Source organism: Hyperolius riggenbachi, chromosome 2, assembly GCF_040937935.1.
Source record: "Hyperolius riggenbachi isolate aHypRig1 chromosome 2, aHypRig1.pri, whole genome shotgun sequence".
NCBI classification, from domain to species: Eukaryota; Metazoa; Chordata; class Amphibia; order Anura; family Hyperoliidae; genus Hyperolius; species Hyperolius riggenbachi.
In genome coordinates this window covers 560,088,532-560,207,083 of record NC_090647.1, presented here as the reverse complement: position 1 = coordinate 560,207,083, position 118,552 = coordinate 560,088,532, and the positions used below count along the sequence as shown (strand labels likewise).

The window sequence follows — 118,552 nt, the reverse complement described above, 5'->3', positions numbered from 1 at the left end:
GGCTGTTTCTTCCTGCAGAGTGCAGACAGCTCTGCCTGTATGTAATTCCTCAGTATGTGAAAGCCCAGCCAGCTCAGAGGAGGATTTATCCAGCTTGTAAAAGATAAGAGAGAAGAGAGAAGCTGCCCTAATCTAAATAATACACAGGCAGTGTGCAGAGAGGGGGCTGGAGGGGGGAGATGCATCACAGAACCACAACACTGAAGAACTTGGCAGCCTTCCAGACACAGGCTGACAAGTCTGACAAGAGAGAGATAAGTTGATTTATTACAAAGATGGTGATAGTAAAACGTGCTGCAGTAAGCCAGAACACATTAGAATAGCTTTTGGAACTTGTAGGATGATAAAAAACAGGATGCAATTTTTGTTACGGAGTCTCTTTAACATTATAAATCATCAGCACTATTGCAAGTGCTGGACGATTTATACTGTTGTCTTTTCAGCGCTTTTCTAAGCACTTTTGCTCAGCGATGATTTTAGCCACTTTCTGACATCAGTCAGGAAGTGAACTCTTGTACCCAGAAATGAATAAATACAATGTATTTATTCATAAAAGCGCTGGGGAAATCGCTATACAAAGCGGTATTTCAAGCGCTTTGAGATTTCCCTAGACCTTCCATTGAGCCAAAGCGTTCAGAAAATGGTACATGTAGCGCGTTTGCGATTTCAAGAAAATGTAAACGCTTACCTGTGAACACTCTCATAGGAAATCATTGCACAAGCGGTTTTAGGGCGATTTGCAAAGTCGCCAGTGCATAAAAAAAATCAGCAAACGCTCATAGTGTGAACGAGGACTTCTAGAGCTCTTATTACAGCTTAATACCTCCTTCCGAATTATACTGCACCGCAGCAGCCCCTGCAGAAAGGGAGGGTTTTGGACACTGTGGGACACTTAGGCCTCGTTCACATCAGGGCCGTTTCTGTGCGCTTTCCACAGCGCACTGCCCTGTGCGATCAGCAAGGTATTCATTTTTCCATGTAACTAAATGTAGCTGGTTCACATCTATGCGCTGCGCTGAGCAGCGTTACAGAAACGTAGGGTTATTATTATTATTATTATTAAGTATTTATATATCGCCGACATATTACGCAGCGCTGTACAGTGTATATATATATCTTGTCACTAACTGTCCCTCAAAGGAGCTCACAATCTAATCCCTACCATTGCCATATGTCTATATTATGTAGTGTAAGCACTGTAGTCTAGGGCCAATTTTTTTTAGGGGAAGCCAATTAACTTATCCGTATGTTTTTGGAATGTGGGAGGAAACCGGAGTGCCCGGAGGAAACCCACGCGGACACGGAGAGAACATACAAACTCTTTGCAGATAGTGCCCTGGCTGGGATTCGAACCAGGGACCCAGCGCTGCAAGGCGAGAGAGCTAACCACTACGCCACCATGCTGCCCATAGGGTTGCATGCATTTCTGTGCGCTGAGCTGTAAAGCGCACAGCAATGCAAGTGAATGGGTCCGCTTTTTTAGCGCATAGAAGCGCGTACAAGCGCATAGAAGCGCATGCGTTTTTCACCCCTAATTGGAGAAAAAAATACATTTACATACAAAAACAAAGTTTTATTGACAACTGCTGCTGCTACAGTAAGCAAAACGTGCTTTAAAGAAGCGCAGCGCAACGCATAGAAACGCGGACTAAAGCGCGCACAAGCGCATGCGTTTTTTACCATGCGCTTTAACAGCTTTTTTCAGCGCAGCAGATGTGAACAAGGCCTTTTTATCTTTTATTAACCATTTCAGCCCGCAGGGATTTTTCACCTTATGCATTGGAGCAATTTTCACCTCCCATTCATTCGCTAATAACTTTATCACTACTTAGCACAATTTATTGATCTATATCTTGTTTTTTCCGCCACTAATTAGGCTTTCTTTGGGTGGTACATTTTGCTAAGAATTATTTTTCTATAAATGCATTTTAACAGGATTAATAAGAAAAAAAATGGAAAAAATTCATTATTTCTCAGTTTTCGGCCATTATAGCTTTAAAATAATCCATGTTACCATAATTAAAACCTTTGTATTTTATTTGCCTGTATGTCTCGGTTATTATACCATTTTAATTTTGTCCCTATCACAATGTATGGCGCCAATATTTTATTTGGAAATGAAGGTGCATTGTTTCCGTTTTGCGCCCATCACTTTTTACAAGCTTATAATTTAAAAAATGTTTGTAGTATACCCCCTTCAAATGCATATTTTAAACGTTCAGACCCTTAGGTAACTATTTACGTCTTTTTTTTTTTAATTGTAACTTTTTATTTTTTCCATTAAAAATTTTATTTGGGGAATATTGCGGTGGGGGACATAAACAGTTAACTTTTAATATTGCTATAAGTGTAAATTGTAATGTAAATAATGTGTAGATGTAGTTTTACTATTTGGCTACAAGATGGCCACCTTTGTTTTTGGTTTCCCTCCCTGTACTTCTCGCTAAGCGGAAGTACAAGGTGGATGCGGAAATTTTTCCAGGCAGAAGAACTTAAGCCTGACGGGTGAGCGCTTTGGTTTTTCTGCGGGGGAGAGGGATCGGTGATCGGGAACCATGTTCCCTTTCACTGATCCCAGGGCTACCGGGGGACACCGTGGGGACACGGGGGCGCACCCGCGATCGTGTGCAGGAGCGTGCTGAAGCGCGGGAGCGCATTAGAGCAGCCGCCCGGACGTGAGCTTCACTTCTGGGCGGCTGAAATGGTTAAAGAATGTGTTTACTTGACTCTAAACATGATGTCAATCTTTTTCATTGATGTATTTCTTGTTTTCATGTGTTAATATGAAGGAAAACTGATGATGATGGAAAGGACCAGTGTGAAATTATAAAAATGACTTTGGCTAATTAATTTTTTGTGGTATGTATGAGTAGGGGTGTGGTGGGGGCGTGAATAGAGGCGTGGCAGGGGAGTGTCTTAAAAGTGTCCTTTCTTATCTGCAACATTTTGGTGGAATGTGCTTGTCAACAAAGGGATCCATTACATCTTGCTGCGTTGTAGAGAGTTGTGTGCTCTACAGTTACCTGCCTGTGTGCTCTGTGCTGCACACATAAACATCTCACACACGTGTGACCTGCCCACATGCAATACAATGGCAGCTATGTGGGGTGCGTGTGTGTGAGGAAGTGTGCTGAGACAGCGGCGGACACTGGCAGGTAAAGTATTTATACATCCAGTGGCGTAGCTAAGGAGCTATGGGCCCCGATGCAAGTTTTACATTGGGGTCCCCCAAGCACTCTATACATAACAATTGATACGGTGCACCTAAACCTGCCAATGGCAACTACAGTGTCAGAGGTGCAAGAAGGGGGTGGGGAACAGTTTGTTAATGGTTACCACTATTCTAAGTATTTATAGAAGTGATTATTATGAGTAGTGGTGCTCGGATACCTCTTTTTGATATCTGGTTTGTTCCAGATCCAGATAGTAAAAAATCTGGATAAATCCAGATATCTGCATACGAACCAAAATGGCTGTAAATTAACATCAGGAGGTTCCAGACAGCAGTCGTGCAGCCCACACTGTGTCCAATGCACAACTGGGACATAACAGTTTTCAGCCCAAACATCTCAAAAAAATTAAACAGTTTTTTTTTTTCTTCAACAAATTACAGCTATTGTAGTGGTGTAAAGTGACAGTGGCAGACTGGCAGCAGAAGATTTGTTCTGTGTGGTGGGGGTGGAGCTCTCTGTTGTAGAGCTGGTGGTGGCCTGCTCATCCACCATCAGCTCCATCACAGGCTCGGCGTCTTTCTCCTCCAATGTGCGCCGACCTGCTGGAAAATGGCCGCTACACACTGCTGCACCTCTGCAGTGTGACTCCCCCTAACAGTTGGGTGCCCAGTGTGTCCACGGCCAGTGGCTAGCGGCGGAATGAACACTGACGCGGCAGAACTGCCGACCGTGGCGGCAATGCTGCTCCCTCTCCTCTTGCCCTTGCTTTTCATGCTGCCCCTCCCCCGGCTGCCAGTGCCAGCAGACATAGTACAACTTTATATGTGTCCAAATGAAGTGGGGTACTTGTACTTTATTCAAATCGGTAGTACTAGTAGATAGTAGCAGTAGTAGAACTTCAACTAACGGAGTGACAGCAGAGTAGCACACACTGACACACTAACTGCCTGTCTATTTGTCACACTCTAACAGCACTGCAATTAAAGTAAGCTATCTATAGTATAAGTCCAGCGCACATCCCCTATTGCAATACAAGATAGTCCCAAGTCAGGTGTCCTTGGTTATTACTCCAATCTTCATCAATTCCACCACCAGAAGTCACCGATATAAAACACACTCACCAGATACAGTGTGACCACTGTCAGACTGGTCAATCAGCGCACACCTCCAGGGTACCCCAGCACCTCAGGTCCTGGTCCTTTTGTACATGTATTCCCTGTCCAGGTTTACTTGTCCAGATTCATGTATCCCTAGTGTCTCAAACAGAAGCCTCTCATAGCGTAATTTTGTTTTAAAACCACTAAAACTTTATTAAAATATTGCACTCACATGTCACCAAGTTGTAATCATGGCATAGAGTTTTATCACGGGCTCTCCCCCGTTGCCAAGCCGGGCTGGATGATATTCCGCGTTCTGGCGTTCCAACCGCCGCTGCTGTCTTCCCAGTGCGTCCAACTCCCCGCTCGACTAGTTTCGTCACTCCCTCGTGACTCATCAGGAGCATGGGGATTGGACACTACACTGGGATATTTATGTTCGCCGCTGCACCCTATTGGGTTTGGTTGCTCAGCTCCTATTGGTCCCCAATCAGTCACTTCCGATTGTCTCCCGCTGATATCTATCATTTGCGGCCGCTCTCCGTATAGTGCACATGCGTACCGCCTCCTCACTGTTATTGGCCAAAATGCCACTTTCAATACTACACATATGTTTTCCGTGTTGTTCCGTACATAGAGCCCCACACATATGCATAATTCCGTATTATTACGTGCACACAGCCCTATACATATGCATAGTCCCCAACAGTCCCGATTTGATCGGGACTGTACCGATTTGGGGGGCCCCTCCCGCCATCCCGCGCTGCCCCCCTTCTGTCCCGGCCGCTGGGCAGAGAGAAGGAAAAAAATTGATCGAGGCACCAGCCCCGGGGATCTGCATGCGGGATGGATTACCGCCGCTATTTATTTCTCCCTCCCTCCTTCCTAATGTGTCCCCCAGTGTCCCCGGCTTCCCCCCGCACAGTAATATGGGCAGCGGAGCGGGCAGTGAGTCTTACCACTGCCTCTCCGCTGCGTACCGGGATCTCCTCTGATCTTCTCGCTTCCTGTGACGTCACAGGAAGCGAGAAGATCAGAGGAGATCCCGGTACGCAGCGAAGAGGCAGTGGTAAGACTCACTGCCCGCTCCGCTGCCCATATTACTGTGCGGGGGGGAAGGGGACACTGGGGGACACATTAGGAAGGAGGGAGGGAGAAGGATAATGATGGCGGCGGCGGCCATACATGCCGCATACCGGGCGGGCTGGTGCCTCGATCGGCTTTTTTCCCCCCTCTCTCTGCCTGGCCACCCCCCTCCTCCTCCTCACCACAACCACCCCGGCACCCTCCCATTTGGGAGTAATTTAATAACAAAATTATTTTAAAAAAAACAAAACTTTTTTTTCCCCCTGGGGTGGGCGTGACTAGGGGGTTGGGGGCGTGGCCAGGGGTGTGGCCTAATTGTCCCGTTTTGGGACATTGAAATGTTGGGAGGTATGCATATGTATGAGCCCTCCGCATCGCGTCTGCATTCCTTCAGCCTCGTTTTCCGGAAGTTTATCTTCCGTAAGTTTGTATACAGGGGGAAAGCCCGTTTACATATTACCATATATACCATAAAATCTTATGTACATACAAATCCCACCAACAATACTTATTTATTAAAACTATCACTTCTATAAATCCGACCACCTTTCCTCATGGCAATAACCCTTACATTATGTCCTTCTCTGTTGCCATTTTTTTACCTCATTTTACCACATTTGATCCTATGCATATGTGTTACTATTAGAAGTTCCTGTAACAGCCCATTATTAGTTCAGTTATTGTTTATTTTATTTTATTTATCCTAGGACACCAGACATATGCTAACATGGTTATAAGCCTTTAATTATCCGCAATGAAGCAATTTAGATCCAGCTCAATGTTGTGACCCCCTGGTTTTATGCAACCCATACCATAAATCCACTTAGTTTCTCTCATCGAGTTCTGTCTCACTTTGTGACATCCTCTCCAACTATATCTCTAAAAAAAATGAGATATAGTTGGAGGCGGTTGGAACGCCAGAACGCGGAATATCATCCAGCCCGGCTTGGCAACGGGGGAGAGCCCGTGATAAAACTCTATGCCATGATTACAACTTGGTGACATGTGAGTGCAATATTTTAATAAAGTTTTAGTGGTTTTAAAACAAAATTACGCTATGAGAGGCTTCTGTTTGAGACACTAGGGATACATGAATCTGGACAAGTAAACCTGGACAGGGAATACATGTACAAAAGGACCAGGCAGTGCCGGCGCTACCATGCAGGCAAAGGGGGCAATTGCCCCAGGGCCCCAGAGCTTGTAGGGGCCCCCAGTGGCTACAAGAGGAAAACAAAAATTTCAAATCGGCCTTATAGTTTTTGAGAAAATCGACTAAAGTTTCAAAGGAAAAAAAATACACATTTAAAAACCTGCCGACTTTAATAGTTAATAGCAAATCCACCTTAAATGCTAGAAACCCTAAATTTGCAGGATATGTTAAGGAGATCATTGGGAATAAGAGGAAAAAACAATTTTTCAAAAAGACTTTATAGTTTTTGAGAAAATCGATTTTAAAGTTTCGAAGGAAAAAAGTATACTTTTAAATGCGGTAAATGTCACTTTTAGTAGCAAACCTAACGGTAGTGTAATTTTACATGCATCAAAAGAAAGAGCAATAAATTTCCTGACGGGGTTTCCTGGGGGTCCATATGCAGCTGCAGCGCTTTGGCCAGGGATCGCTATACAGCCGCAATATGGCTGCATGAAGATCCCTGTCATTTTTCCCTATTTTCCCAATTTTTTTTTTATCTTTAGAGTGTGGGAATTTTTTTTTTTAAAAATTATGTGGGATTCCCCCTCCTGAAACTTTTTAACCCCTTGTCCCCCATGCAGGCTGGGGTAGCCAGAATGTGGAGCTCCGACCGATTGGGGCTTCACACCCTCACTATACCAGCTGCAAAAAAGGTCCCTTAATGCCGATTTTTGTTCCGGGGTATCTGTTTGGGGGGCCCCCAAGTTTATTTTGCCCTGGGGCCCCATTGTTGCTTAAACCGGTCCTGGGACCAGGACCTGAGGTGCTGGGGTAACCTGGAGGTGTGCGCTGATTGACCAGTCTGACAGTGGTCACACTGTATCTGGTGAGTGTGTTTTATATCGGTGACTTCTGGTGGTGGAATTGATGAAGATTGGAGTAATAACCAAGGACACCTGACTTGGGGCTATCTTGTATTGCAATAGGGGATGTGCGCTGGACTTATAATATAGATTTTTTGTGGAGTATTGCTGTACTCAAGTTAAAGCGCACTCCTATAATAGTGTGAAACATATGCACTCAGCAACCAGTGCACTTTGAATACTTACCAACTAATTAAAGTAAGCTAACTCAATACAAATTGACTATATATAACTGGTAGTAGTAGAATAGTTGTAGTAGTACTAGAAGAAATTCAACTGACGGAGTGACAGGAGCACACACTAACTGTCTATCTGTCACACACTGACTGACTCTAACAGCAGCACTGCAGTAACTATCTGTAGTAAATGAAGCTAACACAGTAGTAGTATTCTCTCTAACAACTAACAACACAATATAAGACTAGTAGTAGTACAGTAATCTAATCCCTAATAACCTACAAGCTATACTGTAGCTAAGGCTGCCAGCAGGCCTAGCCTGTGCACACAGCAGGCCCTAACCTAGCCTAGCAGCTGCAGCACTGAGTCTGACTGTCACATTGACTAAAATCAAAATACAAGCTAGCTAACTAAAAAAACAATAAAATACTGGTGTAGTACAGGTGTTTAGGAGCAAAAACGCTAGGTTTAACTCAGTAATACAGCACTTGCTTAGCCAACAGCACTGGAGATATCTCTCAATGAGCAGTCACAAGCAAGGACGAGATTCTCATCATTGTGCCTGCCTTATATACTGGAGGGGCTGGCCAGGGTTCCCCTCTGTGATTGGTTGCTAGGGCTTCGGCTGGGAGCCCTCTGATTGGCTTAATGGCTCAATGGTGGTTATGCTATCCGGATCCGGGTACCCGAACAAGGTATCTGGAATGATTTTCAGATACCTAATAGGTATCTGAGTTAGCTCGGATAGTGCATTCCGGATTTATCCAGGTATCTGGAATCCGTATCCGGGTTCGGATACCAGAAAAAAGTTCAGATATCTGGATAGTTGGGGTATCTGGAATCTGGATGAGCATCACTGATGGGCAGCACTGTATAAATACAGCAGCAATGCAATAAAATGCAATGGCAGTTTTCAGAGCAGATAAACTGTACTTTGGGAACTTGTAATTTGTAAACAGGCAATATTAATTGTGCACAAAAGCAAATATGGTAACTGTATAGGTAATAAAAAGTATGAAACACATTTTTATGAGTTTTATCCCACTTTAAGCTCCAAAAGAGCAAAAAAACATAATATAATTAAGGTAAGAAAAGTAATATTGAAATGAATTAATCAGGAACAACTTACTTTAAGTGATTGGCTGTTGGCTGATGGTGTAATGGTTAAGGGCTCTGCCTCTGACACAGGAGACCAGGGTTCGAATCTCGGCTCTGCCTGTTCAGTAAGCCAACACTAATTCAGTAGGAGACCTTTGGCAAGTCTCCCTTACACTGCTACTGCCAATAGAGCGCGCCCTAGTGGCTGCTGCTCTGCTCTGGCGCTTTGAGTCCGCAAGGAGAAAAGCACAATATAAATGTTATTTGTCTTGTCTTGTCTTGATTATTTATCTTGCGGAAAGCAAATACTCCATTCGTCTCCTCTTTGACCTTTAAGCAGCATTTGACACAGTGGACCATCCCCTACTCCTCCAGTCGATGGGCATTCATGACCTCACCCTGACCTGACACTCATCCTACTTCTCCAACTCCTCCTTCAGGACTTCCTTCAATGATTCCTCATGCACCCCAACTACCTCTCATTGAGAGTTCCTCAAGGCTCGGTCCTTGGCCCCCTACTGTTTCTCCCTATACACATCTTTCATTGGCAAGGTTATCTCCTCCATGGGTTTTAACTATCATCTGTATGCAGATGACACCAAGATCTACCTCCACACCCCTGACTTATCCACTACTACCATGGACAAGGTCTCCTCCTGCCTATCTGCCATCTCCTCCTAGATGTCTGCAAGGTTCCTGAAACTAAACCTGGACAAAACAAAGTTTATGATCTTCCCACCCCGGCCATCGTTGCGCCTCCCAGATGTGCATGTCACTGTTAACCACACTACCATTCGCCCTACCTCTCAAGCGCGCTGTCTGGGTGTCACCCTGGACTCTGCACTCTCCTTCACTCCCCACATCCAAAACCTCACAAAGTTCTGCAACTTCCACCTTCGTAACATCTGCAAGATCCGCCTTTTCCTAACCTCTACCACCATCAAACTCCTCATCCATGCCCTCATAATTTCCCGCCTCGACTACTGCAATGCCCTTCTGTCTGGTCTCCCTATGACCCAAATAGCCCCACTGCAGTCCATCATAATTGCGGCAGCCAGAATTATCCACTGCTCCCATCGCTCCACCACGGCAGATCCCCTCCTAGAATCCCTCCACTGGCTTCCTATCCAGTCCAGAATCAGATTCAAGATACTGTGTCTGACCTACAAATCTGTCCACAAAACCTGCCCAACCTACATTTCCGATCTTACTCAGACGTACACACCTAGCCGCTCACTCCGCTCTTCCAATGAGCTTCACCTGACCACCCCCCACATCACCCAATCTTATGCACGCCACCTAGACTTCTCAAGAGCTGTTCCAACACTATGGAACTCCCTACCTCCCCCTATTAGGGTCACACCATCCTTCAACATCTTTTTAAGGAAGCCCTCAAAACACACCTTTTCACTCTGGCCTACACCCCCCCCCCCCTTTTCCACTGGTGCTCTAAACCCACAGTTGAACTCTGGTCCCCGACCTTTCATGTCCCTACCTCTTCCTCTAGATTGTAAGTATTTGGTCAGGGTCCTCCTCCTTGTGTCTCCTACCTGTTCACGCACCTCCATCACCGTACATCCATGCTATGGATCTGAGTGAACTCCACTGGCCTAATCTCCATGCTCCCATCCAGTGACTGACTAAGCATTACCCTGTACTCATACTGTGCTGTGTGATCTCCATGCACCCAACCAGTGACTAAGCATTACCTTGTACTCATACTGTGCTGTGTGATCTCCATGCTCCCCTCCACTGACTAAGCATTACCTTGTACTCATACTGTGCTGTGTGATCTCCATGCTCCCTTCCAGTGACTAAGCATTACCTTGTACTCATACTGTGCTGTGTGATCTCCATGCTCCCATCCAGTGACTAAGCATTACCTTGTACTTATATTGTGCTGTGTGATCTCCATGCTCCCCTCCAGTGACTAAGCATTACCTTGTACTCATACTGTGCTGTGTGATCTCCATGCTCCCATCCAGTGACTAAGCATTACCTTGTACTCATACTGTGCTGCGTGATCTCCATGCTCCCCTCCAGTGACTAAGCATTACCTTGTACTCATACTGTGCTGTGTGATCTCCATGCTCCCATCCAGTGACTAAGCATTACCTTGTACTCATACTATGCTGTGTGATCTCCATGCTCCCATCCAGTGACTAAGCATTACCTGGTACTCATACTGTGCTGTGTGATCTCCATGCTCCCATCCAGTGACTAAGCATTACCTGGTACTCATACTGTGCTGTGTGATCTCCATGCTCCATCCAGTGACTAAGCATTACCTTGTACTCATACTGTGCTGTGTGATCTCCATGCTCCCCTCCAGTGACTAAGCATTACCTTGTACTCATACTGTGCTGTGTGATCTCCATGCTCCCATCCAGTGACTAAGCATTACCTTGTACTCATACTGTGCTGTGTGATCTCCATGCTCCCATCCAGTGACTAAGCATTACCTTGTACTCATACTGTGCTGTGTGATCTCCATGCTCCATCTAGTGACAGAGCATTACCTTGTACTCCTACTGTGCTGTGTGATCTCCATGCTCCATCCAGTGACTAAGCATTACCTTGTACTCATACTGTGCTGTGTGATCTCCATGCTCCATCTAGTGACTGAGCATTACCTTGTACTCCTACTGTGCTGTGTGATCTCCATGCTCCATCCAGTGACTAAGCATTACCTTGTACTCATACTGTGCGGTGTGATCTCCATGCTCCCCTCCAGTGACTAAGCATTACCTTGTACTCGTACTGTGCTGTGTAATCTCCATGCTCCATCCAGTGACTAAGCATTACCTTGTACTCATACTGTGCTGTGTAATCTCCATGCTCCATCCAGTGACTAAGCATTACCTTGTACTCATACTGTGCTGTGTGATCTCCATGCTTCCATCCAGTGACTAAGCATTACCTTGTACTCATACTGTGCTGTGTGATCTCCATGCTCCCCTCTAGTGACTAAGCATTACCTTGTACTTATACTGTGCTGTGTGATCTCCATGCTCCATCCAGTGACTGACTAAGCATTACCTTGTACTCATACTGTGCTGTGTGATCTCCATGCTCCATCCAGTGACTGAGCATTACCTTGTACTCATACTGTGCTGTGTGATCTCCATGCTCCATCCAGTGACTAAGCATTACCTTGTACTCATACTGTGCTGTGTGATCTCCATGCTCCCAACCAGTGACTAAGCATTACCTTGTACTCATACTGTGCTGTGTGATCTCCATGCTCCCAACCAGTGACTAAGCATTACCTTGTACTCATACAGTGCTGCGTGACCTGGTTTGCTTGTATTCCTGTATTGTCTTCAGACTGCAATACTTGGCAACCATGACAGCAGTACTGTTTGGACTACAGACAGCCCAGAATTTCCAACCTTGCTGTATGAGACAGAGCCATCCACAAGGCAATCTCAGGCAGTTGCCTAGGGCTTGGTGAAAGTCTAGGGGCCTGGTGGCTGCTAGGCCCACCAAATCCTACTAAAAACAACCAGTGACCATCAGGTCAGGTGGGCCTAAACTGCTATCTTGCCTAGGGTCCTAATTCATCTTAATCCTTTTCTGATGAGAGATTAGTTGTACAAAGCAGGGTTCTTTGTGACTCGTTTTTATAGATTGTCAATGGGATGCTATTGAATTATAGTGCTGAGTCCTTGGTTTGAACTTTGGCCAGGGCAAAATCTGCATGGAGTTTGTATCTTCCCCAGATTTCATTTAGACACCTCATAATCTCCTACATCCCCAAAACATACATAATAAGTCAACTGATTTCCCTAAAACAATCCTATATTGAAAATGTGATTTTCTCTATCAATTACATTAGCTTCTGTGATAAAACGTGCATGTCACACATACAGACATACATGGTGTGCAGAAAACGCATACAGAAAACTGACAGAGGAGTGTGCTCCCAGCCTCAGCTTATTACACTCACTCTGGATTTACATCATAGGAGCCTATAGGCACTGATATCCTGGCACCCTAGACTTCGCCCTCCATGAACCTACAAACCCCCGCCAAACAGCACCGCAAGTGTTTTGGCTAGCCCAGCTGTCACTCATCTCTTACTTCCGCGTTCCAGCGTGCGTACCAACGCTCGTCATTTCCTGCATTGCAACCCACTTGAGCCACATTGCAGGAAGTGACGAGCGGACGAGCGGTGGTAAGCAAGCAGGAACGCGGAAGGAAGAGGTGAGTAATTGCCCCCCCCCCTCCGCTGCCTGACATGTGTGGCCGCTACGCAATTAGCTGGAGGGGGAAAGCAGACAGGGGGGGGGGGGCCCAGGTGAGGGAGGGTGGGTCCGACCCTGCTGTCCCCCTTCCTGGCTGCTACTCCCTCCAGGTTACCTGGGGGAGGGGCATCATCACAAGTTTGCCTCAGGCAGCAAAAAGTCTAGAGCAGATGACTTTGCACATGCTCAGTAGCATTTGTATGCTATTTTGATGGGTATGCTGAAATGTTGGAACACCGGCCCTATCCATGACTGTGATCCTGAGGTAAGTGAACAAGATGCACAGAGTACAGCTGCAGCGCTGACTGCTGAGCTAAAATAAAGTGTTAGTGAGGTGCAAAAAACATATAAGTAGATTGTTGTATACATTCCATGGCATTTGTAGCACAAGCTGTACTGTATGTGCAGACAGAGAGAGCCTTCCAGCAGTGCAGGGGTGGAGAACATTAGTGATGGGAAGTCCGGCTCTTTTCAATGAATCGATTCATTCGATTCAATTGATTAAAAAGAACCGGTTCATGAACCGAATCATTTGATTCAAGTCACTGGGGAGGGTGTGGCTAGCAGTAACTGGTTTTGCGATTCAGCAAAAGTTAAACATTTCCCAGCGATTTCCCGATATTTGCGATCGCGATTTTGCTATGCTATGTACAGCATAGCAAAATCGCGGCAAAAATCATTCCGCGGCGCGATCGCGATTTAGTAAAAAAACGAGTTGCGGTAGTGGAAATTACCTACCACGATTCCTATGTTATTTAGCAAACCGTAGCGATTTTAAAATAATCGCAAACGCTCTAGTGGGAAAGGGCCCTAAGGCCTCTCTCACATTAAGCAACGTGTGCAGGAGCCGTTCTCCTGCACGTTGAATAGCCTGTGGAGTGTCGTCGGGAATCTGCGGTGCGGAGCAAAAGTCGATGTACTTTCATTTTACCTTGTGTAACTCAAAGTATCAACTTGAAATGCAGAAAAAGGACTCCAGTGTGAAAGAGCCCTGAGTGCAGCTTGTTTAAAATAGTAATCCAGGGTGGCCTTTTCCACTGCTACGCTCTGATTTTTTAAAATACGCTAACGCATGTCTGTGCAATTATGATGCGTTTTTCGTATCAATGTAAAGTATAGGAACGCATGAAAAACGCTTTGCGTTTTATATTGATTTAACCACTAGTATCTATTTTCAAAAAATCAAGACAACACTTGCCAATCAGAAATATGCAATCGCACATCAAAGTTGGTCAAAAGCGTTTTGCAGTGGAAAAGGACCCCGTGCAGCTGCAGTTCCTGACTCATCCACTAAATTGATTTGGTTCAGTTTGATGAATCAGATCACTCGATTCCCAGAAAAGAACAGGGTCAGACATCGCTAGAGAACACAGGAGGAACCGTGCTGCAGTATCAGCGCAGTGCCAGTCATGAGAGACACAGAGCTGTGACAGCAGAAGCAAATACTGAATAAGAGGAGTGAAGTGGCTGCCAGTATATAGATGAGTGCTGCAGAGGGAATAGAAGTCCGGGACAGACAGAGACAGGTGTATTCCAGCCTGTGTAGCCTGTGTAGAGAGTGATATATATATATATATAGCTTTCTATGTGTAACCTGAACTGAGCTGCAGCAGTGACTGAAGGAAACATCTCCACCAGCTCTACAGTTCGGAGGAGTGAGCAGGAGATGGGCCGGATGACAGTATGGTTACAAGGTAATAGCTCCCAACTGTCCCTCTTTCGGAGGGACAGTCCCTCTTCGGGAGCCCTGTCCCTCTGTCCCTCTTTCCTCCTCATTTGCCCCTCTTTCAGGACTTTGTCCCTCTTTCTATGTAAATATATGTATTTCTCTACTAAAAAATGTGTTTGATTGACTTTATTCCCATCCTTTAAATCAGGGGTCTCAAACTCAATTTACCTGGGGGCCGCAGGAGGCAAAGTCAGGATGAGGCTGGGCCGCATAAGGAATTTCACGTGTCCCCGCCGCAAAACAAGGGCTGCAGAGCCCCCAAATCGCCCGGGGGGCAATCCGCCAGCATTTCCTGAAAGGGGCAGAGCTTTCAGCTTCAGCTCTGCCCCTCCTGACATCAATCGCGGAGGATCGTCGCCTCTGCCCGCCCCTCTCACTCTTCCTTGACAGAGAGGGGCGGGGAGAGGCGGTGATCCGTGCGGCGATTGACGTCAGGAGGGGCAGAGCTACTGCTGGAAGCTCTGCCCCTCAGCGCAGTCGTGGATGTTTGCCCGGGGGATTTGGGGGCTCTGCAGCCCTCATTTAGCGGCAGGGATGCAGCGGATTACTTGGGAGCACTGAAGCGAACTATAAGGTAAAATAGGCAAAAATAGTTCGCTTCTGTGTCTCTTTTGCTTTTGCCGGTGGGGGCCACAAAATATTGTATCGAGGGCCGCAAATGGCCCGCGGGCCGCGAGTTTGAGACCCCTGCTTTAAATTGATATATTACTAATTGTAAAATGTTAATATGAAGGAAAATGAACCAGGATAGAAAGGACCAGTGTGGTTTGGATTATAAAACAATATATTTTTCTCATGAAATCTTTATGGTATGGGTGACTAGGGGGTGTGACGGGGTGTGAGCAGGGGCGTGGCTTAAGTGTCCCTCTTTCTCATCTCAAAAAGTTGGGAGGTATGGGTAATACACAGGGCAGATGCCTCCAACTGCTGTGCTGGGGTGGGCAGAGAATTCCTGCTTTTACCCGCGGGACACTCCGGCCAGGCGCCACCGTCCGATATACACGGGCGCAGCCACTTGGGCGGATCAGCCTCACCCCAGCTTACTGCCCTGCCCACCCTCCAATCGCATAGCCGCATCAGACCCGCCCCCAGCGTGCTACCCATGCTACAACTGAAAGCTGCAACAAGGAGACAAGCCAGAAACAGGAAAAGAAGAGAAGGGTGACCATGAGAGTGCCCTGTCAGAGTCTCCTCCCCACCTAATGTCACCCTCCTCCCCATCTAGTTATTATTATCATACCTCCTAACATTTTGAGATCAGAAAGAGGGACACTTTAGCCACCCCCCTGCCACATCTCTAACCACACCCCATGCCACACCTCTAACCACACCCCATGCCACACCTCTAACCACACCCCATGCCACACCTCTAGTCACACATACTATAAAAATTTCATAAGAAAAATATGTTTTTATGGTACTTTTCCGTTAGCCTAGGTGGCGTTAATTACTATTCCCCCTCCAGGCCGCCATGGATAGTAGGGAAAGATGTAATTCTGGTGGAGTTTTATTGCCACCTAGTGGATGCGCCCGGCTAATGGAAAAGTACCGTTTTTAGAATTCAAACCACACTGGTCCTTTCTATCCTGGTTCATTTTCCTTCATATCAACATTTAAAAATAAGAAATATATCAATTTCAAGGATGGGAATAAAGTTTAGTGTCAATTAAACACATTTTTCAGTAGAAAAATACACATATTTACACAGATCTGTACATCAGTCTTGAAAGAGGGACAAATGAGGGAGAAAGAGGGACAAGGTCCCCAAAGAGGGACTGTCCCTCCAAAAGAGGGACAGTTGGGAGCTAAGTATTGTTATTATTTAGCATTTATATAGTGCTGACATCTTCCACAGCTGTATACAGAGTATATTGTCTTGTCGCTAACTATCACTCTCAGAGGGGCTCACAATCTAATCCCTACCATAGTCCTATGCCTACGTATGTGCTCAACATTTTATTGGTATGTACCCCTTTTAAACCCCTGTACTCACCAAGTACCCCCTAGCATTTAGCTAATATACTAATTTGGTGTTTTGTAACCCCCCTGGCGGTTTGCTAAAAATCCGACACGGGGCAGCAAATCCGTTTTTTTTACATATTTTTTTTCTTTTTCATGTAGCGAGACAAGGTCTCGCTACATGATAGCCGCTCCGGCGATCGGAGATCAGGAGATCCCGTTTAAAGAACGGGATCTCCTGGAGGGTTCCCCCCGTCGCCATGGCGACCGGGTGGGATGACGTCACAGACGTCATCGACGTCGTGACATCATAGGGGACTCCGATCCACCCCACAGCGCTGCCTGGCACTGATTGGCCAGGCAGCGCACGGGGTCTGGGGGGGGGGGGCGGCCGCGGCGCAACAAATAGCGGCGGGTAGCGGCGGCGATCGCATTGCACACGCAGCTAGCAAAGTGCTAGCTGCGTGTAGCAAAAAAAAAAATTATGCAAATCGGCCCAGCAGGGCCTGAGCGGTGCCTTCCGGTGGCATAGCTCGAGCTCAGCACGGGCTTACCGCCAGGGAGGTTAAATAAGTTTATACATTTTCCAAAACTCTAAATTTGTTATTCTTGGTTAAGTATATCAAGCCTGTGTACCCCCTGGAACCATCAGAAGTACTCCCTGGGGTACACATACCACACATTGAGAACCTAGGATGTAGTGTATGTATTGTAGTCTAGGGCCAATTTAGGGGGGAGTCAATTAACTTATCTGCATGTTTTGGGGATTTGGGAAGAAACCAGAGTGCCCTGAGGAAACCCACACAGACACGGGGAGAACATACAAACTCTGTGCAGATATTGCCCTGGCTGGGATTAGAACTGGGGACCCAGCGCTGCAAGGCGAGCATGCTAACCATTACACCACCATGCCATCACCAGTGTCGGTCACCCTCCTACCAACCCAGTCAGTGTCACCTTCCTCCCCACCTAGTTTCATCCTCCTCCTCCCTAACCAGTCAGAAGGACTGGTGTATAACTCCACAAATGTGTGATTTTTCCCCCCCAGGTGTCCTGTGTCTGTCGATCATCCCATCAGGAACGTCAGGACTGGTGTTTGTACAGAGTGGATCAGTTATTTCTGGCTGTAATATGACGTGTCCTCATTCAGATGGACTCCTGGAGTTATACAGAGATTGTGGAGGAAAAGATGAGACTCTGATGGAACTTCACTGTTCAGACCTCTATGTAAAGTACCGCATCCCTCTGAGAATTCACCTGGACACAGACAGTGACTGCTGGACACTGACCCAGGCTGGGAGGGGAGACTCCTGTGTGTATAAGATCTGGTTTCACAGTAATGTGGGGTATCCTGTGTCCTCTACATCCATCCGTGTGCTGGGTAAGAGCCCATATCCTGCATTATGCTACCTCTAACCTCCATTGTACTCTATGGGGAGAGCTGACGTTATACCGCATGTCATAGGGGCCAGTAACACTGGTGACTGTATGTGGGGGAGGGGCTGCAGATCACATGATCAGTGTGGGTACAAGAGCTAGCAATCTATGCCATGTCTCTGTGCTGGTGTCACATGACTGATGAGGTGTGTATGTGGGGGGAGGGGCTGCAGATCACATGATCAGTGTGGGCACAAGAGCTAGCAATCTATGCCATGTCTCTGTACTGGTGACGCATGACTGATGGGGAGTGTATGTGGGGGAGGGGCTGCAGATCACATGATCAGTGTGGGTACAGGAGCTAGCAATCTATGCCATGTCTCTGTGCTGGTGACACATGACTGATGGTGACTGTATGTGGGGGAGGGGCTGCAGATCACATGATCAGTGTGGGTGCAAGAGCTAGCAATCTATCCCATTTCTCTGTGCTGGTGTCACATGACTGATGAGGTGTGTATGTAGGGGGAGGGGCTGCAAATCACATGATCAGTGTGGGTACAAGAGCTAGCAATCTATGCCATGTCTCTGTGCTGGTGTCACATGACTGATGAGGTGTGTATGTGGGGGGAGGGGCTGCAGATCACATGATCAGTGTGGGTACAAGAGCTAGCAATCTATGCCATGTCTCTGTGCTGGTGTCACATGACTGATGAGGTGTGTATGTGGGGAGAGGGGCTGCAGATCACATGATCAGTGTGGGTACAAGAGCTAGCAATCTATGCCATGTCTCTGTACTGGTGACACATGACTGATGGAGAGTGTATGTGGGGGAGGGGCTGCAGATCGCATGATCAGTGTGGGTACAAGAGCTAGCAATCTCTCCCATGTCTCTGTGCTGGTGACACATGACTGATGGTGACTGTATGTGGGGGAGGGGCTGCAGATCACATGATCAGTGTGGGTACAAGAGCTAGCAATCTATCCCATTTCTCTGTGCTGGTGTCACATGACTGATGAGGTGTGTATGTAGGGGGAGGGGCTGCAGATCACATGATCAGTGTGGGTACAAGAGCTAGCAATCTATGTCATGTCTCTGTGCTGGTGTCACATGACTGATGAGGTGTGTATGTGGGGGGAGGGGCTGCAGATCACATGATCAGTGTGGGTACAAGAGCTAGCAATCTATGCCATGTCTCTGTGCTGGTGTCACATGACTGATGAGGTGTGTATGTGGGGGGAGGGGCTGCAGATCACATGATCAGTGTGGGTACAAGAGCTAGCAATCTATGCCATGTCTCTGTACTGGTGATGCATGACTGATGGGGAGTGTATGTGGGGGAGGGGCTGCAGATCACATGATCAGTGTGGGTACAGGAGCTAGCAATCTATGCCATGCCTCTGTGCTGGTGTCACATGACTGATGGGGAGTGTATGTGGGGGAGGGGCTGCAGATCACATGATCAGTGTGGGTACAGGAGCTAGCAATCTATGCCATGCCTCTGTGCTGGTGTCACATGACTGATGGGGAGTGTATGTGGGGGAGGGGCTGCAGATCACATGGTCAGTGTGGGTACAAGAGCTAGCAATCTATCCCATGTCTCTGTGCTGGTGTCACATGACTGATGGGGGCGTGTCCTTCTCCTGATCATTGCAGATCCGGTTCTCATCTACAACATAAGCAGTAACTGCAGCCAGCTGGGGGAGGACATTGCTGTGACTGTCCAGTTCTCTGGAGAAGAGAGCCATGTGACCTGGGAGCTGGACGGGGGGCGTCTCCCTGAGAGATACCGGCTGATAGATGACAACAGGACGCTGATTATCCCGAGTGTGCAGAGAGACGATGCCGAGAGGACATTCCGGGTCAGGGTCACCAACCCGGTCAGTGAGGAGGCCCGGGACTACCGGCTGGAGGTCAGAGGTAAGGGGGCGGGTACTGAGGTGATCATGTGACCTGTATAGAGGGGAGAGGGGGCGGCGTCAGTGAGGAGGTCCGGAACCACCGGCTGGATATCACAGGTAAGGGGGGGGGCGGGTACTGGGGTGATCATGTGACCTATATAGAGGGGGAAGGGTGCTGTGCCGGGACCACCGGCTGGAGATCACAGGTAAGGGGGGGCGGGTACCAGGGCCGGGCCGAGGCAGAGGCAAGAGAGGCTAGCCTCAGGGCGCAGTGTAGGAGGGGGCGCACAACTCACTCAGCTATCATTCCCCTATTGTGTTTGATGCAGAGAGAAATAAAAATAGGGGATACATGGCAGTGACTGCAAGCCAGATAATTAGAGATTAAGGTGTTGGAGGCCCTGGGGAACCTTTTACTCTAATAGCAGTGAGTCTGTGACAGCTGGGGTGGGAGGGATGGAGGGGCGCACTTTGCTGTCTCAGCCTTGGGTGCAGGAGGACCTTGTCCCGGCTCTGGCGGGTACTGGGGTGATCATGTGACCTGTATAGAGGGGAGAGGGGTTGGTGTCAGTGAGGAGGTCCGGGACCACCGGCTGGATATCACAGGTAAGGAGGGGCGGGTACTGGGGTGATCATGTGACCTATATAGAGGGGGGAGGGTGCTGTACCGAGACCACTGGAGATCACAGGTAAGTGGACTACCAGCTGATAGCTGATCAGCGGCATCGCTAGCCCTATTTTAGGGGGGCCCGTGCCCCCAACATGTCCTAGGGTGCCCCTAATCTATTTACAGGGGTGCCCGCTGCCCCCCTGGCCGCCACTGCGCCCCGCCGCTGCCAGCATCATACCTCGATCAGCCAGCAACCACTGCGGGCCCTAGGACCTAGCGGACACCGCACTGATATGCGGAAGTGGCATCACTTCCGCATATACAGTGTGGTGAGTCCATGCGCCCGCTCTAACTGGTCGCCGACTGATACTGAGGTCTGACGCTGCTGGCTGTGTCAGGTGAGGGGGGTGCCTGTCACTCACTACCTAACTGGGGGTCCCTGTCACTCACTACCTAACCTGGGGGTCCCTGTCACTTCCTACCTAACCTGGGGGTCCCTGTCACTCACTACCTTACCTGGGGGGGCGCCTGTCACTCACTACCTAAGCTGGGGGGCGCCTGTCACTCACTACCTAACCTGGGGGTCCCTGTCACTCCCTACCTAACCTGGGGGGCGCCTGTTAATACCTAAACTGGGGTGCTCCTGTCACTACCTAAACTGGGGGACTCCTGGCGCTACCTTAACTAGGGGGCACCTGTCACTACCTAAACTATCCACGCCAGCCAGCTCAGAATCAATGTCAAAACAGCCACAGCATCACCATCAGCCAGCCCGGCCACAGCATCATCGCCAGCCAGGCCACAGCATCACTGCCAGGCCTTTCAGCCCACACATCATCCCCAATCCAGCCAAAAACAGTATTGTCACTTGACAGGCACAGCAGCCAGTAGAGGAGAATTCAGAAGCCAGGTAAGAGGTGTCTACCATATTAAGGGCGCATTCTGCCTATTTATGTGAAATGCTGTCTATTTATGTGCCGCATGACTGCTGAATTTGTCTTGTTGGGGGCCTCATGATTGCTGAATTTGTCTTGTTGGGGGCCTCATGATTGCTGAATTTGTCTTGTTGGGGGCCTCATGATTTGTTGGGGGCCTCAAGATTGCTGAATTTGTCTTGTTGGGGGCCTCATGATTTGTTGGGGGCCTCATGATTGCTGAATTTGTCTTGTAGGGGGCCTCACGATTGCTGAATTTGTCATGTTGGGGGCCTCACGATTGCTGAATTTGTCATGTTGGGGGCATCATGATCAGGGTCGGATTTCTGGGAAGGCCAGAAAGGCCATGGTGATAACATTAGATAAGATAAGAAGGGCAGCAGGACTAGGTCATATGTAAAAGTAAATCATCTTGTCTGGTCCCCCAGCGCAGCCTTCCAGCGCCCTGCTCTGCACTAATAGCTGAATTCCACAGTTCCCCAATCCCTGCTTCTCTCTCTCTCACTTCCTGATGTGTTATGACAATTAGCATCTCATCTGCTGTCACCTGATGATCCATTCCTCTGTATGATGGACATACAGTACAAGTGGATGAGAGAAATACCAGGGATTTACATAACAAAGCAGATAGAACTAAGTTCCGCCTGAGTTGAGGCATTTACAAACATCAGTGAGCTCTGCTAGTTTCTTCACCTCTTTTACAGCTTTGACACTGACCCCAGCAGTTGTTAATTACTTTCTAACCCTAATTTATGACTGTTTCTATTTTTTTCCTAGCTAGCAGTGATTTCTTCCCTGCTTCAGTTAACTCTTTCCTGACTCATTTTCTGTCCTGCCCCTACCATCTATGAGAACTGTAAGAATAAAAATATAGTTTGCTTCCCTTTCATTGCTAAACTGTCACCTAAGCTGTTACTACCTCTATGCTAGTGTGTATGGTTTGGTATTCTTCTACTTTCCTGTAGCAGTAGAGCATTGTACCATCTTAGCCATCAGCGAAAGCAGAAAGTTTCGAATTAGGATGATACCATTTATTGGCTTAAAAGAAAAAGAGTAGGCTTTCTGCTAATGAGGCGTAGGGCCCTGGAAAGTACAAATCCGGCCCTGTTCCCGATTGCTGAACTTGTCTTGTTGGGGGCCTCATAATTGCTGAATTTGTCTTGATAGGGGCCTCATGATTGCTGAATTTGTCTTGTTGGGGGCCTCATGATTGCTAACTGCGAGACTATGGGAAAAGCTGAATCATCATCATATGAGACAATAGCATTACACCTACTTTTTTAGCTATTTAAAACAGAAAATAAAACTGGGAGGTTCTAAAAAAAATGAATACATTTTTTCAGGAGTAGGATGGATGAAATTGTTTATCTTCACAGTTTATTTTCAACTTGGATTTTCCATAATGTTCATGCATGAGTTAAAACGTTTGTACAGTATTTAGTTTAAATTGCTGTTGCCACTTTGCGATGACTTTTGGGTTGCAGTTTGGGCACTCGGCCTCCAACAGGTTCGCCACCACTGTCCCAATCTAATGTCCCACCATTGCTAAGTTCATGTAAATTTGTCTCCACCCATGACCACACCCACATTCTGGTCCATGGCAACACTCATGCATAACCCTCATATTTTTGGCACGCTAGCTGCAGTGTGCTGAATTCTGCTGCCTACAGTATGTACAGTCTACTCTGTTCTCTATTGCCTGCACGGTGTGCTGATCGACCTCCAGTGTGTACAGTGTAAGGTGGTACTCTGTGCCTTTACTGATTGTAAACCAGCTGTATTGTATGCTGATCCCTGCTACTTTCAGTATGTACAGTATTAGCTGTAAAGCCTGGTACACACATACAATTTTGATTAGCCAATTTTAGCTCTGTTCATCAAATTCATTGTTTGTTGGCCCAATTACTGCACGGGGGTGGTAAAATTGGTCAGTGATTGACCAATCAAAATTGTATGTATATAAATAAAGGACATGGGGCTCCATCCAATATTTTGATGGGCAGGCCTGTTATCTGTAGCTTACACCGCTGCTAAGTTCATGTACATTTGGCCCCACCCATGGCCACGCCCACTCACTGCATGGCCGTGCTGCATATACCCCCACCAAGTGCCCACAGGTGCCCCCGATCTCCAGGGACCCTAGGAACGCCCCGGTGTGTTCTGGGCAGTACTGGAAACGGCAGAGCTACTGCCTGTGCAGTTCGCCGCGGGACAGTGGCGGGGAGCAGTGGCGTAGCAATAAGGATAGCAGCCATAGCGTTGCTACGGGGCCCTACGCCACAGGGGGCCCGCCCGTACATTAGAACTTTTTTTTATTCTTTATTTATTCATTTATTTATTTTTATGTCGGTGTCTGGTCAGGCCCCCCCCCCCCCCCCTGATAATTTTAGAACTGTGGGCCCTCTGATGAGGTGGCTGGTGAGGAGGGGGACTACTTGGCGCAATGATACTCCTGGCGGCCGGGCCCGACGGTTAATCTATAGTTCCGGCTTCTGGGCCCGGCCAGCCAGGGAGGAGTGACATCACTGACGTGCGTGCGTGCGAGGGAGGGAGCGGACGGACCGGCTGCAGACAGTGCCTGCCTAGTGGTGTGCTGTGCTGCGATCCTGACCTGCGCCTGTCTGGACTGGAGGAGAGGAGCCTAGGAGAGGGGAGCGACCCGACCCCACGCAAGCTGCCGCACCGTACACTGCACCATGTAAGTCCCTGACTACATATACTGGGCACATATAACGCTGACTACATATACTGGGGACATATACTACTGCCTACATATACTGGGGACATACCTCTGGCTACATATACTGGGCACATATACCCTTGCCTACATATACTGGGGACATATACACCTGCCTACATATACTGGGGACATATACCTCTGGCTACATATATTGGGGACATATACCTCTGGCTACATATACTGGGGACATATACCTCTGGCTACATATACTGGGGACATACCTCTGGCTACATATACTGGGGACATATACCTCTGGCTACATATACTGGGGACATATACCTCTGGCTACATATACTGGGGACATATACCTCTGGCTACATATACTGGGGACATATACCTCTGGCTACATATACTGGGCACATATAGCCCTGGCTACATATACTGGGGACATATACCTCTGGCTACATATAATGGGGACATATACCTCTGGCTACATATACTGGGGGCATATACCCCTGGCTACATATACTGGGGACATATACCTCTGGCTACATATACTAGGAACATATACCTCTGGCTACATATACTGGGGACATATACCTCTGGCTTCATATACTGGGGACATATACCTCTGGCTACATATACTGGGGACATATACCTCTGGCTACATATACTGGGCACATATAGCCCTGGCTACATATACTGGGCACATATACCCTTGCCTACATATACTGGGGACATATACCTCTGGCTACATATACTGGGGACATATACCTCTGGCTACATATACTGGGGACATATACCTCTGGCTACATATACTGGGGACATATACCTCTGGCTACATATACTGGGGACATACCTCTGGCTACATATACTGGGGACATATACCTCTGGCTACATATACTGGGGACATATACCTCTGGCTACATATACTGGGGACATATACCTCTGGCTACATATACTGGGGACATATACCTCTGGCTACATATACTGGGCACATATAGCCCTGGCTACATATACTGGGGACATATACCTCTGGCTACATATACTGGGGACATATACCTCTGGCTTCATATACTGGGGACATATACCTCTGGCTACATATACTGGGCACATTTAGCCCTGGCTACATATACTGGGGACATATACCTCTGGCTACATATACTGGGAACATATACCTCTGGCTACATATACTGGGGACATATACCTCTGGCTTCATATACTGGGGACATATACCTCTGGCTACATATACTGGGGACATATACCTCTGGCTACATATACTGGGCACATATACCCTTGCCTACATATACTGGGGACATATACCTCTGGCTACATATACTGGGGACATATACCTCTGGCTACATATACTGGGGACATATACCTCTGGCTACATATACTGGGCACATATAGCCCTGGCTACATATACTGGGCACATATACCCTTGCCTACATATACTGGGGACATATACCTCTGGCTACATATACTGGGGACATATACCTCTGGCTACATATACTGGGGACATATACCTCTGGCTTCATATACTGGGGACATATACCTCTGGCTACATATACTGGGGACATATACCCCTGACTACATATAATGGGGACATATACCCCTGCCTACATATACTGGCGACATATATCTCTGGCTACATATACTGGGCATATATATCCCTGGCTACATATACTGGTGAAAAGCTGTCTCTTATTATGTGCATTTACTGGTGAAAAGCTGTCTCTTATTATGTGCATTTACTGGTGAAAAGCTGTCTCTTATTATGTGCATTTACTGGTGCAAAGCTGTCTCTTATTATGTGCATTTACTGGTGAAAAGCTGTCTCTTATTATGTGCATTTACTGGTGAAAAGCTGTCTTATGTGCATTTACTGGTGAAAAGCTGTCTCTTATGTGCATTTACTGGTGAAAAGCTGTCTCTTATGTGCATTTACTGGTGAAAAGCTGTCTCTTATGTGCATTTACTGGTGAAACGCTGTCTCCCATTATGTGCATTTACTGGTGAAAGGCTGTCTGTCATTACGTGCATTTACTGGTGAAACGCTGTCTCTTATGTGCATTTAGTGGGGAAACGCTGTTTCTCATTACATGCATTTACTGGGGAAATGCTGTCTGTCATTATGTGCATTTACTTCATATTTTTTTTATGTAACTACATCAGCTAGTGTAACTACATTACAGTTAGCCCACCCCCATATGACATCATGGCCACGCCCAGTTTTTAAATTTCCTCGAACATGTTGCCCCCTACCCATTTTTGACTGCCCCCTCATATGTGCCAGTCTAGAACCGGCCCTGTACCCCTGCCTACATATACTGGGCACATATACCCCTGGCTACATCTCTACCCCTGGCCACTTATTCTGGGGACACCTATAGACCTGGTTACTTATACTGTACTTAGAGGGGTTTGGGAATGTTGGGGTGAAGGGTCCTGGAGGAATGTTTGGATGGGAGGTCCGAGGTCTGTGGGGTTGGAAGGTCGTGGGGGGGGGGGGGGGGGGCATAAAATTTTTTTGCTATGGGGCCCAGTCATTTATAGCTACGCCCCTGGCGGGGAGCGGAGGTGACAGGCGTGGGACAGTCGGCTGCAAGGGGCTGGAGAAAGCCCCAGGTGAGTAAAGCTTTTTTTTTTTTTTTTAGTTTGACTGATGATTCCTTTAAAGCTGGGAAGAGCCACCTTATAACGTTGTTTATTACCTTTTTATGATGGAAGCGATCCAGCTGAAAACTGCATACATTTCTGTCGTCTTTGCTCAATTCACTTTAAGAAACCTGTGCAGTGTAGCCTTCTAACCATTGTCATAGCAACCTGTGCCTGAACTGCAGATTACTGTAAATCACAGACCATGCTTGATAATTGCTGTCACTTTGTACACAGATATCAATGGAAGTTCCACAGTCATCAGTGGTGTCGCAGCTATATTGGTGGCAGCAGTGACCATCTACATATTAGGTGAGTGATGTCACACCTACCTCTCTACCATTAAAGAAGAGCTCCGCCCACTGCTATACGGCAGGGAGCGTGGAGATGAGTGCAGAGCTGTGTTCCATATATTAATGTCCAGCAGCAGTTACTGGGATACCTTGTGGCAGTCCATTGGTGGTTACTATGCTTAGGGCCAGTTCTAGACTTTTTGCTGCCTGAGGAGAACTTATAAGGATGAGCTCCATTCTCCCCCTCCCCCACCTTGATTCGGAATGATCGCACAGCACCCAATCATTTGCTCTGCTTTATTTAATGTTCTCTCATGACATGCTGCAGCTCAACAGAATAGCACATTGACTGGCTGTGAGTCTGTGACAAACAAACTGCTCACCCTCAGCCAGTCGGCCGTCCTCCATTCCTCCTCAGTCAGGACAGCAGTGCCGCCTCCTCCCTCATGCTGTGCAACTCAAATGAAACACTGCTGCTCTCCTGCCTCCCCCCTCCAGGGGTGCAGCTAAGGTTTTTGTGGCCCCAAGCGGACTGCAGGCCGAGGCCCACAACCTGCGGCGCGCGAAGCGCGCCGCGCCGAAAAAAGGGGTGTGTTCATTGCGCGGGAAAGTGGGCGTGACATGACATGTGGGTGGAGCCAGGGTGTGGCCATGACATGTGAGTGGAGCCAACTGCATGATGCTTACATGTCAATATGGACCAAAAAAACAAAACAAACATTTCAATGTAGAAAGCGGTAGACTTTACCCCCCCCCCCCCCCCCTAAAAAAGAAAAAAAAATACATAAACAAAAAATACATAAGTAGGACATTAGACTATGGTAGGGATTAAATGGGGAGCTCCTCTGAGAGCAGTCAGTGACATGGCTATGTACTTTGTAAAGTGCTGCACAAGAGGTCAAGGCGGTAGTAATGCACTAGCACAGAACGCTGTGATATGCAGGAGCAAACACGGCCAAGCATGCACAACAGAGCACACAGCCAGCCCGGTACACCAGCCCCAAGCATGATCGCAGCCAACAGTATAGGTGCTAAGGTACGTCAGTGCGGCGCGCGTAGCGCGCCGCTGCAAAGAAATGGGCATGGTCATGACATCATGTGAGCGGGGCTAACATAGGTAACGCATAACAGTGAGGCGGCAGGCCAGAGTTTCCTCCCACAACAGTTAGGCAAAGTTACTCTAATGATGGGTACACACTGAGATTTTCTGGTCGATTTACTGTCAGATGGATTATTTCCAACATGTTCGATTTGCTTTCCGATCGATTTCATATTAAAGTGCACGGAAATCGATCGGAAAATGCTCGGAAAACAATCGAAAAGCAAATCGGACATGTTGGAAATAATCCATCTGACAGTAAATCGACCAGAAAATCTCATAGTGTGTACCCAGCATAAGGCTCCCTGCACACTGCAAATCTGATTTGCGATTCCAATTTTCCCTGAATGCTAGCAACAGAATAACGCAGAAAAAACAGCATGCAGTAACGATTAAAAATCGGAATCACATGCAGTGTGCAGGGAGCCTAAGAGTAATTAGACATGCCACAAACTATAAGGAAGCAGTGTTTCTGCCATGATGTGGTGAGAAAGAAGATTTGCATCATGGATGCGCAGATGATAAATCAGCAGAAACTGCTATTTATTAGCATACCATTTAGTAATCATGAGATGACAAAAGAATGTCAAATGCTGCAACAATGATCCCAAAGCAGCAAATGTAGCCAACTATGACCATCAAGTAATAAATGCAGCAACCATTACCTCTGACATATAAACTGCAACAACCGTTACCTCCGACACATCAAATGCAAGAACCATTACCTCTGACACATGATATGCAACAACCAGGGCTGTGGAGTCGGTACAAAAATCTTCCGATTCAGACTCCTCAGTTTATGAAACCACGACTCCCGACTCCAACTCCGACTCCGGGTACCCAAAATGGCTCTGACTCCGACTCCTTAGTCTAATACTTAACAGGGCTGTGGATTTTGTACAAAAATCATCCGACTCCTGACTCCGACTCCTCAGTTTATGAAATCAACGACTCCAACTCCAGGTGCCCAAAATTGCCCCGACTCCTCGACTCCGACTCCATAGCCCTGGCAACAACCCCTACTTCTCACACATGGTATGCAAAAACCTTACTTCCGACACATAATAAGCAACAACTATTACCTCCAATGCATGAAATGCAAGAACCATTACATCTGAAACATGATATGCAACAACCCCAACTTCCGACAAATGAATGCAGCAAATGATTTCCCTAACACATGGAATACAGCAAACGTTACTTTTGACATATGAAATGCATCAAATCGGAAATTAGGAAAATATTACCTCCCACACGTTAAAATTCAGTAAGCATTATCCACCCACACATGAAAAATACACATATAAAAATGCAGCAAATGTTACCTTAGACATAATTTAATTAAATGTTCTGGCCCACTGGGTGCTGGCGGGATGGAGCTGCTGAGTAGGGTGGGATAGTGAAACTGGATGCGGCTGAGAGGGCGACACTGGGCGGAAGGAGGGTGACATTGCCTGGAAGGGGAGGAGGATGACACTAGTTGGGGAGGAGGATGACACTAGGTGGGGAGGAGGATAACACTGGGTGGGGAGAGGGTGACACTGACTGGGTTGGGAGGTGGGTGATACTAATGGGGTGTGGAGGAGGGTGACAGACACTAAGTGGGGAGGAGTGTGATAGGTAGGTGTCCCAGTAAAGGTAGCTAGGCGTAAATAGGCACCCCCGTAAGTAGCTAGGCGTAGGTAGGTGCCCCTATAGGTAGCTAGGCGTAGGTAGGTGCCCCATAGGTAGCTAGGCGTAGGTAGGTGCCCCCTGTAGGTAGCTAGGCATAGGTAGGTGCCCCCATAGGTAGCTAGGTGCCCCTATAGGTAGCTAGGTGTAGCTAGGTGCCCCTATAGGTAGCTAGGCATAGGTAGGTTCCCCCATAGGTAGGTAGGTGCCCCATAGGTAGGTGCTCCATAGGCAGCTAGGTGTAGGTAGGTGCCCCATAGGTAGCTAGGCGTCGGTAGGTGCCCCCTGTAGGTAGCTAGGCGTAGGGAGGTGCCCCATAGGTAGCTAGGTGTAGGTAGGTTCCCCCATAGGTAGGTAGGTGCCCCATAGGTAGCTAGTCATAGGTAGGTGCCCCCTGTAGGTAGCTAGGCGTAGGTAGGTGCTCCATAGGTAGGTAGGAGTCCCAGTATAGGTAGCTAGGTGCCACTATAGGTAGCTAGGCGTAGGTAGGTGCCCCATAGGTAGCTAGGCATAGGTAGGTGCCCCATAGGTAGCTAGGCGTGGGTAGGTGCCCCATAGGTAGCTAGGCATAGCTAGGTGCCCCTATAGGTAGCTAGGCGTAGGTAGGTGCCCCCATAGGCAGCTAGGCGTAGGTAGGTGCCCCATAGGTAGCTAGGCATCAGTAGGTGCCCCCTGTAGGTAGCTAGGCATAGGTAGGTGCCCCCATAGGTAGCTAGGTGTAGCTAGGTGCCCCCATAGGTATCTAGGTGTAGCTAGGTGCCCCTATAGGTAGCTAGGCATAGGTAGGTTCCCCCATAGGTAGGTAGGTGCCCCATAGGTAGGTGCTCCATAGGCAGCTAGGTATAGGTAGGTGCCCCATAGGTAGCTAGGCGTCGGTAGGTGCCCCCTGTAGGTAGCTAGGCGTAGGGAGGTGCCCCATAGGTAGCTAGGCGTAGGTAGGTTCCCCCATAGGTAGGTAGGTGCCCCATAGGTAGCTAGGCATAGGTAGGTGCCCCCTGTAGGTAGCTAGGTGTAGGTAGGTGCTCCATAGGTAGGTAGGAGTCCCAGTATAGGTAGCTAGGTGCCACTATAGGTAGCTAGGTGTAGGTTGGTGCCCCATAGGTAGCTAGGCGTAGGTAGGTGCCCCATAGGTAGCTAGGTGTAGGTAGGTGCCCAATAGGTAGCTAGGTGTAGGTAGGTGCCCCATAGGTAGCTAGGCATAGCTAGGTGCCACTAAAGGTAGCTAGGTGCCCCCATAGGTAGATAGCTAGGCATAAGTAGGTGCCCCCATAGATAGCGAGCGGGCAGGGAGCAGGGGTAGAAGGCAGACAGGCGGGCAAGGAGATTGGTGGCTTTGCCGGGAGTCATGCACCATTTGTACTTCCGGTTCTTGCAGTCCATGTGGAACGCAGAACCGGAAGTATGCGGCGCATACACCCGGCTTCAGGGAGGGTGGGCAGAGCAGTGGGCGGGGGCGGAACTAAAGCGGCCAAGCAGCCGCTCTATTGGTGGGTGGGCAGGGACAGAGCCTTCCCCTCGCCGGAGTCTGCCCGCCCCCTGAGCCCGTACCAAGAAGCCGCTGCGGCAGGACAGTGACGGTGTGACGTCATAACGACGTCACGGAGACTCCGAGGCCCCTAAAAACATGAGGCCCCAAGCAGCCGCTTGGTCTGCTTGGTGCCTGGCGGCGCCCCTGCCCCCCTCCTCACTCACTGTCAGACTCCTCACACAGCACAACAAGCTGCTTTTCCCCAATGATGCTCTCCTGCCTCCCCCTCCTCACTCACTGTCAGACTCCTCACACAGCACAACAAGCTGCTTTTCCCCAATGATGCTCTCCTCCCTCCCCCCTCCTCACTCACTGTCAGACTCCTCACACAGCACAACAAGCTGCTTTTCCCCAATGATGATCTCCTGCCTCCCCCCCTCCTCACTCACTGTCAGACTCCTCACACAGCACAACAAGCTGCTTTTCCCCAATGATGACCTATTCACCTTCCTCTCCTTGCTTCTTCTCCTACTCTGACTGCATGCTGTTAGAGTAAACACACAGTATAAACATGCTGCCCCTGTAATCTCTGCTGCCTGATGCAAATGTTTCACCTTGCTTCATGGGAGAACCGGCCCTGACTACCCTATAATCAGTGGTGCTCATCAGGACTCACGAATTCGAATTTACCCGTGATCACAAGTTGTTTTTCATGTATCCAGACTCGACGTCGAAGGTACCCGAATAGTCACTCTCGAATTTGGCCATGATCACAGGTGTTAACCCGTGATCACGAATTTGGCTTCGGTATCCAGGGTAAGAAGTCATTGGGGCAATCAGAAGGCCCGCAGCCGAGGCACTAGCAACCAATCAGAGGAGGGGAGCCTGGCCTCCCCTCCTCTATATAAGGCGGTGGCCATCTTAGGGAGCACGTCCTTGCTGTGTGACTCTGGTACTGAGAGCATCTCCAGTGCTGCTGGTCATCTGAGCAAGTGCTTTTCATTGTGTAAACACAGCGTTTTTGCTATTTAACACATTTCCAACACATATATTGTATTTATTTATAGATAGATAGAGATTTGATTCAGTGGCGTAGATAAGGAGTTGTGGGCCCCGATGCAAGTTTTACAATGGGGCCCCCAAGTACGTGTCACGTGTCACATGTCACTTGGCACGTGACACGTGGCACATGGCACCTGTCACTTGGCACGTGGCACTGGCCACGTGACACATGACAAGTGCCACGTGAGACGTGGCAGGTGACACGCAGCAAGTGCCACGTGACACATGCCAAGTGCCACGTGGCAAGGGACATGTGCCAAGTGCCGCATGAAAGGGTGACACGTGGCAGGTGCCACGTGACAAGTGCCAAGTGCAACGTGACACATGCCTAGTGACAGGTGCCATGTGACACTTGCCATGTGCCATGTGACACGTGCCAAGTGACACGTGCCAAGTGACACGTCCGGCATGCTCCTGGCAGACGTTACACCTGCTGCTGCTGCATTGCCCTCCTTCTGTGCTGCTCACACCGCCAGGGTGCCACAGGCCACTGCTGCTGTGCTGATACCACCTATATTTAACCCAAAACACAATTGCTGCGTAATTATTTGGAGGTGTCTGGGCTGAAAACTGTCTCATGTCCCAGTTGTGCGGTTGGACTTTGGACACAATGTGGGCTGCACGACCGATGTCTGGAACCTAGGCCTGATGTTAATTGACAACCATTTTTTTTTGGGGGGGGGGGGGAGGGTAGGGGGATTTTAAGTCCCCACATCATCAATTAGTGTTCCCCTTTAAAAAATAATGATGCTACATGCCTCATTTACCCTAAAAAAAGTTTTTAAAGCAATTTAAAGGCCACGTCCGGTTTTCCTATCCAAATATCCGAATCTGGCCAGATATCCCGGATATTGGGTCCGGATATCCGATTCGGATTCGGTTTGGAAAATTTTGAACTCGGATATCTGACTCAGATCGGATATCTGGGTATCCAGATCCGAGTCGGATCCAGATAGTGAAAAGGGGTATCCGAGCAGCACTGCTTCCCGGCGATCGCGTTCGGGTCCATAATCGCGATTCAGCTGCAAAATCTCGCAATTGCAGCATGATTTGTGCTTGTGAATCCCGTCAGTAGAATGAGAATCACAGCGCTATCGCCCCAAAGATGCTGCATGCAGCGCGATTGTGACTGATTGAAATCGCAAACGCCGCAGTGTGAATGTATCCATAGGGATCCATTAGTAGCAGCGCTTTGCTGATCCCCGTTCCATAAGGGGAAAACAAGGCCTGGATACGAAGTGGTTGAAGTTCCCCTGACCTTGTGCTCCTCCCCCGAATTCCTTAATATTGTTTTATTACTGGTGCTGTGACTAGCACACAGCACCATCCTCCCCCCTCCAGTGCCCCCTGTGGCCCCCGTTCTGCTCAGTGGTAATCTTCGACTGAGCAGAACAGCAAATATGGGCGGGGAGGAAGTGGCAGTCCTTCCTCCCCTCTGCCCGTCCACAATTCTGCCCCTCCACTTGCTGCTATAGTTCCACATCTGATTCACTGCACACAGCATGCAGGGGAGCTGTGCTGTGTGCAAGCTTGTGGTAATTGAGCTCGGAAGGATATACAATCTCAGTTACCACAAGGCCACACAAGGCTTCAGTTACTACAAGGCAGCTCCTCTGAGTGCTGTGTGTAGTGAATCAAATGTGGAACTATAGCGGCGAATAGAGGGAGTGGAATTATGGACAGGAAGAGGGAAGGAAGAGCTGCCACTTCCTCCCTGCCCATAATTGACATTCTGCTCAGTCGACGATTATTACTGAGCAGAACTGGGGCTACAGGGGGCGCTGGAGGGGAGGAATGGGGGGGGGGGGGGGGGGAGGAGGAATGGTCACAACTGTTGTTTTCCATAGCATTTTAGTAAGAGGGCTTTTAGGTCCACTGTAGCCTCTTACACACTCCTAGGAGTTCACCATGAGCTTGCTGGGCACTCAGCACCAATAATAAAACCATATTAAAAGGTGTGTGTGTGTGTGTGTGGTGTGTGGTGTGTGTGTGTATGGTGTGTGTGTGTGTATGTGTGTGCACAGTGTGTGTGCACAGTGTGTGTGTGTGTGTGTGTGTGTGTGTGTGTGTGTGTGTGTGTGTGTGTGTGTGTGTGTGTGTGTGTGTGTGTGTGTGTGTATGGTGTGTGTGTGTGTGTATGGTGTGTGTGTGTGTGCACAGTGTGTGTGTGTGTGTGTGTGTTGTGTGTGTTGTGTGTGTGTGTGTGTGTGTGTGTGTGTGTGTGTGTGTGTGTGTGTGTGTGTGTGTGTGTGTGTGTGTGTGTGTGTGTGTGTGTGTGTGTGTGTGTGTGTGTGTGTGTGTGTGTGTACGTGTGTGTGTGTACGTGTGTGTGTGTGTGTGTGTACGTGTGTGTGTGTGTACGTGTGTACGTGTGTACGTGTGTGTGTGTGTGGGGGGGGGGGGGGGACAGGCCTGGGGTACTTTAAGGAGAGGATCAGGGATCCGTGCTGGAGATGAGTGAGGAGATGTAACGAGGGGATAGCCTATGCAGAGCTTTATATGATAGTATGGGGAGTGTATACTGTGTCCTGTGTAATGTATGGCGGGGGGTGTTCTGTGCAGTGTGATAACAACTCATCTCGGGGTTTCTATCCTCAGATCTGTGTCCGGAGGAATAGGAGCACCGGTGACACCAGAGAAACTAATACATCACCTCCAATATAAATTAATCTATTCCAGTTCCCCAGACTGGCCATGGTCGCAACCAATCAAAATTATCGAATTGGATATTTTAATTGTGTGGTGTGTGGCCACCTTTAAGACTAGCAGATGACCACTTTCCCCGCACTTGAAACTCGCTGAGGTTTCGGCTGCAGGTGAATCTTGCACAGCGGACTTGTCTTTAATGTGATCCCGCCCATTGAGATGCAGGAATCCCACACTGGCAGTCATTTTTAAAAAAGCTTAAAATGGAATATATAGAAGGCAAACGCTTATCTAACAAGCTAACAAGTGTAAGATACAAGATTGTATTATTTATTATTCTGTATGTATTTATTACCTGCTCATGGCAAGAGACAGAGGAGAGTGCTCCATCCTCATACTGCTAGACCTTTCTGCAGCCTTTGATACAGTTGACCATGACATGTTGATAAACAGGCTACAGGAATACTGCGGCATTGATGGCATAGTTCTTCAGTGGTTCCAATCCTTCTTGAGTGGCAGAACCCACAAAGTGTCTATGGGGCCCTTCCTGTCCACCTCTGTATCACTTAAGTATGGGGTGCCCCAGGGCTCAATCCTCTCTCCCCTGCTTTTCACAATTTACATGTTACCGCTTGGAAAACTAATCCAAAAACATGGCATGACATACCACTGCTATGCAGACGACACCCAACTATATCTTTCCTTCAAGCCTTGTGTGACAGACCCAACTAACTATAAACGCTTGCTTACGTGAACTACAGCAATGGATGAATGACAACTGGCTGAAACTGAATGCAGACAAAACTGAAGTCCTTCTGATCGGAGGGCAGCGCATGACAACAAAACAACTTAACTTGCAGTCTTCAACACTGGGAATAGGAGGCACGGATCTACACAGCTCTGATCATGTGCGTAGCCTGGGAGTTCTAATTGATGGGGATTTAAACTTCAGAACTCACATCTCTGCTGTGGTGAAATCATCCTATTTTCACCTTAAGAACATCGCAAAAATCAAGCACCTCATCCCCCCAGAAGATCTACCAACTTTAGTTCATGCCTTCATTACCTCCCGACTGGACTACTGCAAAGCTCTCTACACTGGCCTTCCAAAAAAGGACTTGTACCGCCTACAGCTGATACAGAATACTGCTGCCAGACTGCTATACTGCTGTACTTTATACTGGTTGAACTCGATGGACGTATGTCTTTTTTCAACCAAAATAACTATGTAACCCCGTCACTGCCACATAACGCCAGTCCTGCACTCCCTTCACTGGCTACCTATAGAATGGAGGGTCCTATTCAAGATCGGCCTACTGACATGTAAATCACTGAATAATCTAGGCCCTGGATACATGAAAAAAAATGTTGCAGCTGCGTAGCAATCCCCGCATTCTCAGATCCACAGGTTCTAATAATCTAGTCATACCCAGAGTCCACTTAGAAACTTTTGGTCCCAGAGCCTTCTGCCATGCTGCCCCTATGTTTTGGAACTCCTTACTTAAACAGAGCAGGACAGCTCCATCCCTGGCCGTGTTTAAATCCAGACTGAAAACCTACCTGTTCAGTTTGACATTTGCAGAATTATAACTTTTGCTGTGTGAATACTTCATCCTACTACCAATTACTGAATGTGTGAGAGCCTAAGCGCTTTGAGTCCTATGGGAGAAAAGCGCTATAGAAATGTTATTGTATTGTATTGTATTCATTATACACCGGTATGTATTTATTTCACCACTAGCAAATTAGTGCCTTTTGGGAATGTGCAATTGTGCATGCCCACAGACTCTGTGGCACAGATAGGGGCTTGTTTCCATTATGCAGCGCAGGAGTTGGGTGTCAGCGATCCCATTCACTGTTTATGAATGGGATAGGGGCGCAAATGTGCCAAAATGCGTGCAACCATGCGCTGCGATTCAGCGGTGAATGGCAATGGATGGAAACAGCAGACAGTGCAGTCTATGCACTCTCTGATGTCCCTGCGACTGCGTTTCCCTAAGCGTGCCTGAAAGCGAGCATATGGAAATGAGCCCTACGCCTTAATGAAATATACAATATGTGGTATGAGATTGTTAGCGACACGTCAGATTATATGACCACTTGAACACTAAGAATAGAAGCACTTTATAAGATTTATGTTTACAATTTATGCATAATGCACGTGAATGTATGTTAATTTATCACTGAGAATGATGGCACTTAATCAGGCATGGTCGGAAGAGCCAATTTCCGATTTCGTGGTAATTCCGCATACCGCCACTACCGTTTCATTCCGACGGAATTCCTGAGCTGTTCCGCGGAATTCCGAGCTATACGGAATTCCGTCGGAAATTTTTTTAAAAATCTCTCTCTCTCTCTCTCTCCCTCTCGCTCTCCTCCTATCCATCCTCTTATATCATGCAGTAGGGAATTGCAGATTTTCAAAACAGCTTATATACCATAGCTGGGATTTGAACCCAGGACACAGTGTGTAGTAGGTAGCTGTCTTAACCTCTAGACCATGAACCACACTACATGCTAAAGCTGGCCTAGCAAAAACCATACTACCATCATGATCAATTCAATAGAAAAAGTAGCATGATTAAGGATTGGTACTTTTTGAAAAGCATACTTATATACCATAGCTGAGATTTGAACCCAGGATGCAGTGTGTAAGAGAGAGAGAGAGAGAGAGAGAGAGAGCGCGAGAGAGAGCGAGAGCGAGAGAGAGATAGAGATATTTTTGATGTTATTCCGGAAAATTCCCGCGGAATTCCGTTTCAGATTATATAGAAATTCCGTTCCGACTAACAAAATCGGAATTATTAATTCCGACCGGAATCACGGAATTAATAATTCCGCGGAATTTTCCGACCATCCCTACACTTAATGATAAGATTTACATTTGCAATATTTGAATAATGGAAGTTAAATACAAATGTATGAATAATAGTGCAGGTTGTATGCAAATGTCAGTACTAATCCCCGCCCACCTATCCTACAACCTGTAGAGGCAAACTTTGCTAGTACAGTACAATCTCCTTATAATAAACTCAGGTATAGTTAACATTTGGGTATAGTACTGGGCAGGGTTGCTCTCACGAGTAATCACCAGTGATTACTTGTAATTCAAATGAGCTTTAATTGCCGCAGCTGAGTGGCTGGATGCGGAGGGGTTAATTACCCATAATGCCGCCGTCCGCCCTGCTTTTCAAAGAGTTTGTGAGGCTTGCAATGCGACCAATAGGACGAGTGCAAGCTCTTTGAAACGCAGGGCAGACGGCGGCATTATGGGTAATTAACCCCTCCGCATCCAGCTGCGGCAATGAAGGCTCATTTGAATCACAAGTCATCACTCGTGAGAGCAACTCTGGTTCTGGGGGGTGGAGACACACAAAAATGAGGTAATGCAATGAAACAAATGTAATGTAATGAAACAAAAACAAGAGGGGGGGGGGGGGGGGGGAAGGGTATCTTTACCACTCCGGATGTAAAAACACAGGGAAGATATAGTAAAATGATATGATTTATTCAGCATGATTAAAAGGACAACGTGTTTCACGGGTCTCAGCCCACTTCTTCAGGTACACGCACGTACGCGCAAACACACACACACACACACACACCACTGTGCATCGTATCAACATTATACATCACAATCACATTAAATCACAAAATTATACATAAAAGATTTCATTACTGTAGTAACTACATTATGCATTTGGTTTGCTCCAAAAAATGCAGATCCTATGAGGCACTCTATTAAAGTGCATGAGTGTTTGTGGATGATTTAAAGCCAATGTGCACGTGCATACAAGTGCAATCGCTTGAAATATAATTAACATTAAAAAAAACATTAAAACGGGAGTTAAAAGCGTTATAATGAATCAAAAAAACTCATAAAAAAGGTAAAGTGCAAAAGTGGTGCAACTCATATTACCAGAAGGCAGCATGCATATGGGTTGCAGGACTGGACATGATTAAAGGTGCTTATGGGCTGGTAATTATTGCTGCTATTTTCTGTGCCTTAAAGAGGAACTCCAGTGAAAATAATGTAATTAAAAAATCTGCTTCATTTTTACAATAATTATGTATAATTTAGTCCGTGTTTGCCCATTGTAAAATCTTTTAAATCTCTGATTTACATTCTGACATTTATTACATGGTGACCTTTTTACTGTTGGCAGGTGATGTAGCGGCTGCAGGCTTTTTTAGCAGTTGGATACAGCTGTAAACAGCTATTTCCCACAATGCAACAAGGTTCACAGACAGGAAACTGCCAGGAGTACCACGGTACTCAGAGTTTCTTGTGGGAGGGGTTTCACCGCAATATCAGTCATACAGCGCCCCCTGATGGTCTGTTTGTGAAAAGGAATAGATTTCTCATGTAAAAGGGGGTATCAGCTACTGATTGGGATAAAGTTCAATTCTTGGTCGGAGTTCCTCTTTAACCTCCTTGCCGGTCCAATTCCCGCCGGCAAGGAGGCAGTGCAGCACTTTTTTTTTTTCAAATCATGTAGCGAGCCCAGGGCTCGCCACATGATAGCCGCTGAGCGGCGGCTTCCCCCCACCCACTCCCATTTCCTGCAGGGCTTCCCCGGTCGCCATGGCGGGATGACGCCATGGACGTCGGGACGTCAGAGGGAATCCCGATCCACCCCTCAGCGCTGCCTGGCACTGATTGGCAGGCTGCGCAGGGGTCGGGGGGGGGGGGGACGGCACGGCGGGTAGTGGCGAATCGGCGGGTAGCGACGGCGATCGCGTACCACACGCAGCTAGCTAGCTGCGTGGTGGGGAAAAAAATTATGCAAATCGGCCCAGCGGGGCCTGAGAAATCCTCCAGCGCAGGTTACCCCGAGCTGAGCTTGGGATAACCGGCAAGGAGGTTAAAGAGACTCTGTAACGACAAAAAGATCCCCTGGGGGGTACTCACCTCGGGTGGGGGAAGCCTCAGGATCCTAATGAGGCTTCCCACGCCGTCCTCTGTCCCACGGAGGTCTCGCTGCAGCCCTCCGAACAGCCGGCGACTGTGCCGACTGTTCAATTCAATATTTACCTTTGCAGGCTCCAGCGGGGGCGCTGTGGCTGCTTTCGCTCCGAAGGAGGCGGAAATACCCGATCTCAGTCGGGTCCGCTCTACTGCGCAGGCGCCGGAGACTTGCGCCTGCGCAGTAGAGCGGACCCGACTGAGATCGGGTATTTCCGCCTCCTTCGGAGCGAAAGCAGCCAGAGCGCCTGCGCAGGAGCCTGCAAAGGTAAATATTACGTCACCGCTGTACGGAGGGCTACAGCGAGACCCCCGAGGGACGGCAGACGGCGTGGGAAGCCTCATTAGGATCCTGAGGCTTCCCCCATCCGAGGTGAGTACCCCCCAGGGGACGTTTTAACGTTACAGATTCTCTTTAAGGTATTTACTGTGATAATACTAATCTAAACCACCTGTATCAGGTTACCCACATAAATAATGAAGTGCTTGTGATGATGATTTGTGCATAATATACTGTATATCTTACTAAACAAACCGATTTGCTCTGTATCCTAAAGTGCACCCTGTGTGGATATTGTGTAATCTAGAATGGTGAATCTGCACCAACATGCTTTTCTATGTATCGGCAATTGCCTATTTTACATGCATCAATCTACTATGAACATTGTGAAAAATGGAGCCATGAATCTGCCACAACATACTTATTTTTTGCATCATTCCAAATATTATATAGCTGTAAATCTTTGCAGGGAATGTGAAAAATTGTGAAGCAAGGTGAAACATTTGCATCAGGCGGCAGAGATTACAGGGGCGGCATGTTTGTACTGTGTTTACACTAACAGCATGCAGTCAGAGTAGGAGGAGAAGCGAGAGGAGAGTGAGGTGAAGAGGTCATCATTGGGGAAAAGCAGCTTGTTGTGCTGTGTGAGGAGTCTGACAGTGAGGGAGGAGGCAGGAGAGCATCATTGGGGAAAAGCAGCTTGTTGTTCTGTGTGAGGAGTCTGACAGTGAGTGAGGAGGGGGAGGCAGGAGAGCATCACTGGGGAAAAGCAGCTTGTTGTGCTGTGTGAGGAGTCTGACATTGAGTGAGGAGGGGGGAGGCAGGAGAGCATCATTGGGGAAAAGCAGCTTGTTGTGCTGTGTGAGGAGTCTGACAGTGAGTGAGGAGGGGGGAGGCAGGAGAGCATCATTGGGGAAAAGCAGCTTGTTGTGCTGTGTGAGGAGTCTGACATTGAGTGAGGAGGGGGGAAGCAGGAGAGCATCATTGGGGAAAAGCAGATTGTTGTACTGTGTGAGGAGTCTGACAGTGAGTGAGGGGGGGGGGAGACAGGAGAGCAGCATTGGGGAAAAGCAGCTTGTTGTGCTGTGTGAGGAGTCTGACAGTGAGTGAGGAGGGGGGAGGGAGGAGAGCATCATTGGGGAAAAGCAGCTTGTTGTGCTGTGTGAGGAGTCTGACAGTGAGTGAGGAGGGGGGAGGCAGGAGAGCATCATTGGGGAAAAGCAGCTTGTTGTGCTGTGTGAGGAGTCTGACAGTGAGTGAGGAGGGGGGAGGCAGGAGAGCATCATTGGGGAAAAGCAGCTTGTTGTGCTGTGTGAGGAGTCTGACAGTGAGTGAGGAGGGGGGAGGCAGGAGAGCATCATTGGGGAAAAGCAGCTTGTTGTGCTATGTGAGGAGTCTGACATTGAGTGAGGAGGGGGGAAGCAGGAGAGCAGCATTGGGGAAAAGCAGCTTGTTGTGCTGTGTGAGGAGTCTGACATTGAGTGAGGAGGGGGGAGGCAGGAGAGCATCATTGGGGAAAAGCAGGTTGCTGTGCTGTGTGATGAGTCAGGCAGTGAGTCAGGAGGAGAAGGCAGGAGAGCAGCATTGGGGAAAAGCAGCTTGCTGTGCTGTGTGAGGAGTCTGACATTGAGTGAGGAGGGGGGAGGCAGGAGAGCATCACTGGGGAAAAGCAGCTTGTTGTGCTGTGTGAGGAGTCTGACAGTGAGTGAGGAGGGGGGAGGCAGGAGAGCAGCATTGGGGGAAAGCAGCTTGTTGTGCTGTGTGAGGAGTCTGACATTGAGTGAGGAGGGGGGAGGCAGGAGAGCATCATTGGGGAAAAGCAGCTTGTTGTGCTGTGTGAGGACTCTGACAGTGAGTGAGGAGGGGGAGGCAGGAGAGCAGCAGTGTTTCATTTGACTTGCACAGCAGAAGAAGAGCTGATTTATTTCCTTTTAAGCAATACCAGTTACCTGGCTATCCAGCTGATCCTCTGCCTCTAATACGTTTAGCCATAGCCCCTGAACAAGCATGCAGATCAGGTGTTTCTGACAAATTAGACAGATCTGACAAGACTAGCTGCATGCATGTTTCTGGTGTAATTCAGACACTACTGCAGCCACATAGACCAGCAGGGCTGCCAGGGAACTGGTATTGTTTAAAAGGAAATAAATATGGCAGCCTCCATATACCTCTCACTACAGTTCTCCTTTAAGCAATCTTTTACCTTTCACAGATATTACCTGCATGTTGACCAATCAGAATTAATTACTAAACTTCTGCTTAGTGCAGATAGGTAGGAAACGTTCTGTAGTAACTGGCTGCCACTTATCACCACCCCTCCCAATCAGGACAATGGAGGGGCGTGGCTGATGCAGCACTCAGTCTCTCTGCTATTGGGGTAGACAGTGGAGGCAGATGCGGCCCAGGCAGCGGTTACTAGGGAGTGTGAGAGAGCAGAGATGGTCAGCGATCTGAAGCCTGGTACACACTTCCAATTATGATCGGCCAATCACTGACAAATGTTACGCCATGTAGTATGAGGGTCTACCTACCCAATCTGCTCATCGTATTCAATATCTGTTGACCCTGTTGGCCAATTATAATTGATTTAGTGTGTACCAAGCTTTAGAGTTTTGGCCTACATGCAGGCAGTTTGGAATTAGGCCAATCAAATGTGTTTCCTACTGATTTTTTTAGGCCCAATTCTAAGCCGCATGCAAGCTAGAATCAGTAGTCTTGTTCAATAAAATACAGTATATATCATTTTATTTATTTTTTCTTATAAAAAGCTTAGATTATTTTAGGTGTGATGTTGTTAGCAAGTTGTGTGCAAAGCCTACATCTCACCACTAGATGGCAATCTGACTTTACAATACACAGACAAAGTACTAACCAAATTACAGATTACCCAGCAAGCTCAGGGTGAACCAGAACTGTGTGTAAGGGGCTAACAAAAGGACCAAAAACAAAACAAAAAACAGAAGGTATTTGCAATTATTCAGGTTGGATGGAGCATAGGAAGCGTCCCCCCCAGTGCATCACTGTAGAATATAATTATTGATTTATAAAGCGCAAACATATTCCATGGAGCTGTACAAAGTAAGAATCAAACATGGGGTACATACTGATAATACAGACAATACTCCGCGTCATTCACAAACCAGCCAGCCTTTACTTTGCATATTCACAGCTAAAGTACACGTTGGGGCGGATACATAAGTCCTGTAGTAATGACTTGGCGAATCACAGCCATTAAAGTGAGTCTGAAGATTAAAAAAAACAGATACTCATCTATGGAGAGGGAAGGCTCTGGGTCCTATAGAGATTTCCTGTTCCTCCTACAGTCCCCTTGTTCTAGTGATGTGTACCCCATAAGCAGTCTCTAACCGATGGGTCAGAGACTGCGCTCTTCTGTGGCAGGAGACCTCAGAAGTCTTCAGGAGCACTCGGGCCACTGTGTACTGCACGTGTGAGCACGCTCTCTCAGTATGGAGCCATCTATCTTGGGAGCACTCGGGCTCAGTGGGGGATCTGAACCAGGGATCCAGCGGCCAGCGCTGGAACGTGAGGAACAGGAGGCTCTATAGGGCCAAGAGCCTTCCCTTAGGTGAGTATGTTTTTTTTTTTTGCTTTAGGCTCCCTTTAACTTTTCTGCAACTGCCTAACGTCGACTGGCAGCCGCAGAGTGCCTTTGTTGTTCCTCCAAGATGCCATATGGCGTGATCTTGCGAGGAGTGAGATTAGACAGGAGCTCCCGTCACAGTAAACAGACAGCCAGAGCAATCAGTCTGCCAGCGGCTGATTAGCGCTGGGAGGCTGTGGTTTGTATTTATTACAAAAATAAATACATTGGCTTGCAAAAGTATTCAGCCCCCTTGAAGTTTTCCACATTTTGTCACATTACTGCCACAAACATGAATCAATTTTATTGGAATTCCACATGAAAGACCAACACAAAGTGGTGTACATGTGAGAAGTGGAACGAAAATCATACAGGATTCCAAACATTTTTTACAAATCAATAACTGCAAAGTGGGGTGTGCGTAATTATTCGGCCCCCTGAGTCAATACTTTGTAGAACCACCTTTTGCTGCAATTACAGCTGCCAGTCTTTTAGGGTATGTCTCTACCAGCTTTGCACATCTAGAGACTGAAATCCTTGCCCATTGTTCTTTGCAAAACAGCTCCAGCTCAGTCAGATTAGATGGACAGTGTTTGTGAACAGCAGTTTTCAGATTTTGCCACAGATTCTCGATTGGATTTAGATCTGGACTTTGACTGGGCCATTCTGACACATAGATATGTTTTGTTTTAAACCATTCCATTGTTGCCCTGGCTTTATGTTTAGGGTCATTGTCCTGCTGGAAGGTGAACCTCTGCCCCAGGCCCAAGTCTTTTGCAGACTCCCAAGAGGTTTTATTCCAAGATTGCCCTGTATTTGGCTCCATCCATCTTCCCATCAACTCTGACCAGCTTCCCTGTCCCTGCTGAAGAGATGCACCCCCCGAGCATGATGCTGCCACCACCATATTTGACAGTGGAGATGGTGTGTTCAGAGTGATGTGCAGTGTTAGTTTTCCGCCACACATAGTATTTTGCATTTTGGCCAAAAAGTTTCATTTTGGTCTCATATGACCAGAGCACCTTCTTCCACATGTTTGCTGTGTCCCCCACATGGCTTGTGGCAAACGGGACATCTTATGCTTCTCTGTTAAGCTTTCTTCCTGCCACTCTTCCATAAAGGCCACCTTTGGGCCTCTTCACTGCATTTCTGATCAGCGCTCTCCTTGTTCGGCCTGTGAGTTTAGGTGGACGGCCTTGTCTTGGTAGGTTTACAGTTGTGCCATACTCCTTCCATTTCTGAATGATCGTTTGAACAGTGCTCTGTGGGATGTTCAAGGCTTTGGAAATCTTTTTGTAGCCTAAGCCTGCTTTAAATTTCTCAATAACTTTATCCCTGACCTGTCTGTTGTGTTCTTTGGACTTCATGGTGTTGTTGCACCCAATATTTTCTTAGACAACCTCTGAGGCCGTCACAGAGCAGCTGTATTTGTACTGACATTAGATTACACACAGGTGCACTCTATTTAGTCATTAGCACTCGTCAGGCAATGTCTATGGGCAACTGACTGCACTCAGACCAAAGGGGGCTGAATAATTATGCACACCTCACTTTGCGGTTATTTATTTGTAAAAAATGTTTGGAATCATGTATGATTTTCGTTCCACTTCTCACGTGTACACCACTTTGTGTTGGTCTTTCACATGGAATTCCAATAAAATTGATTCATGTTTGTGGCAGTAATATGACAAAATGTGGAAAACTTTAAGGGGGCCGAATACTTTTGCAAGCCACTGTATTTATATAGTGCTGACATCTTGCACAGCACTGTACGGAGTATATTGTCTTGTCATTAACTGTACCTCTAATGGGGTCACAATCTAATCCCTGCCATAGCCGTTATATGTAAGTGTGGGGCCAATTTATGGGGTAGGGACTGGGAAGATAAAAAAAAATATACTCATTTTTATCTATGGAGAATCAAAGTGTAAGTCAATCAAGCATTAGATTGTGCATTTAGAAGCAACAGATGGCATAAATCCAATGATTTGAAGCGATGTGCTTAGATCCATGCAACACATCACACTGCTTGTCTGCACATAAAAAGCATGGCGATTAGCTGACTTATTCACACTGAGGCAATTCTTCAGAGCTTTGCTGATACAAGTGCTGCTACAATGTATCCCTATGGATACATTCACACTGCAGCGGTTGCGATTTCGATCAGTTGCACTGATTGCAGCATTTTGGGGGCGATTGCTCTGTGATTCCCTTTCTATTGAACGGGAATGACAAGTGCAAAGCGCGCAAGAATCACCAGATTTAAGTTAAAATTGCGATCGCAAGTCGATCGCGGGCTAGCGGCGCTCTGAGCGCCCAGTGTGAACTAGACCTCACAGTAACTACATTCACTGCAGCCCCACACAGACCAAACACAGCTATGGCTGTATATCAGTCTACAAGGAAAATCATCCTCAGGGGTTGAATTGGACGTGCACATAAAGTGGGAAAAGAGTATATTACAAAGAACTGAAATTATTCACTAAATTAAGGAATACTTAAAAGCAAAACTGAAGATAAAAAAAAAAAAAGTTTCACTTACCTGGGGCTTCTGCCAGCCCCTTACCGCCATCCTGCCCTGCGGCGGTACGCCATGATCCTCCGTTCTCCCGCCCCCAGCAAGTTTCGGTTTCACCAACAGGCCATGTGTATTTTTGCTCGAGTTCCTTCTGCAATAGCGCCCTGCGCTGGATTCTATTGTGGATGGGAACGCAAACAAGCCCTTCGACTTATAAGCTGACTGAAGCGAAACTAGCTGGTGGCGGGGAACAGAGGATCGTGGAGGACCGGCGCGGGACAGGACTGCTGCAAGGGGCTGGCAGAAGCCCCAGGTGAGTGAAACACAGGGTTTTTTTTTTCCAGTTCCGCTTTAAGTGAGACGTATATGGAGGCTGCCATATTTATTTCCTTTTAAACAATACCAGTTGCTTGGCTGTGCTGATGATCTATTTGGCTGCAGTAGTAGGCAGCCGGATCCCTGTTAGTGCTAAGCTGAGCATGATGTGGCCAGGTGTTACCTGTATGCAGGCAGCCTTTACTCGCCTACCAGGCTCCAGCAGACCAAGCAGCCGCTTGGGGCCTCATGTTTTTAGGGCCCAAATTGTTAGTTTTCTGCTAAAATGTTGCCCACATTGCGTTTATTTTGTGGTGTCCGGGGTAACTGTTGCTGCATTTATTATTTAATGGTCATAGTTGGCTATATTTGCTGCTGTGGGGTTACGGTTATGCTCCGCCCATACAATGTCATGGCCATGCCCCCTCCCGCTCCACCCACATGTCATGGTCACACCCATTTTTCTCCACGGCGCAGGATAGGGCCACTTCCTGCAGTCCACTTGGGGCCACAAAAACCTTAGCTGCTCCCCTGACTGACACTCAGTTCCAGGTCACGGCTTGATGACACCATCAAGCCAGGACGAGACACTTACGTCAGAGCAAGCGGGGATGCCGGCCAGAGCGGAGGGGAGTGCCAATCATCAGGGGATCAGGAAGGTGAGTGGATCCTCTTCTTTCCCTCCTACCGTCGCATCATCATTAAGGCCCAGGGCACACCATAAACCCCCAGCAGATCCACAAAACGCTAGAGGTTTTTGAAACATATTTTCAGAGCGATTCTAGGCATGTTTAGAAAGGTTTTCTAGACACGCTTAGCGGTTTTTAGAGCGTTTTTGTGTAGATGTCATATTGTTACAGTAATGCTGTTACTGAACATCTTCTGTAATAAAAACGCCTGGAAAACCGCACTGATCTAGCATTTTCAGAGCAGTTTTCCACCTTCCTATACTTTAACATTGAGGCAGAAACGCGTCAGAAATCTAAAAATGCTGCAGCCCCCGAGTTTGTGTTTGTGGAAAAAACGAGCCGCTCTGGTGTGCACCAGCCCATTGAAGTATATTTGCCAAGGGTTTTTCTATCTCCAAGCGTTTTTAAAAAAATGCCACAGAACCGCTCTGGTGTGCACCAGCCCTCACAGTGATTACTACGTTCCGCCCGCAGTCATAGTGATCAGAAGCCAAACGCGATGGCTTCTGATAACGGAGGGGAAATGTCAGCTTAATCTCCCCTCTCAGGTGCGCACACTTGCTTCGGGAGCAGAAACAGCAGGTGGCGTAAATCCTGCGCTGCATCAGCCTAGGGCAGCCACAAGTGCGTCGTAGGATTTACATGCGGCGGTCTTTAAAAGGTTAATCACCTGAGATTTGATTGGGATTCTCTAATACAGTCATCATAGGAGCTATCGGCCGTTTTTAAAGAAAAAAAGTGCAACTTACTCGGGGCTTCATCCATGCACTGGAGTAACAATAGGGGATGCGATGCCTGGGCCCTGCTCGGGGCCATTTTGGGGGGCTGGAGTAGTCGTAGCATGAGGGGAAAGCCATGCCCACAGTTGGCGGGGAGGGGGGACAGCCCCCCCCCTCAGGGCTCTCCCCTCTACGCTCCCCTCCAGCTTAATGAGTGTCCGGGCAGCAGCAAGCAATGGCTGATACATACCTTTCGTCTTCCGTGCGCTCCAGTGTGCGTTCCTCACTCTAGTCTCTGACATGACTTCCTGTTTATACAGGAAGTCGCGTCAGAGACTAGAATGAGGAACGCACGGAAGGTGGAAGGTATGCATCAGCCGTTGCCTGCCGCTGCCCGGACACTCATTAAGCTGGAGGGGAGAGCCCCGAGGTGAGGGAGGGGACCGCCCCTCCCTGCCAACTGTGGCCATGGCTTCCCCCTCATACTGCGACCCCTCCAGCCCCCCTAACCGGGCCTGAGCAGGCCCGCTTAGAATTTCTGCAGGGGAAGGGGGGCCCGGTGGGGCCTAGTTACGCCCCTGCATCCAGGCCTAAGCTCCCAGCATGACCCTCGCCGCAGCTCCGTCCCAGTCCCCGGCAATGATGTCAGAATGACCTCCAGGTCGGCCTGTACACTGCACCAGCTTTTACAACTGGCAAACACTGACTAATTAATTTATACATAATTGTAAAAAAATAAGCACTTTTTGTTAATTATTTTCACTGGAGTGCCTCTTTAACCTCCTTGCCAATTATCCCGTGCTAGATGCGTGCATATCTCGCTCGCCATCAATTCGCCGCCACCCACCGTGCCCCCCTCCCCCCCAGACCCCTTGTGCAGCCTGGCCAATCAGTGCCAGGCAGCGCTGAGGGGTGGATCGGGATTCCCTCTGACGTCATCCCACCCCGTCGCCATGGCGATGGGGAAGCTGGCGGCGATCGAAGTAGGTAGGGAGATGCTGCATGTCAGCGGCTATCATGTACCTAGCGCCAGGCTAGCTACACGGGAAAAAAAAAACAAAAAAACCACTACTTAAAAAGTGCTGCACCGCCCCCTGCTGAGATAATTGGACCGGCAAGGGGGGGGGTGTTAAAGGGACTCTGAGTAGTAAATAAAATCAAAATCTGAACTTTCCTGGGGCTTTCTCCTGCCCAGTGTAGGTCGGGAGGTCCCTCGGCGTCCATCTGGCTCTTCTCCCAGGGCCTGGTCAGAAATGGCTCCCCAGCGGCTCCCGGCGACACTGGGCCCGAGTGTCGGGCTCCTCTTCCTGAATGGTGACATTCATCAACACACCGGCCGGCGTGACAGTACTGCGCATGCGCGATCAAACCGGCTGCCGTGATGATGCAAGGCGGCCGGCATGGTGAGGACTGACGTCACCTTTCAGGAAGAAGGAGCCCGACACTCAGGCCCAGTGTCGCCAGGGAGCCATTTCTGAACAGGCCCTGGGAGAGGAGCCAGATGGATGCCGAGGGACCTTCTAACCTACGGTGGGCTGGAGAAAGCCCCAGGCAAGTTCAGATTTTGATTTTAGTTACTGCTCGGAGTCCCTTTAAAGCGGACCCAAACCAAACTTATTTTAATTCAATTGCACCACTCTGACACATACAAAGATAAATAAACACTCCTTCAAGACTATGATCCATTTCAGTGCATGCTTTTCACCCTTGTCTTTCCATAACTAGGGTTGTACATGTGGCACCCATTAGCAATTCCTCCTTTGCTGGACACTTTCTACTCCACCAGTTTGCCGGATTCTGTCCCGGCAATATGAAAGGGAGGGGTTCCTCCAATAAATATAAAATATTTTACATTTGTCTTGCAGCTGAAAAAAGGCTGCTATTATAATTTAGAAAATAGATTTCTGAAAGCATCATATAAATTACTTCAGTAGTATCACAATTTATAAAACATTATTTTGGTGGAGAAAATGTTGTATATGCTCTGAAAAGCACAGTAGTTCTATTTTACTCATATTAAAGAGACTCCGATGAAAAACTAAGAACCGATACTTATCCGAAGCTTCCTCCTGCCGTTCAACCTGTTAATTTGCTCAGTCATGTCAGTCTGGGTCTACCGCACATGCGCAGAAGATCCAGACTAATCAAGTTACGGGGCTGATCACAGCTGGAGGGCAGCGAGGGTCTCGCACGTGTTTATGGGGCAAGAGGAAGCCCCAAGTAAAGTATCAGTTCTGACAAGGGCATAACTAGAAATCACTGGGCCCCTAGAACAATGAAAACTGTCAGTAAGGCCTGAGAGACACTGAGTGCTTTATGACAATCGCCGCTATCTGAGGGCCAGTTCACACTTGGTGCTTTGCAGACGATCAGCTCTGATCGGTGGGCAAAATCTCACGATTCAGCGCAATTTGCGCTTGTGATTCCTGTTCAATCGAACGAGAATCAGAGCAATCTCTCCCAAAACATTGCATGCAGCGAGTTTGTGATCAAAATCGCAACCGCTGCAGTGGCAAGGTATCCATAGGGATACATTATAGCAGCGCTTTGCTGATCATTGGCAATCAGCAAAGCGCTAAATCAACCCAATGGGAAAAAGCCTTTAGGCTACTTTCCCACCAGGACATTGCGTTTTAGGGGACGTTATGGTCGCATAACGTGCCCCTAACGCAACGCCTGGTGGTGCTGGATATGGACGTCGGAGTGAGCCGCGTTGTGCAGCTCACTCTGGCGTCCGTGGCACGTACTCTTGGACGCATGCGACATCACGTGGTCCCGCCAGCCAATCGCCGCACAGAGCGGCCGCTCCAGGAAGTAAACACTGCACACGTCACAAAGTGCAGTGAATATTAGCCATGTGCCTGGCCGCTCTCCCCTCCTCCCCAACATTACTGAGCATGTGCAAGCAGTCTAACGCGGCTTAGCCGCTTATAAAGTACTGCATGCAGTACGTTGTCTTGAGTTACAATGTAACGCAACGTGGGCACTGTGAACAGCCCATTGATTTTTCATTACTGTGCAGTGGGCTGCATTACAGGCTGCTCTAACGTGCACCTGTAACGTCCCACTGTGAAAGCAGCCTTAGTGTTAAAACAAAAAAGCTCCTATTGACTTGCATTAAACTCAGGGTGATTTTACCGCAAGTCAAAGGAAGAGTTTTCTTTACCGCTCAGACAGCGCTGGTGGTCAGTGTTCAGAAAATGCTGTACGTCTCAGGCCTAATGCTGGGCACACACGGCTCTTTTCCCCCTTATCAATCGAGCCGCTGATGGCTCGATTGATAATTTCTGACAGGTCCGATGACCCGCCGGATCGATACTCCGCTCGATCCCCGCAGGCAAGCAATAGCAGGGAATCAAGCGGAAGATAAGGAGCGCCTGCAGGGACCGATCCAGGCGCCGGCGGGGACGCACCGGGATTGAGCCAGCGGCTCGATCCGGCACAACCATCTTACCGTGTATTCCCAGCATTAGGATGCATCGTCATTTTCCATTTTATGCATTACATTTTTGAAAAACACAAAAACAACCCCACACACACTTGACAATTTCACTTTTTTTAATGATCATTTTAAATCACAATAAAAAGGGTGAAGCGACACAGCTGAAGAAAATACAAAAATGACTTTTTATCCTCCGTGGAAGAGCTAATTAATGTACAGGCCGGAGCCTCCGAGACAACTCACAGCTATTTGACCTTTCACCTCCACTTTGTGGACACGACGCCCCCTCTAGGAGGGTCAGACAATGACATGATTATGGGGACGGCCCCTATGGGCGGAGTCTCACCAATAACAACACTATTCTCAGGTAGCTTATAGAATGCTGTGCATGTAGTGTTCAGCACCATTCATTACTGAAATACTAAGATCTACGTGTGCCAGGTGGGCGGGGCTCTCTCCGGACAGTCTCTATTTCTCGCCTTCGGACTTCACCTTTGCATGCTTCTCCAGGTTAATGTTGACCAGACTTTCGTGGCGCTTGACAGCCTGTGAGACAGCACAGAGCAGAGACTGTTAATATAACACCCGCACTATGTACAGCACATGAGATAGAGACCGATATAACACTGGCTCCATGTACAGCACGTCAGTCCTATACGACACTGGCTCCATGTACAGCACGTCAGTCCTATACGACACTGGCTCTATGTACAGCACGTCAGTCCTATACGACACTGGCTCTATGTACAGCACGTCAGTCCTATACGACACTGGCTCTATGTACAGCACGTCAGTCCTATACGACACTGGCTCTATGTACAGCACGTCAGTCCTATACGACACTGGCTCCATGTACAGCACGTCAGTCATATAGAACACTGGCTCTATGTACAGCACGTCAGTCCTATATGACACTGGCTCCATGTACAGCACGTCAGTCCTATATGACACTGGCTCCATGTACAGCACGTCAGTCCTATATGACACTGGCTCCATGTACAGCACGTCAGTCCTATATGACACTGGCTCCATGTACAGCACGTCAGTAATGTTACAGCTTTCTCTATAGGGAAGGATTGGACTACATCCCGTTTATGCTGCAGATCTTCCTCTATACCGCCACAGATCATTACACCAGACTGATTGGCGTGTCTCCAGCATTGTACAAACTTCTATACAATCACTCCATTTACCTGAAGATCATTTCATATCTTCCAGCTAGAGAACAAATTTCAAATGCTGTGTTAATTTTATGTAAATTTGTGTAGCTTGGAACTGGACCAAAAATAAGTGCAGCTACTGCTACTGGACCAATTACAAACTGCACAAACATTGCATCATGTCAACGTCACTGACTCATTGGCTGCCTGTAGTCACAGCTGGGGATAGCCAATGAGATGCAAGGCATGGATTCATATTTATGCAGCTTGGAAATGGACCAATAGAATTTTACCTTCGCAGGATTTTATTGGTGTATTTGCAAGCTGCATACGGTACATTTGTATAACGCTGCATCAACTCTAATTATTTACATCTCACTGACCATCCCCATTCACAGCCATAGTCTGCAACTGAATGGAATACTGCAGTTGAAGTGGAATTTTTTTTTGTTCATATAAAAAAAACAAACAAAAAAAAACACAAACCAACCAATATAGATTAGTGCTGCACAAGTTTTTGTAGTTTTCTTGTTTTGACAGTCTTTGACATGAGTTGGTTGTTGTCCTGTAACGTGTTCCTTGGCATTGGACAGCATGAAATGTGTTTTTGTCTCGCAGGCCGCAGCATGTCATGAGGTGACAGTGACAATGGAATGTGCTGGATGACAGGCGGGGTCAGTGCAGGACAGCAGCTAACAGCGGCTGGGAGAGGGACGGATCTCTGTATCTGTAGAAAGTACATCTGGCCCCTGTAAGCTCCAATGTCAGCTACAACTATCACTCCACGGAGCAGAAACTGAACAACTGATGTTAAGGCTTGTTCTAAGTGACTGTATCACATATAAGATCAGAACCACAGCGAGGTGTGACTTTTCTTGTCTGACAAGAGGACAGGCGTGCTGCCAGTTCTGCTTGATTTGACATGCTTTTTCAAAGAACAGTTATTAAAAAGCACACCTGAAGTGAGAGGTATGTGGAGGCTGCCATATTTATTTTTCCACAATACCAGTTGCCTGGCAGTCTTGCTGATCTCTTTGGCTGGAGTAGTGTCCGAATCACACACCTGAAACAAGTATGCAGCTAATTCAGTCACACTTCAGTCATAGCCCCTGAACAAGCATGCAGATCAAGAGTTTCTGGCTAAGTATTAGAGGCAGTAGATCAGCAGAACAGCCAGGCATTCTGCATGGTTTAAAAGGAAATATGGGAGCTCATATCTTTCTCAGTTCACTTTATTACACTGGCAATTCTAACATAGCAAGTTTGTGACTGACTGCCCAGCTGCATAGACAATGCAAGGCAGAATGATCAGAACAGATCATCTCTGGTGGATTCCTCAGTATGAGGACACATCACAGTGTAGGACATTCCCCTGGACGACAGGGATTATGCCTCATATCTGGGAATGTGCAGCGAGGGGAGTGTAAGGGGTCAGGTGAGGTCACTTCCTGTAGAGGACGCCAAGAACACTGCTAATAATACACAACAGGGGTGACCTTCACAGGACACTGCGGCTGGTTTCCATGCCCAGGAGAGCTGGCAGCGGCAGCAGGAGGAGATTATGGCTCGTACAGAAGTGCTGGGAATACAATGCCACATACAGCCCTTACTGATCACTATTCTGAGAACAAACATGCTACTGAGAGGTGATCTGTGGCCTCAGGAGACCAGGGTTCCAAGCTCGGCTCTTTCTATTCAGTAAGCCAACACTTACTTGGTAAGGAACCCTTGGGCAAGACTCCCCCAACAATGGAGTGTTGCCCATTAGGCGCCCCTTAGTAGCTGCAGCGCTCAAGCGCTTTGAGTCTGACAGGAGATAAGCGCTATACAAATGTTAGCATTACTGCAGTCAGGCCCAGATTTACATCACAGGAGCCTATAGACACAGGATGTCCTGGCACCCTAGACTCCGCCCTCCATGAACCTACAAACCCCCGCCTCACTGCACCACAAGTGTGCTGGCTGGCCCAGCTGTCACCTCTGCCTTTCCAGTTATAGGTAGCTACAGGTGCCCCCCCAAGTATCTAGAGGATCCTCAGTATTAAGTAGAGGTGCCCCTGACTGAAGGGAGATCTGGTCAGTGGAATGCCGAGAGCCGGGTGAGTAACCTCATTTATGCTGCGATCGGTACTCAGCATAAGGAAGGAGGGAGGGGCGTGAGCTGCCTTACCATCATGAGGCGCCTGTAGGCATGCGACTACAGTGCCTTATGGTAAATCCAGACCTGATTACAGTATAAGTTTGTAATAGTAAACATTCGGATATAGTAAACTATGTGCCAGGTCCCAGCTAAGCAGCATTATAAGTATACTAGCTGATTGCCCGGGTATGTATTTGGCTGGTGTTGGCTCCGCCTACTTTTTCTAACCCTAACACACAATTACTCACTGACCAAGTTTGTGAACTTTGCCATCAATAATTTGCATTGAAATGAAAAAAATCTGATTGGCAGTTTTTAGCTCCACCCCCTTTTCTGAATTTGAACCCCAGTCACCCAATAACCAACTGTACCAGGTTTGAGGTCTGTGCCATTAACAGTGCAAGAATGGCAGCAATTAAATATTCCACTTGAAAAGCAATAGGTGAAGTTTGATTCACTTTTGTAGGCTTCATCCACTTTTCTAAATAATCCCAGTCACCCAGTGACCAACTGTGCAAAGTTTAAAAACCCTGCCATTAACAGTGTAAGAATGGCTGCAGTTTACATTTTTCCCAGTGAAATTTGTATTTGTCTCCACCCACTGATGACCCGGCATTGTCCGGGTATGTATTTGACTGGTATTGGCTCTGCCCACTTTCTAACCCTAACACAAAATTACTCAATGACCAAGTTTGTGAGTTTTGGGGTCCTTGGCATCAATAATTTGTATATTCCCATAGAAATGAAACAATTATTGACTGTTTGTGGCTCTGTCCCCTTTTCTGAATTTGAACTCCAGTGACCAACTGTACCAGGTTTGAGGCTTGTGCCATTAACAGTGCAATAATGGCAGCTATTTAAATATGCCCCTTGAAAACCAACAGGTGATTTTTGATTGGCTTGTTTAGGCTCCACCCACTTTTCTGAATATTAATCCCAGTCACCAGCTGTACAAAGTTTGAGAACCCTGCCATTAACAATGAAGAAGGGCTGCAGTTTACAATTTCCCACCCCCCAAAAATGTGTTTGACTCCACCCACTTTTTGTAACCTTGACACAGTCACTACTCAATGACCAAGTTTGTGATCTTTCAGGTTCCTGGCATCAAAATTGTGCTAATGGAAGCAGTTTATTCAGTTAAGAAATCTGCCCGTTTGTGGCTCCACCCCTTTAGTGAATTTGAACGCGTCACTTAATGACCGACTGAAGCAGGTTTGAGGCCAATAACCGTGTAGGAATGGCAGCAGTTTCAATATTCCCCCTTGAAAATGAATAAGTTAATTTTGATTGGCTCTTGTAGGCTCCACCTACTTTTCTGAATATTAATCCCAGTCACCAACTGTGTCAAGTTTGAGAACCCTGCCATTAACAGTGTAAGAATAGCTGCAGTTTATATTTCCCCATGTAAAAAAATTAGTTGTATTTGGCTCCACCCACTTTTTCTATCCTTGACATACAGTCACTTAATGACCAAGTTTATAAGCTTTGGGGTCTTTGGCATCAATAAGTTGCATTTTACCATTGAAATTAAACAAATCTGATTGGCTGTTTTTGGCCCGATCCCTTTACAGAACGTAAACCACAGTCTCCCAGTGACTGACTGTACCAGATTTGAGGCCTATACATTTCTGCCATTCATACACTCTTAAGGGCCAGTTTCCACTAGCGCGAATCCGCATGCAGACAACGCATGCGGATTCGCATAGACAATACAAGTGGATGGGACTGTTTCCACTTGTCAGTTTTCATTTGCGTTTTTGTGTGCAGGATTTTTCTGCACGGTAGACCCTGCAGAATTCGCCTGCGTGTGGAATGCAGGCGAATCGCAGACAATGTATTTAATAGGGAAATCGCATGCATTTTTTCCTGCGATTTCGCATTGAAAGTAATGTAAATTGACACAGGCAGTGACATGGTTAAATCGCATATACCCTGCCTATGCGAAATCGCGGCAAAATCCGCATGCGGAATCGCATCCGCATGCGATTTCATCAGCGGTGAAATGCGGCGATTCCGCACCGCAATAGTGGAAGTGGGCCCTAATGGCAGAGGCCTCAAATCTGGCTCCACCCGCCTTCCAAAATCTTAATCTCATACACTCAGTGACCAACTGTGCAAAGTTTGAGATCCTTGCCATGAACGGTGTAAAAATGGCTGCAGTTTATATTTTCCCAAGTAAAATTTGTTTTCGGCCCCACCCACTTTTTGTAGACTGAACACACAGTCACTCAATGACCAAGTTTGTGAGCTTTCAGGTTCCTGGCTTCAAAAATGTGTGAATGGAAGCAGTTTATCCACCAAGGAAATCTGATTGGCTGTTTGTGGCCCCACCCCTTTAGTGAATTTGGACCCCAGTCACCCAATGACCGACTGTAGCAAGTTTGAAGCCTCTGCCATTAACAGTGTAAGAATGGCAGCAGTTTAAATATTCTCCTTGAAAATCAATAGGTGAATTTTGATTGGCTGTTGTAGGCTCCACCCACTTTCTTGAATCTTAATCTCATTCACCCAGTGACCAAGTGTGGCAAGTTTGAAAACCCTGCGATTAACAGTCTTAAGGTGGCCACTAACTGTCCAATTTATAGCGAAAAAATTCGTTCGAGCGATCAGAAATTCTGATCGGACAAAAAATCGTTCACTACACCATCAACTAACCAATCTTTGCTTCCTATCACGACCACCAAGAAAATCCAAATTTTCATTCGACGAAAATTCATTCGGGCGACATTTTTTTCACTCGTTCATAATCAATTGTGTCCACCAATTGAGATTATTTACAACCAATCCGATCAGAATTTCTGATCACTCGAACGATTTTTCGCTAGAAATTGGACCGTTAGTGGCCAACTTAAGAATGGCTGCAGTTTACATTTTACCATTTAAAAAGAATGGCTGAAATTTGATTGGCTGTTTTATGCTCCGCCCACTTTTCCTGGATTTGTAACCTCGGTCACCAAGTGACCAACTGTGCCATGTGTGGGGACTCTGGCTTGATTACTGTGAGAATGGCAGCCTTTTTACATTTTTTTTCCAATTGACATGAATGGGGGAAATCTGATTTGCGGTTTGTAGCTCCGCCTAGGTGTGCGGGGGGGGGGGGGGGGGGGGGGGAGAACGCGAGACCCCCAGAACCTCTCATCCCAGGTAGTAAGGGATCTGTATACCAAGTTTCTTTCAAATCTGTCAAGCCACACACACACACACGTTATTTGGCCTCTTCGGTATTCTGTATCCGGCTATAGTGGAAAGTGGGCGGGCACACGTCATAAGTCAGTGAGAGACCCATGAGCAGTGGTCGGTGGGCAGGCTGGCAGCCACTTGTAGTCTGCTCACTATCTGCACACTACTCTGGGCCTGCGTGGATTACCTCAAAAGCACCAGCCAGTGAGACCAATATTTCCTGTGCAAGCTGCTGCCTGATTACTGAGGGAATTGCCTGTCATCTGTGACTTGCTTGTGCATGGCTGCAATGCTTCCTGTGTAAGCTGCTGCCTGATTACTGAGGGAATTGCCTGTCATCTGTGACTTGCTTGTGCATGGCTGCAATGCTACAGCATCCAGGCTGCACAGACATGTAGGCAGGGGAGCACGCTATCGGTACTGAACCTGCATTAAATGGAGAGACCCGTGCAAACTGTTGTGCTAGTCGATTGGAACCAATCTGTTGTGCCATTTAACAGCCGAATTCCCATTAACAAGTTTGATCAGATTAATGGAATCAAGCCATTTTTTTTTTTCAGATCGATCTGATTGCTTAACAGGAATTTGGCAATTACAGGTAATGGACATGATAGAACGTTTCCGATTGCTGCAATGATCCAAAATGATCATTCGGCTGCAGGATTGTATTGATAATGGCCAAAAGTGAGTTGTGCACACATGCACCATTTCTGTCACACAAAAGCACCATTCATGTCACAATCTAGTGAGATTACAGGTTCCCCCCTCATGCACTTCCTCTTTGGGACAGCAGTGAGCCGGTTGCTGGTAGTTCAGCGGGACTCTACCTCTCTCCATAGGACAGAACAGACCAGTCATTCTGCAGCGCACTAGGTACATGCATGTTACCAAAAATGCTCTCAGATATATAACAAGACAGTCCTGTGACTATTCCATACTCCTACACACACGCCGTTATCAATACAGCACATGTATTGGTTACCGCAGCAACAGCAATTCCGATCACACGCTGCACTGTCTGAGAGACCTTCCTGAGAGGCTTGTTTACACTGCAGGCATTTTCAACCGTGTGCGGTTTTTAAACCCCCCCCCCCCCCCCGACCGCATGGACAATGAATCTCTATGAGAAGGTTCATGTCAGCACAGGTCGTGCGCTGTCCATTCAGTAAAGCGGTGCCTGGACCACTTTTCATTATGCTTCAATGGAAAGTATAGGAGCAACCCAAAACGCTCACAAAAATAGCTCTATGCAGCAACTGCGTTCGCATTTGTAATGATACATTGTATTTATTACTTTCCGAGTCAGAGAGTTCACTTCCTGACTTGCATCAGAGAAGGAGTTACAAAACCACGGGGGGGGGGGGGGACCCTCTTAGAAAAGCAGCAAGCACAAAAACAAATTGCCCACCCAAGCGCCAGGAATTGGGTAAAAAAAAAAAAAAAAAAAAAAAAAAAAAAAAACAGCCCAATGCGGATGTACACGCGAGCCGAACGCAATGTGAACAAGGCCTAACTCCTATTTTACAACAGTTTTAGAAGGAAACTGCACTATATAGTGATTTAATACGTCTGAGACAGTTCTGCATGGATTTAAAACAACAACAAAAAAACAAAAACAAAAAAAACCTACCAAAACTTGCCTCAGACACTCTTGATAAATGCCCCCCCACTGACCCTGAGGCCATTGTTTGCTTCTCCTGGCTCCTCCTTACATCTCCATGGAGATGTGATCTGCCTGTCTGAGGTCAGGAAGTGGGAGAATGCAGATGATGCTGACATCCTGTTTAGAAACTTCAGAAGAAGTTCAACATCTGGCTGGTAAATTCTGGCTGGCAGCTGCACTCCTCACCCTCATAAAGTCTGAATCCATTTACATTAAACTGGCCCCATTAATACTTCAAAGCCCATTTTGGAAGCATAGTTTAATACTTAAGAGTTGGAAAACATAAAATAAAAATAAGATACTCACCTAAGGAGAGGAAAGGCTCTGGGTCCTTATGAGCCTTTCCATTCCTCAAAGAGACTCTAAAACCAAATTTAAAAACAGCTTTTTACCTTTTAGGAGAGGCATGTTTGCCTCTGTTGAAGACGCCACTATCCCGCAGCAGAATGAGGATTTTTACCCCTCCCCCCCAAATGCCCCGGGCACACTGCGGGGAGCACTTCATGAGAGGCAGAGCTTTTGGCTGTAGCTTTGCCTCCATGCGCGTCAATCAGTGCGGATCGCCGCCTCCGCCCGCCCCTCTGTCTTCCTTCACTGAGAGGGGCGGGGAGAGGCAGAGAAAATGTAAAAAAAATTTAGTTCTTCCGCAGGATAGTGGCGTTCTAACAGAGGCAAACATGCCTCACATAAATAAAAAGTAAAAAGCTTTTTAAGTGCCTTCAGAGTCAGTTTTTCCTTTGCGGTCTTCCCCGTTTTCAGTGTCAAACTCTGGAGCCTGAGTGCTCCCCAAGATGTGCCACTCCGTAGTGCACACCAGAGCATGCTCTCCCACATGCGCAGTATGGAGCCGCCCGTCTTCAGGAGCACTCAGGCTCCCGCGGCAGGAGATTTGAACCGGGGAGCCAGCGCTGGAATGTGGGGACAGTAAGAGGAATGTGAAGGCTGTTTAGGACCCAGAGCTCCCCCACAATATATGGAGGCTCGAGCTTTTATACAGCAATTGTGAATAGATTTTGCAGCAATCCTACGCTTTGCATGGGAGTGTAATCGCTCCTGGGGCTTCCCCTGCCTTGACTCATTAGCATAGTGCTTTTTAAGGTTAATCAGTGATCCCAAAATGTTAAATTACACCTAGCGATCACCCCAAAAGAAAGTATTTCCATGTAAACCTTGTACTCCTCTCCCCCCCCCCCCCCCTAGTGCCAATACCCCACGATGTACCTAAACTATTATAAAAACAATTGTTCAATATGACCAGGTATGCCAACTAGAGGTGATCAGTGATATACCAATTTCGGCTTACATGCAAACTGCACCCATCCCAGAAATGGCCCAATCAAAAAAATTCGACAGGAAGTGCAGAGTTCCAATCTGCATGGGAGATACAGCCATGCATGGATGACAGCAGGACTCTGGAGTAGGTCTGTGTCTGGTGGAGTAAGTGGTCTATGTCGGGTATTTGTATAGCTCAGGATCATTTGAATAGATCACAGGATTGGATGGGATTTGCCATGCGACACTCACCGCCTTCCCAGAAATGACCATCCCCACGCAGCCTGCGAGGGTGAGGAATATCATGAGCATGGAGAACTTCACTCGCACTTTACTCTTCGCTGCGTCCACCATCTCATACCTGGAGAGCAGAGGGGAAAGCATTACACGTTACACCAGCATTTCCTGCACTTATCTACAGAGAACAATGCTGCCCATGCAATCTCTTGGCCAATCTGCCCATACATGGCTAGGTGCATCTGTTTAGAGGGGGATCTGTTGGCTGCCTGTACACTGCAGGCTGATCCGATAGATTTCAGCATGGAATCTCTCGTATTGGCCTTGCAACGCCGCCTCCTGGCCACTTTCCAAATGTAAAGGTCTATGAGAGTGTCCTCCAGTGCCTTTCTCATGACTCCTGGCCTCCCTCACCGCTAAGAGCGTGTGCGCACCACATTTAAACCTTTTACCTGTCACATCCACCCCACTATTCCCAAATATACCCTCCTCCACTTCTATGTGGTCCCACCACCTGCCTCCTGCTGTTCCACATCTCCCCAGCATTGCACAAGTGAGGCAGAGGGGGTGCATCACCAGTACTAAGGGACCCATCAAGACACTCACGAGATGTATTCAGGGATGTCGGCTGCCTTCTTGAATTTTCCGCCCCACAGCAGAATTTTCTTCTCAAAGTCGGTGGGCCTGTGTTGTGGAATATTGAATGATGGACCTGGAGGAAGAGGAGGTCTCAGCGGAGGAAGTGGTCAGCACTTCTACAGGCATTGCAGGAGCCAATCTTTAAAGGACAACTGTAGTGAGGAGTGATATGGAGGCTGCCATATTCATTTCCTTTTCAGCAATACCAGTTGCCTGGCAGTCCTGCTGATCCTCTGCCTCTAATACTATTAGCCATAGCCCCTGAACAAGCATGCAGCAGATCATGTGTTTCTGACATTGGCCTCAATTCACTAAGCTTATCTCCTGTCTTTAATAACGTTTCTAGAGTCATCACCATGGTGACGAGGCATGTCGTATTCAGGAAACCTTTTACCTCAGGCAAACCTAAAGTTACCTCTTTAATCCTTAAAATAACAACAGAATTCTAAAGTTAAATACAGGCTTTTAATTAACTGTGTGTGAAAATAACTACAGAGGAGGTAACTTAAAGAATGAAGAGAGAAGATAACTCTTATGTGGAGGCAAGTTTTCTCTTGCCTTAACTCCAGCATGATCTTAGTAAATTGAGGCCATTGGCCTCAATTCACTAAGATCATGCTGGAGATAAGGCAAGAGAAAAAAAAAAACTTACCTCCACATAAGAGTTATCTTCTCTCTTCATTCTTTAAGTTACCTCCTCTGTAGTTATTTTCACACACAGTTAAACAGCCTGTCTAACTCTGGAGTTATTTTAAGGATTGAAGAGGTAACTTAAAGACAGAAGAGTTAACTTTAGGTTTGCCTGAGGTAAAATGTTTCCTGAATACTACATGCCTTATCACCATGGTAACAACTCTAGAAGAGTTATTAAAGACAGGAGATAAGCTTAGTGAATTGAGGCCATTGTCAGATCTGACAAGATACGCTGCATACTTGTTTCTGGTGTGATTCAGACACTAATGCAGCCAAATAGACCAGCAGGGCTGAAAAGGCAACTGGTATTGTTTAAAAGGAAATATGGCAGCCTCAATCCCTCTCCCATTCAGATGTATTTTAAAATTGTCTCTAAAGCAACGTACAAACCTACACAGAGTACTCACCAGAGTCAGGCTTGCTGCAGAGCCGTCTCCCGTTCACAGCAGATGCTGCCTCCGCCCTCAGCAGCGCCGGCCTCTCTGTAACAAGATGGAGAGCGGTTACTGTATCACCTCTAAGCCTCAGATACACAGCGAGCCACACTATACCTGAACACAGCAAAGCTGGCCATACATGTGTCAATACCTCAAGGCCACTTAATTACTTCAAAGGAACACACACGGTTCGGCAGCGTTTTCAGATCCGCTTGCGGCTGCGGATACGCTTGGGTAATGTATTTCAATGGGCTGGTGCACACCAGAGTGGGAGGCGTTTTGCAGAAACGCATACTCCCGGGCTGCTGCAGATTTTGGATTGCGGAGGCGCTTCTGCTTCACTGTAAAGTATAAGAAAACCGCAAACCGCTCTGAAAAATGCTACATCAGAGCGGTTTGCCAGGCATTTTTGTTACAGAAGCTGTTCAGTAACAGCTTTACTGTAACAAAATCTGTAATCTGCTGTACCAAAAACCACAGCACAAAACGCTTCAAAATAAGAAGAAAAACGCAGCAAAAAACACTAGCGTTTTGCAGATCTGCTTGCGGTTTTTGGTATGCACCGGGCCACACAATGTGTGAAAGCAGGAAGTAGACATTGCAGATTTATATCAGCTGTAACAAAAGAAAAAAAAAAAAAAAGTGGTCATTATGCTGTTCCTCATCTTTTACAGCTGAGATGAAGTTTTGAGTTCAGGTCCACTTTAAAAAGGTGAAACTAAAATATGAAATACTCATTACATGCAAAGCAAGATATTTCAAGCCTTTATTATACATTTTGATGATTAACCTTTTCGGGACCGCGTGCATTAGATTCTACGCCGCACTTGTGGCCGTTCTAGCCTGATGCGGCGTAGAATCTACGCCGGTCCGCAGTTTCCGCTCCCGACGCGATCGTGCGCACCCGGAGGGGGGAGATTAAGCTGTCATATGACAGCCGACATCTCCCCTGAGTGATCAGCAGCCATCGCGTATGGCTGCTGATCACATGATCACTACGATCGCCGTCTGATCATAGTGATCAGTTTGACAGCTGCGGCGGCAGGGGGGAAAAGAAGAGGATCCACTCACCTCCCTGCCGTTCCCGCGACGATCGGCGCCCCCTCCGCTCTGGCCGGCATCTCCGCTCTGACGTCAGCCCTGGGTCCCGGCTTGATGACGTCATCAAGCCGCGACCCGGAACTGATCGTCAGACAGAACGGAGATGCCGGCCGGAGAAGAGGGTCCCGTGCGGCTCATCGCTGGAGCCTGGAAGGTGAGTGAAGGCTGCTTGCAGAAGGGGGGGCCCAGGCCACTAGGGGGGGGGGGGGGGGGACGACACAAATCCAGCCAGCCACAGACGGGATCCGGCCGCCTAACCCCCCCAAACGCGCGCACCCCCCTCCTGCACAAAATGCCTGGTCCTTAAGGGGGGTAGGCGGCCGGTCCCGAAAAGGTTAAGGGTTACAGCTTAGGAGAACAACAACAACAAAAACCGGCCAATTAGAAGATTGTGAAAATGTTCAAAATGCTCGGCTCAAAGTGTCACTCCAATCAGCTAATTAATCCAAAAAGCCTGCAAAGGAGTTCCTATTTCATATATTTGTTTCACCTTTTAAAGTGAACCTCCGGACTAAGAATCGACTCAGCAGCACTGAAAAGGCTTGGGGTTTCTTTAACAGTTTCACAGCAACAGAACTTTGTTTCTCTTATACAAGCCTCATTTTTTAGCCGCACAGAAGAACTGCCCGGGCTTTTTTCCCCTGATGCTGTGCAAAGCATGATGGGATTTCTGATTTTGTTCTCGATCTGCTGTTTTGGTGCAATTTTTTTTTTTGTACATTTTGAATTTAACATTTGAAGCCTAGCACAAGCAGCTGAAAGGGGTAATCAGGTCACAGGACAGTTGTAACTGTCTGCTGCTCCTTGTCACCTCCTTTCAACCAAAAAGATGGCTGCCCCCAAGACAAAGATGGCAGCCCCCATGAATCACAAACATTTGCCTGTTCTTTTAAAACAGGGTGGGTAAAAAATTATATTACCTATTTATTCTAATTAACATAACTAATGTAACTTAATGACAGTATTTTTGTTTAGGCTGAAGTTACCCTTTTAATTGCCTAAAGCAGCCGTGCCTAACCTACGGCCCGCAGGCCATTTGTGGCCCGAGCGGTGTCTGCCCGCGGTGTCCTGCGGAGGGGGAGAGGATCGGGTGGTATTGCGTAGTTATAGTATCGGCACTCGGCAGGGACTGCGTCCCGTGCATACACCAGTGTGTGCTCGTATTCAGCCCCAGGTAGCGCTGGGATAGTTAGAAAGCCTCGCTCATTGGTTACTGCAGGAACCATCCTCCAATAGGAATCAGCCTAATTCTGGTCAGCCGGTCTGATGTTCAGTCCTGGTAACTGGCTCAGTCACGTCAGTCTGGGTCTACTGCGCATGCGCGGGATGTCCATGCCTGCGCAGAAGACCCAGAGTGGAGCCAACTGAGCCAGTTACCGGGGCTCACTGCGGCCAAATGGCAGGAGGACAGCGTGGAACTTAGACAGGTTTACGCTGCAGGTAAGGGGTTTGTAAAAAAACAAAACAAAACAAAAAAAAAACACATGCAAAAGTCCATTTTTTTCGAGTTTCACCTGTATAGAGACAGTGTTGTGTGTTATGTTGGACCCACATATGGGTAGTTTTAGTGTCAGATGCAGGTCCTCCACATATAGTATACACAGAGTATCTGGCCTGTGTTTTGGGCGCACACAGTCAATAACAGCGAGTTTAGAGATTTATAAAAAGGTTTACAAAGCACTTCTACACAGAAGCACTCCTAACAGATGTTGAGAGATACAGACAGAGTTGACTCTGCAAGATAGAAAATGCAACTTTAGCATAAAACCAAACTACACACACACGGCAGGACTGAAGGGGTCAGCATTACATAGGTCTGGGGGGAGCTGGTGGCTGATAACAGCTGTGGGGAGAAGTGCAGATTATTCTATAAGCTCTGCACTGTATAGATATCTGGCCAGTTTACAAGTTTAGCTCTGCAGAACAATAGCCATATACAGTGGGAGCCCATATGGTGCAGTACGTCACAAGTTCAATGGCAAATGCAACAACAACAAAAAAAAAAATTATATATATATATATATATATATATATATATACACACACACACATATACATACATACATAGAGAGCAGGCACAGAGAGACCAGAGGGAGCACAGGTGGCAGAGGAAGCAGGCACAGAGAGACCAGAGGGAGCACAGGGGGCAGAGGAAGCAGGCACAGAGAGACCAGAGGGAGCACAGGGGGCAGAGGAAGCAGGCACAGAGAGACCAGAGGGAGCACAGGGGGCAGAGGAAGCAGGCACAGAGAGACCAGAGGGAGCACAGGGGGCAGAGGAAGCAGGCACAGAGAGACCAGAGGGAGCACAGGGGGCAGAGGAAGCAGGCACAGAGAGACCAGAGGGAGCACAGGGGGCAGAGGAAGCAGGCACAGAGAGACCAGAGGGAGCACAGGGGGCAGAGGAAGCAGGCACAGAGAGACCAGAGGGAGCACAGGGGGCAGAGGAAGCAGGCACAGAGAGACCAGAGGGAGCACAGGGGGCAGAGGAAGCAGGCACAGAGAGACCAGAGGGAGCACAGGGGGCAGAGGAAGCAGGCACAGAGAGACCAGAGGGAGCACAGGGGGCAGAGGAAGCAGGCACAGAGAGACCAGAGGGAGCACAGGGGGCAGAGGAAGCAGGCACAGGAAGACCAGAGGGAGCACAGGGGGCAGAGGAGCAGGCACAGGAAGACCAGAGGGAGCACAGGGGGCAGAGGAGCAGGCACAGGAAGACCAGAGGGAGCACAGGGGGCAGAGGAGGAGGCACAGGAAGACCAGAGGGAGCACAGGGGGCAGAGGAGGAGGCACAGGAAGACCAGAGGGAGCACAGGGGGCAGAGGAGGAGGCACAGGAAGACCAGAGGGAGCACAGGGGGCAGAGGAGGAGGCACAGGAAGACCAGAGGGAGCACAGGGGGCAAAGGAGGAGGCACAGGAAGACCAGAGGGAGCACAGGGGGCAAAGGAGGAGGCACAGGAAGACCAGAGGGAGCACAGGGGGCAAAGGAGGAGGCACAGGAAGACAAGTGGGAGCACAGAGAGACCAGAGGGAGCAGGCACATGGAGACCAGAGGGAGCACAGGGGCAAGGGACAAGGCACAAGGAGACCAAGGGAGTGCAGGAGGCACACAGAGGAAGGACAGGGTGACACTAGGAAGACAGTGAAGGCACAGAGGGACACTGGAGGCACTGGTGACAAGACATAACATTTATATTGCGCTTTTCTCCTTGCGGACTCAAAGCGCCAGAGCAGAGCAGCAGCCACTAGGGTGCGCTCTATTGGCAGTAGCAGTGTAAGGGAGACTTGCCAAAGGTCTCCTACTGAATTAGTGCTGGCTTACTGAACAGGCAGAGCCGAGATTCGAACCCTGGTCTCCTGTGTCAGAGGCAGAGCCCTTAACCATTACACCATCAGCCAACTGCTGGTGGGCAGTGTTCGACTTATTCAGCTTAAAAAGCGGATCCGAGATGAAAAAATATCTATAACCAGTAACTTGTCTATATCCCTTATCTAAAGTTTATATGGTTTACACAGCAAATCTAGCTGCAAAAAGCTTTAATAGAAATGTATTATTTCTTCCTGTGATACAACAACAGCAGCCATGTTTGTAAATATTACACACAGGCAAGCTTATCTGCATCTTCAGCACTCAGCCTGTGAAAAAACAAAAAAAAAAAAAAACAAAAAAAAAAAAAAAACAATCCCCCCCCCCCCCCCCTCCCCTCTGCCTCTGAAATCTCTGGCTAGTAATACCTCCCCCTCCTCCTGTACAGACTGAGCTCCCATAAGCCCTTGCTACTGTCTGAAATTGCCAAGGCTCTCTGAAATGCTGTGGCCGAGGCTTGTTTAGTTTATAGGGAATTCGAGTATTAAAACAAAAAAGGTATTTGGCTTGAGGAATGCCCTATAAAACAATAGGAAAGGAACACAATTATGCAATGAGTAAAAGTTAATCTCGGATCCACTTTAAAAGACAACTGTAGTGAGAGGGACATGGAGGCTGCCATATTTATTTCCTTGTAATACTAGTTGTCCGGCAATCCTGCTGATCTATTTGGCTGCAGTAGTGTATGAATAACACCAGAAAGAAGCATGCAGCTAATATTGTCAGATCTGACAAGGTCAGAGCACCTGATCTGCTGCATGCTTCTATAGCTAAAACTATTCTGGCCCGTTTCACTTGCAAACACAAAACGCTAGCGATCAGCACAAGTGTTTTGCGCTGGTGATTTTACTGCGATTAACAGTAAAATCACTGTACACTCGCGATTTTTGAGCAATTGTGATCAGCACTTAGCATTGTAAGCACGATCATTCTAAAATTGCAAGAAAATGCTGCAAGTAGCACATTTGGCGATCACCGCGAATTGCAGGCGATGCAGCAGTGAGATCAATGACATTTAGTTATTGTGCTAGCGTTTTAAAAAGCGCCAGCAATTAGCGGTAATCGCCCCAGTGTGGATAGGCCCTTGGAGGCGGAAGACAACTTAGATAACTGGTATGGATTAAAAAGGAAATAAACATTGCAGCCTTCATATCCTCACTACAGTTGTCCATTAATGCCTAATACACACAATGAGATTTTCTGGCAGATTTCTAGCCAGATCGAGTATTTCCAATCGATTTTCTGTTCACCGCTATGGAAAATTTGATCAGATCGGATATGTTGGAATTAATCGATCTGGCAAGAAATCTGCCCGAAAATCTGATTGTGTATTTGGCATAAGAAAGGCCCTACAGTCATCACCCCGGTCGGTAATCTGGGACTGCCTTTATAGCGCCAACATCTTCTGCAGTGCTGTACAGTAAAGAACATACAGCTGCATGAACAGTGAGAGGGAAACAAAAATACACTAAACAACCATACCTCACAACTTTTTGAGATGAGAAAGCGGGACACTTAAGCCACGCCGTTAATCACGGCCCCATCACACCCCTAGTCACACATACCATAAAGATTTCATAAGAAAAATATATGTTTTATAGTTCAAACCACACTGGTCCTTCTATCCTGGTTCATTTTCCTTTATTTGAACATTTTAAAATTAATACATCAATTTAAAGAATAGGAATAAAGTTTAGAGTCAATGAAACATTTTTTTTTAGTAGAGAAATATATATATTTGCATAGAAAAGGAGGGACAAAGTCCAGAAAGAGGGGCAAATGGAGGAGGAAACAGGGACAGAGAGACACAGCTCCCAAAGAGGGACTGTCCCTCCAAAAGAGGGACAGTTGGGAGCTATGTAATAACTCAGCTTGCAAGTTGTACAGAGGCACAAGATATGGAAAAAAAAAAAAGATAGATAGATAGATAGATAGATATCGGAAGACGCGTGAAGCCCTGACCATTTAGACTCACACTGTAAGGCACTTATGCAGTGTTTTGTAAAGAGCTGTGAAAGGCGTCTGGGCTGTATAAACGCCTTACAATAATAATCCACAGATTATATTACACTTTCCCTGCATAAGGCCCATGTGTGCATCGTTAGTGAAGGCCTCTGGGAGTAGAGTTATGCTCAGAGGCCGAGGAATGCTGCAGGCTGGATTAGACATTCTATAGGGGGAGGTATAGGCTCTTGTTTACTGAGACTTGAGACTCTATAGAGCCTTTGTGATCAGCAGATCTGGACAGGACCGGATCAGACAATTGTCTGCTTGTTACCACAACCCCTGCCTGTTATTCAACTACTATGTATGAAGAGGAATAGCAATCCTATAGATCAGCGAGGCCTGGGACTCACTACAGATCGCAGTCGCTCAGCAATTGTGCTGGCACTTTGCAAAGAGATTCCAGCAGCAATCCCCAGAGGTTTTAGTGGCAATTTTATTTTAGTGCTAGAAATTAAAAAGCAATTGCCATTAACAGTTTGCAAGTACTCATACATTTATTTAATCAAGTATTTATATAGCACTGACATTACGCAGCACTGTACAGAGTGTATATTGTCTTATCACTAACTGTCCCTCAGAGGGGCTCACAATCTAGTCCCTACCAGTCATTTGTCTATGTATGTATCAGTCTAGGGCCAATTTTTAAGGGGAAGCCAATTAACTTATCTGTATTTTTTTTTTGGGGGGGGGGGGGGATATGGGAGGAAACCAGAGTGCCCAGAGAAAACTCACACAGACACAGGGAGAACATACAAAGTCCTTGCAGATGTTGACCTGGCTGGGATTCAAACCGGGGACCCAGTGCTGCAAAGCAAGAACGCTAACCACTATGCCCCCGTACTGCCCATGATGATACTAATAAAGTTCCCTACTTTATGAGACTGTAAGTGTCCCTTTCTTAATGGATTTGAAAGCCTTTATTGGCCTCAGATGTTTACTTTGATTTTTCCTGAAACTATTGTGTGCCCACATGCCAACCAAGTAATAAAACCACAAAGCAAAAATCACCCACGTCTGCAATGTGCGACACCCTACAAGCTAAAGAGAGGGGCAAAGAGATGGGGTGACCAAGTGAATGAAGTAAGCCGAGGGAGAAGAAAGGCAAGGAGGGAAATGTAGGAGGAGGGAGACACATGCATCAATATATAGGATACCAGTACAGTGTATGTACACAGTGCAGTGGCTGCCCTCCCCTGGCCATCATTACACAGAACAAAGGCATATCAGACCCAATTCACAAAGCAGTCCTGCATGCAAAATCCATAACTGCATTATTTATTTCATGTTATCACCATCAAAACAGCCACACAGAGCTATAGACTAACAGAGGTAGTGTATGTATAATAGGTAATTTTTATACACAATTCAATAGAGGTGATGTACTGTTTAAACATCCCATCCTGGCCTCAGTCATCTATAGATGGAGAGCTACTGTTTATGAATGCATGGCACACACAATGCAGTCACCCCCCCCCCCCCCCCCCTCCTCCTGCCATCCACTGTCATAGCCCAGCTACAGATGAATAGATGGGCTGTATATACATACATACATACATACATACATACATACATACACACAGCCATGCATAATACAGTCACGCCCATCCCTCCTAGCCTCAGTCATATATAGCCAGGTGTGTATTGAGCAGTGCTGCATATAGCCCCGCCCCCTGCTGTCCTCACTTATATCATATAATGCACATATAGCGGTCCTATACATACGCCCCGCCCCCTGCTGGTCTCAGCCATAGAATATAACGTATAGCGGTCCTATACATACGCCCCGCCCCCTGCTGGCCGCAGTCAGTATCAGCAGGTGACACATAGGCACACAGCTGAGCTGAGCCCTGTGAGATCAGAGCGCAGCGCTCACCAGCCAATAGCAGCAGCCCGCTTCTCCTAAGCGCCGCTCGCAACATCTTCCTCGCTAGCCTGTCTGCGTCTGCTGCTAAATGTCCGTCCTCCGCTTGTAAACACTCCAGCACCTTCCACCAGCCAATCAGGGGACAGCTCGCCAACAGCTCCCGCCCCTCCTGCCGCAGCAACCAATGGGAGACGCCGCACAGTCGTTCCCAGGGGCTTCAGCCAATAAGGAGGGAGCATGGCCGCTTGCGAGGGGGCAGCAGCCAATCAGAGACTCGGGTGAGTGTGAAGTGTTATCCAATAGAGAGCGAGGAAAGAGCCTGGCCAATAGCAGCCCTGATATAGACGCAAGCAATAGCGAGCCTCGGCTACAGGCCTGTCATACGTCAGGGAAACTTGTCTCCGTTTAGTCCGCCATGTTGTCGTAGACTCCCATATCTCTTTACATTGATGGTCGTCAACAAAATGGCCGCCATCCTCGCATTTTCCGGGGACATCTCCATAAACTCGGCTCCTGGACCCCCGTACGCCCCGGCGATGCCTGCCTGGAGATCCTGATATCTGTGCGGTCCCAGCCGCCGACACATCTCCTGATTCCGCTGCGGGATGTGAGAGGAGGACATGCAGGCCGCGCACGGCGGAGACATCCCGGGACAGGCGAGCTGCAGGGACACCCCGCCTGGAGGTCAGGGGTTTGGGACGCCGAGGCCCCCTGGCTTTCCCAGCATGGCGGCGCCCAGCGGAGAGGTGAGCTGCGAGGATTTCACGGAGTTCCAGGTGAGGAGGGAGATGGGGTGACTGGGGGGTATGGGGGAAGGTGAGGCGGTGCAGCAGTGCTGGGGGATCCCGGCTGGGTATTGGGAGTCCCATGTGCTGCCATACATTGACCTCCAGCCTGCTTCTGCCCTCCCATGCCCTGTGTGGTGAAATTTTTTGCAACTTTATCAGATTTTGCAACCGGTTGCATTTATTTATACTATATATAAATTTTATAGGTATAGCTATACCTATAGGGGGCACTGCTGTCACCTCATATCAATGCATGGTGCTGGGGATTGGTGTAACCATTACCTGACCTATAGGGGGCGCTGCTGTCACCTCATATCAATGCATGGTGCTGGGGGAGGGGTGTTACCATTACCTCACCTATAGGGGGCACTGCTGTCACCTCATATCAATGCATGGTGCTGGGGATCAGTGTAACCATTACCTGACCTATAGGGGGCACTGCTGTCACCTCATGTCAATGCATGGTGCTGGGGATCGGTGTAACCATTACCTGACCTATAGGGGGCACTGCTGTCACCTCATATCTATGCATGGTGCTGGGGGAGGGGTGTAACCATTACCTGACCTATAGTGGGCGCTGCTGTCACCTCACATCAGTGCATGGTGCAGGGGGAGGGGTGTAACCATTAACTGACCTATAGGGGGCACGGCTGTCACCTCATATCAATGCATGGTGCGGGGCGTAGGGTGTAACTATTACCTGACCTATAGGGGGCACTGCTGTCACCTCATATCAATGCATAGTACTGGAGGAGAGATATAACAGTTACCTGACCTATAGGGGGCACTGTTGTCACTTAATTCAAATACATGATATTTGGAGAAGGTTAATTCATCAATTTAGGATCTGTCACCTTACCAGTGGGGGCACTATTGGCACTTTTTATCAATGCATAGTGCTGGGGTAGGTTTTTTTTTTTTTTTTACCAGCCTGGGGCTATACCACCCAGGGATTATCTGTATACTGTTACAATGCTGTCCTTTCATTATAATGCGTAGTGCTGGTAGAAGGTTATTTAATAAATCTGTGGTCTGTCATCTTACCAATAGGGAACACTGCTGCCATTTCATGCCAATACATGGTGTTGGGCAGAACTGTCTATTGCCTTACCTATAAGGGAAACTGTTGTCCTATCATTCCTTTACATAGGGCTCAGTTCAATTTACCTGTTTGGTAAAAAATAGGTCTGTAAAATATCGCATTCAGTATTTTAGACTTTGTTTTCTCCGAATTCATAATGATTTTCACACATGCGATGATAGTGTGGTCATTTACCGGAAAACATAACTAAAATTCACAATAACCTATTCAGTAAAAAGTTTAAGTCCATACTATTCTATTTTTTAATATGATTGCCTAATGAATACATTTTGATTAATTTTTAGCTGAAATCATGTCAATAGCGGATGATAGATCTAGCTTGGAAGTGGGTACGTCAGTGTGCAATTGCCCAGGGTCCCATAGCAGATGACAGGCCCCCTAGGTGCCCCCTCCTCCAGCTAATAGTACTCTCCTGGGGCCCCTACAGAGTTCAGAGTGAGATACAGCCACCTACATACACAGTCTATCGGAAAAGGGACTCTGTACATGTTCCTACTATAGATCACGTTCTTGTATCACAAGCCCATGCATGTTGTATTGGTCTGGACTGCTGACAACATGTGTACTGTTTGTGTGCAGTCATGAATGTTTGTAACTTTATTTCCACTTGAGTTTCTATGAAAGAGATGCTCAATTGAGTTTGTGTGCATTGCAGTCATTTTTAGTTTTAATTCAGAATGCATCATACTGCAGCATGTCATGCATTCACATACTGGTGGAAAAATGCAGCACAAAAGCAGTGACGTTACCAGGGCTGTGGAGTCGGAGTTGAGGAGTCGGAGAAATTTTGGGTACTTGGAGTTGGAGTCAGAAGTTTCAGTAAACTGAGGAGTTGGAGTCGGATAATTTTTGGACCAAATCCATAGCCTTTGTAAAAATTAGACTAAAGGTGGGTACACACATCAGACCATAGTCTTTGGAAAATGAAAGATCACAGACCAATGTTACCCCCTTCCATGTAGTATGAGAGCCATACCTTCACAGTCTATTCTATTGAGCTAAACTCCCCATCAGATAACAATCTTTGCAAGATGCTGCACACAAAGGCCTTGATTCATAAAACATTCCCGCATGCGGGATTGCTGAAAACGGCTCACTTTACCGACCACACAGCAAAATCTGTATTCATAAAGGCTTTTTCCGCATGAAAAGCCGACTTTCGCGAGCAGAGCGATAAAACGCCGCCTTGCGCGGTGATTATTATAACAAAAGTAACAAGTAGTCAATTCATAAAGATTAGAGGTAGCGGTATGCGGACGGGTATTACCGCTACCTCTGATGTGGCGAGAAGCGTGCGGAATACATTGCAGTGAATGGGACAGACCTCCCAAGCAGCTGCAGAGAGAACACCGCACGGAGGGATTCCGCCTGCTTCTCCTGTTTCCGCATGTCTCCCGACAGCCTTACGCCTGCCTACAGCGGAATATCTCCGCACGCCTGTCACAACTAGCAACATTTTTATGAATTACCACCCTGAAGGCTGAAATACCGACAGCGGTGTTTCCCCGCTCGACGTTGCCTTAGGCCACATACACACATCAGACCATAGTCTTTTGAAAATGAAAGATCACAGACCAATCTTACCACCCTTCATGTAGTATGAGAGCCATACTCTACACAGTCTTTTCTATGGAGCTGAACTCCACATCAGGAAATAATCTTGGCAAGATGCTGCACACACAGATGCTGCACAGACACAAAAGATCAGTATCTGCAAAAGATCTGTTCCTGCCAAAAATCCATTCCTGCAAATTGCAATGATAGTCTATGAGATCTGCAGATCATCATACACACATGATTTAACTGACATTCATCTGCAGATCAGATCCACCAGGATGGATTTTCAGATCTGCAGATGATTGCTTGATCTGCAGATGAATGTCAGTTAAATCATGTGTGTATGATGATCTGCAGATCTCATAGACTATCATTGCAATTTGCAGGAATGGATTTTTGGCAGGAACAGATCTTTTGCAGATACTGATCTTTTGTGTCTGTACAGCATCTGTGTGTGCAGCATCTTGCAAAGATTTTTTTCTGATGGGGAGTTCAGCTCCATAGAAAAGACTGTGTAGAGTATGGCTCTCATACTACATGAAGGGTGGTAAGATTGGTCTGTGATCTTTCATTTTCCAAAGACTATAGTCTGATGTGTGTATGAGCCTTTACCGACAGCACTTTTATGAATCGAGGCCAAAGATGCTGTACAGACACAAAAGATCAGTATCTGCAAAAGATCTGTTCCTGCCAAAGATCCTTTCCTGCAAAATGCATTCATAGTCTATGAGATCTGCTGATCATCATACACACCTTGTTTAACAGACAATCATCTGCAGATCAGACAATCATCTGCAGATCTGAAGATCCATCCTGGTGGATCTGATCTGCAGATGATTGTCTGTTATGCTGGGCATACACGGCTCTATGCAGGCTTATCAATCGAGCCGCTGATGGCTCGATTGATAATATCCGACGTGTCCAATCACCGCGGAGATCGATTTCGCGCTCGATACCCGCGGGCGGACAATAGCGGCGAATCGAGCAGAAGATAAGAAGTGCCGGCGGAGACGAGCGGGAATCGATCCGGGTGGACGAGCGGGGACGCGGCGGGAGTCGATCCGGAGGCTAATCGGTCGCCGGATCGACCCGTGTATGCCCAGCATAAAACAAGGTGTGTATGAGGATCTGCAGATATCATAGACTATGAATGCATTTTGCAGGAACAGATCTTTTGCAGATACTGATATGTTGAATGTGTACAGCATCTTTGTGTGCAGCATCTTGCAAAGATTTCTGTCTGATGGGGAGTTCAGCTCCATAGAATAGACCAGGGCTGTGGAGTCGGTACAAAAATCTTCCGACTTCAACTCCGACTCCTCAGTTTATGAAACCCCGACTCCGGGTGCCCAAAATTGCTCCGACTCCATAGCCCTGGAATAGACTGCGTAGAGTATGCTCTCATACTACATGGAAGGTGGTAAAATTGGTCTAAGATCTTTCAATAATCTTTCAAGTGTGTACACACCATAAGGAGTCTGAGCAATTTTGGTTTCATAAAATGAGGATTTGGAGTCGGATGATTTTTGTACCGACTCCACAGCCCTGGACATTACATTTGGTTTCCATAGGGAGGTTTTTTTTTTTGGTTTTTTTTTTTTTTTTTTTTTGAATAACCAAAACACTGCTGGGTAAGAACCTAAGTGAGTATTTAAAGGACACCCGAGGTGAAAGAGTTAAACATCAGGTATGTAAGTGGCAGGTCCTGTCTGAGTCAGGACTGGGTCAGACTACAGTGTGACCCTCACTGATAAGAAATTCCAACTATAAAACACTTTCCTTGCAGAAAATGGCTTCTGAGAGCTGGAAAGAGATAAAGGTCAATAGTTCATAGATTTGAGCTCTGGCATACTTCAATGAATGTCATCGAGCAAAACCAATAAAACACTAAAAAACTTAAAACGTAGATTTAAATATAAAATAAAGCTGTGGAATGTCTTTAAAAAATCATTTTTATGAGAAGGATAGATACAATTGTTTATTTCATTAGTTTATTTTCATCTCAGGTGTCTTTTAAACCTCCATTGTAAATGAGACTGGTTGTTGGCGGTTTGGTGGTGATAAGTACAGATGATTATTGAGAAGCTATTCATTTGTCTTGTATGCACCTCGGAATATGCCATTCAAATATACTTCATGTCATTTTTCATTGTGCCAATGCTAAATTTGCGGACAAGCTAGAATGAATGTCATCTTATGGCAATCTCTGACTGGTGATAGGTGCTCCATAGCAGTGTATGGGACATGCAGGAGTGTAACCAGGGGGGAGCAGGCCATGCGACTACACGGGGGCCCAGGGCTGTGGGGGGCCTCCAACTACAGACCTTCCCCTTCCTGATACTCCAGATCAGGTGTTTTGTGGATACACCTTATATGGGTGTGAACATCCTGATGGCCACACTTAATCCGATCCGAATAATAATCCGAACATTTATATAGTGCTTTTCTCCTGTCGGACTCAAAGCGCTCAAGAGCTGCAGCCACTGGGACACGCTCAGGAGGCCACCCTGCAGTGTTAGGCAGTCTTGCCTTGAACTCCTTACTGAATAGGTACTGACCCTAGCCAGGGTTCGAACCCTGGTCTCCCATGTCAAAGGCAGAGCCCTTAACCAGTACTCTATCCAGCCACTTGTTTTATGAGCCTTGTCAGGGCTGGTGCACACCAAGAGCGCTTTTAAAAAGCGCTTGGCTAATGTATTTGAATGGGATGGATCACACCAGAGCGAAGTGATTTTCTCGCAAACTCGGGTCCTGCAGCATTTCTGCTGATTTCTGAGGCGATTCAGCCGTAATGTAAAGTATAGGAAAGTGGAAAACCGCTCTGAAAAGTGCCAGATCAGAGCGATTTTCCAAGCGTTCTTGTTACAAAAGCTGTTCAGTTACAGCAGTAATAAATAACAAACACTAAACCAAAACGCTCCATAATGAATTGACATTCATTATGTACGTTTTTGATGCGTTTTTTTTTAAACTATAAAACAAAACCAGCGTTTTTGAAAACACGTTTCAAAACGCATCTGCATTTTTTTATAGGCGTTTTTCTATGCAGCCCATTGGCTTGCATTAGCGGCAAAAACGCGGCATTTTCCGCAACACTAGCGTTTCTGCAAAGTGTGTTCCTAGCATTAGAGACACAGGATCAGCAGGAGAGTCGGGCAACTGGTATTATTTTAAGGGGGAATATACAGTGGGGTGCAAACGTTTGGGCAACCTTGTTAACTGTCATGATTTTCCTGTATAATTCGTCGGTTGTTACGACAAAAAATAACAGTTAAATATATCATATTGGAGACACACACAGTGATATTTGAGAAGTGAAATTAATTTATTGGATTTACAGAAAGTGCGCAATAATTGTTTAAATAAAATTAGGCAGGTGCATACATTTGGGCGCTGTTGTCATTTTATTGATTCCAAAACTTTTAGAACTAAATATTGGAACTCAAATTGGCTTGGTAAGCTCAGTAACCATTGACCTGCATACACAGGTGAATCCAATTATGAGAAAGAGTATTTAAGGGGTCAATTGTAAGTTTCCCTCCTCTTTTAATTTTCTCAGAAGAGTAGCAACATGGGCTCTCAAAACAACTCTCAAATGACCTGAAGACAAAGCTTGTTCACCATCATGGGAAGGATACAGAAAGCTGTCTCCGAGATTTCAGCTGTCTGTGTCCACAATTAGGAACATATTGAGGAAATGGAAGACCACAGGCTCAGTTCAAGTTAAGGCTTGAAGTGACAGACCAAGAAAACTCTCGGATAAACAGAACCGATGAATAGTGAGAACAGTCAGTCAACCCACAAACCAGCACCAAAGACCTACAACATCATCTTGCTGCAAATGGATCACTGTGCATCGATCAACCATTCGGCGCAATTTACCAAGGAGATGCTGTATGCGAGAGTGATGCAGAGGAAGCCTTTTCTCTGCCCACAGCACAAACAGAGCCTCTTGAGGTATGCTAAAGCACATTTGGACAAGCCAACTGGAATAAGGTGCTGTGGACTGATGAAACTGAAATTGAGTTATTTGGGCATAACAAGGGGCATTATGTTCACACAGCATTACAAGAAAAACACCTGCTACCTACAGTAAAATATAGTGGTGGTTCCATCATGCTGTGGGGCTGTGTGGCCAGTGCAGGGACTGGGAATCTTGTCAAAGTTGAGGGACGCATGGATTCCACTCAGTATCAGTAGATTCTGGAGACCAATTTCCAGGAATCAGTGACAAAGCTGAAGCTGCGCCAGGGCTGGATCTTTCAACAAGACAACGACCCGAAGCACTGCTCAAAATCCACTAAGGCCTTCATGCAGAGGAACAAGTACAGCGTTCTGGAATGGCCATCTCAGTCCCCAGACCTTAAAATAATAAAAAATCTGTGGTGTGAGTTAAAGAGAGCTGTCCATGCTCTGAAGCCATCAAACTTTAATGAACTAGAGATGTTTTGTAAAGAGGAATGGTCCAAAATGCCTTCATCCAGAATCCAGACTCTCATTGGAACCTACAGGAAGTGTTTAGAGGCTGTAATTTCTGCAAAAGGAGGATCTACTAAATATTGGTTTAATTTATTTTTTGTCGTGCCTAAATTTATGCACCTACCTAACTTTATTTAAACAATTATTGCGCACTTTCTGGAAATCCAATAAACTTTATTGCACTTCTCAAAGATCACTGTGTGTGTCTTTTATATGATACAGTGGATTGTAAAAGTATTCAGCCCCCTTGAAATTTTCCACATTTTGTCACATTACTGCCACAAACATGCATCAATTTTATTGGAATTCCACGTGAAAGACCAATACAAAGTGGTGTACATGTGAGAAGTGGATCGAAAATCATACATCATTCCACACATTTCTTTCAAATAACTGCAAAGTGGGGCGTGCATAATTATTCGGCCCCCTGAGTCAATACTTTGTAGAACCACCTTTTGCTGCAATTACAGCTTCCAGTCTTTTAGGGTATGTCTCTACCAGCTTTGCACATCTAGAGACTGAAATCCTTGCCCATTCTTCTTTGCAAAACAGCTCCAGCTCAGTCAGATTAGATGGACAGCGTTTGTGAACAGCAGTTTTCAGATCTTGCCACAGATTCTCGATTGGATTTAGATCTGGACTTTGACTGGGCCATTCTAACACATAGATATGTTTTGTTTTAAACCATTCCATTGTTGCCCTGGCTTTATGTTTAGGGTCGTTGTCCTGCTGGAAGGTGAACCTCCTCCCCAGTCTCAAGTCTTTTGCAGACTCCAAGAGGTTTTCTTCTAAGTTTGCCCTGTATTTGGCTCCATCCATCTTCCCATCAACTCTGTCTAGCTTCCCTGTCCCTGCTGAAGAGATGCACCCCCGAGCATGATGCTGCCACCACATTTGACAGGGGGGATGGTGTGTTAAGAGTGATGTGCAGTGTTAGTTTTCCGCCACACATAGCGTTTTGCATTTTGGCCAAAAAGTTCCATTTTGGTCTCATCTGACCAGAACACCTTCTTCCACATGGTTGCTGTGTCCCTTACATGGCTTGTGGCAAACTGCAAACAGGACTTCTTATGCTTTCTGTTAACAATGCCTTTCTTCTTGCCACTCTTCCATAAAGACCAACTTTGTACAGTGCATGACTAATAGTTGTCCTATGGATAGTCTCCCACCTGAGCTGTAGATCTCTGCAGCTCGTCCAGAGTCACCATGGGCCTCTTGACTGCATTTCTGATCAGCGCTCTCCTTGTTCGGCCTGTGAGTTTAGGTGGACAGCCTTGTCTTGGTAGGTTTACACTTGTGCCATACTCCTTCCATTTCTGAATGATCGCTTGAACAGTGCACCGTGGGATGTTCAAGGCTTTGGAAATCTTTTTGTAGCCTAAGCCTGCTTTAAATTTCTCAATAACCTGATCCCTGACCTGTCTTGTGTGTTCTTTGAACTTCACGGTGTTGTTGCTCCCAATATTCTCTTAGACAACCTCTGAGGCCGTCACAGAGCAGCTGTATTTGTACTGACATTTAGATTACACACAGGTGCACTCTATTTAGTCATTAGCACTCATCAGGCAATGTCTATAGGCAACTGACTGCACTCAGATCAAAGAGGGCCAAATAATTCTGCACACACCACTTTGCAGTTATTTATTTGTAAAAATTTCTCAAATCGTGTATGATTTTCGTTCCACTTCTCACGTCTACACCACTTTGTATTGGTCTTTCATGTGGAATTCCAATCAAATTGATTCATGTTTGTGGCAGTAATGTGACAAAATGTGGAAAACTTCAAGGGCGCCGAATACTTTTGCAACCCACTATATATTTAACTGACATTTTTTGTCCTAACAACCAACGATTTATACAGGAAAATCATGACGATTAACAAGGTTGCCCAAACTTTCGCACCCCACTGTATATCCTTCTCAGTTTGGGTTCCCTTTAAGAGGGCAAACTTCTCTTTTTCAATGACCATTAAGAAATAAATGTTCAGAAACCTCTATATGAGCCTTTTAATGTCTCATCTTTGAGAGGATCAGTTTTAGGCAGGGAACACACTTGTCTTTCAGTTTTCTGCATGCGTTTTTCTGCGTACTTTTTCTGCACACTAAGTGTGTTTCCATGCAGGAAAACGCGCGCGTTTTTTTCACAGCAGCTGGTATGATTGATCAAGAAAACTGACAAAATGTGCAGAGTCATCATGCAGAATGTCAGGTTCTTTTCTGCCCGCGAACAACATATTAAGTGTGAACTAGCCCATTGATTAACATGAGTTCTCAGTTTTTCTGTGCAGAAAACGTGCATGAAAACAGTTAAAGAGACACTGAAGCGAAAAAAAAAATGATATTATGATTTGTATGTGTAGTACAGCTAAGAAATAAAACATTAAGATCAGATACATCAGTCTAATTGTTTTCAGTACAGGTAGAGTTAAGAAACTCCAGTTATCTCTATGCAAAAAAAGCCATTAAGCTCTACGACTTTCAAAAGTTGTGGAGAGGGCTGTCTTCTGACTTTTATTATCTCAACTGTTTACTTTTTCTCTGCTACAGGAGAGGTCATTATTTCACAGACTGCTCTGAAAGAGAATCATTTTGAATGCTGAGTATTGTGTAATCTGCACATATTAGAGAATGATGCAATGTTAGAAAAACACTATATACCTGAAAATAATATGAGAATATTTTCTTTGCTGCTAAACTTCTAGTAATTATTCACAGTGCACAACCAATTCATTATATCATATTTTTTTTTTTCGCTTCAGTGTCTCTTTAAGTGTGTTCCCTGCCTCATTATATCGCCATAGACAGACTGAGAAAATAATGATGCGTTACGCTGGCAGTGTGTGATGGAATGTGACAAATAATCCCCCTTGTAACTCTGTGCTGCCCCTCGGTAGCCCCCCTGCTTGCTGGGGTGAGAGCACACACCAGGGCTGTCCGGGCCGCTGGCTCTCCGGAGAGACGCACAATGGGGCTTTTCTCCTCACTGGCTCAGGACTGAAGGCGTGATGTGTCAGGCAGCAGCAATGGCGGATTCCCCCGGCTCCCCCCGCTGCTCCGACCACCAGGCAGAAGGTGATGTGCAGAAGCCAGAGGAAGCAAACGCCAGTCTCCTGGCCGCACATCGACCTGCCGCAATATTACACGCTGATTATCTCATTGCTGGGACAGCCGTGTCTACGTGCAGCTGGGCATGCTTCTCACTGCAACTCTGATGAAAAGGCACATGGTTTTTTTTTCCTGATAATTTTAAGGACAGAATGTAGCATGCCATGTGTCCTTAAAGGACACCCGAAGCGAAAATAAACTAAATAAATGATTGTATCTATCTTCCTTCACTTAAAAATGACTTATTAAGATATTCAACAGTTTTATTTTATGTTTAAATCTACTTTTTAAGTTGTTTTAACTGTTTTATTGTTTTTGCTCAATGACACATTTATTGAAGTATGCCAGAGCTAAAATCTATGAACTATTGTCCTTTTTCTCTTTCCTGCTCTCAGAAGCCATTTTCTGCTAGGAAAGTGTTTTATAGTTGGAATTTCTCATCAGTGAGGGTCACACTGTAGTTACTTCCTGTCTGAGTCAGGACTGAGTCAGCCACTTACATACCTGATATTTAACTCTTTCAGGCAGAGAAAGAAAACAAGGAACACAGCATAGTTATTAGTGTGCTGGGCACTGTACATACCCATGTCTATCTCATCATGTCACTTCAGATGTTCTTTAAAGTGTTTCAGTTCTCTTCCTGCAGTATATTGAAGGGAACTTCCTCTCTGCTCTCAAACATAAGCAACTGCATAATAACCTTTACAGAAAAACATTTCTTTGTTACAGCTGATACACTGCAGATGTATTGCAGGATTTGTCTACTTCCTGCTTTCATGGAAGCAGACATATTGTTAATATCCTGTGTTTACAAATTAGCTGCTTTGCCATGGCAGAGGAGATTCCTGAGCTGACACAGCTGAGGGATCAAATTATGGTGGTGATTAGTCACAGATGAGGGGGAACTAGACAGGCTAAACTCTCTAAATCATACATGTCAAACGTCAGCCCACAGGCCAAATCTGGCCCTCAGAGCCATTAAATTTGGCCCTTGAGTGGTTTCCACACTTTGCATTATGTTCGACCCACTCAAGACCACCAGGGAAGCTATATTGGAGGTGAAGCCCCAGATCACCAAGGAAGCCATATGCAGGAAGTAGGGGAAAAGCACTAAATACTAGGGAACTGTATAGGGGAGGGTGGGGGCCTCTAGGCACAAGGGAACTGTATAGGGGAGGGAGGACCCACTAGACACCAGGGAACTGTATAGGGGAGGGATGACCACTAGACACCAGGGAACTGTATAGGGGAGGGAGGGGGACCACTAGACACCAGGTAACTGTATAGGGGTTGAAGGGGAGCCATTAGACACCAGAGAACTGTATAGGGGAGGGAGGGAGGGCCACTAGACACCAGGGAACTGTATAGGGGAAGGAGGACCACTAGACATCAGGGAACTGTATAGGGGAGGGAGGAGGCTACTAGACACCAGGGAACTGTATAGGGGAGGGAGGGGGCACTAGACAACACGGAACTGTATAGGGGAGGGAGGAGGCTACTAGACACCAGGGAACTGTATAGGGTAGGGAGGATCACTAGACACCAGAGAACTGTATAGGGGTTGGAGGAGAGACATTAGACACCAGAGAACTGTATAGGGGTTGGAGGAGAGCCATTAGACACCAGAGAACTGTATAGGGGAGGGAGGGGGGGGGGGGCACTAGACACCAGGGAACTGTATAGAGGTTGGAGGGAGGCCACTAGACACCATGGAACTTAATAAGGGAGGAAGGTGGCCCATAGACATTCAGGTTGGCCAGCAACTTGGTCCCAGTGTTCAATTTTGGCCTGTATTTGAGTTTGACACCCCTGCTCTAAATACATACAGTGTGCATTTCTGTTTTCCTTCTGTCCTGTGCAAGAGTTCAGCTCCACTTGAAGTAAATGCATGCCCTTGTTTACCGCACATTGCAACCTGAGGAATGGATACATCCTGTGAGAAGTGGTGAGAGGCTGGACACCCTGTGCCGATGCTCAGATGTGTGGGGAGCGATGACTGCCTGCCTGGTCTCTTCCCACAGAAGAGTTACCATTGCACAAACTGCTGAAAACCTAATGTTCCGGAGGCTCCTGCGATGTCCACGACCCCTCCCTGCCCACCGGGACCCTCTTGCTTGTACTGTGAGGCTTGGTGGTGTATTCTCCACAGTCAGCATGCAACGCATGAGCTGGCGTGGAGGAGGTACACACACTAGCACCAGGAAACAGGCTATCCCTAGTATAGTGGAGGGGAGGACTGACTCCAATAGGAGATTGTGGCGCACAGAGCCGGTGCAGATCTGACAGCCACAAACAATGCTTTCGTTATAACGTCTCAGCGCAAAGTAGCGCTGAGCGCACAAACCAGAACTGAGGAGATCAGGACAGGTAGACAGAATGAACGCTTGCTAGCTAGCGGCTACTTAGCGACAGCAAGCGTCCAAAACCAGACAGACTGGAATGAGGCAGCCAATGCGATGCGGCGATGGCGTGCCTCACAAAGACAGGACAGGACAGTCAGAAAACAGCAGGATTAAGATAGATGAACGTAACACAGATAAATATACAATAAGTATGTTTTCCTAGCGTATTACAATTACAGCTATCAATGAAACTATTTGTAACGTCTGACTAACATATGTATATATCGGCAATGAACCGATATATGACATAAGCAGGAACGCTGACTAGGAATGGAGTAATACAGGGAACAGGATTCAGAAGGATTCGTTATCTCTTCGCAGAGATGAACGCAATCCACAAACAGAACCAGGAGCAGGGTAACTACCTCAGCACGGGTGGTCACGGTACGCGCAACCTACCAAAACGTGCTGGAAAGCTGACTAACTGCACACAGGATATAAACAGTTCGTGTACGTATACATCAGCGACACTGATGTATTAACGTAACACAAATACAAGGAAAATAATAAACGTGCTGGTATGCATATATATTGGCAATGAACCAATATATGATGCAAAGACCAGCAAAGTATCTTTATAACAAGAAACACGATCGGGGGCTAAAGCGACAGCAAGACAGGCTTACACTGAAGCTATGAAAACCCAAGGAAACCCTGCAGGAAGCAGATCTTTATACTGAGGTCATCCAATGGGAGCAGACATGCAGATTCCCACACAGGTGAATGATAATCAGTCACAAGCTGACAGCAGGGAAAGACAGACAAAGCTATGCAGCTTGCATGGAAATAGATCAGAACTGCCTGAGCTGCAGCACTACTACTTCCAGTAATAGCTGCTGCAGCAGCGATCATTACATGTACTAGTCGCGCTCCTCTTTGTGGAGGAGTGCAGGCGGCAGTAGGGTTTGCGCCTGCGCAGTTGTATGGAGACACTCCTGCACTAGTGGCTCGCTGCTACTGCGCAGATGTGGGCCGTACTTTAGTTATAGTTTTTATTCCATTTATGGGCCTGATCAGTGCTTTCCAAACGCAATTATTGGATTGGAAGGTAAAATTAAATCGTTAGTGGGCACTTTTAGGTAATCATTTCACTTATACTAGGATGTATAACAGAGGCACCAACGTAGTAAAAAAAGTTTAAAAAGAGGGAGGTAGTGGTGGACTTACCTCCTCCAAGAAGACACCAAAATTGTTGGTTTATAGTAAACAACAATTTATTCACAATACTCCAAAAGTGCAACACGTTTCGCAGATTTTATCCCGCTTCATCAGGCAATAACAACGGAGTAATAGCATATGTGGTCAGTAGAAGAACCAAATGCCTTTTGATTGTATTGTGACTTTAAAGCTGACCTGAACTTGGAACTTTCTCTCTCTGCTCTGAAAGATAACCAAACAGCATAATAACCTTTAAAGAAAAACATTTTTGTTACAGCTGATACAAATCCTGCAATAAATCTGCAGTGTGTCTACTTCCTGCTTTCATGGAAGCAGACATACTTTAGGGTTAACATCCTGTGTTGACAAATTAGCTGCTCTGCCATGGCAGTCAGGTGACATGGGGAGAGATCCAACTAGAACTTGTGATTAGCCACAGATGAGGGGGAATGAGATAGGCTAAACTCTCTAAATACATACAGGGTGCATTTCTCTGTTTTTCTTCTGTCCTGTGCAAGAGTTCAGGTCTACTTTAAGTTGTACAGAAGGATGGCACAATACATAGTATTCTCTGTGTATTACACATTGTATATTAAATTAGAGATGCTCAAATCCAAACTTGGATGAAATCTGGATAGTTACAAACACTTCCGGGTTGAAGGAGGAAGTATATAGTCGCAAGACGCGCGTGGACCGCATTGTGGGAGGTGCCAATGGACGGACCTAAGAAGACGTTAGGCAAGATTACAACTATCCGGATTTCATTCAAGTTCGGATTTGAGCATCTCTATTAAAGATTGTTTCTTGAAAGATCAGCAGCCAATTCTTACAATTCTCTGAAGCCATATTAGATGCAAACACACATCTTCCATAAAAAGATCACACGTCCTCAGTCTAGAGGGAAGACCATCTCATCTGATTACAGCATTTCAGGGTGCTCGAGGTTGTGATCCTGTCAGAGCTCACTGTCTCCCCCTGCTGTCTCAGCAGGAGTATTGCATCTTTATTGGTAGCCATGACTTGTATTGCCTGTCATGTGACTCTCTCTGCATTGTGTTCTCTGCACAGGAAATCCTGCGGGTGATGCGGTCCATCGATGATCGCATTGTGTACGAGCTGAACACAACCATCCCCACAGTTTCCTTCGCTGGGAAGGTAGACGCCGGCCAGACCTGCAAGCAGCTATACGAATCTGTGAGTGTGACGGCATGGCGAATGGGGTCTTTATTGCTGGGCCATGTAATCTGGACCGCCTGCCATCTGCAGCCGGGCATGATGCCACCCTCTATCAAAGCCACCACTTCCTTCTCCCCACCCCCTCTGCTTCCATACCAGACACACACTGCTTTTGTCCTCTTCCACCCACTCTTCCTTTAAATCTCCCCCTAGCTCTATGCACCCACTGCTTATGTCCATCTCTTTCCATCCCCACCACTGCTTTTATTCCACTGCCTCCATTCCCTGACCCCCACCTCCACTGCCTACATCTGCTTCCATACCCCTATGCATCCACGCACACTCTCACTGCTTTTGTCCGCTTCCATCCACTCTTCCTTTAAATCTCCCCCTAACCCCACCCACTCACTGCTTCCATCCACCTCTTTCCACCACCACCACTGCTTTTATTCCACTTCCTCCATTCCCTGACCCCCACCTCCACTGCCTACATCTGCTTCCATACCCTCATGCGCACACACACTGCTTCTGTCCGTTTTCATCCACTCCTTATTCAAATCTCCACCTCCTATGCTGTGATGCCTAATGAGGCTTTCCTTGTCCTCTTCAGCCTCGGGGATCCAGCGCTGGCAGCCCCCGGACTGCGTGCGGTAATATGCACCTCTCTCCGTGCTCCTGTGTAGGCACGGCACAAGCTTCCCCTCGGGCTCTGGTAGAAATAGCCCAGCGTGATCGGGTTCGCTCTTCTGTGCCTGCACCGCAGGATTTTCGGGGTCTGCCAGCGCTGAATCTAATTAGGATCCAGAGCCGCCTTTCCTATGTCTAACTTTGTCTTCTTGGTAACTGTGACCTCCCCCAATTCCCATTAGTGGATAACTGGGGCATTGAGTAAATATGGCCTCTTCTTCCCTTCGTAAAGAAACTTGAAAAGTACGGAGTTTGCTATAATGTGATTTCCTCACGCTCTCATAGACTCAATGCAAACACTGGAAAATTGCGGCACTCATTCATCAGTACTTTACATGCTGGTTCTCATGTCTCCTCCCTTTCTGTTCTGTACACACCCGGTGGGAGGGGCTCTGAGCATTGTCATCAGTACTTTACATGCTTGTTCTCATGTCTCCTCCCCTTCTGTTCTGTACACAGTCAGTGGGAGGGGCTCTGAGCATTGTCTTCAGTAATTTACATGCTGGTTCTCATGTCTCCTCCCCTTCTGTTCTGTACACCACCAGGGGGGAGGGGCCCTGCGGATTGTCATCAGTACTTTACATGCTGGTTCTCATGTCTCCTCCCCTTCTGTTCACCGCCAGTGGGAGGGGCTCTGCGCATTGTCTTCAGTACTTTACATGCTGGTTCTCATGTCTCCTCCCCCTCTGCTCTGTACACAATCAGTGGGAGGGGCTCTGCGCTTTGTCATCAGTACTTTACATGCTGGTTCTCATGTCTCCTCCCCCTCTGTTCTGTACACAGCCAGTGGGAGGGGCTCTGAGCATTGTCATCAGTACTTTACATGCTGGTTCTCATGTCTCCTCCCCCTCTGTTCTGTACACAGCCAGTGGGAGGGGCTCTGAACATTGTCATCAGTACTTTACATGCTGGTTCTCATGTAGCCTCCCTTTTGTACACCGCCACAGCTACGGGAAGCCCACACCTCCCGCGAGAAGGCCATAAAGCACTGCATATCCCAGTCCTCCAGCACTGTGAACCGACTGCAGCAGGAGAGGAGGAAGGACGCGGACAATCTACCTCTAACAAAACAGCTCAGGAAAGAACAGACCAAGGTGAGCCTGGAGGGGGCGCTAGAGTGCAGCATGTCACCAGCATCGCTGGTGTCCAGTTTGTAACTGATCCATTTCCAAGAATATACAGACTTGTTCATGCTTCTATAATCCATGTATGTCCTCTGCGATCTGTGCTGTACAAGATCCTTAAAGGGAACCTGAGGTGAGAGTGATATGGAGGCAGACATGTTTATTTACTTTTAAGCAATACCAGTCGCCTGGCAGGCCTGCTTATCCTCTGCCTCTAATACATTAAAGGGAACCAGAGACGAAGCACCCTTGTGTATTTTACCATATATATCAGTGGGAACATTAGAGAAAACACTTACCCTGCTCTCTGTTTCATCCTCACTGCTAAAAGTGTCTGTTATCAGCTGTGATAAGAATCCCGGACTGAGCATTCAGTCTGGCTTTGCAGGGAATGCTTATAGCTGAGTCATTATAGCAGAGCCACAAGGGGGCAGGCTTGGGCTTGAAAAGACACAGAGAAGACAGACTCAGCTATAATCTTTCCGTAGCAAAGCTAGACTGAGTGCTCAGTCGGGGATTCTTATCAGAGGTGATAACAGTCAGATTAAATAGAGAACAATGAAACAAAGAGCAGATTAGGTGTTTACTGTCATGCTCCCACTGATTTATAAGGTAAAATACATGAGGGTACTTCGTCTTTGGTTCTCTTTAAGCCCTAGACCCTGAAAGATCAGCAAGACTGCCAGGCAACTGGTATTGTTTAAAGAGAATCTGTATTGTTAAAATCGCACAAAAGTAAACATACCAGTGCGTTAGGGGACATCTCCTATTACCCTCTGACAAAATTTTGCCGCTCCTCGCCGCATTAAAAGTGGTTAAAAACAGTTTTAAAAAGTTTGTTTATAAACAAACAAAATGGCCACCAAAACAGGAAGTAGGTTGATGTACAGTATGCCCACACATAGAAAATACATCCATACACAAGCAGGCTGTATACACCCTTCCTTTTGAATCTCAAGAGATCATTTGTGTGTTTCTTTCCCCCTTCTGCTCTCATGCACTGAAGTTTCAGGCTGCTAGTTTCTTCCTACAAACAGCTTTGCCTTTGTCTGTAATTCCTCAGTATGTGAAAGCCCAGCCAGCTCAGAGGACGATTTATCCAGCTTGTAAAAGATAAGAGAGAAGAGAGAAGCTGCCCTAATCTAAATAATACACAGGCAGTGTGCATAGAGGGGCCTGGAAGGGGGAGTTCATAGCAGAACCACAATACTGCAGAACTTGGCAGCCTTCCAGACACAGGCCGACAAGTCTGACAGGGGAAAGATACATTGATTTATTACAGAGACTGTGATAGTAGAAAGTGCTGCAGTAAGCCAGAACACATTAAAATAGCTTTTGGAACTTGTAGGATGATAAAAAACAGGATGCAATTTTTGTTACGGAGTCTCTTTAAAAGGAAATAAATATGGCAGCTTCCATAAGTCTTACAGCTCTGGTTCCTTTTAAAGTGTACCAGAGACATGTATTAAGAAACATTTGATACTAACCCAGGGCTTTCTCCAGCCTCATAAGCTCGTCTGAGTCCCTTGTTGCCCCCCCCTGCGGTCTGATGTTCAGCTGCGATCAGTCCCAGTAACTGGCTCAGTTGCGTCAGTCGGGGTCCTCTGCAAATGCGCGAGGGGGTCCGAGGCTGAATGGAGGCACGCGGGAGGACGGTGAGGGACTCAGAAGAGCTTATGGGGCTGGAGAAAGCCCTGGGTAAGAATCAAATCTTTCTCAATCCACGTCTCTGGTTTACTTACTGTTAGTGATGCACTGGTCGATTTATGGCCATAAGATAGCTCACTCTCTGATCTGGTTGGAGAAGGGTCTGCTGCCTGCCCACACACTGGTAGTTATGTATTTGGGAGAACACAAAAGTAGAATAAATCCCTATAGGTGCGCCGCAGGAAGGACTAGTAAATATACAGGGATATACTGAAAACACAGGAAACCAAAAAATTTGCAAAAATACTTTTTCTTTTTAATTTTCCAAAAAGTGCAGAAATTTGTATACAAGAGCTTTAATCACGTAGTAAAGTGCATATAATTGGTTGACAAAGGCAAAGGGTAGACCACCACAAGAAGTTACAAGCAAGGAGCCGCATGGGAGCAGGACATCCACCCGGTTTGGTGGTCTACCCTGGCTTTATATTTGTCAGATGAGACTCTACTTCGTAATTCAACAGTGCAGATGTTCACTGTATGTATAAAGGCCTGAAGAAGGGTCATCGACCTGAAACAAATCGATGTTGTTGCCTTTGTCAACCAATTATATGCACTTTACTACGTGATTAAAGCTCTTGTATACAAATTTCTGCACTTTTTGGAAAATTAAAAAGAAAAAGTATTTTTGCAAATTTTTTTGGTTTCCTGTGTTTTCAGTATATCCCTGATTATTTACTTGCCCACACACTGCAGGCAGCATTCCAATAGATTTCAGCATGAAATCGGCCTAATTCCACCACCTGCCTGGCTGGTAAAAATGTCATCTCTTCCCCCCCCCCCCCCCCCCCCAAATGCCTCTGTTCTGTAGAACCTGACCTGTCCTCGTGACTCATGGCCTCCTGAGCACCAGAACTGCGCGGCACAAGCCTCGTGTAGTATCGTCACATGTGGCAGTGCCATTTGGTAGAGGCACTTGCGGTGAGGGCGGACGCCGGAGGAGGACAGGAGTCACGCCCGCGGTGAGGTCATGGCGTGCAACAGCCGGAGTCCATCAAGTTCATCAGTTATTGTGATATTGAACGCAATTACCGTGGTGCCTCCCCATTGAGCAGTTTTGCAACCAAGATTTTCCAGCATGTCTGATCGATTCTTTTCACTTATTTTGGATGGAAATTTGTCGAAAGATAGGGCGGCCATGTTGCATCAGTTGTCTTCTGATTTGATACAATTATTGAATCAGAAAGTTGTTTGGGCTGCAGTATCAAGTAGTGTATGGCCACTGTCAGGAAGCGGCCTCACGGCAAGCCTGCAGAGAAGGCTCCTGACAGGGTTTCAACCAAAAATCGTGAGCAGCCTTATGTCAACCACACTCTGCAACACTCAACCACACCTAGCGGCCATTTGTGACGATACTGCTAGGCACTACGACAATTTAACTTTGGCGCAGTTGGTGAGCTTAAGCGCGTTAACCACTTGAGGACCTAGGGCTTTCTACCCCTTAAGGACCGGCCACTTTTTTTCTATTCAGACCACTGCAGCTTTCACGGTTTATTGCTCGCTCATACAACCTACCACCTAAATGAATTTTGGCTCCTTTTCTTGTCACTAATAAAGCTTTCTTTTGGTGCTATTTGATTGCTCCTGCGATTTTTACTTTTTATTATATTCATCAAAAAAGACATGAATTTTGGCAAAAAAATGATTTTTTTAACTTTCTGTGCTGACATTTTTCAAATAAAGTAAAATTTCTGTATACATGCAGCGCGAAAAATGTGGACAAACATGTTTTTGATTAAAAAAAACCCCATTCAGTGTATATTTATTGGTTTGGGTAAAAGTTATAGCGTTTACAAACTATGGTGCAAAAAGTGAATTTTCCCATTTTCAAGCATCTCTGACTTTTCTGACCCCCTGTCATGTTTCATGAGGGGCTAGAATTCCAGGATAGTATAAATACCCCCCAAATGACCCCATTTTGGAAAGAAGACATCCCAAAGTATTCACTGAGAGGCATAGTGAGTTCATAGAAGATATTATTTTTTGTCACAAGTAAGCGGAAAATGACACTTTGTGAGGAAAAAAAAAAAAAAAAGTTTCCATTTCTTCTAACTTGCGACAAAAAAAAATGAAATCTGCCACGGACTCACCATGCCCCTCTCTGAATACCTTGAAGGGTCTACTTTCCAAAATGGGGTCATTTGTGGGGTGTGTTTACTGTCCTGACATTTTGGGGGGTGCTAAATTGTAAGCACCCCTGTAAAGCCTAAAGGTGCTCATTGGACTTTGGACCCCTTAGCGCAGTTAGGCTGCAAAAAAGTGCCACACATGTGGTATTGCTGTACTCAGGAGAAGTAGTATAATGTGTTTTGGGGTGTATTTTTACACATACCCATGCTGGGTGGGAGAAATATCTCTGTAAATGACAATTTGTTAATTTTTTTTACACACAATTGTCCATTTACAGAGATCTTTCTCCCACTCAACATGGGTATGTGTAAAAATACACCACAAAACACATTATACTACTTCTCCTGAGTACGGCGATACCATATGTGTGGCACTTTTTTGCACCCTAACTGCGCTAAAGGGCCCAAAGTCCAATGAGTACCTTTAGGATTTCACAGGTCATTTTGAGAAATTTCGTTTCAAGACTACTCCTCACGGTTTAGGGCCCCTAAAATGCCAGGGCAGTATAGGAACCCCACAAATGACCCCATTTTAGAAAGAAGACACCCCAAGGTATTCCGTTAGGAGTATGGTGAGTTCATAGAAGATTTTATTTTTTGTCAAAAGTTAGCGGAAAATGACACTTTGTGAAAAAACACAATTAAAATCAATTTCCGCTAACTTGTGACAAAAATAAAATCTTCTATGAACTCGCCATACTACTAACGGAATACCTTGGGGTGTCTTCTTTCTAAAATGGGGTCATTTGTGGGGTTCCTATACTGCCCTGGCATTTAAGGGGCCCTAAACCGTGAGGAGTAGTCTTGAAACGAAACTTCTCAAAATGACCTGTGAAATCCTAAAGGTACTCATTGGACTTTGGGCCCTTTAGCGCAGTTAGGGTGCAAAAAAGTGCCACACATGTGGTATCGCCGTACTCGGGAGAAGTAGTACAATGTGTTTTGGGGTGTATTTTTACACATACCCATGCTGGGTGGGAGAAATAACTCTGTAAATGGACAATTGTGTGTAAAAAAATCAAAAGATTGTCATTAACAGAGGTATTTCTCCCACCCAGCATGGGTATGTGTAAAAATACACCCCAAAACACATTATACTACTTCTCCCGAGTACGGCAATACCACATGTGTGGCACTTTTTTGCACCCTAACTGCGCTAAAGGGCCCAAAGTCCAATGAGTACCTTTAGGATTTCACAGGTCATTTTTGTTTCAAGACTACTCCTCACGGTTTAGGGCCCCTAAAATGCCAGGGCAGTATAGGAACCCCACTAATGACCCCATTTTACAAAGAAGACACCCCAAGGTATTCCGTTAGGAGTATGGTGAGTTCATAGAAGATTTTATTTTTTGCCACAAGTTAGCGGAAATTGATTTGAATTGTTTTTCTTCACAAAGTGTCATATTCCGCTAACTTGTGACAAAAAATAAAATCTTCTATGAACTCACCATACTCCTAACGGAATACCTTTGGGTGTCTCCTTTCTAGAATGGGGTCATTTGTGGGGTTCCTATACTGCCCTGGCATTTTAGGGGCCTTAAACCGCGAGGAGTAGTCTTGAAACTAAATGTCGCAAAATGACCTGTGAAATCCTAAAGGTACTCATTGGACTTTGGGCCCCTTAGCGCACTTAGGGTGTAAAAAAGTGCCACACATGTGGTACCGCCTTACTCAGGAGAAGTAGTATAATGTGTTTTGTGGTGTATTTTTACACATACCCATGCTGGGTGGTAGAAATATCTCTGTACATGACAATTGTTTGATTTTTTTTTTACACACAATTGTCCATTTACAGAGAGATTTCTCCCACCCAGCATGGGTATGTGTAAAAATACACTCCAAAACACATTATACTACTTCTCCTGAGTACGGCGATACCACATGTGTGACACTTTTTTTGCAGCCTAGGTGCGCTAAGGGGCCCAACGTCCTATTCACAGGTCATTTTGAGGCATTTGTTTTCTAGACTACTCCTCACGGTTTAGGGCCCCTAAAATGCCAGGGCAGTATAGGAACCCCACAAGTGACCCCATTTTAGAAAGAAGACACCCCAAGGTATTCCATTAGGTGTATGGCGAGGTCATCGAAGATTTTATTTTTAGTCACAAGTTAGTGAAAAATGACACTTTGTGAAAAAAACCCAATAAAAATCAATTTCCGCTAACTTTTGACAAAAAATAAAATCTTCTATGAACTCGTCATACACCTAACAGAATACCTTGGGGTGTCTTTTTTCTAAAATGGGGTCACTTGTGGGGTTCCTATACCGTCCTGGCATTTTACGGGCCCAAAACCGTGAGTAGTCTGGAAACCAAATGTCTCAAAATGACTGTTCAGGGGTATAAGCATCTGCAAATTTTGATGACAGGTGGTCTATGAGGGGCCGAATTTTGTGGAACCGGTCATAAGCAGGGTGGCCTTTTAGATGACAGGTTGTATTGGGCCTGATCTGATGGATAGGAGTGCTAGGGGGGTGACAGGAGGTGATTGATGGGTGTCTCAGGGGGTGATTAGAGGGGAAAATAGATGCACTCAATGCACTGGGGAGGTGATCAGAAGGGGGTCTGAGGGGGATCTGAGGGTTTGGCCGAGTGATCAGGAGCCCACACGGGGCAAATTAGGGCCTGATCTGATGGGTAGGTGTGCTAGGGGGTGACAGGTAGTGACAGGAGGTGATTGATGGGTGTCTCAAGGTGTGATTAGTGGGGGGAATAGATGCAAGTAATGCAATGGCGAGGTGATCAGGGCTGGGGTCTGAGGGTGTGGGCGGGTGATTGGGTGCCCTAGGGGCAGATGGGGGTCTAATCTGATGGGTAGCAGTGACAGGGGGTGATTGATGGGTAATTAGTGGGTGTTTAGAGGAGAGAACAGATGCAATGCACTTGGGAGGTGATCTGACTGCGGGTCTGCAGGCGATCGGATGGTGTGGGTGGGTGATCAGATTGCCCACAAGGGGCAGGTTAGGGGCTGATTGATGGGTGGCAGTGACAGGGCGTGACAGGGGGTGATTGATGAGTGATAGGTGATTGGCAGGTGATTGACAGGTGATCAGTGGGTTATTACAGGGTAGAACAGATGTAATTAATGCACTGGCGAATTGATAAGGGGGGGTCAGAGGGCAATCTGAGCGTGTTGGCGGGTGATTGGGTGCCCGCAAGGGGCAGATTAGGGTCTGATCTGATAGGTAAAAGTGACAGGTGGTGATAGGGGGTGATTGATGGGTGATTGATGGGTAATTAGTGGGTGTTTAGAGGAGAGAATAGATGTAAACAATGGATTTGGGAGGTGATCTGATGTCGGATCTGCGGGCGATCTATTGGTGTGGGTGGGTGATCAGATTGCCCGCAAGGGGCAGGTTAGGGGCTGATTGTTGGGTGGCAGTGACAGGGGGTGGTTGATGGGTGATTGATGGGTGATTGACAGGTGATTGACAGGTTATCAGGGGGGATAGATGCATACAGTACACGGGGGGGGGGGGGGGTCCTGGGGAGAATCTGAGGGGTGGGGGGGGTGATCAGGAGGGGGCAGGGGGGGAGATAAAAAAAAATAGCGTTGATAGATAGTGACAGGGAGTGATTGATGGGTTATTAGGGGGGTGATTGGGTGCAAACAGGGGTCTGGGGGGTGGGCAGGGGGGGGTCTGAGGGGTGCTGTGGGCGATCAGTGGGCGGGGGGGGGGCAGATCAGTGTGTTTGGGTGCAGACTAGGGTGGCTGCAGCCTGCCCTGGTGGTCCCTCCGACACTGGGACCACCAGGGCAGGAGGCAGCCTGTATAATACACTTTGTATACATTACAAAGTGTATTATACACTTTGTAGTGGCGATCGCGGGGTTAACATCCCGCCGGCGCTTCCGTATGGCCGGCGGGATGTTACGGCGGGTGGGCGGAGCCAGTTGCCGGGGGAAGCGCGCGTCATCAATGACGCGATCGCTCCCCCGGCATAGGAAAAGGACGCAACGCCCTAAGGCGTATTGCGGTCCTTAAGGCATCCACTTTGCCGCCGCCCATGGGCTGTGGGCGGTCGGCAAGTGGTTAATGCACTGCTGTCGAGCTGAACGCCCTTGGTGCAGAACACCACACACAATGCAATCTCACACGGTAGCAATGAACAATCCGAGCATAAAATCAGGCACTGAACTGTAACACAATACACTGCAGTGTCTCTCTAGATCTAGGAGATATCAGTTCTCTGCTTAGTACACAGAAGCTTGCTTATTCAGTAAATATTTAATATTCTAGAAAAGTGGAACAGTGCTGAAGGAAATATATACAAAAATATTTACAAAAACAAAGTTAACAAGTACAAAGACATAAACAGGACATTTACTTATCAAAATAAAAGGGAATAAAACAGAGATCAAACTTTACCCGCGTAAAGGTCCAAACTTGTGGGAGAACGCAGTTCTGATGATCGATCAGGGTAGACCTAGATTCTTGCTATCTCCTGGGGGACTACAATTTCTGAATTTTGAAAGCTGATTCTTATAGGACAGAATTATACCCTGAGGGCTACCCAAACTCCTCATCCAAAAATAATACAAGTTCCTCCTTGGTACTTCCAGGACCAACTCTTTCATGCAAATATCAGAGCTTCCTGTACCCTACTGACAATATCCAGCTTTCTCCTTTGAATGGGTAGCTGTGTAGGTGTTACATTTACCTGTAATTTTAGGTAGGCTTCAAAGAGGTGCACATGTTTACTTCTGACATCCTACAGACAGTTCCCTACACATCGGTCTATTCATGTATTTTGCATTCTATTTATATTTATTTATGTAGCGCCAACATGTTCCGCAGCGCTGTACAGAGTATATATTGTCTTGTCACTCACTGTTCCTCAAAGGGACTCACAATCTATAAGGGCTATGAAATTGTGGCTAGCTAGCTATACATCTTTACTGCAGTTTACAGGAAATGTACACTGCTTACATACCATGGTATTTTACGCAAACAGCAGACATATGGAGGCTCCCACACGACATGGGTTAAAAAAATGGCTACCATGCTGTACAACATCACAGCCACCTTTAGGGAAAGTTGTTCCTGTGCATACAATACACATTGCAAAGTGTTCAGTACAGAGCCTTTCAGACAGCGGGAGAATTCCTGCTACTATCACTGGGCCAGTCCAGGTGTTACCAGAAGTATGGGCCGCAGTAGAAGGGGCTAACTTTGAGGCCTCTTGCACGCTGCATCAGGCCACGTTCCCTGCCGCATCCCGGCCGAAAGGGCTAAGCATTTGTGTATAGAGACTTGCACAGGAAGTAGCAAAATCACCGCAATCCCGATGCAAAGGCTGCAGCGCATTATCGCATGATCTGAGCCTGCTGCACGGATTATGCAGCAATGCAAGTGAACGGGCGACGCAGCCACTGGGAATCCCAGTGACGTATTTCCTGCCCAGTAGGGCGTACGTCACTAGCTGGGGGAGCGGAGCTTTGCATATGACCCTGTGGCTACACAGTGATGCAGGGTCATATGAAACCTAATTTCAGCTGTGTGATGCGGTGCTCTACTGCACTACTCCTGCAGGTTTTTTTTTTTTTTTGTTTTTTTTTTGTGGGTTAGGGTAAATAAGCCTTTGTAAAGAAAATCTGTAACGAAAAAAGTTCCGCTGTAAGGTACTCACCTGGGGTGGGGGAAGCCTCCGGATCATATTGAGGCTTCCCCCATCCTCCTCAGTTCCACTGCGGCGGCGATAAAGCTCCCCGAACAGCGGCGATGTAAATACTTACCTTCCCAGGTCCAGCGCAGGCGCAGTATCGGCTCTCCGCGTAGAGATAGGCTATTATCGGCTATTTCAGCCTATCTCTGAGCGGAGAGCTGATACTGCGCCTGCGCTGGAGCCAGGAAAGGTAAATAAATCAGCGGAGGATCAGCAGGACAGCCAGGCAATGTTCATTTTAAAAAACAAAAAGGAAATAAACTTACCGGCCTCCATATCCCTCCCACCTCGGGTTCCCTTTAAAGAAAACCCGAGGTGAGTTTGAAGAATGCTATTGGGACACAGAGGCTGGTTCTGCATACAATGACGAGCCTCTGTTACTGTACTGTTCCCCCTCCCCCCCCAGGTCCCCCCTGCGCTCTGCTGTCCCCCAGAAAAAAACCACCGTGCTAGCGACATGCACCTTGTCGCTATCTGGTTGTTTACCTTAATGCTGCCAGTCACCGCCGCTCCCCACCTCCTCTATAGCGCCGCTCCCCTGCCTGCGTCCCTTCCCTCGCCACCTCCGTAAGCTGATTGGATGGAAGGGACGCAGGCAGGGAGCGGCAGTGACTGGCAGCATTAAGGTAAACCGCCGGCTAGTGACAAGGTGCATGTCGCTAGCGCGGCGGTTTTTCTGGGGGGCAGCAGAGTGCAGGGGGGGGGGGGGGCACAGTATCGACACAGTGGCTGGTGATAATATGCAGCACCAGCATCTGTGTCCTAATAGCATTTTTCAAACCCACCTCGGGTTCTCTTTAATGGTTTGTGCCAGCAATCTGCAGTACCTATAATCTGACAGGAGGTGGCGCTGTCTCCTCACATGATGTATTTTGTCTTCCAGTTGAAGCTGCTGCAGTCTGAGCTGAACGTGGAGGAAGTTGTGAATGACCGAAGTTGGAAGGTACTGAGCTTCTCTTCCTGTAGCATATAGTATATTGCAGTGTGGGTTTCTTTCCTATATGATATATACTGGAGCAGCACAATGCCATAGTGATCGGCACTCTCGTCTTGCAGCACTAGTCCCAGGTTAAAGTCCCAGTAAGGACACTGCTTGTATATTTCCCCTGAGCACTCCAGCTTCCCACTACATCCCAAAAACATACAGATAAGTATTTGTTTGCCTCTAAATTGATCTTAAAGGGGAACTGAAGTAAGAGGTATACGGAGGCTGATATATTTCCTTTTAATCAATACCAGTTGCCTGGCAGCCCTGCTGGTCTATTTCTCTGCAGTAGTATCTGAATAACACCAGAAACCAGCATGCAGCTAGTCTTGTCAGATCTGACTTTAAAGTCCGAAACACCTGATCTGCTGCATGCTTGTTCAGGGGCTATAGCTAATAGTATTAGAGGCAGATGATCAGCAGGGCTGCCAGGCAACTGGTATTGCTTAAAAGGAAATAAACATGGCAGCCTCCATATACCTCTCTCTTCAGTTCCCCTTTAAGACTGTGGAAGGGACATTGTGCCTGGTACACACCTTGCAGTTTCCTGTGCAATAGATAACTACCGACCGGTTCAATCAGGTTTCCAATCAATTTTCCGATTATTTCTGTACTATATCAATCGGAAACCTGATTGTTGGAAATTATCAATTCGACCTGTCCATCTGAAGGGAAATTGCATGGTGTGTACTAGGCATTCGGCTGACCATATGGTAAAGCTTGACAGATGGGGACCAGCTGACCTTCCAGGAAACAAAAAAGATAAGTCAAGGAGCTGATAGCGCCATAATATTTTACACCAAGCTATTCAATAGAAAACCAATAAGGGCTTGTTTCCACTACACGCGGCACAGTGTGATGTCTGCATCACACCGTAACTAAACCGCCACTAATACAAGTCAATCGAAGTGTTTCCAGTGACGGGAATTACCCGACATGATGCCACACGGGGAAAATGATAGATGGCATGCTGCAGATTTCCACAGCAAGCATCTGAGTCCCCATAGCCGCTAATAGGATGCCCCATGACGTGACAACCGGAAGTACTTGCGGGGGAGGTGAGGCGGCGATCGCCTTGTCCACAGTGCCGGTGTAAATGGTCCCTGACGCACACAAGTCTGGTTGCCTGTGGAATAACCAGGCTTCACTCTGGTTCTGGTCCCTGGAACTTGGGAATCAAGTCATCACACGCCAGATGGGGTCAACAAAGTAGAACCTCCCAATAGAGGTAGATCAGTAACCGCTAATGGGCGGAAGCGCACAAAATATATAAAACAATTAAATACAGTTTGAGAGAGGCCAACATTTCCTCTCTTTTTGAAGACATACCAGTTGTATTAAAGAGGGACTCTACCCAATGATTCAACTTAATTCCAATCAGTAGCTGATATCCCCTTTCCCATGAGAAATCTTTACCTTTTCTCTAATAGATCATCGGGGTGGTCTGTATGGCTGATATTGTGTGATGTCACGACCATGTGTGATGTCACGACCATGTGTGATGTCACGACCATGATCCTGACAGTTTGCTGTCTTGAGAACCTCGTTGCATTGTGGGGAATAACAGCTTTTTCCAACTGCCAAGCAAGCTGTACCTCCCTCTGTACATACTCTCAGTAACAAACATTCCTTACAGATCACCTGGCAAAACTAAAGATGTCACCACCAATGAGACATTCCAGAACATAAATCAGGCAGAGGAAACATTTTACAATGGGCAAACACTGACTGACTAATCTATAAATGAATATTGTATAACAATAACCAATTGTATTCATTGTTGTTTTCAGTTCCTCTTTTACAGTGGGTATTTTCATATTGCAGGAAAAAAAGGTGACAAAGCATTTCACTGGTTTATCCTGCTTCCTCGGGTCAATATAGATAATGCGGCGAACAGCCGGGGTTTGCAAAGCGTCTCTATCTCTTTGAAAACCCTGGCTGCTGTATAAATAAATAATAATTAATAATAATATGGTAGGACATTACACTATGACTATGTGGTAGGATTAGAGTGTGAGCTCCTCTGAGGACAGTCAGTGACATGACTATGTACTCTGTAAAGTGCTGCGGGAGATGTCAGTGCTATATAAATACATAATAATAATAATATGGTAGGACATTAGACTATGACTATGGTAGGATTAGAGTGTGAGCTCCTCTGAGGACAGTCAGTGACATGACTATGTACTCTGTAAAGTGCTGCAGTAGATGTCAGTGCTATATAAATACATAATAATAATATGGTAGGACATTAGTCTATGACTATGGTGGGATTAGAGTGTGAGCTCCTCTGAGGACAGTCAGTGACATGACTATGTACTCTGTAATGTGCTGCAGGAGATGTCAGTGCTATATAAATACATAATAATAATAATATGGGAGGACATTACACTATGACTATGTAAGGATTAGATTGTGAGCTCCTCTGAGGACAGTCAGTGACATGACTATGTACTCTGTAATGTGTTGCAGGATATGTCAGTGCTATATAAATACATAATAATAATATGGGAGGACATTACACTATGACTATGGAAGGATTGGATTGTGAGCTCCTCTGAGGACAGTCAGTGACATGACTATGTACTCTGTAATGTGTTGCAGGAGATGTCAGTGCTATATAAATACATAATAATAATATGGGAGGACATTACACTATGACTATGGTAGGATTAGAGTGTGAGCTCCTCTGAGGACAGTCAGTGACATGACTATGTACTCTGTAATGTGCTGCAGGAGATGTCCGTGCTATATAAATACATAATAATAATATGGGAGGACATTACACTATGACTATGGTAGGATTAGAGTGTGAGCTCCTCTGAGGACAGTCAGTGACATTACTATGTACTCTGTAAAGTGCTGCAGGAGATGCCAGTGCTATATAAATACATAATAATATGGTAGGACATTAGACTATGACTATGGTAGGATTAGATTGTGAGCTCCTCTGAGGACAGTCAGTGACATGACTATGTACTCTGTAATGTGCTGCAGGAGATGTCAGTGCTATATAAATACATAATAATAATAATAATAATATGGTAGGACATTACACTATGACTATGGTAGGATTAGAGTGTGAGCTCCTCTGAGGACAGTCAGTGACATGACTATGTACTCTGTAAAGTGCTGCAGAAGATGTCAGTGCTATATAAATACATAATAATATGGTAGGACATTACACTATGACTATGGTAGGATTAGATTGTGAGCTCCTCTGAGGACAGTCAGTGACATGACTATGTACTCTGTAATGTGCTGCAGGAGATGTCAGTGCTATATAAATACATAATAATATGGTAGGACATTACACTATGACTATGGTAGGATTAGATTGTGAGCTCCTCTGAGGACAGTCAGTGACATGACTATGTACTCTGTGATGTGCTGCAGGAGATGTCAGTGCTATATAAATACATAATAATAATAATATGGTAGGACATTACACTATGACTATGGTAGGATTAGAGTGTGAGCTCCTCTGAGGACAGTCAGTGACATGACTATGTACTCTGTAATGTGCTGCAGAAGATGCCAGTGCTATATAAATACATAATAATAATATGGTAGGACATTAGACTATGACTATGGTGGGATTAGAGTGTGAGCTCCTCTGAGGACAGTCAGTGACATGACTATGTACTCTGTACAGTGCTGCAGAAGATGTCAGTGCTATATAAATACATAATAATAATATGGTAGGACATTAGACTAGGACTATGGCAGGATTAGATTGTGAGCTCCTCTGAGGACAGTCAGTGACATGACTATGTACTCTGTAATGTGCTGCAGGAGATGTCAGTGCTATATAAATACATAGTAATAATAATATGGTAGGACATTACACTATGACTATGGTAGGATTAGATTGTGAGCTCCTGAGGACAGTCAGTGACATGACTGTGTACTCTGTAATGTGCTGCAGAAGATGTCAGTGCTATATAAATACATAATAATAATATAGTAGGACATTACACTATGACTATGGTTGGATTAGATTGTGAGCTCCTCTGAGGACAGTCAGTGACATGACTATGTGCTCTGTGTAATGTACTGCAGAAGATGTCAGTGCTATATAAATACATAATAATATGATGGGACACTAAACTATGAATATATTATTTATAATGTATGTATTATTATTTTTTTTGGGGGGGGGGGGGGGGTGTGAATTTGTCTGCAGACCGTAACTCAGAACTTCCTCTCTGCTCTAAAAGATAAGAAAAATTACAGAACGGGAAATAAATCTGTAGTGTCTACTTCCTGTTTTCTTGGAAGCAGGCGAAGGGTTAACATCCTGTGTTTCCATATTAGCTGTGACTGCAGAATTTCTGTACTGACACAGGTGAGAGATCAAATTACACTTGTGATTGCTTGAAGATGAGGGGGAATTAGACAGGCTCTTCCAGTCAGGCAATCTGCATTGTTCAAATGAAATAAATATGGCAGCCTCCATATCCTTCAGTTTAGGTGTGCTTTAAAGAATTGCAGGGGACATGTTGTTTTTTTGGGGGTGCAAGAAAACGATATTGACAATAATTGTGTTCCCTCTTTTTCAGATATTTCACGAGCGTTGTCGGCTGCACTACAAGCCCCCCAAGGATCAGTGACTCCGGGACAGTGACTTATCTCGGTCACCTCGTGGACAGTGGAGGGTTCTGGGAAGGCACGCAGTGCACCATGGGATTGAAGCTGCTCTTCTGCAGTCTGTGATTGGACGTAGCTGACAAACTTTGTAACTTCCTTCTAGGTGCAGAAACTGAGATCTCGCTCTCACTGTAAGAATGGACACGAGCTGCCATTTTGTATGAAATTCCTGTGACTTGTTTTATAACCATTAAATATGATTTTCAGAGGCAGTCTGGCTGTCATTTTCTCCACAGGAAATCCTGTTCATTGAACTGCTGCATTCTGGGAAAGGCCAAGTATCATCACTGCCACAATGGCTTCCCTGCAGTGACTGTTCCTGTGTTACTGGACATTAGGGACTTGTGTGCTGCCATGTCCATGTCTGTATTTTATATTGAAGTGGAAATTCAGCAGGTTTTTGTTTTTTCTTTTTTTTACATAAAGCTTGAGAGGGTTATTTTGCTCTGTGTCCCAATTGGAGGGATTTCACTTTTACTTCCTGTGGTGCTACTGAGAATGTAACAAGCCTTAAAGAGAACCTTCCATCGCAATCCTTATACAGAGGCTGGGTCTCCCTATAGAGCCAGCCTCTGTTGCTAGTTAGTTTCCTCCAAAGACCCCCCTGCGTGCTGTCAGACCCCATAAATCACAGCCGCGCTATGCGGCTGTGTTTACCTCACGAATGTCAGCCTCGGTCGCATCCCCGCCTCCTGAAACGCTCCGGTCCCCGCCCGCGTCCCTTCCCTCCAATCAGCATGGAGGGAAGGGACGTGGGCGGGAACCAGAGCGATTCAGGAGGTGGGGGAGCGTTGAGACTGGCATTAGTGAGATAAACACAGCCGGCTGCGACACGCTGCGTGTCGCCAGCGCGGCTGTGTTTTATGGGGTCTGACAGCACGCAGGGGGGTCTTTGGAGGAAACTAACTAGTAGCAGAGGCTGGGCTCTATAAGCAGACCCAGCCTCTGTATGGGGATTGCGACGTAAGAACCCCGCCACGGGTTCTCTTTAAAGCGGAGCTGAAAATTAATATATATATAAAAAAAAGTTTCACTTACCTGGGGCTTCTGCCAGCCCCTTGCAGCCTTTCTGCCCTGCGCCGGTCCTCCACGATCCTCTGTTCCCCTGCCGCCCGCTAGTTTTGGTTTCGCCGACGTGCCACTGCTACCTGCACAGCTCTGGCTACGCCTATATCTGCTCGCGTTCCCATCCGCAATAGTGCCCTGTGCAGGACGCTACTGCGGATGAGAATGCAAGCAAGATCTGATTAAAGCGGGATTGTCACCCTAAAAATCAAATTTCAACAGCGACTGGTCTGCGTGTATTAAGTGATAAAGATGCTAATCCTGCATTTAAAACTTTCAAAACTTTTTCTGCTGTTATGATTTGGAGCTATCACATATTTTAGGAGCACTGGCCCTTTAGTAGTCGTGCCAAACAGTTGCATGCTGGGGGTTCTTTTTATCTATAATATATTCTTCCTCTTCCCTTTATTTCCCTGCCTAGCTTCCTATCTGAAACACAATCCCCTGTTTACTTGTGTTTACAAGCAACACAAGTGATTGGAGGAGAAAAGGAAAAAGAAGTAGAAATGACATCAGGATTTAGCCTCAAAATTTGGGTAAAAGACATGGGCCCCCTCCAGGAACATAATTCTCTTCATTTACTATATAAATAAAATTCACTGAAATCAAAACGTGGACAGTATAATACATGTGTTATGTAAGTAGATCAAGTATTAATCTACTTATACATGTGTTTTTTTCCCTGGCATAGTATGGCTAATCCTACTGCTTTAATATCGTGATCATTGGTGGCTTTAATATTGTGACTTTCGTGATCATTGGTGAGAGTTTTGCAGTGGAAGCAAATCACTGATTATCATGGAAGAAATAAATCCATGTGGTTTAAGATTCCTGAAAGGTCCCAAGACAGAGGAGAAACTTATCAAAGCTGTAGATAACAATAGCAGAGGCTCTCTGATCTCCCCCCCCCCCCCATCCGAAACTAGATAACAATAGCAGAGAATCCCTGGTGTGTGTATACCCCCCCCCCCCCCCCTTTCTTTTTGCAGTGTCATCTGTTTAGTGACTCTCATGTGATATAAAGTCATGGCTCTGTCAGTTTCACAATACTGCAGACACCATCTCCTCAGCACACTCTATTGAAAGTAGTTACACATTGCAGAATGTTCTCTGTCCAGGCTCATGACTCGTGTGACGCAGTGACATCTGATCTGGTTTGTGGACAATGGCCACTTCCACATTTCGGTTTTATACCAACTCCACGCCAGTTATAGTTCTATATATACTTACTGCCATATAATGCTATATACTCACATCTTTGATTTTAGGCATTTGAGGGCCCATTCACACTTAAAAGTGCAAAACAGTAGTGCTTAGCGCTACCATTTTGTGCAAGTGATTTTACCGCGATTAGCAATGTAAAATCACTGTACACTTCCGCGAGTCAGCGCGATCGTGTTCATCGCTTTATTAAGCACTGTACCGCGGTCTCTCCAGAATCATGGCAAAGTGCTGCAGATAACGTGTATTGCCACTGGCGCTAATCGCAGCAGTGAGATCACTGCCATGGGGTTAGGATAGCACTAGCACTTTAAGAATCACCTAGCGCTTCGGCGATTAGTGGGACTCACCTGCTAACCGCTGTAGTGAGAACGGGCCCTTAAAGAGACTCTGAAGCGAGAATAAATCTCGCTTCAGAGCTCAAAGTTAGCAGGGGCACGTGTGCCCCTGCTAAACCGCCGCTATCGCTCAGCTAAACGGGGGTCCCTTCACCCCCAAACCCCCCCCCCCCCCCGCACGACTTGGTCGTGCATTTGGTCGCTCCTGGAGGCAGGGCTAACCGCCACAGCCCTGCCTCCAGTCGCGTCTATCAGCGGCGCATCGCCGCCTCTCCCCCGCCCCTCTCAGTGAAGGAAGACTGAGAGGGGCGGGGGAGAGGCGGAGATACGCGCTGACAGACGCGCGTGGGGCAGGGCTGCGGCGGTTAGCCCTGCCCCAACCAGGAAGCGCTTCCCGGCTGTATTGAGGGGATTTGTGGGATCAGGGACCCCCGTTTAGCCGCGGGATAGCGGCGGTTTAGCAGGGGCACACATGCCCCTGCTATTTATGAGGTCTGAAGCGAGATTTATTCTCGCTTCAGACTCTTTAAGATACTGGCTTGTCACTCCTAGTGTTTACAGAACAACCGCTATTCCATCCTTCTCCTCTGTGACCCCTCCTGTCCCTTTCACACAGTTGACCATTTCCTCCTGCTCCAAACTGTCCACTCAATTAGTATCCGTGACTCCGCCCTGACCTGGTTTTCTTCCCACCTCTCTGATTGCTCCTGCCAGACATCCTTTATTAGATCATCCTTCCTCTCCACCCCTAAGCAATTGTATCTATCCTCCTTCTCCTAAAAAATGACTGATATTCAACAGTTTCTTTTTTATTTAAATGACACATTCATTGAAGTATGCCAGAGCTAAAATCTATGAACTATTGACCCTTTTTATGACTTTCCTGCTCTCAGAAGCCATTTTCTGCTAGGAAAGTGTTTTATAGTTGGAATTTCTTATCAGTGAGGGTCACACTGTGATTCAGTCCTGACTCAGACAGGAAGTGACTAGTCACTTACATACCTGATATTTAACTCTTTCAGGCAGAGAATGAAAAAAGGTACACAGCCTGGTTATTTGTGTGCTAGGCACTGTACATACACATGTCTATCTCAACATGTTACTTGTCACCTTGGGTATCCTTTAAGATCACCACCCTCGGCTGGGTTAGGGGTCTTCTGCGCGGGTGCGTCTCATGTTCGCAAAGACTTGAACTGCACAATCGCAGTGGCGCCCTGACTCTTAAGGGCTCTTCCACATTAGGGCAGATTGTCTGCGTTTCAACGCAACGGCTAAAGTTTGCGTTACCCAAGGTAGAATGAAAGTCCATAGACTTTCATTTTAGCTTTCACATATAGCTCAGCCTTTTTGTGCGTTGCGTTACACTGCACCCAGGTTGCAGTTTTTAGGCCGACGCTAGCTTTATGCGTTACAATGTTAGTCAATGTAAAACGCACACTATGCGCGTTTTTAACCAGTTCACCACCAAGGGTTTTTATCCTAACGGACCAGAGCAATTTTCAGTTGTCAGTGCTCCTCCCTTTTATTCCCTAATAACTTTATTACTACTTATCACAAGAAAATGATCTAAACCTCGTTTTTTTCGCCACCAATTAGGCTTTCTGTGGATAGTACATTTTGCTAAGAATTTTTTTATTCTAAATGAGTTTTAATGAGAAAAACAGAAAAAAAAATCATTATTTCTCAGTTTTAAGCCATTATAGTTTTAAAATTAAACATTCTCCTGTGGATAAAACAAACACGTTTTATTTGCCCAGTTTTCCCGATTATTAAACCGTTTAAATTATGTCCCTATCACAATGTATGGCGACAGTATATTATTTTGAAATATAAGTGTTATTTTTCTGTTCTGTTTTTTTGTTCTGGCCATAATTACAAGCCCCTATGTAATAAATTAAAATTAATTTTCCCCCATAAAATATAGTTTAAAAAAAGCTGAGTCCCTAAGGCAACTATTTTTTCTTTTTTTCTTTTTTTTTTTAAGCTGATTTTTTTTTTTTTACAAGTGTTTTTTTTTGTGGGGGGGGGGGGGGGGGGAGGGGTTGGAAGTGTAATTTTATTAATGAAGTGTATCTACTTGAAAATGCATGTATTTTGTAGATTGAAATATACTTTTTGGCCACAAGATGGCGCTAGTGAACACTCTTTATAGTAAGTGTTTACTTTTTTTTTTTTTTAACACACTTTATTTAATTGTTACATTTCCTGTTTATGTGAATGGACGTAGCCGCTGTTCGCGGTCACGTCCATTCACTCCAGGCACTGCGATTGGGTGGAGGAACGTTCAGTCTTCTTCCCCAATTACCCAGCACAGGATCCCGACGGAAACAGCGGCGGTAGCGGTGCGCACACGGCGGTAGCAGCGGCGGGAATGCGCGACGTATTAAAACGTCATGTTGCCGTTAATAGAGGTAAGCATGACGTTTTAATACGTTAGGATGGCGGTAAATGGTTAATCCGTTAACGCAGGCAATCAGTCCCAGAATGCAACAGGAACAATGTAGAAAGTTGAAAACTAAAAGAAAAAAAAATTACCTGTGTTTTCCTATGTGCTGTAATGCATTGAAAACGCATTAAAAATGCACACTCACTGCAGTGCAATGCATATCAAAACGCATACAACAAAACGTATGCTTTGAGCGTTCTCCAACGCAAGCTCTGATGTGAAAGAGCCCTAAGGACGCATGCCAGATTTCTGCAGCATGCATCTGTTTCCCACACAATGATTGATAACCGCATACAGGTTTCCACATTATCAATCCTGGGAAAAATGTGGAAATTGTATGCGGAATGCCACATGCTAGTGGAAATGTGCCCTAATTGTTTTACCTTTGGTCTGTATTGACTGTTGCACTTCTTCTGGATTTCCAGAACAATATTCAGATCTTTAAAAAGGCTGTAAAAAAAACTACACCGTTCATGTACAAAGTGGCTACACTCCCCTCATGAGAATTATAAGGGTTTGTTGGGTAAATTCAGTTAGTTTAGGCCGGTGAGCTGTATGTGACCTGGTAATGGGAATTGGACATTAATCTAAAACCCTGACTTCCCCGTCAGCAAAACCACAATGGCAGTTTTTGCCTGAAGCTTAGCTGACAAGGCAGGAGATTAATGTCCATTTTACTGGGAAGGGGTGATGACATAGTATTACCTGATGAATCCCCTGTTACTGTACGTTGGGCTACAATGAGGAATAACTTGAAAAAGGAACTTTAGCGAAAATAACAATGAATACAATTGCTTATTGCAGTGATGGCTAATCTTGTCACTCCAGCTGTGGTGGAACTACAAGTCCCATGAGGCATTGCAATACTTTGACAGCTCTAAGCATAACTCGGGGAGGCAGGGGCATGATGGGATTTGTAGATTTGTCACAGCTGGAGTGCCAAGGTCAGCCATCACTGGCTTATTGTTTAAATGTCTTAATTTATAGATTTAGTCGGTGTTTGCCCATTGTGAAATCTTTTCTCCCCCTGAATTACATTCTGAAATTTATCACTGGTGGGGACATCTTTAGTTCTGCCAGGTGATCTGTGCGGAATGTTTGTTACTGAGAGTTTTATGCACAGAGGGAGATACTGCTTGCTTGGCATTTGGAAAAAGCTCCTCTTTCCCACAATGCAATGAAGTTCACAGGCAAAAAACTGTCAAAACCATGGTCATGACATCACATTGTGGGAGGGGTTTGACCACAATATCAGCCATACAGACCACCTGATGATCTATTAGAGAAAAGGTAAAGATTTCTGTTGGGAAAGGGGGTGTCGGCTACTGATTGGAATGAACTGGTGGTAGTTGTTATATTGTTCACATGGGGTTGTTTCACACCGTACTACTTTCCTAGCTGTACTCCCACCTCTGCCTTCCTCTGGAAAGAGGACATTTACCAGTATAGGAAATGCCTTATAAAATATCTGATAACTGGAAATCAAATGCCAACCTTTCTTTACTGTGTTCAGTTCAAGAGGATCCAGAGACTGAAACAGGAAGTTGTGCTGAATGCAGTAGCCATGATTCACCCCATACATGATAGCAGGTGCTTGTGTCACATGACCACATCACCGCAGAGTCACGTGACCTGGATGTGAGTCACTTACACAAGGGCCCACAGTCTCAATTACACCTTTGTGCCCTACACACCCCCACACTCCCTCCACCCCCACACACAAAAATAAAAATTTGAAACTGGAGCCCTCACTGGTCCTTACCATCAAAGCGGCGGCCGATAGTATGTCTGTACAGTGGTTGTTCTGAAAGTGTAACAAAAATTTCTGCTAAAGTTATTAAGAGTGTTCAGGCTTTTAGTTTGCGTATCAGTATGGGGTTAGTTACAATCCATTCTCACTGAGTTCATGGAGGACACAGAACTCTAATAAGAGGTGGTCACCTTCCTGGATAGATCACCCTGTGACTGGCTAAAGGGGCCACTATGAGTTCTGCCCTTGTCACTCGCCCTTAACTGGGAATTCAGGAGATCATGGGGGAGTGCTGTAAAAACAGCACCGGAGATGTGAGTGCAGCAGGTGCCCATATAGGCTGTAATAGGATTTACGGCTTTAGCGGCACATAGTGAATAATTTCCGTGCTGTCAAAGGACTGCATACAAATTACTATAGAAACCTTGTTATTAAGCCACCAGCAATAGCTGGAAGCCAAATTACATCTTTCCCCCACTATCCATGTGGACCTGGAGGGGGAATAGTATTTAGCGTGGCCGGGAACTTGTGCAGCAGGATAAGCTGTATATCGGCTGTATCTTGTGCCCAAGTCTCCCGGGGGCTTAATCATATGTATATGATTTCCCCAAAATGTCTGATCAATTGAACTTCAATCGAAATTTGACCTAAAATCAATTTGACAGGGTGGGGAATGTAGCTCTATCTGTGCCAGGAGCGGTAGGCGATCGATGACCCATGGCGTTACACTGGATCAAACAAAGCAATGCTGCGGTTCAATAGATTTTCCCTTCTGGAGTCTACTGAAAATGGATGTGGTAGGAATTGATTGAGATTAAAGAAGGAATCGATAATTTTGCCACATTGGTTGGCGATTTATAAGTGTATGGCCAAAAGTATTAGAGGCAGAGGCCCTTATTCAATTCACTTTTCGCCTGAGTTTTCTCCTAGGAAATAATTTTTAATCTTCTCTTTTAAACATTTTTTTTTAGCACTTTGCAATTGATAAACTACCAAAAGGACAGCCAGGCAATCTTAATTGTTTAAAAGGTAATACATTTGGCAGCCTCCATATGTGTCTCGCTTCAGGTGTGCGTTGGGTAACTATTTGGCTTCAGAGAATTTGTGCAAGTCCTCAGAGGAAAGCCACATGTGCCGTTGAGGACATGACATATAAATTAGCTGCAGATTATCTTTAATTTTCCAAAGACTTATCTCGTGTGTACCCAGCTTCATCAGAACCCATCATTAGGCCCAGGTTCACGCTATTTTTAAGCCAAACTGATTCGGTAAAGCGGATCTGGGCTCCGCTTCACTGGATTCAAATGGCTTGGTGAAAATGGATATGATCACCGGTCAATTGGATCTGTTTGCCACTCCAGCAGGTGAGGGTGGGTGCTGCAGCCGTGCGGGTGGGTGAGGGAGGCTTGAAAGCTTACCCAGGCATCTTGTTCATTGCAGCCGGGCGGTAGAGAGGGTTTCTTCCAGGCTTCCGTCTTCTTCCGCGTCATGTGACTAGTCACATGACACGTGTAGTCACATGACGCGGAAGAATACGGAAGCCTGGAAGAAATCCTCTCTACTGCCCGGCTGCAATGAGAAAGACGCCTGGGTAAGTTTTAACCCACCCGAACGGCTGCAGCACCCGCCAGCTCAGATACGGCTCAGTTCACGTCCCCACAGACCCTCACCCCCAGTGGATTTTGCCCTCCAAACGGTCTATTTCTTTACTAGTGTGAATGTTCTCTCATTGCCCTCATTGCAAGGCTTCATCTTCCATTTCCGGTCCGCTGGGCTCAGCGGTCTGGAAAAATTGGTGCTGCAGCAAAGTTCCGTTCAGAACGTACCCAACAGATCAGTATGAATGGACGCATGTGAACAGTTCCATAGGTTAACATTACATCCGTTTGCATCCACTCTGCTTACGGTCCGCTTTTTAATGCTAATGTGAACAAGGCCTTAGTCACTTCATCAGAATCAATTTTACTGTAATTGGCCAAATAAGTTTGCATTTACAAGGAATTTGGTTTGGTAGTTGCATATATATATAATGTATAGATACATAAAATCCTTAGCATTTCCCATTTTAAAGTGGATCCGAGATAAACTTTTACACATTGCATAATTGTGTTCCGTACATATAGTTTATAGTGCATTCCTGAAGCCAAATACTTTTTTTTATTTTTGTTTTAATACTCTAATTCCCTATAAACTAAACAAGCCTCGCCCACAGCTCCTTTTGTGCCTTGGCACTGTAGCAAGGGCTTATGGGAGCTCTGTCTGGGCAGGAGGAGGAGGCTACTAGCCAGTGATTTCCAAGGCAGAGGGGAGGAGGAGGGAGTGAGCTGAGGGCTGGAGATGCAGTTACAGATTACCTGTGTAATGATGACAAACAGAACATGGCCGCTCTCATATCACAGGAATAATTTATCATAGTCTATTAAAGCTGTGTGCAGCTAGATTTGCTGTGTAAACTATCAACTTTAGATAAGATATGTAGACAAGTTACTTGTTATAGTTTTTCATCTCAGATCCACTTTGTGTGTGGCTATTTTGAAGCCAATCCTGATGTCATATCCTCCCTTAAAGGGAACCTTAACTGCTGCGGAAAAATAAATTCACTTACCTGGGGGCTTTCCCAAGCCTCCTGCAGCCGTCTGTGCCCGCGCCGGTCCTTCGGTGCCCTCCGGTCTCCCTCCGCCGCTGAGTTTCGATTTCGGACGACTGCCAGTCGTCCTGGGGCTTCTTCCGCATTCCTTGTCGTAAACTGCAGTAAAGCGCGTCCGCATAACGCCAAACGCGTCATCGCATGACGTCAAACGCGTCATGCGGACGCGCTTTACTGCAGTTTACGACCAGGAATGCGGAAGAGGCCCCAGGACGACTGGCAGTCGTCCGAAATCGAAACTTAGCGGCGGAGGGAGACCGGAGGGCACCGAAGGACCGGCGCGGGCACAGGACGGCTGCAGGAGGCTTGGGAAAGCCCCCAGGTAAGTGAATTTATTTTTCCGCAGCAGTTAAGGTTCCCTTTAAGGCTAGTACACACTAGCAATTTTGATTGACCAATGATTGCTCAATTTTACCATCTCCATGTAGTATGAGGGCCAAACAGATTTTCAATTCTATGCAGATTATATAGGTAAATGGTCATACTACATGGAGGTGGTAAAATTGAGCAATCATTGGTCAATCAAAATTGCTAGTGTGTACTAGCCTTATCTCTCCTCTGCCTGATTGTGTATGCATTGCCCGCCCTTCACTATAGAAAGTGCATTGTCTCAGCATGAGAAATATTGGCCTATCAGAGAGGGACAGTTGTGTAGGAGGGGAAAACAGGAGGGAGAGGGGCTTTGGCCAATCACATGCGTGATTAAAGCTCACATGCGCCGTACTGTCACGCCGGCCGCCGTGATGACGCGAGGCGGCCGGCCTGGTGACGTCAGCCGTGACATATGCAGAAGGTGTCGCCGGGCAGCCATTTCGGAGTGGGTCAGAGGAAAAGAACCAGGATGCCGTCGTGGGACCTCCCAACCTACATTGGGCTGCAGAAAACCCCAGGTGAGTACTAATTTCGTTTTTAATTTGAGCTCGGAGTCCCTTTAAGTCTGAGGGAAAGTAGGAGTAGCAAAAATGGACAACCCAGCATGCCCTGCAACTTCTTTTTGTGTACCAATTAACCAGCTGAGCGGTCTGGACGAGCTCAGCTCGTCCAACACCGCCAGCGGCTGCCGCTCAGGCCCTGCTGGGCCGATTTTAACGAAATAAAAAGCAGCACACGCAGCCGGCACTTTGCCAGCCGCGTGTGCTGCCTGATCGCCGCCGCGAGCAGCGGCGAAAGAGGGCCCCCCTAGCCGCCTGAGCCCAGCGTAGCCGGAACAAAAAGTTCCGGCCAGCGCTAAGGGCTGGATCGGAGGCGGCTGACGTCAGGACGTCGGCTGACGTCGATGACGTCACTCCGCTCGTCGCTATGGCGACGATATAAGCAAAACAAGGAAGGCCGCTCATTGCGGCCTTCCTTGTTTATTCTGGGCGCCGGAGGCGATCGGAAGATCGCCTCCGGAGCGCCCTCTAGTGGGCTTTCATGCAGCCAACTTTCAGTTGGCTGCATGAAATAGTTTTTTTTTTATTTAAAAAAAACCCTCCCGCAGCCACCCTGGCGATTTAATCAGAACGCCAGGGTGGTTAAGAGTCAGGTAAACTGGAGAATAATCATCAACAAGTAATAGCGATTTTAACTTTTGGATTGCCTGGTTAGCATCCTTATTACTTCTTTACCAGATAAAAATAATTGATTTGATGCCAGACAGTTACACTTAACCTATTTTGGTTCCTGGACGTAGAAACTACATCCAGGAACCATGCGCGCTCCCGGCCCGCGGTTCGTTAGCCAGGCAATCAGTGAATCGGGCTACGGTGCCCGATCACTGATTCCTCTCCCCCGCTGAAAAAGCGACAGCTTCTCTCGGAAGCTGTGCCTTTTCTGGCTGTTCCCTCCCCGATGCGTCACTCTAAGCGCGTGTTACGCTTAGAGTGACGTCATGTAAACAAACTCTTGGCCGCCATCTTGTGGCCTAAAAGTAATAATACAACTGAAAATAAAAAAAAAATGAAAATCACACATTTAGATTACAAACCTATTGTTTACCTCCCACCCTCCCAAAACTACCCAAATAAAATGTTTACTATAAAAAAATAAATAAAAATACAATAAAAAGTAAATATTTACCTAAGGGTCTAAAAATTTCAAATATCAATGTAAAGATGAAATATTTCTATATTTTTTTTTATTTTAAACTTGTAAATAGTGATAGATGCAAAACGGAAAAAATGCACCTTTATTTCCAAATAAAATATTGTCGCCATACATTGTGATAGGGACATAATTTTAACGGTGTAATAACCGGGACATATGGGCAAATACAATACGCGAGTTTTAATTATGGAGGCATGTATTATTTTAAAACTATAATGGCTGAAAACTGAGAAATAATGAATTTTTCCATTTTTTTCTTATTCTTCCTGTTAAAATGCATTTACAGTAAAGTGGCTCTTAGCAAAATGTACCCCCCAAAGAAAGCCTAATTGGTGGCGGAAAAAACAAGATATAGATCAGTTCATTGTGATAAAGTTATAGGCTAATGAATGGAAGGTGAACATTTCTCACGTGAAAATGACGGGAACCTGAAGTGACTTTATCTAAAAATTATGTTAAGGCTATAAATACCTGGTCTCCTACAGTATTGCAGGTTTAAAACTAGTGCCCCCTGTCCAGAGAATCATCCTAATCTCTCCACGACTTTCCTGGTCGCAGAATATGCTACCAGGAGGAGAACAGAAAGAAGCAGAGCTGCTCTCAGTAGCTCCGCCTCTCAGTGCAGACAGACTTCAGTCTCCGCCCCCCAAGGCTGGCTCCAGAGGCTGTGAGGAGTCTCATAGTAGCAGCTTCAAAGCATGAGACAACCTGAAGCTGCAGCACTTCACGATGCATTCCAAATGTATGTGTATGAAAATGGGGGTGAGATTTAGAGAGATGGACGTGGCAAACATTAACCACTTCACCCTATCTGGACGGATATATCCGTCCAGATGGGCACTGCTGCTGCAGCCGTGTGGTGCGCACGATCGGGCGCGCGCCCGCTGCCCCCCCTATCAGTGAATGGGAATATAATTCCCATTCACCGATCTAAGTCTCCGGCAGAAATGCCGACGCTTTCTCATCAGAGAGCGCGGTATTTCTGCCCCCAGGAAACATCACCTTCTTATAGTTCCTAGATGCAAGATCGTTCGCATCTAGGAATTTTTTGAATGTGGCCATCTTGTGGCCAAATAGTAAAATGCACCCACATACCTAAATTAAATAAAAAAATACATTACATCTAAAATTAGCTATTTACCTCCCAAACTAAAATTACCCAAATACATTTTTGTATTTAAAAAAAAAAAATAAAAAAACTACATAAATAGTTACCTAAGGGTCTGAACTTTAATATACATGTCAAGAGTGTTTCTTATTAATTTTTTTAAAATTATAAGCTTATAAATAGTGATGGACGCAAATTGAAAAAATGTACCTTTTATTTCTAAATAAAATATCGGCGCCATAAATTGTGATAGGGACGTAATTTAAACGGTGTAATAAGCGGGACAAATGGGCACATAAAATGCATGGGTTTTAATTACTGTAGCATGTATTAATTTTAAACTATAATGGCCAAAAACTGAGGAATAATGATTTTTTTCCATTTCTATCTTAATCTTCCTGTTAAAATGCATTTACAGTAAAGTGGCTCTTAGCAAAATGTACTACCCAAAGAAAGCCTAATTAGTGGCGGAAAAAACAAGATATAGATCAATTAATTGTGATAACGATAAAGTTATTGGCGAATGAATGGGAGGTGAACATTGCTCGGATGCTTAAGATTTTCGACGCTGTAGGCTGAAGTGGTTAAAAAAACCCGCACAAATTACTTTGCAAAAGCTTTTTTTATTTATGTATTTATTTTTTGTTTGCCATGTCCATCTCTATAAACCTCACCACCCTTTTCATCCACACATTTTGAATGCACAGGTTGGTGAAGGGCTGCAGCTTGTCTCATGCTGAGAAGCTGCTGCTGAGAGAAGTCTCACAGCCTCTGGAGGGCGGCATAAATTAGAAGGGGGCGGAGACTGAAGTCCATCTGCACTGAGAGAGGCGGAGCTACCAAGAACAGCTCTGCTTCTTCCTGGTAGCATACTCTGTGACTAGGAAACTTGTGGGGATATTAGGATGATTATCTGGACAGGGGGCACTCGTTTTAAAGCTGCAATACTGTAGGAGAGCAGATATTTATAGCCTTAACATGATAAAAAAAAAAGTCACTTCAGATTCTCTTTAAAGAAGGCAAACTAACCCAAGCACTGCTTTTTTTTGGTTACCGTGTTGTTCCTCCCATCCCAAAACTCCTCGCCCCACTGAGGGCCCATTACATACCCAAGTCATGGCATATATGCCTTGATAACATGAAATCCCCTCCCTGGCATTACTAGTCCCTTCTGACCCCTCCCAAATATCGGTGACCCTGCCCTGGAACTCTGTACTGTAACTAACTAGCAATTCACCCCCCCCCCCCCCCACATCTCACTTTTAGTCTAGTGGTTTGTACAACATTGACCATTGGCTGAAGAACATTAGTATTTGAAGAATAAAGTGAAAACAAACTTCATATAACATTTTATTTTAGTCAAACATAATTGCTTAGAAAACAAAAAAATAAAAAATAGGTCCAGTATAGAAGGCCGGAGGGTGGTCAGCTCGGGGCTAGAAGTACTCTATGGGGTCCTCCTTGGTCTTGCCCAGCTGGTGGGACGTCAGGCTCTTCTCCTCGTTGTGACATGGGAGTTTCTTGTAGATCCTCAGGTGCACGTACTCCTCGTTTCCTACGTGGACCTGGCAGAGGAGAGTGGACACAAAATTGGTCACAACAAATTCTGAGTAGGAGTGGTACTACATGTTTATCTGAGGTCACTCCAGGTACATTTTAATGCCCATGGTGGAGTGTTAGCAGGAGCAGAGGCACAGGAAGCGGTAGCAGGGCAGCGAGTGGTTGGAAAGACACGGGATGGTGGAGTTAGCGTGTTTGGCAGGAGCAGGAAGAAGCTGGGAAGACATATGAAGGTGGAGCTAGAGAGTTTAGCAGAACCCGAGTGGAGCAGGAAGTGGCTGAGTAGACATATGAGGTTGGAGTGTTTAGCAGGAG

The 118,552-nt window shown here is 46.4% G+C and overlaps 4 protein-coding genes across 4 annotated transcripts in view; 2 read left to right on the top strand and 2 right to left on the bottom strand.

The window, feature by feature from the left end:
* The first annotated feature begins 14,551 nt into the window (after positions 1-14,551).
* On the top strand, positions 14,552-36,395 carry LOC137545160 (uncharacterized). Its single transcript, XM_068266273.1, has 5 exons — positions 14,552-14,627; positions 17,670-18,002; positions 19,653-19,916; positions 27,018-27,092; positions 34,972-36,395. The coding sequence occupies exons 1-5, from the start codon at positions 14,600-14,602 to the stop codon at positions 34,989-34,991; spliced, it is 720 nt and encodes a 239-aa protein (XP_068122374.1). The 5' UTR covers positions 14,552-14,599; the 3' UTR covers positions 34,992-36,395.
* A 15,252-nt stretch (positions 36,396-51,647) lies between these two features.
* FAM162A (family with sequence similarity 162 member A) lies at positions 51,648-71,444 on the bottom strand. The gene is made up of 5 exons (XM_068266272.1): positions 71,316-71,444; positions 62,941-63,015; positions 61,808-61,913; positions 61,217-61,325; positions 51,648-52,095 (listed from the first exon to the last, which is right to left on the bottom strand). Exons 1-5 carry the CDS (start codon positions 71,359-71,361, stop codon positions 52,018-52,020), a joined length of 414 nt encoding a protein of 137 aa, XP_068122373.1. The 5' UTR covers positions 71,362-71,444; the 3' UTR covers positions 51,648-52,017.
* A 334-nt stretch (positions 71,445-71,778) lies between these two features.
* Positions 71,779-104,229, top strand: MIX23 (mitochondrial matrix import factor 23). Its single transcript, XM_068266271.1, has 5 exons — positions 71,779-72,082; positions 86,965-87,090; positions 88,707-88,853; positions 99,266-99,325; positions 103,930-104,229. The coding sequence occupies exons 1-5, from the start codon at positions 71,927-71,929 to the stop codon at positions 103,978-103,980; spliced, it is 540 nt and encodes a 179-aa protein (XP_068122372.1). The 5' UTR covers positions 71,779-71,926; the 3' UTR covers positions 103,981-104,229.
* A 13,785-nt stretch (positions 104,230-118,014) lies between these two features.
* Positions 118,015-118,552, bottom strand: part of LOC137545156 (cystatin-B-like) — a 4,852-nt gene continuing 4,314 nt past the window's right edge. Inside the window, exon 3 of the mRNA XM_068266270.1 lies at positions 118,015-118,242. Within this exon, the coding sequence (XP_068122371.1) occupies positions 118,114-118,242 (129 nt within the window). The 3' untranslated portion in view covers positions 118,015-118,113. The remainder of the gene's footprint in view (positions 118,243-118,552) is intronic.

What these genes read in the sequence shown, in the direction of transcription:
- FAM162A (XM_068266272.1), bottom strand. Translation starts at nt 71,361, where the DNA reads ATGTTGCGAGCGGCGCTTAGGAGAAGCGGGCTGCTGCTATTGGCTG. An exon ending in CGGGCTGCTGCTATTGGCTG is followed by an intron (nt 63,016 to 71,315) that starts GTGAGCGCTGCG and finishes ATCTTGTTACAG; the next exon opens with AGAGGCCGGCGCTGCTGAGG. An exon ending in GACATCCCTGAATACATCTC is followed by an intron (nt 61,326 to 61,807) that starts GTGAGTGTCTTG and finishes TCTGCTCTCCAG; the next exon opens with GTATGAGATGGTGGACGCAG.
- MIX23 (XM_068266271.1), top strand. Translation starts at nt 71,927, where the DNA reads ATGCAGGCCGCGCACGGCGGAGACATCCCGGGACAGGCGAGCTGCAGG. An exon ending in GCAAGCAGCTATACGAATCT is followed by an intron (nt 87,091 to 88,706) that starts GTGAGTGTGACG and finishes ACACCGCCACAG; the next exon opens with CTACGGGAAGCCCACACCTC. An exon ending in TGAATGACCGAAGTTGGAAG is followed by an intron (nt 99,326 to 103,929) that starts GTACTGAGCTTC and finishes CCTCTTTTTCAG; the next exon opens with ATATTTCACGAGCGTTGTCG.
- LOC137545160 (XM_068266273.1), top strand. Translation starts at nt 14,600, where the DNA reads ATGGGCCGGATGACAGTATGGTTACAAG. An exon ending in TACATCCATCCGTGTGCTGG is followed by an intron (nt 18,003 to 19,652) that starts GTAAGAGCCCAT and finishes TGATCATTGCAG; the next exon opens with ATCCGGTTCTCATCTACAAC. An exon ending in CTACCGGCTGGAGGTCAGAG is followed by an intron (nt 19,917 to 27,017) that starts GTAAGGGGGCGG and finishes CTTTGTACACAG; the next exon opens with ATATCAATGGAAGTTCCACA.